The 141,192-nt window shown below is 50.9% G+C and overlaps 3 protein-coding genes and 1 long non-coding RNA gene across 7 annotated transcripts; 2 read left to right on the top strand and 2 right to left on the bottom strand.

The window, feature by feature from the left end:
• Positions 1-33,831: 33,831 nt before the first annotated feature.
• MEF2D (myocyte enhancer factor 2D) lies at positions 33,832-67,822 on the bottom strand. Of its 4 annotated transcripts, none has more exons than XM_060136150.1 (12): positions 67,496-67,822; positions 50,530-50,721; positions 49,713-49,916; positions 47,940-48,074; positions 46,872-47,082; positions 46,650-46,706; positions 44,816-45,006; positions 44,307-44,327; positions 42,955-43,084; positions 38,830-39,043; positions 38,054-38,360; positions 33,832-37,725 (listed from the first exon to the last, which is right to left on the bottom strand). In XM_060136150.1, the coding sequence occupies exons 2-12, from the start codon at positions 50,581-50,583 to the stop codon at positions 37,714-37,716; spliced, it is 1,536 nt and encodes a 511-aa protein (XP_059992133.1). In that variant the 5' UTR covers positions 50,584-50,721; positions 67,496-67,822; the 3' UTR covers positions 33,832-37,713. The 4 variants fall into 4 exon arrangements, with proteins under 4 accessions (XP_059992133.1, XP_059992125.1, XP_059992150.1 ...); XM_060136142.1 differs by lacking the exon at positions 47,940-48,074 and adding an exon at positions 48,131-48,268 and having other exon boundaries at positions 67,496-67,821; XM_060136167.1 differs by lacking the exon at positions 44,307-44,327.
• Positions 67,823-73,705: 5,883 nt separating this feature from the next.
• On the top strand, positions 73,706-78,171 carry LOC132512067 (uncharacterized). The gene is made up of 3 exons (XR_009537816.1): positions 73,706-74,107; positions 74,550-74,658; positions 78,132-78,171. It is a non-coding gene; the product is annotated as an uncharacterized LOC132512067 (long non-coding RNA).
• Positions 78,172-89,950: 11,779 nt separating this feature from the next.
• IQGAP3 (IQ motif containing GTPase activating protein 3) lies at positions 89,951-130,475 on the bottom strand. The gene is made up of 38 exons (XM_060136129.1): positions 130,436-130,475; positions 127,791-127,878; positions 122,882-123,038; positions 122,176-122,253; positions 120,797-120,873; positions 119,982-120,049; positions 119,779-119,892; positions 119,358-119,536; positions 118,835-118,922; positions 118,096-118,274; positions 117,485-117,572; positions 115,711-115,874; positions 113,811-113,968; positions 111,969-112,090; positions 111,703-111,866; positions 110,261-110,351; positions 109,205-109,372; positions 108,973-109,112; positions 108,698-108,868; positions 105,529-105,612; positions 105,301-105,372; positions 105,130-105,199; positions 102,202-102,410; positions 101,343-101,495; positions 100,884-101,047; positions 100,297-100,521; positions 99,317-99,457; positions 97,828-97,912; positions 97,171-97,403; positions 96,671-96,803; positions 96,473-96,575; positions 95,749-95,875; positions 94,589-94,676; positions 93,636-93,848; positions 92,714-92,880; positions 92,301-92,402; positions 91,752-91,860; positions 89,951-91,071 (listed from the first exon to the last, which is right to left on the bottom strand). The coding sequence occupies exons 1-38, from the start codon at positions 130,470-130,472 to the stop codon at positions 90,958-90,960; spliced, it is 4,923 nt and encodes a 1,640-aa protein (XP_059992112.1). The 5' UTR covers positions 130,473-130,475; the 3' UTR covers positions 89,951-90,957.
• Positions 130,476-133,905: 3,430 nt separating this feature from the next.
• TTC24 (tetratricopeptide repeat domain 24) lies at positions 133,906-139,863 on the top strand. The gene is made up of 10 exons (XM_060142303.1): positions 133,906-134,611; positions 134,802-135,005; positions 135,618-135,746; positions 135,899-136,011; positions 136,367-136,465; positions 137,509-137,606; positions 137,763-137,863; positions 138,524-138,620; positions 138,779-138,934; positions 139,036-139,863. Exons 1-10 carry the CDS (start codon positions 133,906-133,908, stop codon positions 139,115-139,117), a joined length of 1,785 nt encoding a protein of 594 aa, XP_059998286.1. The 3' UTR covers positions 139,118-139,863.
• Positions 139,864-141,192: the final 1,329 nt, after the last annotated feature.

Genomic DNA, 141,192 nt, shown 5'->3' with positions numbered 1-141,192 from the left:
TGGGGAAGCTGTGAAAAAAAAACATCTCTATATGGGCAGATAGTTTAAAGGGCGTGGAGACATAATCTGGAAGATTTCATCCCTGGGGACACCACCCTTCGCTCCCCACAAAGTGTTTTTCTCCCCTTGAGAGGCCGGCCTGAAAATTCCTCGGGTCTATCTAAGCACTGCCTCCCTGCCTGCTCCCAATTCTGTCCTTGAACTCACACACCGCTCACTTGCTTGAGAGCCCTGTGGAGTTGGAAAGGTGAGAACAAGGTGACAGAGGTGGTAGAGGGCTAGCCATCGGCAAATGGTCTCTTTGAGAGGCAAAAGCATGAGTGTGTAAGGGTGCTGTGTACGCACACATGCACGCGCACACACACAAACCTATCAACTAAGACAAATGCAATGACATATCTACAGATATTCCCAGCAGTGCCACCTCCCAATGCTTACACACCCTGGCACACACACCCACTCACAGCTGTTTAAGCTCTGCAGGTCCCCCTTCACCACAACCCACACTCCTTTCCTTTCTCACCTCTATCACCCATGTGCAGATATCTCTGCTCCTCTGCAACCCACCACCGCCCCCTGTGTCAACTGGCCTCCATCTCTGCCCTCAGCAGCCTATGAGAGAGGGGGAAAAGAGTCCCCCGGAATCCTCAGTGCCTCTCCTCTCCCTCACGGAACTGGGTGCAGGGTGGCCTTCATTCCTAAGTCTCCATGTTCCATTCCCATTATCAATGACTATACAAGTCTTACAACAATCAGAATAGACCGAAATCGGGGGCTGAAAGCTAGAAGAGACAGGGCATGGGGTAGAGAGGTGTAGGGAACAGGAGAAAACCCAGATGATTGCAGAGCCAGCTTCTTTCTCCATCCTCACCCCCAACACCACCATCAAAAACAAACAAATAAGAAAATAAATACCCCCAAAGCCAAAGGGGGACACCTACGATGACACCAGAAACAAAGGAGGCTGCTTCTTCTCGGATGCCCAGCTCCTGTCAAGGAGGAGAATACAAAGGTTAAAGTCTTTTGAGTGGCTCCGGTCTTCTCTCACCAACACCTCTGTCTCCCTGACACTCTCTCACCAACTCCTTTTCTCCTAGTCTTATGTTTTTAGGACCTAGACAGTCTAGGTTCCCCTCTTCCGCCAGAGCTCTGGGCTGCACAGGGAGATAGCTAAAAGAGAAAAGCCTAGACATGCAGGGAAGGCAGGGCCCCTGGCCTGAGCTTCTCCGGCTCCATCTTGCCTGGACGACTCTAACCCAGGCCCATCTTCACAACCTCCTTCCACCTCCCTCCAAAACCTTACCGGCCCAGGGGTTTGAACTGAGCCTGTGGAGATGTTGTGGCCCTTCTGACTTAAAACTAGAGGAGTAATTCCCTGTCCAATGGCTACCATCCCCTCACAGATTCCTGTTGCTCATGGTGTACGAGAAAGCATGCTCAAGATAGAATGAAGGATCTGGGGTCAGACATACATTTTTGTCTCTCTAGCTGTAACTGCATTGTAAACTGTAAAGTGCTACGCACTTGAGATACTGTCAATCATATTGTGTCTCTAGCTTTCTTCCCCCTTCTCATCATTACCTACCTACCTATCATCTACCCATGCATATCACTAAGGATCCATAAAGACATCTCCTGTAGATATCAATTTCTCCCTCTCTCCTTCTCCTTCTCTTTCTCACATACACAAAAGGTGTGAATACAAAGCAGTTTTTTAAAAAAATTTTAATGTTGGGTATGAAACCCAGTCTCAATATTTTATAGTCTTACTTTCCCAGTATTTGCTTCAGGCTAAATTATGATTTTGAGGAATGACATGTGTACCACAGGTAACCCAGCTCCTAAAATACTAAGAGAAGTGTATTTGTGTGTGTGTGTGTGTTGGGGTAATTTGGTGATTCCTTCTACATCAAACTCAATTCCACAACGAATTCTTCCTCTTCTCCTTTTTTTTTTTTTAAGTCAGGAAGATAACCTACCTAAATGCAGAGGAAATCAGAAAAAAAAGGAAGGCTGGGGAGCAGAGATAAGCCTTAAATCCAAGCCTGATTTCTAGGAGGGGTGTTTTGAATGCCCCCCTCCCCACTTCTAACACCCATGAATACCCACTTAACTCCCAGCCTCAGCTCTGCCAGCCCATCCATTTCATAAAGGGGTGTCTCAGTCTGGAATTATCTTCAGACCAAAGAGGGGGCCAACTCCAACCCCCAACTTGATAGAAAATAAGCACAGGGACAGTTGGGGAGCCTAAGGCTCCTTCTCCCACCCTAATCAAAAAGCGTCATGGGGTCCCTGGAGCAGCTGTACCTCTCTTTGCTGACCTCTGCCCTGCACCCCACCCTACACCCCCACCCCCACACACAATGTCCAGGGGGACGTGGTGACAAGGACCACACCCCAGGAGGCATGGAACAGGTGTGTGCTTGTTTGGTGGCGATAGCCTCAGCCTCTCCCACAAACCTGGCCCCTGGGGTACCAGAAATAGCCTGCCGGCCTCTAGCCTCTACTACCCCACAATGGTCCCAGCCTCTCTCCCAGAAAGCACCATGTGGGTGGGGACTGGGGATAAGAATAGTGTATTCTTTCTGTCTCCTCTGGCCCTTCTTAAAAAACAAGAAATTAAAAAAACCACCGTCAGATGGGTCGCATAAGGGCTGGAGCAGGGTTCTCTCCCCTTTTGAACCTAGGCATCTGCCCCCAATACCTCGCTTGCCTTTAAGCTTTCCCACCTCCCAGCTCATGAGAAAAGCAAAGAAAAAGGGGAATAAAATTAATCTAAATGCTATCGCTGTTTTTTCCTAATTCTGGTCTCCACCTTTTTGGAGATGTGGCTCCTTCCCCAACCCCCAATCACCCCAGTCCCTCAGACTTTGTCCGCCCCTAAAACCTGAAGTCTTTGGGGCAGAGGGGAATAAGAGTCAGAGCGAGGGAAGAAGGTCAGGAGTCCAAATACAGAACCATTTTTCCTCTTCCCTCCCATCTCCACTACAATCTGCCTTCCTGCCTCTCCTCTGGTGCAAGCATTAAGATGTTGGCCCTGTCTGGTGGAGAGAAGGGAGGGGCGGATTAATAGGATCAGTAGCACCGTGACCCTAAAGCCCCCCTGAATCCCATTGACAAACTTAGTAAGCTGTCTCCCGGTTGGCCTGGGCTGGGGGAAGGAGGGGGACCAAGAGGCGCTCTGGGATGGCTGGGCAGGGGCCTGCCTCAGCCCACCTCGCTAGATAGATGGGGGAAGCAAGAGGTGAAATCCCACTCTGCCAACTACTGCTCACACACACGCCTCACCCCTTTTGGTCACCCCTAAATCTTTTATCAGCCTTTCTTTTCTGTGATTATTGCACCCGCCTCCATTAGCCAGTGGGCAAAGTAGGAAGGTAGGGCGCCCCGACTGATTTGAGGGGATCCCTTCCCACCCCCAGCTCAGATGTCTGAGGCGCTAGGACCCTCCCGAAAGAATGGCCACTTACCCGGCTGCTGTGAGGAGGACATCCTGCTCGGGTGGCCCCTGCCGCTGGACTGCCTCTTTCTCCCGGCTCCTAGCCTCTTGTGGAGTGGAGGATGCAGCTCCGATGACGTAGCATCTGTCTATCCATTCAGGAATTTCGCTTGCCTCTCTCTTTCTTTCTCTTGCTGCGCTCCCTGGAAAGGCAGCAAAAAGGGGGTGCTGCCCCTGTCTGGAGACACCATCACCACCAGAATAACAACCCACTCTGATGAAGCCCCTCCTTCTCCCATCTAATGCCTGTCTGGGAAGGGGTCTTTGTCATCTTCACTCTTTCCCACCTCCTCCTACTGCCTTTTCTAACCTGAGGCAGGAAGAAGGGGCTAAGGAAAGCTATTGTTCCTCCAGGCCACCCTTATCCCCAAAGGAAGCAAGAGAAAGTGTGTGACAGAAATACCCTGTCCCCAGTCTCCTTCCCCTTCTAATTCACCTTCGAACTTGAGAGCGTGATTCAATGATGTGTGTCTAGGGTGGGGAGTGGAGTTGATACGGAGTGATAGAAAGAGGACACAGTTTGCCATTTGGAGGTTCAAAGTATTCCGGTCTCCCCTTCCCAAACCTCCCCCAGCTCTCTGTCCCTGTCAGCTCAACTAATCACAAATCCAGATCTTAGCTGTAAAAGAGAAAGTGACAGTCAGAAGATGAAGGCTGAGAGCTGGAGGGGTGACCAAGATGGGGGGGGCAGTGAAGGCCAGCACTTAGAAGCCTAGACAAGAGAAGAGGAGGGGTGCGACCACAGATCCAAAGTGGGAGATAAATTATCTTGTTCTTAGAGGAGGGAGAGTGAGTTGGGGGTTGGTTTCCAGGGCTGGGGTCCCGATATCTGGTGGAAGCTGGGGCCCAGAATGGTACAATGGTCGGGTCTCTTTTCTCTCCCTCACCCCCACCCTCAGCCCCTCCCTCTTCTCCCTCCCTCTCTTCCTGGCCTGCATGGGAACTCAGTCTGAGCTCGACGTGACAGACAGCAGGCCTGCATGCTAATGAAGTTTGTCTCAAGTTCATTGTCAAAGCCCCCCCTTCCCCAAGGCCCCCTCCCCTCTTCTCTCATACACAAATCTCCCTCCAACTTTTGTCCCACAGACCTGGAGGCCACTTGAGTCTCTGCTGGCTCCCCTCTCTCACCCTCCCCCACTGCTTTCAGTCTCCCCTCTCCTCACCACCTCCCTCAGCTGGGGCGGGGGGCTCTCTTCTCCCTGGTGCCTTCCCAGCCACCTTCTGGCCTGGCCATCCCTAAGCTCTGAAAGGGGGATTCTGAGGGCAAAGGTCAGAGTCTATAGACCTGGTCCTTCTTTGCCTACCCCAAAGTAGGCAGACTTTGGGGAGGTAGGAGAAGGTAACAGACTGCCCCCAATCAAGGCTACCTGCCCCCCAATTCTCAGCCCTGTTCTGGCCCAGTCCCCCCATTCCAGCCTCAGCTTCCCCCTCCCCTCATTCCTCCCATTATGATTATTTTGCTCTCCCCTTGATTACATCTGCTTCACTAGCTCAGAAATAAAGATCCTTTGAGACTAATTTTGCACCCCCCGCCCCCAGCTCCCCACCCCTTCCCTCCTCCTTCCCTCTGGACCAGGGCTCCCTTTAGCTCCTTTCTCACCGGCTGAAGACATTGAGTTCCTTGTCTAGGGAGCTGGGGGGTTGATGGGAGGGGGTGCCAGTGGAATGGAGGGGGGGTCTCTCCAACTCTGGGACGTGTCCAGCAATCCAAACCTGTCCTTCCTTTGTTCCTACAAATCTCTTCATACTGTCACCACCCTCTGGAGTCTGCCTTTCTCCCAGTAACCAAGGGATTGGGGAGGAAGGGGAGGAGGACCCTGAACTCACTCCACCCCTCAATTCCAGAGAAAGGAGGGAGGGGGAGAAAGGCAGAAAAAAATTTAATCCCCCCCTCATTAGCCAGAAAGGAAGCTAAAGGGGATAATTATAATTAAAAGCAGACAGCTGTGGATTGCGTCTTTTATGTTCCTCCAGGCTTCCTCCCCACTTCTGCCACTATCACCCAAAAATCTGCACAACTCCATGAGCATCTTCCCCTTGGTTTCCTGAGAGTGGGAGTGTGCTAAGAGAGTGAGGCATGGGGGCAGATTCGGGGAAGGGGACTGCACTTCCTCTCCCACAGACAGCACTTTCTTAAACATCTCAAAAGGCCTAGGACATGGAGATATCTCTTCCTATCCCCCAACCTGTACCCCAAAGCATGGGCCTGTAGGAGGGGGGCATTCAGGAGATTAATTCAATAATTTGGGGAAATCTTTGATTTTCCTAATAAAATAGTAATAACTTATTCATAATGATACTAATTCTAAGAATTTAAATATAACCTAGAATGTTTTCTCATTCAGGCTTCTCTTTCCTCCTCCCTTGGAGTGGCCTTAAAACATAGGAGGGGTAACTAAAAGCCGGAAGAGCTAGGATCTGTAAGGGAGTGTGTTATATCAAAGAAAGGCTCATAGATTTAGAGTACACAGAAATGCGCACAGATACATACGTATGCTCGATAATTTTCAGGGTGGTGTGGCTAGGCCTAGCTCTGCTATCCTATGTATTTATAGAACTTGATCATAGGCCAGAACAGCAGGGTAATTATAACAATATTAGCATATATGCAAATCAGGTAACCTATATACACTGAATGGAAGCAGATTATTATTTATTTCTCTCCCCCCCAACCCCCCCGCTCCTTCCCTGGTATCAGCTCTGGCTTCTCAGAGCTGCACACCAGCAATTATCTGACATTATAAGAGGGGGTTGTAGCCCTGGAGGAGGGGGCTGAGGGGAGTAGGACAAGAAAAAAAAAACCTACAGGCGGGTTTTATCTCATTTTACTCAATGTTATTCTGGGAAGCCTAGGGAGGGGCTCAGTGAGAACCCTTTGGATTAACAAAGGGAGGGGGTACAGAGAGACAGAGACCTGAGAACAGAGACAGATGAAGTCAGAAAAGCTGCGAAGCAGTGACAGAAATGGAGAGAGACAGATCCGCAGTTCAAGGGAGTAAAGAAGCCAGAAACAGAGTCGAGAGGCACGAAGAATCCAGATCTGGAGAGAAAACAAGGATCTGGAGGCGGGAGGGATGAGCTTCCCAGGTTCACTCAGGATGGGCTTGGGGCAGCCCGAGGACCGAGGCCTTCCCCAGTCCTCTGCTGGCTCCAGAGCCCAACCCACATTACCAAGTCCTTTGCCCTCTTTCCACCACCTAGTAAATGGCCAAGGGACCCCCGCCGAGGCTCTTGGCGCGTCATTTATTCTAACAACCACAGGATAAGCATAAATCGCAGGAAGCAAGTCCGACTCTCCAACTTCCTTTCTCCCACCAGGGCTGGGCCGGGAACCCCTCCTCTCCCCTCAGGGGCTGTCTCACTCTCTGGTTCCCCAGCTAGATCTCCACGGGGTGCATCGGTCTCTAAGGAGTCAGCCATACCACTCCCTCCCTTTTCCTGTTCTACCCTTCTTTTACTCAGACACTATTTGTACCAGATCCAAGATTGGGAAGTGGGACCTTGACAGTTTTCATTGCTTTTCCATCATCTTGTTCCCAGCGCTTGCCCTCATAAGTTGGGTACCTCTTCCTCTGCCTCGCGGGGTGGGATTCTGCTGGCCCATGGCAGCCATGGACCAGTGACTGGGATTTCAGAGCCTCGCCTATATCCTTCCCTCCACTCCACTCAGAAGAAGCCTCCAGCCCCCAGGTGAATTAAGGAAGTATCTCTGTTTGGCCCCAAAACCCTTTTTATGTCCCTAGATATTCTTGTATCTCCATCATGTTTCAAATGTCTTTCTCCAGGTACCACTTGCAATATGGCAATCTAACTGTCTGTTTCAAAAAAAAAAACCTTTGCCCACCTGAAGCAAACTTCGAAGAAGGCGATATAGGGAAGGGGGGATTACCAAAACTGTGGCAGGGTCCAAGGGCCAAAATGCCTGCTCTTAAGTGATATAATGAAGAAGAGGAAGGGTCCCTGAGAGAAACGAGACAGAGACAGACACCCAAAGAGAGCGCAGCCAAAAGACTGAAAGGAAACAAAATTTCAAGGCTCTACTTAGATTTTTACACAAAAATGAAAATGTGCTGTCACATAAATCTATATAGACCAGCAAGATGGACAGGCTTTATCACCAATGACCTCTGCATCTACGACATGAATTTGTTTTTGTATGTGCTCTTGGACCTGGCTGTGTTTCTCTGCGGCCATGTAATACAGAATAGTAAAAGAATTGAAGAGGCAGTGAGAGAAACACAGACAAACGGAGCAGAGAGAGAAACTGACAGAGGCAGAGACCGACCCAGAGACAGCGACCTGCAAGAGTGAAAGAAAAAGGTACTAAGAGGCACCAGAAAGCCAGTTAAGGATCAGGGCAGATCCAGAGACTGACAGCCAGCCAGCCCCAAGGGCCACGCTTTCCATTCTCTAACCCACGTTAGAGACATGGGACGTGGCCCTCAATTCTGCGTGTTTCTCCCCCAGGCTCAGCCCAGAAATTGGTGAGTAGATTTGCAGCTTCATCAGGCACATCCCTCTGCGTGCATCTGGAGTCGTTTGGACAATGGATCTAATCCCTCCCGGGGCTGCCCCTTAGACACCCATCTCCATGCAGCCTGGCATTCTACGATGGGGACTCACCTGCCTGTGTTTCTCTTTTGCGCTAGGCACTTTCCTGCTGCTGTGGCTCTCCTGTTACAATAACTGAGCTCCAAAACTATAGAGCTCCCTGTGTGCACCTAAATCTCTCTTATCTTCTCTCCTACAAAATTAATTTCTCTGGCAATCCAATTGGACATCTGTAACCGCACATTGCCTGGTGTGGTTCTCAGAGCTGTCCGTGTGTAGAGAGGGTTTGTGTATGGCATGAACAGGTTTATGTTTTTATCCAGCACAGTCTATGTGTACCGGCACCTACCTGCAGTCAGGCTCCACCATCGGCCAGGCATGTCTGGCCATCGCTGGTGCTGCTACAGCCCAGGGCACCTTTCAAACCCGGGACTTCTGGGGTGCAATTCGGACAGTTTTTTACCCCAAAGTTGCCCCCTAAAGCTGCCAAAATCTCCCCTTTTGCTGGGTTGATAATATGTCAGATACATCTGATTCTCCCACAAACCGGTCTTTCACCAAAGAGCTCCCATGGCACCAAATAATCACGGCCGCCCTGGAAAGGAGACAGACCTTGCCACAGAGGCTTGGTCTAGCATGCCAGCTTGATAATGATACCAGTGAGCTAGAGAGAGATTTTCTACTTGACATCTCCCTAGTTGTGTATTGGTACCTATATTTGTATACATATGTTACTTTTATTCTTGGAACCATATACATCTCTTCTGCTCGTTTTCACAAAAATAATGGTCTCCATGTGGGCACCTGGCCAAACACCGGCACTGTGTGGGGTACACGTGGCACGGAATACATACTGGCACACATATCGCATGCCTGCTTTATACGCTAACACACTGCCATTTTCTTGGTGCAGTGCCCGCTTCTGTCGGCTTCACAGAGGGTTCTTTAGGTCCGATGCTCATTTCTGGGGCTCAGGCTCTGGGGTCTGCGCTGGATTCCTCAGCTAAAAATGCAGCCAGTATTCCCCACCTTTGGAGCCCCTACAGCCTCAGTCCAAGCAGAGCTACTGAACTCTGGGTGGCTGTGTATATTGGCTACGGCTGTGCCTGCTGGTGAGACCAGGCAGGTTCCCTCCCCACTGCCGGGAGCTCTCCCCAGGGTCACCACTGTGATGGGTTGAGTAGTCAGCACTGAAAGCCCCCTGAGCAGCAGTGTGTGCGCAAGTAGGTTTGTGTGTCTCTGCCTCATGTCTATATGCAGTGCGCAGTCATGTGTGTGCTGGTTGGTGTATGTGTACTATGATCACATATATGTCCATATGACCATATGACACTCTGTGACTGGTGTGTGTGTGTGTAGTTTGGGGCTATATGTGTGACATTTGTTGATCTCGGTGTTTGTGTTTGTCGCCGTGCGCTGTGCTTGCGCAGCGCACGCCCTTCAGTTGGCTGTGAGCCTCGGTGTCTTTGTGGCTCGTGGACCATGGTCGGCGGGGCCCTGAATCCCAGTGTGTGTGGACCTGTGGCTTCTATGTGTGAACTGCGGGTGCCCGGGCGCGGCCAAAGCCAGGGAGGAGCACGCCCGTGCGGCCCCAGCCGGCGCCCCTGCCCCTTCTCCGCGCTTTCGCGGGCAGCAGCGGTTCCGGCTCCCGCTTGCGACAAAGTCCAAGCTCCGCAGCGGCACGGGGCTCGGACCCGCCGGGCGGCGCCGAGGGGGCTCCGGGTGCGAAGGGCGAGGCGTGGGGGACACTCGCTTCTTCCCCAGGGCGGGACGACCGCGGACGCCTCCGACGCGAGAGCCGCAGGGCTGCGGGCGCCCAGGAGAGGAAATGAAAGCACGAGAAGAGCCGAGGAGAGAAGTGAGCAGAAGAAAACAGAGAATCGGAAAGAGAGAAAAGGGAAAAACAAAATCTATTTGAAAAGAAATAACGCGTTAAAACAAACGAGATAAAATAACACTAAATGAAATGAAAAGGAAACATACCAAAGGCATTTAAAATGTTAAACTAAATCATAGAAACGGCAAAGGAACAAAATGGAGAAGAAACGACTCCCAGGCGCCCGAGGGGAAAGGGAGCCTAGACGGGGCGAGTCGGCGTTTGAGAGCTTCGGGGATCCGGGCGGCTGCGCTCGGCCCAAGCCAAGCCCCCGGGGCCTCCTCTGCTCGTCCGCCCGCTCCCCGGACCCGGGTCCGGCGAAAAGCTCCGCTGGAGGGTCTGTTAGTCCCGACTCGCCCCGCCAGCAGCGATGGCACAGAGGACCACCTCTGCCCCCCACCTCCGCTGCTGAACTCACCCCCGGGGAAAATAAAACCAAGAATGATCCTCCTATCCCCGCCCCCACATCCCCCGACTGTCAGGGTCAGTTCCCCCCAGGGTTCGTGTTCTTGGCCGCGAGGCCCTTGTAGGCGCTTCTCTCTGGGTTCGTGGCGCCAAGCGGAGCCACGGGAAAACCGGCCTGTGGACAGCGTGGGGTTTGGGGGACGCGGCGGCGCCCACTCCCTGCCGGCAGCTCAGGGCCCCAGCCCCAGCCAGGAAGTCCCGGACTGTGGTGCGGGGCCAGGGGGGTGAATAATTAACAGCCAGGAGCAGCTAGGGTGTCAGGGGAGCCTGGCAAGATGAGGAGAAGGAAGATGAGAGAGACAGAGGAGAAAAGACGGGGCCAAGAACGGGGCGGATAAGAGAGGAAGAAATGCTGGAGAAAAGGAAACATAGAGATAAAGGGGAAAAGGGAGACGGAGAAAGGTGGTGGAACGGCAGCCGAGACCCTCGAGGAGTTTGGCCGGAGGCGCTGATATCCTCTCTCCCTGAAGCACCGCTGGGGGCCCTTGACCTTATCTTCCAAAGCTGCTGAATTCTGCCCTGAGACCCTGGGCTTCCAGTAGCGGATGGGGAGACCATAACATGGTAGCCTGCAACAGGCTTCAGAGAATTAGGAACGTGCAGACTCCGCTGAACATGTCTGTGGCTCTCAGAAGCAGAGAAAGGTGATAGAGAGAGTGTGAGGTGATGGGGAAGCTGTAACATCTTAGGGCACAGAGAAGGTGCCTAAGAGATGCACCCAGCAAGCTGAAGTTCTCCAGATAAAGGTGCAGAGTCATTTCTGGAATCACAGCCACCAAGAGGCTTGGCTGAGTTCAGAGCTCACGCATAAGCTCCAGCTGACTCGGTGGCCATTTTCCTCTCAGAACACCTGAATAAATACCTACCCTAGTCTCTCTCCTGGCCCCCGTATCCGTGGACTGGTGGGGAACAGGCTGCTAGGATCAGCTATGTGGCCTTGGCCAAGTTATTCCTCCTTTATAAAAGGAGAGTCTGGGGCTAGGAGTCACCAGTCCTTCCAGTGGAAAGATGATCAGAGCCAGGAAGGAATGAGACCAACCCAGGTTTGGCGAGTCAGTCAGTCTCACCCCAGAACATTTTGGACTTCATCAGTAAACATACTGTGTATTAATATTCAGCAGGGTGCGGGCCAACCTGAGAGAAAGGCACCAGCTGTGGGGAGCAAGAGGACTTCCCAGGAGGGTGAATAACCAGGCAGGGTGCTCTGGGCAGAGGATGACATAAGGCCAGACAGCTTGATGGGAGAGCAAGGTGTTGGGACGAGCACAGTCTGCAATGGCAGCCCTGCCACTTAGCTGGCTGTGTGACTCTAAGCCAGTTACCTAAACTCTCTGAGCCTCTGTTCGGAACAGGTAAAATGCAGGAGAGGAAACATAGTTCCTTGGGTTGGGAACTCAGTGCGTTAACGCACCCAGTGTGTACCTGTTTGGCCCCTCATAGACACTCAAGAAATAGTAAGTTTCTTCCAGTCCAGGACTGTTATGTCAACTGTTTGATTTTCATATTTGCTGGGAGAAATTTTCATATTTGCCGGGGGGGAGTGGGGCTTGGGAGGTGAGGAATGGCTGTAACTTGCTGCCTTCTTGTTTTAACCAGTCTACACATCCTTGTGTCAGCCTCAAATTATCTCAACTAAACAAATACACACATAACAAAATGTCACCCTTTTAAAAAATGATACTAAAATAAAATAAAACATACCTCAGAACATTGAAATAGCCTGAAACAAAATGCTGTACAAGTGGAATTCCTCCTGGAACCCTCACCAGTCAACTGTTACATCTCTTAGAGTTTAATGTACTCAAAAGTGTTAGAATTTTTACTTGGAACTGAATAATTTGTGCTGCCTTTCTATCTGCCCCTCCCCACCACCAACTTTCCTTATTTACATACTTATTTTCAGAGAATTGTGGAGATTCTATGTATGGAAAAATGCATATTTGACTATTTGTGTTTTGGTTTTTAATCCCCCAAGTTAAATCTATAAATCTGATACAATTCCAAGCAGATGTCTGTTCAAGACTGATTGTAACAATAAAGTTTTGGAAATTACTTCAATACTGAAATAAATTAATAAAATGTTGTGCAGTAGTTAAAATAAAAATTTGGACCTCTATATCAACACGAGTAGATCTCACAATATAAGGAAAGCAAGTTTTAGTCCTAGTTCTGTCACTTACTGAAGTGGGTGACCTTAGGCTTTCCAGTGTTTCGATTTCAATTTTCCTCACTTAGTTGTGAGGAACTACAAATAACTTACACACTACACACTACAAATAACTTATATGACCCTACATACTGAACCACACCTCACACTGAATGCGTCTCCCATACGCCTCCAGCTCAGAGGCCCAGAGTCTCCAGATGGAGGGGATCCTAAGTCTGGAGGCACTTGGGCTCTGGGGGGATTGAGGTGAGTTAAAAGGATGAAGGGTTGGGCAGAGTGGCTCATTATCACCTTACCTTCCCTTTCACATTTCTCCCCCCTCCCCAATCCCTGCCCTTTCCCCCTGTCCTGGCTCTTTCTCTGCCTGGCTTTCAAGTCTGTGGAGAGTGGAGGGAGTCCCAGTGGAGGGAGTGGGAAATGGACTGAGATTCCACTGGGAGGGTTATCATTTGGATTCTAAGAAGAATTTTCTGAACTCCCAAGGCAGGAGACCCAATATCTTTCCCCAAAGAAGAGTTCCTGGGAATGGAAAGTGTTGGAGGCAGAGGACGTTAGTGAAGACACCCCAGCACACCCAGGAGAGGGAGGAGGGAAAGGAAGAAAAAGGAGGCTCTGAGAGGGCACTGGGAGAATTCTTATTTCTGTGCTCTCTCAAGTGGAGAGGGGCTTCCGTGGCCCAGCTAACGAACTTCTTCCCAAATTCTCTGTGCAAGATTCCGCTGCTCCCGGAGGGGGGTCCTTTCTAACAAGGTGCCCCCGGGCTCTGCCCCTCCCTCCCCAGGAGCTGAAGCCGCCAAAGGTTCCTGGAATATAATGGATCATTTTCCAATTTACCAGGGTCTTAGAGATTACGCCGCTAATCCCATCAAAGACCATCTGCTTACATTGTCCCTCCTGAGCCAAAATAAATAGATCCTTTACTCTCTCCACTTCAGCTCCTCTGGGGTATTGTAGCGGGAGAAAGTTCGACAAGGCCCATCCCATTTCCCCCTCCCTCCTGCTGCGGGCTGGACAGAAAAGGAGAAAACAAACTTAGCTTGTCTGAGGTGTGAAAGGTCACTTATGCTCCTGACCTGCATTCTTCTCGGGAGCCTGCGACGATGGGAATCGGGGAGAGGGGCGGGCCCGGGGCTCTGGGGGTCTCTGAGGATCAGCCCCCTGTGGAGGTGTGGGACAGCCTGTTCTGTGCCCCACTGGCCTGCTGTCTCAGCTCTGAGGCCACCTTGCCCCAGCCCACTTTTGGTCTCTCTTTCTCTCTAGTCTCTTCAAGTTTCTCCCACCTGTGACTGTTGGGAAATAATTATTGAAATCTAACTTTCATCCCTCCCTTGGCAGAACTGTGGGGAAGAGGACACGAAAATCCGCAGAAGCACTAATTTAATTCCATCTGAAAGTCATTTCTTCTATAGGCTTTTCACATTTATTCTCTTCTTTGTTATTACTCTGTTGTCAAAAGGGGCTTCATAAATGGTGGAGGGAGAGGCTTAGAGGAGACTCACGGGAAGTTTATTTATGGCTGAACCAGGAGGAATATGTATGTGCAAATCGGTTCCAGGATTTAGATCATGCAAGTTATTTATTAAAAGGTGATAAGTGCCATAGAAAACAAATGAAATATAAAACAGGGTAAGGGAGTGAGGGATGGGGCCTCACTGAGAAGGTGGCATTTGAACAAAGACTTGCAGAAGATGAGAGAATTATTCAAGAGGAAATCAGGAGAGAGTTCCACACACAATGAATAGCCAGTCTCTTCCCATCGTTTCCTGTGTCTTGGCCACTTCTAACCCATTCTGTCTCTCAGCCATTATTTTTAGCTGTTTTCTGACCTGCTCAGGAACCTAAAGGGGCTCCCAGCAGCCTGCTTTATCATCTCCAGGACAACCTGCAGAGGCAGGTCTCCCCAGCTCGGCCAACAACCAACTGCCTGTTTGGAGCGACTGCCCCAAACACACTTGGTCTCCAGAAGGGGCACATGTTTTATTTTAGAAAAGCAGCATAGTGACAGAAATAACACAGACATTGGAGTCAGGACGATCTCAGTTTGAATCATTCCAGCTCTGCTGCTTACTAGCTAGGTGATCTTGGGTCTGGATCCTCAACTCTCTGACTCTCCATTTTCCTCATTTGTAAAACAGAGATAATGCCAACCTCACAGGACTGCTGTGAAAAATCAATGAGGTAATACACAGTTCCTGGCGGGTGTTCTATACAAAACACTGTGCAAGACAGAGCAGGGACTGTGCCCCAACACCATAGAGAAGTTCGAAAGCCTTTGCTCAAGAAATTTAACAGCAGTGTGTAAAGCATTTGCACATTTAGGGACACAATGCTAATTTCCCAGTTATAAGATTTGTTCATTTGGCAAACGTGGCTGGATACTTCTATATACAAAGCACTAAGAGACACAAAAGGGAATGAGGCGTATGCCCTGGTTAAAGAGTGAAGACAAGGACACAGATTACTGATGTACATAGCAGGACATGATATGTGCTCAGAAAACGAGATAGAAATTCTAAGGGGAGAGCAAGAGGTCCTTTTTAAAAATTTATTTTATTTATTTATTTTTGGCTGTGTTGGGTCTACGTTGTTGCATGCGGGCTTTCTCTAGTTGCAGCGAGCGGGGGCTACTCTTCCTTGCAGTGCGCGCGGGCTTCCCATTGCAGTGGCTTCTCTTGTTGCGGAGCACGGGCTCTAGGCATGCGGGCTTCAGTAGTTGTGGTGCATGGGCTCAGTAGTTGTGGCTCGTGGGCTCTAGAGTGCAGGCTCAGTAGCTGTGGTGCATGGGCTTAGTTGCTCCGTGGCATGTGGGATCTTCCCAGACCAGGGCTCGAACCCGTGTCCCCTGCATTGGCAGGCGGATTCTTAACCACTGTGCCACAAGCGAAGCCCAAGAGATAATATTCAGTTGGCATAATGTGGAATCAGGAAGATTTCGTTAAGGGGGTGGCATGAGCTGGGTGGGCCTTGAAGGATGAATAGGACCTGAACATGCAGAATGTAGGGAAAGGAGAGCATGGGAGAGACCATGCTTCACGATAATGCCTATCAATAAGACTTGAACATTTAGGTAATCGTAAGCTCATTATGAACCGATACCATCATGTAGCTGGTAAAGGCTAACGTGGTCTTTGGCTTTATGAGGGGAAGAATCACATCCAGATCAAGAAAGATGAAGAATGTTACTGCTCTTTGAACTGGCTTCATCTGAAGTGAGATACTAACATATAAGATAGCACTGAGAAGAGGATTAGCTAAAAACAGGGGGCTCTGTGATATATAAAAGGTATGACCGTGGGCGGGTTACTTCACCTGTCTTGTCTTCAGTTTCCTTATTAGTAAGTAAGGTGAGAATGACATTGGCTGCACAGTAAGTGAGGATTAAATGAGATTATATGAAAACACCCACTAAAGTGATTGGCACATGGAAAACACAAGACATGATATCTGTTTTTAACTTTTAACTTTCAATGGGCCATCATGTAGAAGAGGGGCAGACTAGGGATTGACATATATACACTAATATGTATAACTAATAAGAACCCGCTGTATAGCACAGGCAACTCCACTTCGCTATACAGTAGAAACTAACAAAACATTGTAAAACAACTGTACCCCAATAAAAAAAAAGAAAAGAAAGAAAAGGGACAGACTAATAGTGCAGGAGAAAAACAAATACCACATGCTAACACACATATATGGAATCTAAAAAAATGGTACTGATGAACCTAGTGGCAGGGCAGGAATAAAGACGCAGACATGTGCAATGTACTTGAGGACACGATGTGTGTGTGGGGGAAGGGGAAGCTGGGGAGAAGTGAGAGAGTAGCGCTGACATATATACACTACCAAGTGTAAAATGGATGGCTAGTGGGAAGCTGCTGCATAGCACAGGAAGCAGCTGGGTGCTTTGTGACCACCTAGAGGGGTGGGATAGGGAGGGTGGGAGGGAGGCTCAAGAGGGAGGGGATATGGGGATATATGTATACGTATAGCTGATTCACTTTGTTGTACAGCAGAAACTAAACAACATTGTAAAGCAATTATACTCCAATAAAGATATTAAAAAAATAGTGTAGGAGAAGAATCGGTGAATGGGAATAAGGAAGCAGATTAGGGTTGGCATGAAGAAGGATGTATAAATGGCCAGAAAAGACCAAATATAGAGAATGTTTTGTTAATAATGGCCACCCATCAAAGACATAGAGGAAGGAATTTCTGATTTGGGTAAGGGATAGAACTAGCTGTTTCAAACATTCCTTCCAATGTCAAGATTCTGACACAAAGCAGTGGATGTGTCAGCTTAAATTGAAAACTATAAGCTTCCTTGAAAGTTCCATGAAGGCAGGAATCATGCCCGTTTGGTTCATTTCTCTATCAAGTGCCCAGAAGAGTATAACAGGCATTTGATAAATAATTTGTTGAATGAATGAATAACTGAGTGTTCTGTTTCAAGTGCTTTATACGCATTATTACAAAGACAGTAAATGTTACAGTTCAAAGGAAAAGCATGGGAAGAAGTGAGGTCTGGAAGAAACAGGGAGAATCAAGGAGTCATAGCCCAGAGACAGAGAAAACAGGATCAAATGGTGGTATTTGTTGTACTGTGCTAAAGGAAATTTGGGGTGTCACTGGGCTGCACATCCACGGATGGCTGCTAAGATAGGATGTTGGACAGAGCAACAGGAGAAATGGAAATCATATAGAAAGGGGAATTTTGTCTTAGAGTTACAAAACCAAGCAGAGTGAAACTAAGGAGAAGGCAACATATTTCCACTGCGGTGATGTTCACGACACAGAAGATTTGCGTTATGGTGGCAAAGCTGGCATGAGCAACTCCCTGCTTTGTACCACAGTAGCTTTTCAGGATTTCATGGCTGAGATGGGGGTTTACTCGATGGCCCCCAGCTTTGGGCAGAGCCTTCTTTCCTGTAGCAAAGAACCAATACTTGATGGGAGGATAAAATGAAGAGTCTCCGTTAACTACACTCCTGATCTCTGCTTTGCTTTTGCTTTGCTGAGAAATGCTATGGGCTTTCTATCTATGGAGAAATTGGAGGAGACATGTCCTTGGTGTCCTGAGGCAGGAATGGGTGAGGCACTCACTTCCTCAGAGTACCATTATTTGATTTTAAAAAAAGAAAAAAAAAAAGATTCCTGCCACAGTTCTTTTCCCAATCAGTCTAGATTGGGAGTCCTATCTGAATGCCTCCTTACCCTGATCCAGATTTCTCATGCAGTGTTCTGAATTTTCCTTTTTCTTTTTATGCCCTTTTGAAAGCTGGAACACTCTAACCCCAGGGGCTATTTGAAAACGACCCTAGGAAACATGCATTTGGTTCCCCTCAGATTTTCTCTTCCCTGTCTGCATCTTTACCATTAGAGAGTGTCATCCTTTGAAAGAATGTAGGTAGAGAAAGGGAAAAGGTGCTTAAAGTCAGAGGAATACAGATGAGGTGCTCCGTCTCATCTCTTGGTTTCTTGCCTTGTGCTGCCACCTAGTGTCCCAAAACCTTAAATACCTTACCGTAGGGAGGGACCACAGTTCATTCATTCGTGCAGATTCATTTATACATTCATTCTCTCTTTGTTTGTTTTCGGGTTTTTGTTGTTGTTGTTTGTTTTTGTTTTTGGCTGCACCGCGCATCTTGCGGGATCCTAATTCCCCAACCAGGGATAGAACCTGGGACCCCAGCAGCTGGAAGCACAGAGTCCTAACCTCTGGACCGCCAGGGAAGTCCCAATACATTCATTCTTTTTTTTTTTTAACTTTAAAATTTTATTTATTTATGTTTGGCTGCATTGGGTCTTCGTTGCTGCGTGCGGGCTTTCTCTAGTTGCGGAGATCTGGGGCTACTCTTTGTTGCGGTGCGCGGGCTTCTCATTGTGGTGGCTTCTCTTGTTGCGGAGCACGGGCTCTAGGCACGCGGGCTTCAGTAGTTGTGGCACGTGGGCTCAGTAGCTGTGGCTCGCGGGCTCTAGATCACAGGCTCAGTAGTTGTGCACGGGCTTAGTTGCTCCGCAGCACGTGGGATCTTCCCGGACCAGGGCTTGAACCCGTGTCCCCTGCATTGGCAGATGGATTCTTAACCACTGCGCCACCAGGGAAGTCCTACATTCATTCTTTTATTCACTGATGCCCTTAACCTTTTAGCAAAAATACACTAAGCCTTCCCTCTGGCCAATTATGGAGCAAGTCACCCCATCCCTCTGTTTGTTTCTAGGTATCCCTGCTTTCATGCTGCTCTAGACAGTTCCCTCTCTGCCCTTTTCTCCCTGTTAAAAAAAGAGGCTCCAGCCTTTCAACCTCTTGCTATGGTTGAAACTCATTCCTTTTTGTTAGCAGAGGTAGAGAAGCTGTGCTCTGTATTCCCTTCCTGACCATGAGTTTCCAACTTGAGGCACAGGGTTGATGGGAATGAAGAGCATAGACTGCAAAGACAGTGGAAGGGAGCAATGACACTGTATGAGATTAGACAAAGGTATAACCTTTGTGGCATGTTATAGTTAATAAATAGTGTCAACATATGTCAGGATATTTAAGATTTATAGCAACCTAGTGAGGCTCACAGGGCAGGTATTAGTATCATTATTTCACAGGTGAGGAAACGGATGCTAAAGAAAGTCAAGCAGTTAGCTAATCAGTGGCAAAGCTGGGTAAGTCACAGGTCTCCTGGCTCTCATCCAGGGTTCATTCCTTTAGAACAGGCTGTCTGAAAGAAGAGAATGGAAATGTAGAACTAGAGAGCCCCATGTATGCCTGGAGGAGGAGGGGACAGGGAGATGGAAGTGGTGGCATCGCAAAAAAGCACACTACCGAGCAACATGCCCTAGAGGGGAGCGTATGTGGCCAGGAGACTCAAGCTGACTTTTTCCTACGGGAGAGTTGGAACTCCTCCTTTGGCACAAATGCTCCTCCTGGTGGCCATGCAAGGCTATGGCAATATCCTCCTCCACACAGGAGGAGAGTGAGGAGAGAGGAAGGAGAGGGGCTGGAAGGGCTGACCTGGGAAGAGAAGCTGGGAAGTAGAGTCATTTAATCTACACTGATGTGGATTTCCAGAAAGGCAGGCACATTCATACTAAAGTATAAATAGATAAAACCCATTTTGGGGCTTCCCTGGTGGCGCAGTGGCTGAGAGTCTGCCTGCCGATGCAGGGGACACGGGTTCGTGCCCCGGTCCGGGAGGATCCCGCGTGCCGCGGAGCGGCTGGGCCCGTGAGCCATGGCCGCGGAGCCTGCGCGTCCGGAGCCTGTGCTCCGCAACGGGAGAGGCCACAACAGTGAGAGGCCCGCATACCAAAAAAAAAAACAACAAAAAAACCCCAACCCATTTTGAATATATTTTATAATTTCTACTGTTACTATAACATCTAAAATTTATTAAACACTTAATCTTTGCTAGGCACTATTCTAAGTGCTTTACTTGCATTATATTGACTCCTTACAACTCTACGAGGTAAGTACTCACAGACAGTCCAAGAGGTTAAGCAATATGTTTTGAGTCATACTAGTAAGTGGTGGGACCTGGGCTGACTCCAAAGCCTGGAACACTGCTTCCCTCTACCTAACACTTGGAATAGAACTGACTGTGTAAAATTTATTTATGTAGGAATCCAATGGGAGAAAATAATCTCTCTTCCTAGGGGTATCTCTGATCTATTCCAGTTTCCAGGAATGACTCCCTCCTACAAGGCCACTCAGTCTAGAAACACAGCACAACAGCTCACCTGACAGAGCCTGAAATGTGGAAGTTGAAGGATTAACAAGAATGGACCAAATGTTTATTTGATTGGTTCAAATCAGCCAAACTAAAATTTAACACACAGCACATGACTGCTTTGAACACTGCCTAGTGGGGGGAAGGGGGAGGGATGCGCGGGGGCGGGGTTAAGGTGAGAGGAGCAAAGATAGCTAAGAAACAGTCCATATCCTTTGAGAATATAAGAGACTAGTTGGGAAGACATACATTTACAAAAATCTGAGACAAGGAAAAATATGACAAAGAAAAGCAAAAAATACTAAGAGTGGGGGTTGGAAGAGGTAGAACTGAAATGTCCCTTAGAGGATTTGAAGGGGTTTTAGGTAGGAGGTGGCATCTGAATTGGGCTTTAAGTGTGGGTAGGATTTCAACAGACACATATTGGTGGGGGGGAGGGTTAGATAAGGAAGAAAAGGAATTAAAGAGGGAAGCAATAGCAAGAACAAACACTGGGTTAGGAGTGCGGGGCATGTTAAAGGCTCATGTTTTGGCTAGGTGGAATATAAGTCCACAAAGGGCACTTGCAGGATGAAAGGCTGGCATTAGAGGGTGGAGAGCCTTGGAGGCCAAGCTAAAGAGTTAGAACTTCATTCAGCACCAAGAGCAATTTCGGATTTTTAACCTACAAGGAGTGATATGTTTAAAACTATGCTTTAGAATGAAATCTGTCAGTGATCGTTGAAGAGGGTTTGCTAATTTCTAGGCAAAAAGAACAAAGGCTGACTGAAGGAGGTGGTGGGCAGATAAAGAAGGGGCAGATGTACAGTGAACATGCAGAGATTCAGGGGACCTGGAAACTGGCTGGATATGGTAGAGGAGCAGGAAGAAATTATGTGGTGAAATACCACACAGAGGCTTTACCACTAACTAGACTTGTGAATACCACCGCTTTCTAGTAGTTTCCTCATCTATAACAATGGGAATAGTAAATCAACTTTACACAATTATTGTAAGAGGATTGGATTTGACAGTGTATGGAAAGAACCTGGCATATAGCAGGTACTCAATACCTGGTAACTATTAGATTATGGTTGTTTTTTTTTTTTTTTTTTTTTTTTGCAGTAAGCGGGCCTCTCACTGTTGTGGCCTCTCCCATTGCGGAGCACAGGCTCCGGACGCGCAGGCTCAGCGGCCATGGCTCACGGGCTCAGCCGTTCCGCGGCATGTGGGATCTTCCCGGACCGGGGCACGAACCCGTGTCCCCTGCATCAGCAGGCGGACTCTCAACCACTGCACCACCAGGGAAGCCCTAGATTATGATTTTGAACGTGACCATTAAAAGTATGGTGACAGCATTAACTGAAATGGGAAACATGGTGGGAGAGCAGATTTTTCTGTGTGGGGAGGGGAAGGGGTTGTTGGCTCAGGAATTCAATACGGGACTTGTGGAATCTGAGGAGTTACATCCAGGTAGAGCTGTCTAACAGGTAACTATCTCATTTGGGTCTGGAATTCAAGAGAGAGGCTGTGAGTCATCAACGTAAAGAAGATCACTGAAGCCACAGAAGTAGGTGAGAAAACCCAAAGAGAGAGGGGGGAGAGAGAGAAGAGATGAGGGTGGAGGCACACAAACACTTATAGGGCATGAAGAATTACAGACGTTCTCTTGAGAGGAGAACCGGGAGAAGGCAGAGCCACACAGCCAGAAGAAGATGGCCTCAGGATGGAGGTCATGGTTCTGCATCACAAGCTACTAAGACGTGAAGGAGGACAACAGAGACCAAGATTTTCAGTATGGCTTTGAGACTGTTTGGGACCTTGAAGACTACAATTTCAGGAGAGAAAAGGGGCTGGAACACGTAATTCAAGGGGTGAGAGGTAAATGAGAGTCAATAGACACTTCTTGATCACTGTTTAGAAAAGTTTGATGATGAAAAATAGGAGAGTTTGAGAAGGTACAAGTTTGAGAAGGTAAAAAAGGTGATGGAACTCTTCTCTTGTATAGGAGAGATTTAACTATATTTGCTGGAAGAGGAAGGACATTAATACTCTATTAATGGAAGATACTGCTCAAATAAGGCAAAGGTTCTAGGGGAGGAGGGAAGGGCAGGAGTGCTTCGGAAGGGTCAACCTTCAAGGAGGGAGAAGAAACGACTTTTCAGAGACAGGAATTTAGGAAAAGAGGGAGATAAGAGAAAATACTAAAGAGTCACCAAAAACATATTTTGGAAGCTCATATAGAATAGTCTAGAAACCACTGCACAGGAAAGCAGCAAAAATCGGGCCAGAGGCTTAAAGAAAGGGCAGGAGATTGAGAATTATCTCTATGGGAAATTTGGTGTAACTTTCCCCTCGGCCTTTCAAGTGAGTTGTGTATCCCGGGGGAGTTGTGAGAAACAAAGGATAAAGGATTTTGGGGAAAGGCAGGGGCTGAGAGTTGGAGGGCCAAATATAATCTATCATATCAGCAAAAATTAAAGGTGTTAACAACCAATGTTGGCAGAAGTACAGGCAAATGAATGCTACCCATATACTTCTAGTACAATTTTTCTGGAAGGCCAACTTGGCAATATGTGTTAAAAGCTTTTCAAATGTGCATACTCTTTGGCCTTCCACTTTCAGTTCTAAGTATTCAGTCTAAGGAAATAAAATACGTACATGTATGTTCAGTGCTATTTATAATAGAAAAAAAGGAAACAAACAGAATTTTCATCAGGGCAGTAGAATATAGTACATGTGTAGGAGATAATACTATGCAGACACTAAAAATATAGACAATCATTTACTGACATGATAAAATGATTATGACATTAGTAAGTGAAAAAGAAAACATAATACACAAAATATGTGTGTTCCCAGTCTTTTAAATGCCTATCTACCTACGCACACATTTGGAGAAAGAGAGAGAAGGAGAGGGAGAGAGAAAAAGAGAGAGCGAGATGAAGACATGTATCTGGCTTGGGCAACAGAGAAAGTATTGTGACCATTAGCTGTTATAAACAATTTAGGAGAAATTAACAGTTTCAGTCCTGGAGATACTGAGTTTTTGTTCAGTTTTAATCCGTAAAATACCCTGGGGATATGTTATATAGGTAGCTGGATACATAGATCTGAAGCTCAAGAGAGAGATTTAAGCTACTGACATAGATTGGGAGTCATCCGCATTTACGTGCTTGCTTAAACCTCAGGACTAGATGACACTTCCCTGAAAAGGAGTAAAGAAGAAAGGGCAGCAAATACAGAACCCCCCGGGAAACAATACACAGTAAGCAAAAGGAGTATAGCCAGTAAAGAATAATGTCTCTTAGATCACCAGCAATCTATAGTTCTTGTACACCACCCCATTACTGGAGACATGTAACCTTGCTTCCATCTGACTGAAAAAATCCACAGGAGCTCTCCTACACCACCTTTCCTACCTCAAGGGTCTGTATATAATTATGACTTGTGCCTTTAACCCTGCTGCCTACTTCAGAGGAGGAGACTTCTCACTTCCTTGCAAAAGCCAACCAGTCTCTTCAACTGGCTGATTTCTCAACTCCCTCCCATCCCCTCTGATGATGCATGTTCCCTTTCTTGAGCATTTTCAGTATCTCCTATGCTGCTGGTTTTGTCCCCTTTACCTACAAACATGCCATGATTTTCTCAATCTTAGGAACTCCAACTGGCATTATTTCTCCAGTATTTCCTGCTTTTCTTCCCTGTAGTGCCAAACTTCTCTGCATGATTTATATCCTCTGTCATGACTTCACAACTGCTTTCTTTATAAACCACAGCAATATGTTTACCAACTCCCTCTGTTGAAACTACCCTCTCAAAAGTTACCAACAATCTCCTTATCTTAAAATCTAATGGGTTTTATTTGGCCAACACAGTCTTTGATCTTTTCGCAAGTTTGATGATGCTGACCATCCTTCTTTCTTGAAAATATTTTCCAGTTTGGTTTAATAAACTTTGATGGAACACCTCTTACTTAGGTGCAAAGGATAATACTTGATCTCTGAGGAGTTTATCCCAGTTGGAGCAGTTCAGTGAATTTAGCAACAGAGACCTTTGTCCCGGTCAGAAAGGCTTCAGTGGAATGGTGAAGGCTGACCTTAGACTACAGTGAGTTGAAGAGTAAAGCCAACTTATAATGGGAAAAGATAGAGTAGAAATAGCAAATGCAATTAATTCTGTTATGAAATTTGTTGGAGAAGGGAAAAAGAGATAAAACTTTCTAGAAAGTACCTAGAAGGGATTATAGGACAGTGGAGCAGTGGAGAGACTTAAACATGTTCTTACACTGAAGGAAAGATGCAAGTAGAAAGGGAAAAGTTGAAAACAGAGGAGGGGGACTTCCCCGGTGGCACAGTGGTTAAGAATCCGCCTGCCAATGCAGGGGACACAGGTTCGATCCCTGGTCCGGGAAGATCCCACATGCTGCAGAGCAACTAAGCTTGTGTGCCACAACTGCGCTCGAGAGCCCGCGAGCCACAACTACTGAAGCCCGTGTGACTAGAGCGCATGCTCTGTAACAAGAGAAGCCACCGCAATGAGAAGCCCACGCATGGCAAGGAAGAGTAGCCCCTGCTCACCACAACTAGAAAAAGCCCGTGCGCAGCATAAATAAGAAAAGAAAAAGAGGAAGAGAAGGGTATAACTGATGGGGCAAAGCCCTGGAAGTACCAAGAGGGTTGGGATTGATATTATAGAACTGCTATGAACAGAAACAGGAAACTCTTCCACTAAAATTATACTTAAGCACGTATGATTTGAGGGTGGGAAAAGAGTTCCTCTTTGCTACTATACTAGAGACGCTAAAGACTGTGGCCCAACAAATCTGGCCTATAGATTGTGTGTGTGTGTGTGTGTGTGTGTGTGTGTGTGTGTTTACCTGCATAGAGCATCAAAAGAATCTTAATTGGTTGCCCACATTTAAAAATCATGAGATTTCAAACAAAAATCTGGATTTCCAGCTTCATCTTAAAAACTAGAAGATGTGGCAACACAAGCTTTGGTAATCAGAGACTGCTGACTTCTTCGGATGGGCTGTGGCCTCTCCAGTCTCCACTGCTCCCTCATACTTACCACATGACCACTTCATTTATTTATGTTATCTGCCTGACTCCTCTAGGCATCTGAATTTGTCACCCCTCCTATTATTATCTTTCCTACTTTTTTTTTTTTTTTGGCCATGCTGTGCAGCATGCTGGGATCTTAGTTCCCCAACCAGGGATTGAACCCATGCCCCCTGCATTGGGAATGCAGAGTCTTAACCACTGGACCGACAGGGAAGTCTCTCTTACTTCTGAGACTGATTTTTATGTCACTTTCAATGGCTTCTCTTTCTTGTATCGGATAACTGGATGTTGCTTCTGTTCTCAATCTTCTTCTTCTACACGTTTTCCCTTCAAGAACTTGTTCAAGTTCAATCTATCACTTCTGTGCAGATTACTTGTAACTCAATATTATAAAATCTTTGAATATTGGAGTTGGAAAAGGAATTTAGAGATTGGATAGTTCAATCTTCCCAATCCATAGAACATAGTTGGATAACAGACTTCTATAATTCAAAAGAACTTTAAAGATGAACTAGCTTAATCTACAAATAAGGACATTTAGGTCTCACAGAGATTAAACATTGCTCTCTACTTAACCACACAATTCTGCGCGATTCAAGACACATCTACTACTTTGTGCAAGACACCTTGGGGGAATATAAACTTGAATTAGATAGGGTTCCTTCTCTCAAGGAACTCACTTCTAGCACAAGCACACGAAATAAAATGTGGTTAAGCCCTATAATGGAGAAAGAACATGACATTAATGGACAACCAAGGACAGCAAAGTTCCAATGATGGATATCTGCACATGTAACTATATGAGTAGATTTAACTAGATCTTGAGAAGGGGGTAGGGCACATTCTTCTTTTTATAGTTCTTGTGGTGTGTGTATGTTCCTTAATATCTGAGAATATAAACTCAGATGGATTAAGTAACTTGTCCAAGGCGACTCTGTCAATTACAGGCAAGGCCAGGTCTAGAAATCAGGTCTCCTAAGTCAAACTCCAGTGTTCTTTCTCTTACATCTCAGTGTGTCTTCAGCCCTTATTTCTCCTGAGCACTATCCCGTATTATCAACTGTCTGCTAGGCATTTCTAAAAGAAGGCCTACTTCCTTGTTTTACTTGGTAGCACAACCACTCATCCAGTTGGGATGTGTCAACATCCTGTAGCTACCTGCAACAATACACATAACAACAACTACAACACACCTCACACTTATTCTGGCAAAAGGTCCTATTAATTTGTCCTTCAAAATGTCTCCTTTGTCCAGGCATTTCTTTGGTGACCACTTCCACTTCCCCAGTGGAAAGCCTTATTATCTTCATATGGTTTTGCCTTCAGCCCCTGATAAACTCATAGAGCCTTAGAGTTGAGAAGACTCTTAGAGGTTATCTACATCCAACCTTTACCCAGAGAGAGAATCACTTCTGTAGTACTCCTGATCCTGACAATGGTCAGCCAGCTGTTGTGCAGGGTATTCAACTGCTTCTAGGGCAGCTCATTTCACCACTAGACACCCAAGTAATTAGAAAATTCAGCCACTCGCTCACTCAACAGATGTTTACTGATCACGTTCTCTGTTCAGGCGTCGTGCTTGGCGCACTGGAGGTTTAGCTGTACAGGGCTCCCCACAGGCCTTCTGCATTTCCGCCTTTCCTGTCTTTGTTCACTGGCCTCAAGTAACTTTCAGTTGAGTTTCTTCTTCTCTAACGTGGAGATAATAAAACCTACCTCGAAGGGTTTTTGTGAGGATCAACTGATATAACATGTGTAGAGATGCTCTGGAAACCAAGTGTAATATAGCTAAGGCTTTCCCCTCATCTCTCCAACTGTGTATTATATTTGGGGGTGGTGGTGGTGGAGATGATTCCACTATCATCTCTTAGATATTTTATACATACAAAAGAATAGTTGTTATATGTGTGTTATAAGATATAATGGATACCCACAAATCTACCATTTAACCCAATAACTAGAACATTACCAAGAGCATCCACTTTTCTTCCCCATCCCATCCCCAAACTCTCTCCAAAGTAACTACTAATAAATTTTGTGTTTATCATTCCTCTGCTTTTCAAAACATTTTATCATATATACCCAAACAATATATTGTTTAATTTTGCTTGTTTCTGAGATTTATGAAAATGGTCTCAAATACTTGCAGTGTTCTGGGATTTCTTTTATCATTCAATAGTATGTTCCTAAGATTTAGTCAATCCAATTATACATACTTTGAAGCTTCATCTCCTTGACGTAGCCTCTTCAGATCACAAGAGCACAAAGCGATCCTTCCCACTATGAACGCCTCTAGCAGTCACTGTCTATTTTTAAAATGAGCTGAAATTGTAGCTTCACTTTTCCTGTATCTTAAGTGGCATCACCCTAACTAGACGTAAACTCCTTGGAAGGCAGGGAGGTGGCTTATCGTGGTAGGAGAGCACTGAATGCGTGGCCTGGGTTCCAATTCCGGTGTCACCCTCACAGGCAGTGTCCTCGGCCTGGCTCCTTCCCCTTTCTGAGCCTCCCACTTCTTTCTTTACTTTAACAGGAGGGTTTTTGCGAGGAACTCCTGAAACAGCGGATACAACGCGCTTCGTAAACTGCGAATTAATTTTCACGTCACCGTTGGGCCCACAGTTTCCAGAGGGGCCTCTGCAAACAGGGCCAGGCCAGTGGCGCTCTGGCTGTGTTTGGGGACGGCCGTGTCACCCGCGAGGGCAGGGACCTGGATTCTTCCTTTCTTCGGGATACTGCAGGCAGCTCCATGGCGGGCCATACTCTTAACGGAGGCTAAACTTCTGTGAAAACTGCCAGCAGGCGGGAGGGCGTTCCCTCCCCCTAGAATTGGGCAGGGCGCGAGGCAGTTGTATTCACGCATGCGCATCTCCTCCTCGAGGCCCTGGTGAGACCCAGCCAAAATTGGTTCGCTCCGCTCGTGTTTTTTCCATACAGGGGCTAAAATCTTTTCTGTACGCACGCGTCTTGTGTAGGCTGCGGTTGGCTGATGGTCCCATCCGTCATCGGATGAGCCAATGAAGTGAGCCTCAAGATCCACTTCCCGCCCTTCGGTGGGGAGCCCTAGGAGTGGATTTGGGTCTTTGTCCGCACTCATGCCCGTGCGGACCAAGCGGTTGGGAAGTTAGCCCGGGAGCGTGCAGGAGGCTTGGCTCACCCGCTGGCGACCGACTGCCTTATTTGCTGTCATAGCGGGGAGGGTGAATGAGAGAGTGAAGGGGTCGGTGTAAAGGGTGACGGGGTCCCCAGGGGTCGTTGCTAGTCAATCATTTGTTGAGCACCCACTGTATGCCAGACGCTGCCCTAGGCAGGCGCTTTGGAACGGTGATGTCTGCTTCCATGGGGGCTTACAGCCTAGTGGGACAGGTTAAACAAGTGCTTTTATTGCCTTACACCTCCCTTCTTCCCCTTCGCCTTAGATGGAGATTCTCTTCGCGAATACTAAACCAAGGTCCCCACCCGGCACTGGGTGGCAGCGCTGGGATTGGACACCAAGGCGCCGAGACCAGCCTCCGCTCCCAGCCGAGGGCGGTGTCTGGGGGTGAGGACTGGCGCTGCGGTCACGTAAGGGCGGGGTTTGGCGGGCGCGTGACCTCCGTGTAGACGGGGCCCTTCCCCTTCCTCTTCCCTTTCCCCTTCCCTCTTGGGCCCTAGGCGTCGTCGCCAGCTTTTATTGGACACAGGGCGGCTGATGCGCAGTAAATGGGAGTGACTCTGGGCGGCCACACTGCGAAGGCGGGGATCTCAAGCCAAACGAAGTGCCCAAATGAGGCCTAAGAGCTGTAAACAGGTGGAAACGGGGGCAAAGCAAAGGGGGGTGGGGTGGGTAAATGCAAGTCAATCCAACTGGAAGCAATAAAGCCTAGGCTCAAATGAACTATACCTATTTGGGAACTGCGCTGTGGAAAGAACCTGAGAGCCACCTTTTCTTTTTGGGCCTAGGGTTTACCAACTGAAATAGAGCAGGGCACTGGACGTGCCCCTTAGCCGGGCAATGACACTGAATGATTTAAGTTTGCAACCAGAAACAAGCAGTCTGTACTGGCTCAGTAGGAGCCACTTTGGAGCCTGGGGTGGGGTCGCCTTATGTCCCTTTCACATCCGCTTGCTGTTCCTGAAACAAGTTTCCACAATCACAAGGCTGGAAAAGTTAGCCCATGGGACTGAGGGGTGAGTCACAAGAACATGAGCTACAGGGAACTGCTTGGCCTCCTTGGCTGGAACAATCAGATACCACCCTTTGTTTCCCACCTCCCAAGAGTCACCTCTTTGGGGATAGGCGCCCACTGGGTGCTAATTCTTCAGTGGAGGGATAACTAGAAGAAACTGGAATCCACGCTTCTCAGCCCCATTGGATCTGGTGCTGGAAAGTAGAGAAGCTGCAGAAAGTTACCACGCCCATGAGGGGAAAAAAAACCCTTTGTAGATTGTAGCGCTCAGTTTATGAACTGCACTTTGACATGCATTATCTCATTTTAGTCTGACTGAACACGTACTGTGTGCCAGGCACTGAGCCAGACACAAAAATGGGTGAGGCAGTGAATTTTTAAGAAGAGCTTTCAGTCCAGTTGTACAGAATAAATAGAAACTAGTACCTACAGTTTCAGGTAGAATGAGGTAGGAGCTATAAAAAGGGCAGATTCCTAAGACACTTCATAAGAGAAGAATATCATATCCAGCTGGGTAGGATGGGGGAAATCAGGAAAAGTTTAATGGAGGTAAAGTTGTAGGAGTAAAAGCTTGAATGATAGGAAAGTTTTCAAAGAAACAGGCATGTAGAGCCCTATTTTTTGCCCATAGAACCTCTTCTTACCCACGTAAGTTAATCTATTTTCATGTCTTTGACAAGTAGCAGTAATAAAAATAATAACACTGATTGAGCACTTATGGATCAGGAATGGTTTCAAGTGATTAATATGTAACGTTTATTTAAATCTCACAGCAACCCATTTTACACATGAAGTGACTGAGTCATGAAGAAGTTAAGGTTCTCTCTAGGCTGATGTCTCACAAGCCTTCTCTTGCCTCTGGCCTACGCATTGTCCTGAGCCCCAGCTTCATTCATCCAGCTGCCTACCAGGTAGTTCCTCCGGAATATCCTCCAGGTATCTAGTAAAGAAGTGTTCTCTCTCCTTATCGAAAGAAAACCAGTGACCTCTAGTGTTGCACCAGGTCCACCACACCTGACCCTGCAGTTACCCCTGGGGAGCAAAACACTCCTCCCTACCTTCGATGCCCCAAAGAATGCATCAGTGAATTTTCCCTTTTTCAAGGTTAGCACAAGCGTAATGAGTCAAGGGACTTCCCTGGTGGTCCAGTGATTAAGACTCCGCACTTGCACTGCAGGGGGCATGAGTTCGATCCCTAGTCGTGGAACTAAGATCCCGGATGCGGTGCGGCCAAAAAAAAGACTAATGAGTCAAGCAGGCCTTTAGTGAAGTTAGGAGATCACAGATAAGAAATACACTTCTGGTTCTTCTGATCTCTACAACTCAAACTCATGCAGCTTGGGGCCCTCCATGAGTCTCTCCTTGCCCCGCCCTCCAGCCTTTTTCCTTGGTCCTTGGAGTTCCCATGTCCCAAGGACGATGACTTCACAGGTGACCAACACTATGAATGGCTTCCCTCTTCATAAAAACCTCTCTACCCATGGGGTGACCTCACCCTGCTGGCCTTCCACGTACACCTCCAACTCAGTTCATCTGAAACGAAACTCGTCTCCTTCGGACGTACCTGGTGGCCTTGTCTGGCGCCACAGCACCACCATCCAGTCAGTAGTCCAAGCACGAGTTTGAGAGTCGTTGACTCGCCTCCCTTTCCTTCGTCCTCTACCCTCACCAGGCAGTTTCCGAGTCCTGTTAATTCTACCTCTTAAGTATTTACTAAATTCATCCTCTCACTTGCAAAGGACCCTGACTGGACCTCAATTCTGCCTGCCTTCCAACTGGTTCTCAGCATTACTGTCTGAGGGAGCTTATACTGGCAGGAAGCTTTCTGAAGTGCAAATCTGATCAAGTCCCTCCTCTATTTAAAATCCTTTGATGACCAAATATCTCCTGCAGAATAAAATCCAAATTACGGCAATCAAGGCCCTTCACAGTGAGGTTTCCGCCTGCCTCTTCAGCTTTCTCTGCTATACCTTTGACCCATACCACAGTATTAGATTTCCTGAATGCACCATTTTCTCTCCATACTTTACACGCTATTCCGGCTACCAGGAATGACTTCCCTGCCCTCATTTGTACATGTCTTCCAAATCCAGCTCAAATACCTCCCCTAAGTAGCCTCCCCTGATCCGTACTGGCTCGGATTTCGGTGTGCCTCCTCCTCTGATCCCACAGCCCACTTACAGCCTTCCTACCTGTCATTTAATGCAGCCTGCTGACTCAAGTGTTAACTGTTGGTTCACCTGTCTTTTGTCCCCGCTTAACTGTGAGGTGAGAGGCAGGAGCTGTCTTGTTCCTCTCTGTATCTCCAATGCCTAACAAAGGGTTTCACACACAGCAGGTGCTTAATAAATGTTTGTTGCATTTAAGACAGGAGGATGGCATGACTGAAGACTCAAAGGGTCTGTCAAGGAATGGACTGTACTGCCTGGTTGCCCTAGTGGCCAAGGGATGTGCAGTGGAGTTGCATGGACTACGCCTGGAAAAGAGGTTGTGTCAGTTCTTTGAAGGCCCTGGGAACCCTGCCCAGGAGTTTGGGCTTATTTGGTGGGCAGTAGAGAACGATGAGATGCTGGATGATCAGTGCTGTGCCAAAGATGGGAGGATGGATTAGAGAAGGCGAAGGCTTGGGTTAGAGAAAACGGGTAGCTATTAGTTCTGTCTTCCAGTTGATGAAACAGTGGCTTGGGCAAATGGTGACTACTTGAGGCCACACAGCTGGTAAGCAACAGAACTAGGAGTTGAACAAGTTCTGGACTATGCCAAGTCCAGAGATCTTTGTACCACACCACAGCGGGTATGCAGTAGATGGGGCTTCAAGGTTGTCCCAGTGTGAATGGATACTCCATTAATCAGGCTAGGATAGGTTATGTTGCAGACACAATTCTGAAATCTCCGTGGCCTAACATAACACACTTATTTTCCATTCACACAAAGTCCACTGTGGCGCTGGACATCACCTTAAGGCAGCTTAGCCATCCAGGCTGCTTTGACATGCTTCCACAGTTGCCACGATAGGGAAAGAGCACTTGGAGAATCACATACCAGCTTGATTTTGGAAGTGACACACATTACTTCCAGTACGGTCCACTGGCCAGAACTAGTCTGATGACCTCACTTGACTACACAGGGACTGGGAAATACAGTCTTCTATGTGTCCAGGAAGCAGAAGAGGGCAGGAAATATTTGTGGGCAATAGTAATGCCTACCCAGGACATCAGGGGCCGATGTCTATAGAGAAGGAGGGGTGAGGCCAAACAGTCTGAGTGTATGAGATGTGCAAAGGAGAGAGGTTTTGCTCGGGATTTGTGTTAGGTCAAGGCTGTTCTAGTCACAGGCAGCCAGCAGGGGAACCTCATCCGGGCGAGAGTACCTTCTTAACCCTTTCCTGCTCAGCATCTTTCACCTCTGCTCCAGCTAAGGGAGAAGTGAAGCAAAATCTGTAATGACCCTGAGAGGGAGGCAGGACTGGTACAGACGACCGCAGTTTTCAGATGAGGAATCCAAGGAATGAAGACATTCTGTGATGTGCCTGCATATGCAGCAACCAAAGCATTAAAACCACGGTTTGTGGATTTGAGGCATTTGCAGGCCTGTCGCCATCGTATGTGGCCCCTTCATACTCCATCTTTGCCTCTGCAGCACCTAGCATGGGCCTAGTACAGAAGAGTGGCCAAACCCTGTTAGTAGTGAGCCAGGCCCTCCCTGTGCACTCCCCTCCAGAGCCCCTGCATCTGCCCTACAGCACAAGGGCACAGGGCTTCGGGCGCAAGAGCCACCAGCCCCTGCCAGCCTCTGCAGAAAGGCACCAGGTGGGGAAGCCCTTTGGGGTATGTGAGGAGGGCAGGGAGAGGCTCCTGGCACTGTTAAAGGGCGCTTCAAAAGGGAGGGGTAGGGCAGCTGCCCCTTCGGGAGGGAACTCTGTGGGGGCCGTGAAGGTGGAATCCATCTGTGCCTAACAGAGTGCCTGGGCAACTTTCTGCCGTGGAAGAGTTTTCCGTAGCTGAAGGTCCTCTATCACACTCCTCCTCCACGCACATTCCATCTGTTCCTGACCTGGCCTTGAGTGGTATTTGTTTTTCTTGTGTCCCAGGATCCCTCCTCTGGCTTCTAACCAGACAACCCTCCTGAGTCCTGGGGCTGCTTCTGCTTCTGACCAGAGCACCTGGAAGAAATTCTCACCTGAAAACCCCACCTCAGACGTCGTGAGTGTCCGCCCGGCAGGCTAACCGCCCTTCTTTCCTGCTGAGGTGGAGCTCTGGACTCCCACCCTGGCAGGGCCACACGATCCTTCCTTCCCCTACACAGCCGACCGCACCAAAGAAACCAGAACCCAGGCCGAAGTATCAGAAACGTGTATTCTTTTTCTTTTAATAGTAAACCTCTTTACAACAAATATAGTGAAAGAGTTTTCAAACAAAACTCATAAGAATCTCGAGGACTTTGTCTTTTCTTATTGTGTAGAATACTAAGAAAGCATCACCATACAGCACAAAAAGAAATATTGAAAACAAATCAACAGTCACACACTTGGACTCGCCCTCCCCAGGACCCGGGATGAGCCCTAGGAGTGTGGGTGATTGTCGGGTTTGAGGGTGGGGCACCTCGGGGCCTGTCTCCCCTCCCTCTCCCTCCCCCCCTTCCCTCTGGGACTTGAATGGGGAAGACAGAGAATCCAGATTCTCCGTATGACACTCCAGCCCCCCTCCCCCGCTACAAATCCCATTCCTTCTACCAACTGCTTAGGGGATGGAGAGGTGGCAAGAGGGGAGATGAAGCGTTCCCAGGCTCCATGTCTCCTCCCCTCCGTGAAAGCCTAATTTCACCCCCCCATCCCACCCCAGGGGATTCCAAAGAGTCAGTTAAAAATATATAGATATAGATATTTCTAGATACACTTTTACATCATTTGTCTCTCCAAACAAATAATCAGCAAGAGAAGGTGCATTACTTCCTTCCTGTCCAAGGTGGGAAGGGCTGGATAAGGGTCAGGGGTCAGTCTCGCTGCATTGAGTGCACTGCTGGGGGGAGGGGAAATGGTGTGTTCCACTGGGGGAGGGGTGTATGTGTGGGAGGTCCTCTTGCCCACTATCCCTGAAAGCTGTGGGAAACCTGGGGAGGGGAGGGGCATTGGATGACTCCAGTGATTACTTTGGCAAATGCCCAGTTCTTCGGAGGAAGGAGTGGGTGGAGGCAAATTTGGCTTGTGAGAGGAAGAAGAAATGAAGTCCCCACTTGAGGTCTGGGTTCCCAGAGACCCATTCATCAGGCCGGCCAGGGGCCCCTAACCCCAAGAGAAACCTCGGGATACTGAATTGCAGAAATGTCACATATTCATTCACAGATCACCCCCTGCCCCCAGGGATAGAGAGAAAAGGACACGCACACATCCACACATGGTAATCAAAAGCCAGGTTTGCCATTACAAGGCAGAGGGCAAAACTGGTGAATATTGCACCGTGAACTGCAGGGGCCCTCACCCCGACCCCATGTTTAATGGTGGCCAAGCCCAGCCTAGAAAGGTGGGCAGACTGATGGCGGGAATAGCCTGAGAAGGGAAGGCCAGTCATTCAACGTTTATTGAGCACCTATCATTCACCTTTCACCCAAACAGCATTTGTTGAGCGCTGGCTATGTGCCAGGCACTGGGCAAGGCTCTGGGAATGCATGCACGCATGCACAAGATTACACCCTGGCTTCTTTCAAGGTCCTGATCAAGTCTCATCTACTGACACTCCCTCTAGGAACATGCAGGAAGACTGGGCATGCTGTGTGCCCAATCAGCAGTTGGGGGGGTAAGCTGTAAGGAAGGACCACAGCCCAGGTGAGCAAAAAGCTGCAGAGAGGAAGAGGAACTTGAGTATCATCCTGAAAGCAGGAGGGGGTGTGGGGGGAAGAGGGTACTCCAAGAAAGGGAGCTGGGTATAAAGGCCTGGGGACTGGGTGAACAATTGTGCGTGGAGCTGCGGGAGAGGTAGGGCTACAGGGAGAAGCAAAGAGGGCCAAGTGCCAGATCCCCAAGTGAAGTATGAACATATCAGAGCTGAGGGTGAGAACAGGGGCTGCAGCAGGGAAGAGAGTGGGGCTCAGGAAGGAGGGTCACAGAGCTGGAAGCCAGGGCTGTGTGGCTGCAAGAAGAGCCATCTGTCCCTCTGTAAACACACACTCAGGCACGCACACACACACACACACACACGCACACACCCTCAGAGCTCAGTTCACACAGATTCACACACACATGCCCAGACGGGCTCAGAGCCACATAAAGGTACACCCATGCAACCACACACACACACACACACATAAATACAAAGGTACACTCAGACACATAAATACCAGATGCCCTCATCAACACACTCGGGTACCTGTGCGGTCACACGCACCCCTCAGCTCTGGGTTCCTTCCCTGCATCAAGTATCGGAATACTGCAAGCGGCTGGATCGTAGAGGCAGGCAGTGTCGCCTACCACAAAACCGGGCCTTGTCTAACTCTACTTTCCCACCAGGATGAAACCCCAAGGGAGCACTGCACCCCTTGGGCAGAGGGGCTGGGCTTCTTATGTGAAGGAGTGGGGCAGGCCCCAGTCTGCCTGCCCACGTCACCCCAGGACAGGCCCCTTAGGGCAGGGAGTAGTGGTGGACTGCGGGCCGGGGGCCTGCCCCCTCCAGTTTGATCTGTGATCCAGCCTGGGGTCTCAGGACCCCACGCTTTGGCTGCCCCCATTGGGGAGGCAGTAGAGAGGGCGGACTTGGGGGGGGAGGGGAGGGGAGCAAGAACAACAGCAGAAGAATCTCGTCTGTACAGTACGGGCCGTTTGAGTCATTATTATTACAATATACTTTGACAAAAATAGAATCTCATTTCATATCAATACAACAACAACAAAAAAAAAAACAGTTTCCTGGACTGTTACACTGCTAACGTTTTCCAAAGGTTGCTATTTACAATTACAGTAGCCAAGACAGAAGGTGGGATGCGGCCTGGGGGTGGTGGGACAGGAGGTAGCGAGACAATGAGGGCGCCAAGAGCAGGGAGGTGGGGTCAGGAGCGGAAGGAGCTGGGAGGAGGGCTGGGGAGAGGGGCCGAGGAGGAAAGAAGGGAGGCAGGCCTTTTGCGGACCTCCTCCATCCCCTCTCCCACCCTCACACACCACCCCAATGTCCACTCCTCTGGGGATGTGTACGTGCAAGGAAGAGCAAGTCCCCTCACTCACGCTAGTCCCTGGATGCAAGGGTTTCCAGTCCTCAGGCACCCCGGGGTGCCTGAGGCCACCTCCTGCTGAGCCACTTCACTCTCCCCAGTTCTCCCTGCGCTTCGTGGCCGGCTTTACAGGGCTGGTGTCAACTGAGGGACGGGGAGCTATTGCACTGTGTATCTTAGAGAAAGTGCTGGGGAAGGGAGGGGGCCCCCAATTCACCCCCTGCCCCAGCCCTTCTGCCCCTCCTCAGCCCTCTCCTCATGGCTCTGTCTTTCTCTCCAACTGTGCTTCATAGGGGCCCCACCTCAAGCCCCTTCCCTCCAGCCTCGATTCCCAGGCAGCCTTCCCAGCCCCAAACCTCGGCCAGCACCCGCACACCTTGGAGGTGCAGATCACATGATAATCAGTTGAGAGTGTGTGGTGTGTGTGCAGGGGCCTCTGGGGCCCAGGCTTGGGTATTCTGCCCCATGTGCCTGTGGCCATAGGAACAGCCGAGAAGCAGAGACCTTCTTCAGAACCTCTGCCTCACTTTCCCCCTGAAACACAAAACCACCCATGAGGCCGACTTTGGGGTTTCAGTCTATTGTAAGGGGTTTTTGTTGTTTGGTAGTTTTTGGTTATTTCCCTCTGTCTGGGGGATGGGGTGGGAGGGCCCCGCATGCAGGGCTCGGCACCTGTCCTTTCCCAAGGCCTATCGGGCCCCCCACCCCCTCCTGCAGCATATGTGTACAACGTGCAAAGTGTCCCCCCCTTCCCGCAAAAAAGAGCCCCCCAGCCAGTGAAACTGGTGGGGGGTGCAGAAAGAGGGGATGGGAGCATCCCCCTCTCCAAAGCGAGAATCCAAATTAAAAAAAATATAATAATAATAATAATAATATAATAATTATACACAAATGTAACCGTCAACAGGACACGGAGCACAAGAAAGGAAGTGGGGGTCGAGCGGGAGGAGCCCAGGACAGGGAGGGGTGGGCGGTGAGATTGTCAACTCTTCATCAGGGAGGCTGAGAGGAAGGGAGTGGGAACCGTCACTTTAATGTCTGTGAAAAGAGGAGATGGAGAAGGGGGTGTGAGGGCGTGGCCCAGGCTACGGGGTATGTGCCCCCCACGTCCCTCTCCCAGTAGGGCCAGGATTCTAGTGGCAGGGCCAGCTCTGAGGGGAGGAAGTCATCGAGCAGAAGGACTGATACTGGAGGGAGGGGAGATGGGCCTTTGGCGGGGTGAAAGGGTGTCCGTGCTGCCCCATAAGGGCTGATGGAAGGGCTAGCTGGCCACCTCTTAGGTGGGAGATGAGACAGGCTGGGGGCATATGGGCCAGTCCCTGGGTGCAGCAGACAATGGCAGACCGGAGGGGCGATGCTACAGTACCCAAGTATCGAGCCGCATCCTCTTCACAGCTGAGCCCTCAGCCTCAGGCTCTGGGGCTGGGCGCAGCAGGCCCAGTGTGGGCCCGAAGTCTCCCCGTCCATCATCCCGGTCCCCCGTCTCATAGGAGGCCCCAGCCGGGCTGCTGAGACTGTCGCCAGGCTCAGGGCGGGTAGCCGGAAACACAGCTGGAGGGGGAGGCGCAGGGCTGCGCTCACGGCTTGGGGACACTGGTTCCGACTTGATGCTGATGTGGGGGTGGGTGGTGACCGTGAGGGCAGCACCCACGTGGGGCAAGGGGCTGCCGGGGCTGGAGACAGGCAGTGGGCATGGAGTACAGGGGACAGAAATAGAGGAGGTGAGGGACAGAAAAAGTGGTGGGAGGTCACACGACGGAGTGAGAGAGGAGAGAAAGTGAGAGGATGGGGGTTGGGGGTGGGGTGAGGCAAGTGGATGGAGACAGAGGCAGCAGGAGAGAGGGCCAAGTGAAGGGAAAAGAAGGAAAAGAAGTCACGTGAGTTGTCTTTCCACCCCATGTCATCTTCTGCAGAGCCAGGAGGGCCCCGCACCCCACCCCAAGCCCGGGCTGACTGGGGGAAAGGCTCAGGATGGCTCTCCCAGGCCTTGGCAGGGGACTCCAGGGCTGCCACTTAGTGGCTTACGTGCTGTCCACTGATGACAGACAACCTCAAAGGGATCTCAGCTCTCATGAGGCCCCTCCTCTTCCCACCCCTCAGCTCCCCCTTCCCCAACACTGGTGGGCATCCCCTGGGACTCACATTAGGTTGCTGAGGGACACGGGGACCAGGTGGGGCTGCTGCTGAGGTGGCGGCTGGGGCTGCTGGGGAGGCTGGGGCTGCGGCTGCGGCTGGGGCTGCGGCGGCTGCTGCGGCTGCGGCGGCTGCTGCCAGGCGGTGACACTGCCTAGCGACAGCCCCCCAGGCGAACTGAAGGCCGGTAAGGAGGAGAGCTCTGCACTGGTCAACTGGTAATCTGCATGGGGTGGGGAAGAAAGTGCGGGTGAGCTTCTTGCAGTGGGAGAGAGGACCGAGGCTCCCGTGGGGGAGCCGCCTCCAGGACTATCAGGGTGGGGGGAGTTGTTAACGACAGATGTGAATAATCAACTAAGCCCGTACAAATTCAGTGAAGATGGCACTCAAAGAAACGCAAATCTTGATAACCACGAGGTGCTGTTTTTTAACAGGATGCAAAGAGAGGTGGTTTTTTAAAATAGTGTTTAACTTTTTTTTTTTTTAACCGTGTGTAGGTATCACTTTTAGAATGTCAATTTTAAAAAAGAAGGCGAGGGACTTCCCTGGTGGCGCAGTGGTTAAGAATCCGCCTGCCAAGGCAGGGGACACAGGTTCCAGCCCTGGTCCGGGAAGATCCCACATGCCGCGGAGCAGCTAAGCCCGTGCGCCACAACTACTGAGCCCACGCGCCACAACTACTGAAGCCCGCGCGCCTAGAGCCCGTGCTCCACAACAAGAGAAGCCACCGCAATGAGAAGCCCGTGCACCGCAACGAAGAGTAGCCCCTGCTCACCACAACTAGAGAAAGCCCGCTCGCGGCAGCGAAGACCCAAAGCAGGCAAAATTAAAAATATAAATAAATAAATTTTAAAAAAATAAAAAAGAAGGGGAAAAAAGGTAGGTAAGAAAGGTCTAATATATGTCTAATTGTCATCTCTTCAAATGCCAAGTCTTCAAGAGCCTTTCTGAGATTAGAGGGGAATGGTGGGAAATGCTAGGTGAATGGCGCATCTGAAGCAAATGACTGTAACTACCATTCCACCTTCCTCAAAGTCCCTTAGTCTCCTGAAGACTGTCAACACATAAAACAGGTAGGAATAGGTAGCAGCAAGCGTTCGGGCTGCTGTGCCCACAAACACAGAGGACGCACATCTGCCGCCCAGAAGGGCCTACAAGAGCAGAGGGGCTGTGAGCGAAACAGGCCTGCGGTGCAACTGGCCAAGGTTCTGGCGGATTTCCCCATGAGGTGGCACTCGTTGTTTTCAAAATTTCTGTCTTAATGAAGAAACTGTGATGTTTGCACTGAACAAACAGAACCATGAAATGTTTCACAATTTACACAGCTCTGTTATGTTTCATGCCGCAGCCTGTTTGGGACACTTTAGAAAATGCCTTCCCTGAGGAACACAGGCTGACTGCACCGTAGCGTGATGAGGAGGGCACACCCGCCAGTCCTCCCAATGCTACACCACGTGCTCCTACTTGAGGGGCCATCTGCTCCAGCCCTCTGTCTTTACGCAGGGAAGACAGGATTATCTGTGCAGCAGAACGGTAAGGTGAAGGGCATGAGCGATGAGGTCAAACTTCCTAGCCACCTCCACTTACAGTCCATGCGACCTTCGGCGAGTTACTTAGTCTGTCCATAAACTGGAGGCAATAATCCTGCCTGCATCACTCAGCTGCTATGAGGACTGAGCGCATTAATACACACGAAGTATGTAGAACAGTGTCTGGCACATGATAAATAATCAAAAGATTTACCTGCTGTTATTATTAATTTACAAAGGAGGTGACTGCAGCCTCAAGTTTGAGGAACTCTCCCCAGGTCACAGAGAAAGCCAATGGCAGAGCTAAGACACGACCCCAGGCTTCTTTTATTACCTTTAAATCTCACTCTACAGATGGTCCATGCTTGCCTCTGGTCTCATAACAATGTTAATTAGCCAGGAGTTTTGAGATGCTTACATTTAAAAAGCAGACCAAGGGCAGACAGGGGCCCCTAGGACCAACTATTTACAACATTCATTTTACAAACAAGGAAACCAACCCTGAACAGTGCAGTGTTGCCCAATGTCCCCCAGCCAGTGAATGGTAGGGACTCAAACCCCAGTCTTGCACTTTCCCACCACACTCCAGCCCTGTCTACCTGGAGATCTGGCTCCCCAGCAGGCCTCTTGGTCTCCTCCTAGAGCGACCAAGCCAGACCTCTGCAGCCAGTGTCAACAAGGGGCCAGGTGCGTCCCTTATCCATGATATTACCACAGGCAGATCACCCCCAGCCGGAACTTGGACTGGGGCCAGGCACTGTAAATAGTGAACAACTAAACAGCAATGTGTTCATTGGGGATTTGTTTATATACGTAGGGTCACCTGAAAACACCTGCTGTTTAAACCGAGGTCTGCTTAACTACTCCTGCAGCAAGAGGAACTGGAGCCCTTGGTTTCTGAGAGGATGTGAGAAAGCCCAAACACTTCCCAGCAGGGCTCCAACGGCAGGCCCAGGGTCAGAATCTGCTTTCACACCAGACTGACAAATAGAGTCTAAAGTCTGGCCTTGCTGAGCGCCTGTCGCAGGTTCACTGACACCCACTAACCTGCCTCCTGCTTCACAGAGACTGGTGGAGGACCTGAGAAGATGGCAGGAAACCACCACCATGGGATGCCCAAATAAACAGCAGCTCCTGAAAAGTGGCCTGTACTGCCCTCTACCAACCGCCCCCGCTGGTAGGGCTAGAAGGGCCTCAGAGACCTCCTGTCCACCCACAACTCACAGATGAGAACTCCTACTGGCCCCCGAAGGTGCGGCCATCTGAAGCAGTCCTCTCTGAAGCTGCCCAAGGACATGATAACTTGGGAGTGGGTACACACATGGGAGCACACACAAGGGACGAGGGACTTCACAAGACACCCAGGTGATAAAATCTGGACACAGACCCACATGCCAGGGTCTGGCCTCTCAACACGAGGCAGTCCCTCCAGCTCTCTTACCTGCCCCGAAGGGCTTTCCCACACACAGGGTTGGGTTCTGGATTTTTACACACAGGGAAGAGGTGGGATTTTGTGGGTATTTGTACTGGTGTCTGGGACCCTACCTAGCATGGTTCAACTCTGGAATGTAGGCTTGGGGAGTGGCTAGAAGTTTAGGGGTCTTTTGGTCTAGTCTGATCTCACCACAGAACAGCCCTGATGCAAGCCATTCACAGGTGAGAAAAGCTGGGGAACATCAGAAGCCTCTTCAGTGGGAGAAACAGACCAGGTTCCCAGCCACACTGATACTTTGAAACAAGGTGACAAGGCATTTCCGCACTGGGAAGTCCTTCCTGACACAGCAGCTTGGAATGCAGGCAAGGATGGCTGAAAATGTCACAGACTGTTCCTGGGAGGGTGTGAGTGGGTGACAGAGGCCAGGACAGCCCTGGGGACCCAGGACGGCCCAAGCACTGGGTGTCCTTTCTGAATTTTTCTACCCAGAGGTCTCTCCCATGTCTCCAAGTGACTCTTCAACCTTCAGATCCCCTCCCCCACTTTCATCAGACCTCCTCCTCCCTTTCCCCCTCATCATTCCACCAAGCCGACATCAGGGTGAGAGACCCCCTTCTTCCTCCTCCGCCCCGCCCTGGAGTCCCTACTTGGCTTTCCCAGGAAGCTGGATAAATCTTCCTGACCATGCTTCCTCTCGGGTCTCCTCAGCCTCCCTGTCTCTCTCATTCCTTCATTCTTCTCCTCCAGGAAGCCTTGCTGAACTCGGCATGCTCCCCTCCCCACTCCCCGACCCTGGTCAGCCCGAGTCACCCAGCTGCTCAACCCACCTCAGATGAGAGCTCCCCAAGGACAGGGCTTTCCCTCTCCATTAGGTCCTATTTAAAAATAAGGGATACTCATACCCACTTAAATTTGATTTGCAGACAAAACAATGAATAATTTTTGCACAAGTATGTCTTTGAGACAGTTCCAATAACACCATCACCATGTGAATGGCATCCGATGTTACTATTTGCTAAATCTGGCAACCTTAATTAGGTAGGGGCTACCCCAAATCAATGGCCCTCCTCAGATGGGGGCATCCCCCAGAGAATACCTCGTGTTCCTTCTCTGGTCCCTCCTGTGCCCCAAGGACAAGTGCATACAGCTACATGTCACATGAACACTCACCTGTGTTGTAGGCGGTGGGCATGGAAGAGAAGGGGAGGCCCTGGCTGAGTAAACTCGGTGTTGCCACGGAAACCACTGGGGTGGTGAGCGAGTGGGTAGACTGGGAGACCCCAAGGCGCTGGGCATTGTTCTGCAAGAGAAAAGAGTCTGTCAAGAGGTGGCAAATGGGAGGGCTGCTTTATCCAGGCCCCCCATTCCAAGGACAAGCTGGGGTCCCTGAATCTCAAGGCCCAGGAGGAATGCCTCAGCATGAAGACACCGCAGACACACAAACACTGGTGCATTCACAGAGACACTGAGATCCATGGAGAGAGACATGCACACACAGATTCACTGACGCCTACACACATGCGAAAAGGAAAGTACATATGCTGGCCCTGGGGCCCCAACACCAGCCATGGGCCCTGTCTCCATTCTTCTCCTGGTTAGTCCCCCTAGAGTCTACCCTTCATCTGTCACACTGCAGCACACGCCCTGCTAGAAGTGTGCTGGCATCTGTGAGAGGAATGCAGGGCCTGGCGTGGCGTGTGCCTGCGTGTACGCACACACGTGTGTGGGGCTGTCAGCTCCATCTGCCGCTGAGTCACTTGTTTATTCCAACTCCACGCTGGGGCCGTAACTGCCGCCGTGTTGGCCGCCAAAGCCTGCCTGCCTTTTCCAGCCTCTCTGGCCTCCCGTCAGGGAGTTCGGGAGGGAGGAGCCCCCGCCCCACTCCTGGCTGAGGGTGAGGATGTAAGCGTGTATATGTGTGACAGAGGAAGAGTGCTGCGTATGCCTCTGAGTGTCTGTAAGACAGGCTGCGTGCAGGAGGGAGCACCAGGAGAGAGGGAAGCAGGGAAGCCCCTGACCAAGGACAACTCTGGCCTTGCCTTGGGCCTCAGCTTTCCCTAGAAAACCGATTTTCCTGTCCAGCTGGCATCCCTCCTAAGGAGGTCCCTGTCCTGGGTGGGCATGAATAGAGTCAGAGGGCAAGCGCAAGGGCCTAATCCAGGCACCCAGGGATACACTGAGATGGGACCTCTGAGGCCTGAGGCAGGCCCACTCCACTGGTGCACGTGCATGCGTGCACACACACACAGGTGTGTCTGCATGAATGCAACATCCCATGAAAACATCCACGGACACTCAGGTACACACACATGCATTGAACTCCTCGCCCCCACCCCGTTCATCTCTGCATCCCACTTGGCACTAAGCATAGCTCTTGGCAAATAACCAGATAAACAAACACCACACACTACACACACAGGCGAAAGGACAAAGGCACACACATACTCCATGCTGGGGGACCGCAGAGCAATGGGCTAACCCAGAATTTAAAGCCACAGCAAACATCTCATAGCCTCACTTACCAGATCTAAATGGTCCTCAGTCTGGGAGCAGAAATAAAACCAAGGGGATGGTTCAGTCTCTGGCCCCTGCCCCCCCCTCACGCCCCTGCCCCCACAGCCATGCCGTCTACCTCTTTGCATCGGAGCAGGATGGCTCTCCAGCCTAGGAGGGCAGAGCTCTTCACTGTCCTGATTTCCAGAAGATGCTATATCCCAATGCCCACCAGTTAGGAACCCTCACAGCCTAATCCTCATCCCTCTGATCACCCCCCTATTACCATCAGGGAACCTTCTCTCCCACCTCCTGTCCCTTTTTACTGCCCTTGAGACTGGTACTTCTGTGCTCCAACCTCTTGGAAGGCCCTTCGGGAAGGAAGAGCTCATAAAAAGCCACGATTCCACGATCTCTCTAGGGAAGTCCTAACTGCTGGTTCTCTCTCCTGCTAGAGGTCGGCTCTGTCCTCCCACCCTACTGCTCCCCACTCTCCCACTCCCCAGCCCCTGGCCCTCGGTCCAGACACCCCACTCACCAAATGATGCATTAACCCCTTTCCTCCCTGGGAAGTGATGACCCTCAGGTCAGGCTTGCGGCTGGGGGCTCCAAGCTGGGCGCTGTGGGTGGGTGGGGGCGGAGACTTGGCAGGGATGACCTTGTTTAGGCTGTTGCCATTGGCCATGGGGAGGAGGCCAGGGGAAGCCCGGGCACTGACGTAGCCATTCCCTGGAAAGGTGAAGAGATGAGGGTAAAAGGAAAAATGTGGACCCACCACTTAGCCCTGTTAACTGCTCCCAAACCAATACTCCTGTCACCCAGAACTTCTCAAAGCCATGTTCAAACTTTGAGTGGCTACTAAGTTCTCTCATTTTCCCCTAAAACCACCCTGGTCTTGGGAGTAAGGGGAGAACACTCCTTACTCCTCAATCATCGGGTTCATCCCCCTGCCTCTAAGCTACATGTGATGGGACTGGGTAGTAGGAGCTGGTCTCCAACGACAGGACGTCCAGTACCTGCCCCCAACTGGGCCCATAATGATGCAGGTTGGAGAAGGGGGGCAGCCTGGAAGTTGAGACTCAGTGTGGATCCCGGTCACAAGGGCAAGTCAACCACTCAGACTGCTCCCCTTGCCTTGAGCTCGGGATGCTGTGATGTGGATAAGCACGTGACAAAATGACTGTAGCTCTGGGAAAAAGACGAGCCATTCACTTGCAGTGCTGGTGTTACTGGAACTGGGGGACTGATGACATAGCTGCCACCAAAATTAGACTGGTAATAACAAGCAGAATAACCATCTTTTACATTTGTTCCACACTCCATAACCAACACAGGGCCTTCACACACGTATCAGCGTATTTAATCCTCACACTAACCCTGCCAGATGGACAGGACATGTATCGTTAGCCCTATTTACAGACGAGGAAACACCTGCCAACCGCTGGTTGGGAGAGGTGCGATGACTTCTTCAGGGCCACACAACCACTTTGTACATGTTGCGCTCGAGGGCCTAGAAGTATCACCGTTCCCTTAAGGTCTGCAGGCACCTCACGGGACATTTCCTTGGAGAGGGAGGGGTATTCAGCCATTCCCCCCATTTCCTGCCCCCGTACACAACTGCTGCTAAGGAGGTAGTACGTGGTTCCTGGGGCCAAGCTGGGGAACTCTAAAACCCAGAGATGTGGGGGTGACCAACGCCAGAAGTATCACCTTGCCCTCTGCTCTGAGAGCACACTGCTTCCCTGGAAGTGTGTGGCTGCCTCCATCCCAATTCCCGGATCACTCCGGGAATGGCAGGAATGTTGGGGTGACGTCAATGGTGACATTCGAAGTCACAGTCACCAGCCGGACAACGGCACAGGGCAGGAGGGGCTGTCAGCTGCTGGGGGGGCGGGGTGGCATGGGGCGAGCAGCCTTTCTTCTGTGGTTCATAGACGTGTGCTTACAAGTGCACATCTAATGTCTGGATATTTCCATAAGGGTGAGAAAGTGTCCGTACGTGTGTAAGTGCGTGTGAGTCTGTGCCTCTTTATCTGTTGCCAATGTCAGATATTCGTATCTTCCAGATCCCAACCAGACGCACCCCCCTACTGAACTGGAAAAATCTGGAATCTCTCTTCCAACTAGAAATGTTGGTCAGTTCTCAGAGTTTTCCCAGAATTCCGAGCCTACATCTCTGCCAATCATCCACACCAATCACTGCTACAGACAAAAAAATCCAGGGGCTTAGAAATCCTCAGATACTACAACCAGCTCAGGCCCTGGGATCTTCCTCTCCCCTAATCTAGGCCATTCTCGGTCCCTGGAACACCTGAGGCCACCGAGCAGGCAGACCCTGGCCCTCCCCCAGGCAGAAGGGCAGCTTTACTCACCGACAGGGCTGGGGCAGGCTCCGTTAGCACTGTTGAGGTCTCCCCCCAGCATGGCCCCTGGAGGAAAAAGAGAACCATAAGCCGACAGGACAGCCTCTTCCATAGTGAGTCCTGGGAGAGTGCTGTGGTGGGTGAAGGGAAATAGTCACCGTGGAAAATGGAATCCCGAAGTCTCACCACACCTCACTGCCACGTCACCTACCCACCTGTCAGATCACTTACCTGCGCTGGCTGGCCGCTGGGGCAGGCCGGGAGACACACTGTTCCTTTGTAGTGCTGGCTGCTGGGGGGACAGGAGCCGTGGGTCCGTGAGGGACGACGTCACCAGGGAAGGGGTGACCAGGGAGCCGCTGGGATTGCTGAACTGCAGTGAGCTCTGATTGGACACGGGCACCGTGACGGGCATGGCAAAGTTGGGGGCCGGGACAGCTGACTAGACAGAAGATGGAGAGGCAGGGTCAGGCCGGGGTGATCCCTTACCCTGGATTCCCTTTGCCTGGGAGGGCAGGCCAGGGTTCCTCTAGCCTCTGGGCTGTGGGTCCTTGGGCCAGTAGCTCCAGCTCTCTGCTCTGGAACCCCCTGGAGTCATGCCTGCCACTCCCACCAAGGAAGTATGCTGGTTGGAGTGCTTTGGGATCCAGCTCTGGCCCAGAGGATGAGAAGAAGGCTCTGCGCACTGCAGAGAGACCCGGGGACACCTGGAACCCCCCTAGCGGAGGTGGGTTAGTCCTCAGCCAGGCAGGACACACAGAGAGCAGGTTAGAGGCCCTGAGTACAGACCCAAACTCACACACACAGCTGTTAAGGATGAGCGCGTGGGTCGGGGCGTCACCTCACTTTGTCGCCTCTCATCCGTCTGCCTGCTGCAGAGGGCGTTCACCCACCTCACTGCCTTCCCCTTCAGCAGGAGTCTCTGCCTCCCCTTGACAGTGCTATTGAGTATCTTGGGCTGGGGGTGTCAGAGCAGGCCCAAAGGGGCCTCTCCCCAGAACAAATCTGGGCAAAGAGCACATTCTCTACTTTCCTGTCATCTAAGGATCTCAGGTCATCTACACACTTCTTGCTGGTGAGGGGGACACTCCAGGCCTCTCCCGGCTTATGCTCCATCCAAGATGAGTCTCAGCAAGGGTCACGGGTTTATCACGACCAACGTCAGAGGTTCCTCAGTGGTCACCAATAGCCCCAGCATGGCTCAGAGCAGAACATCCATCAGAGGCAGCCGAGGGCCGGGGCGGGGCGCGAAGCCACACCATGCACCACAGGGAGGCTCTCCTCCATGCGACTACTCACGGCCAGTCTATAACTCTGCATCATTTTATCAAACTCCTCGTCTATCTTTTTATATTTCTCCTCCGTCTGGGGGGTCAGGGCAAACACCTCGTCCACCTCAGGGCTCTCACATTCCCTGTGCTTCTTGTGCAGCGCCTGGGGGGGAAGGGGCCGGAAGGGGGGCCAACAGAGAGAGAGTGAGTGGGGCTCACCCCATAGCGCCGGAAGAGCCCGTCGAGCTCCTCGCTGGCGCGCCGGTACTTGTCCTCCAGCAGGGGGCTCTGTTCCAGCGAGTCCTCCCCGTCGGGCTCCGGGCTGTCGCAGCCGTTGAAGCCCTTCTTCCTCAGGGTCTGTAACCGCACCACTACCGTCAGCAGGGGTGAGGGTCCTCCCAGCTCCGACCACCCCCTGCCTCCCTGGCGTTCCTTCCAGCCCTTCCCTAAGACTCTCCTACTAGGGCACTGTGTGACTGTGTGGTTGGTGGGGGAGGCGTCAGAATACAGGGTCACGTGAAAGGTGGGCCTAACCCAGGGACTGCAGCCGGCACAGGGACATGTGCTTCCAAGGTGACAGGTGGGGTGGGGGGTTTCTGGGGGATGAGCTGAGGGGCTGGTACCCTGTCTACCCTTAGGTGAGCCCCAGCCAGAAGGCACAGAGCGCTCTCCAGCGCAAGGCAGTCAGGGCTGTCTTTGCCCGGCTCAATTCCTGGGCTCTGCTTAAAAGAAGAAGGGGAAAGAGAAATCGAAATGGAGACAGAGAGGTAGAAGAATAAGAGAGAGAAAGACAAAACATTTCTTTGCATTTACTGAGTTCCTACCATGTACCACCTTGTACGCTGTCCTCGAGTAAAGGCCACAGCTTCTCCCATGCACCCACACAAAGTAGGGGATGCACACCTGGTGGTGTGGAGGAGACCCCAAAGCTGACCTCTCCATGCTCAAAACATCTTCACAGATGCTTGTTTTGTCTTGAAAATGAATGTGAATTTCACATTCTAGTCTAGAGTAAATCTGTTTTCTCTAATATAAAAATAAAAGAATTTCTTCCACATCTGTGGAGTGGAAGTCTCGCTCCAGGAAGGCAGGCCTGTGGCTTCCCAGGCACCCTTCTTCATCGGCACAGGTCCCGTACCCCCAGTGTGAGAAGCAGGAACTGGGCTGTCTCATTCAATTCACACAACACCCTTCAAAGCAGGCACTGGCCCCATTTCGTGGAGGTGGGCACCAAGGCTCTGGGAAGCGAAACCACCTGCCCAAGGCCACACAGCCAGTAAAGGCCAGAGCTGGATTCAAAAGCCCACGTCCTTTAATGGTTTACAATGTCAGCTCTCTTTGAAACAGAAAATAGAGCCACAGGGACCCACAAAGGGACAGAGACAGAGCATCAGAGATGGAAACAAAGAGGGAGACAGAGAAAGGAAGAGTCAGATGCAGGAGCATATCAAAAGATGGAGAAGGAAGGAAAGAGAGAGAGAGAGAGAGAGAATTTGAGAGCAGACAGAGCAGAGATGTCATGTTGTGCCTGACAGACATGAAGAAAGCAGCTCAGAGAGGGCTGGGGTGGGACCGGGCTGGGTGGGCAGCCCCATCTGACATCTACCTCACTGCCCTCCCTCCTTCTCGGGCCCGGGGTTTGTAGAAGAGGATGTGGGTTTGTATGTGTGTGCGCACAGGTGAGGGGGCTTCAAGGGGCAGGTGTGCATGTGTGCGTGCACGGGGAGGTCCAAGTGTGCATGCTGCATGGCACGTGGCGTGCAGTTGCAGGCGGGGGTGGGGTCCGCGTGCGTGGGCCTACCTCGATGATGTCGGCGTTGGTGCGGCTCTCGTGCGGCTCGTTGTACTCCGTGTACTTGAGCAGCACCTTGTCCATGTCCGTGCTGGCGTACTGGAACAGCTTGTTGGAGTGGTTGAAGATGATGAGTGCGATCTCGCAGTCACAGAGCACGCTCAGCTCGTACGCCTTCTTCATCAGCCCGAACTTCCTCTTGGTGAATGTCACCTGTAGGTGGGCGTGTGGGCGGCCAGGCCTGGCTCAGTCAAGGTCTGCCCAGGAGTCCCACCTACAGGAAGCTGGACATAGCCAGCCCCTGCCTCAGGGTAACCCTGTTCTCAGGAGCCCCTGGTCTGGGCAAGGAACAGGCCAGCACCCCTCTGCCAACACATGGCCAAGGCACAGCCCAGGGCCAATTCACTGAAGGCAGACATTCAGATGGACAGAACTCCACACCTCTGTGCTGGGGGCTATAAAGAGGTTAGGGAGGGAGAACAGAAGAGCTTCCAGGCTCTTCCCTTGGGGTAGGAGGAGGGGAAGGATTCATCCTGGGAAAGGGGAAGTGCCTGGGTGCGGCCTGAGGTTTGCATATTGCATATTGTAGGGGCTCAGGTCTGCCTGGTTGCAGCAGCAGATAAGTCTTGGGGTTCTAGGACACAGGGTCCTAAGAGCTGCAGGGAGGTGGGGATTCCTCTTCTCCCAACTCAGCCCTTGCCCTTCCATAACAGACTCCAGAGCCCCCTTCTTCCAGGAAGCCTTCTTGGAGTGGCTGGAAGTGGAGTGGAGGCAGAGGCCAGCTCCCTGCCCTCATCCACTCCGTGAAGCTCCCGGATCCCCTCACCTGTCGGTTCCGCTCATCGGTGATTCGCTGGATCTGAATCTTTTTCCTCCCCATCTTTTCCGGGGATCTTCACTGCCGGGGAGGGGAGGGGATAGCTGGGTGGCGGGTCTCGGCACACCTTACACTGTGCTCATGAACAGTCTCGGACCAGCACTCAGTTCATGGTCTGCGGGACACCTTCTGCACAGCCTCCTGGGTGGGGAGGGTCACAAGAGGACTGTCAGCCCTGGCAACCCTCAGGCCTGCTCCTTTGGCACACGGGCCAGCCTCACAGCACCCCTGTGAGAGGCTGGCAGCATCTGAGCCCCATCCACAAACTAAGGAAATGTTGGTGACCTGAGGTGATGGCATGCCACAGCCAGGCACAAGCCGGAATTCACTCAGGGCCCAGGACTCTGCTCCAGGCTCCTTCCACACCATCACTGCTGCCCTCAGGTTCTAGGTCAGAGAGCACACAATCAGGGAGCTCCCTGGCTCCTAAGGGTCTGAGTCTTAGAGAATGTCCGACCCCCTCACTTCTCCCCAGAGCCCACCAGGAGCAGAGACACCTGGGCTTGCCAGCTGCCCCACAGGCCTAGGATGGTGGTTCCCATACGGAGCCCGGTGCAGAGAACGTGCCGAGTGAACACCCGCCGAGGCTGTGAACAGCTAGCCCGGTGTACCTGCTGCCAGAATGGGAGTGTGTCTGCACCCCTGGCTCAAGAATATACCAGAGCAGGTCTAGAGCAGTGGTCCTCATACCAGACTCATGGAACCCTGGAGCCTGGAGTCCCAAAGTAGGGCTTGGGCTGCAGAACCCCTATCTCCCTTTAACCAGGGCTCCTCTACACCAATCTGTTTTACTCAGTGGGCCTTGGCCTAAATTTCTGCTTTGAAGAATGGATTCTGCTGCTTTAAATAAACAAACAAACCAACCAACCACCCCTCTACACCAGAGATCAGTAAATTTTTTCTTTAAAAAGCCAAATAGGGGGCTTCCCTGGTGGCGCAGTGGTTGGGAGTCCGCCTGCCGATGCAGGGGACGCGGGTTCGTGCCCCGGTCCGGGAAGATCCCACATGCCACGGAGCGGCTGGGCCCCATGAGCCATGGCCACTGGGCCTGCATGTCCGGAGCCTGTGCTCCGCAACGGGAGAGGCCACAACAGTGAGAGAACCGTGTACCACAAAAAAAAAAAAGAAAAAGAAAAGCCAAATAGGGACCTCCCTGGCGGTCCAGTGGTAAAGAATCTGCCTTCCAATTCAGGGGACGTGGGTTTGATCCCTGGTTGGGGAACTAAGATCCCACATGCCGCAGGGCAACTAAGCCCTCGCGCCACAACTACTGAGCTCGCGCACCTCAACTAGAGAGCCCGTGTGCCGCAACGAAGAGCCCACGTGCTCTGGAGCCCACGCGCCACAACGAAAGATCCCACGTGCCGCAACTAAGACCCATTGCAGCAAAAAAAAAAAAAAAAAAATAGGTAAATAAATATTTTTAAAAAAAGAAGCCAAATAGTAAGTAGTTCAGGTTTTGCAGGCCATACCGTCTCTGTTGTAACTACTCAACTCTGCCATTGCAGCATGAAAGCAGCTGTAGACAACACATTTAAAAGAACGAGTGTGGCTGTGCCCCCAATAACACTAGATTTATAAGGACAGGCATGGCCAGATTTGGCCCATGGGTCACAGTTTGCCAACTCCTGCTCTAGAGGAGTGGGGCATGCCTAGAACCCAAGCTCAGTCTAAGAGCACTGCCTCCCAACCTTGCTCAACTCAAAGCATGTAGAGAAAATATAGAACCAGTGCCAGACAGGAAAGAGGCTGCTGGCAGCCAGGGGGACACAGGCACCAGGTGGAAGGATCCTTGTTTCAGTACACCTATAAACCCATCATGGCCCACTGGTCGAAGAGCTCCAATTAAAGGGCCAGGAGGGAAAACGGAGGCCCTGCACTGTACAGCGTGAGGTACCACAGGATGGAAGGGGGCACAGGGATGGCAGCCCAGCCTGAGCCAGACAAGGTGCATGCTCTCAGGTGTGGGTAGCACCTAAACAGGCTGGGTGAGCCCCCGGGGACTGGAAGGGCCCAGGATGGAGGCACAAGATGACCCCAGGGCCCTTCTGGCTCTGTGATTCCAGAGATGGAATAGTGGGAGATGGTGGAAAGGGGCAGTAGGCATGGGACCCATGCTTTCTAAAGCCACTCTGATAGGGTCCTGGAAGGAGCCCAGACCACAGAAGCCCAGTCCTCCTTTCCAGAGTTCCCCTTCCACAGAGTCCCTGCCAGAGGGCCCACTACAGAGTCCAGGAAGGTGGGCTCTCACCTCCCCACAACCAACCTGGGCAGAGGGTGGGTGTTTGACAACAGAGACACCTGTAATTAGGAACCCTCTCCCCAGCCCCCATTTCCAGTGGCTGCTGAGGTCCTCTAGCCTTTACGTATCCACTCAACCGTGGGTCCCAAGGTTCCACAGTAGATGCCAAAGTTCAGCCTTGGCATCTTGGCCACAGAGGGAAGGAGAGAGGGAAGGCAGGGAATCTATGGCCTTGGGAGGAGCCAGGAATATCCCTCCCCACCCTTTCCCATGACCAGGACTTTCCCTCAGGCGTTCCCTAGCCCAGCTGGAAAGAGAGCTTCTGCTCTGTCCAGGTAGCTTCAGAAAACAATGCAGCCCCCTCCCCACTCCTAGAAGGCCCCTCCACACCTCCCTCTCTCTCCCCAGGGAGAAATCTTCAAACCCTCTTCCCTTTTTCCTTATCCTCAAGGTGCCCCATGGGCCTTGGGCCTCCTACTGTCCACCCTCACACATGCCCTAGGACATCACCATCACCAGCCCAGCCAACCCTGAGTCGGCTGAACAGATATCTGGACCCAGAACTAGCTCCAGCCACCCCATCCCTCGCCTGTGACCCCGATCTCTGCCAAACACGCCACTGCAAAGGCTCCAGCCCGAGGAGTTCGGCTGCCCCGCCTCCCAGTGCAATCCAAAGGCTGTATTTTCCAGAGTTGCAATGGTACGGGTTTGGCAGAGAACGGGGCGGGGAGGGCACACTGAGGGCAAGGGAGGGCTAAGAAGAGGGCTTTTTAAAATTTTTCAAGAAGGCGGCTTTTTAAAGGGGATTCTCTGGCCTGGCCTTGAAAACCCCAATCTAGACTGGTAAATACAGTCACTATCACCCTCCTCTGGCTCACAGTATCCACCTTTCATCCCTCTCCCATTTTACTATCTCCTTCTCGCCACCTTTTGCTCATCAGCAAATTTTTGCTGAGAGGTAACCTCTACCAGTTTCTGGCCAATGCTGTCTCTTCCCTGAAGTTGGGAGAGATCCCTCTCTTTGCTCTCACGATCCCCAGAAAAGTCATTCCTACAATCTAACTTCATTCCTTTGGTTCTCCCCAAGATTATTGACTCTCAGGGTATTTTGTTCTTTTCTTTCTAGCACTTATCATGATTGTAAATAATTACAATTCTGTGCTTCTATTTAATGCCTGGCTCCCCTATGAGACTGAAGCTTCATGAGGGCAGGAACCACATCTGTATCCTTCACCACTCTATCCCGTGTAAGGAGGAGTTTGGGAAATGTCTGTTGAAAGGAAGAAAGGATTGTTTCATCGCTGTGACCCTGTGAGAAGTCCTTCTTCTGGTCTAACTTCTGTTGCAGGACCAGCTCCTCCCACTCTATCCTCTGAGGAGACAGAACTCTTCCTCTCCCAGCTGCGCCGGCAGCTTGTCTGTTTGGACGCCCCCTACCCTCCAACTACCCCTGCTACTCCAGTCCTCAACCCTCCCTACCCTCAGGTTGGTTGGTACAGAGGGTGAGACTCTAAAGTCTTCTAAGGAGCAGCCCTGAGTACATGGAGATGGAGAGGACTGGGTTGCTTAGGCAACTGTCACCTGGCAACCAGCTCCCTGGCTGATCTCCTACACCACCACCCCCACCCCCGCCTCATGCTGGGGGAGCTGGGATGCTAGAGGGATCAGGGCTGAGAAGACAGGGAAGCCACAGAGACCCACTGAGCATCCTCTGATAGAGCAAAGTCAGGGTTAAAAAGACCAGGCCTCATCTATACCCAGTAGCCCAAAGCACTTTTTATGATTCCATGTTCCCATGGCGCCCTCCCCATTGCCACTCCTACCTCTGTGCCAACACTGCCAGAGGAGGAGATGCCCCTACCTTGGGCAGTCCTTCCTCCTATCTAACCAGGAACCTTCCTACAAAGCAGGGTCAGTCTGTACTCATCTCTTTCCCCTTCTGCTATCCATTCTACACTGTTGCAGTCTTGGAAAGCTTGGGGGCAAGAACAGTAAGGGCAAGAACTCAGCCCTTACTTTGGAAAAAGGGGTGGCTGGGGCCTGGGTGGGCACAATGAACCCTAAACTGACCCTATCCAAGGTATGGAGGCCTATCTTGACCAAGCTTCCCTCCTATCCAATTAGGGAGATTTTAATGAACACCTGGACCTCCTTAATTAGCTCTCTTCCTAATTACCTAACCAACTGCCAGGAGCCAGAGGCCTGGGCATGTTATCCAGATGTGAGCCTTTTCTTCTTCGCCTGGGCCGGCCCCATTCCTCTTCCCCTTTCCAGCCCGCTCCTCCTCTAGGAGGCCCTCCCAGATGACCTGGCTTTTGGCTGCTTCTCCTGGAGGCCAAAGGCTTGGGAGGGCTTAGGGCTGCCACAGAGACGGGGTTATCCAGGATGGCCTTCCCGCTCTGATGGCCCCAGGGCCCACCCAATCCTGACCTCAGGCCACAGCTGTGACTCCTTGGGCTGGCAGCATCTCTGTCACCAAAGTACCCCCTCGAAGACTCCAGCTGCTTCTGATTCTGATTCACCTACTCGGAGTAGTGCTGGCAGGACAGGATTGGGCAGGGTGGACCTCCTGGGGAGTAAGTGGGAGCAGACAGAGATAGGGCCTCCCCCAACAGAGACAGAAGGAGCAAAGAGGGAGGAGGATGGCATTTGGGCTGAGTCCCAGGGAGGCAGGCGCAGACCCACCGTCTGTGGAGAAGGGTGGCTGCAGAGAAGCCTTTGCAAATGAGACAGGACACAGGGCAGGAGGCTCATCTGACAACACGCTTGACAAGGAGTAGAGGCTGAGCGAGGGGACCAGAAACGGTGGGGGTCCCAGAAGGACCCCATGGACAAACGGTTTCCTCAGCTGGGCTACAGACCCAATAGGAACATGTGGGTTGTACTGACATGCAAATAAGATGCAAATAACATATAAAATGTACCCTAAAGGGGATCTTGGTTTGGAGGGGGCATGGGAGAAGTAACAGGCTCCTGCCTCCCCCAATGTAACACCACTTGGTACCTGAGCAATATTCAAACCATTCTCGGGTTTCAGAATGATGCTATCTCAGTTCCTGTGTGAGGGTGGCCTGGGGCCAGCGGGAGGAGTTGGGGCAAGCGGTCAGGGCAGCCTCCTGAAGCTGCAGTTGCAGCAGGGCTGCCCTTCCTGGGGGAGCTGCAGAAGTGCCTTCCAGGGGATAGCCTCCACCTCCCCTCTCCTGCTGTCGTCAGGGGACTACCTAGCTCCCCTTCTCCCCTGCACCCTTCCACCCATATCCACCCTCTGTCCCAGCGGCCCAGAGGTTCAGAGGAACTGCAGAGCATCTGCTTTCAGCGCTGCCATACCAGCGCAAGTCAAAATGGAGCAGCTGCCCAGAGAGGCTGAGTGAGCAGCCCCCCGTCACAGAGCATCGGGCTTCAAACCCTGCTCTTCCACATAGTGAGAAACTCTCATTAAGCAGGCCCTTCATCCCTTCCTCCCAGGCTGCTCAGGGCTGTGGACTGGAGGGGAAGGCAGGAGGTGCTGGAGACAGCTGTCATCCCTCCTCCCGCCCCTTCCCTGTAGCTGGGCTGCAGGGCATGAAATAAGCAGCAGGCGCTGGGGGAGGGGGTGACAATCCAATCCACCTGTCACCCCCACAGTCAGGCGGCCTCAAACAGCCTGCTCACTAACGAGGGAGGAGACGTGGGTGAGGCAGACACAGAGGGGGGTGGCAGAGGGGGACAGACACACAGACAGGAAAAGAGACAGAGAAAAAGTGGCAGAGAGTCCAAGAGGAAGGCAGAGTGAGGGGCAGAGGCAGACAAGGAGAGGGCCAGAGGACAGAGGGAGAGGCAGGAGACTAGACAGAGACAGAGGTTGAGAGAGAAGCAGGTAGAGAACAAGAAACTGCTTGCACGACGCTGATGCTAGGCCGAGCACGTGGGCGAAACTCGACAGGACTCCAACCCTGTCCTCTGAAATCCTGCAGTCCTGCCAAGAGACAGACAAGGGAAGGGCAGGGCCCACCTAGGGCAGGGCAGGGAGAGGCAAGGAGGCCCTCAGGGGCCAGGACTGAGCCCAGACCTGGCCGGGGATGGAGCATCTTGGCTCTTGAGGCTCTGGCTAGGTCCAGGCTCCAGGGCAAGCAGGCCCTGAGAGTGGGCAGAGGTGGGCACAAGGCCCAGCGGCCCTCTAAACGCCCGGGGTACTGCCTCCATTCCTGCCTCACCCCAGGGCTCACAAACCTTCCAAGCCACTCTCTCTGAACCGCAGCCCTCTACGCAGAGACACATGCTGAGGAGCTCTGGAAGATGGGTGGGAAGGTAAACTCAGTGACCACCAAGAGATGGGGCCCAGGCAAGAGAGCCTCTGGAATCTACACAGACAGCCCTTCCTTCACAAACACTGTACTAGCCCCGAAGTGGGGGGCATCACCCTCCCCTCGAAGTCTGGGCAAAGGCAGTGCTGGGGTCTCACGCTGCCCCTCTCCCCCACCGCGCACAGTCCAATTCTCGCACCCCCCCGCCTGCTCCCCACCCACTGCTCCCTGGCTCCTCCCTGTTCTCCAATCTCTCTGCCCCCTCTCTGCTCCCCCTCCCACAAGGCAGCCTCCTTTCATTCGCCCCGAAGTTCTTCTAGGGTCTGCTCTCAAAGGCACAGGCAGGTACCCATCCCCATCCTCCTCCTCCCTTCAAAGTTCTGTTTGGCAGGCTCACTCCCCAAACCCCTGGTTCCCACCATCCTCCCCTCCCTCGGGGACTCCCCTCCCCCAGCCCAACAGCCTCAGGGTTGGGCAGGGGCTATTTTTAGTCTGGGCACTGAGCTAATTTTAACTCACCGACAAGGGACCTGGGGGCGGACTGTTGGGCTGTGGGGAGGGAGAGAGGGCCAGTCCAAGAAAGCCGGACCTGGGGCGGGGGTGGTCTCAGGTCCCAGGCACCCTAAGAACACAAGCGGAGGTTGGCACTGAAGCCTTCGCTTAAGGGGCTTAAGGGACAGGAATCGACTTGCCAAGAGGAGCACCCAGTGTGGGCAGCAGGGCTAGGAGCCCTCCCTCCAGTTTCCGCTGGACAACTCTCCCGCGCCCCACCCTAGGCTTTCCGCCCTCTTCTCCTTGGCAAATCTCCTGGGATGGGGCCAGCCTGTTCTCTGCCCAGGAGATGGCTCTCCAGTGAGGGGCTGTCTCCCGAGCCGCCTCCACTGCTTCCCCACCCCAGCTTGTCCTTCCTGTAGTCTAGCTCTCATCCTTCCTGTAGCATCACTGAGGCTGTATGGCCCCCTACAGAGGCAGCAGCCACCGCCCCCCCCCCCCCCGACCTCCAGCACTTCCCACCCCAGCTCTGGCCTTGCCCTGGTGGCCTCTAGGCTGGCTCCTAGGAACCACCCTGCGCCCACAAGTTCCCAGAGCCACCCCTCTGACCTCAGGAAGAATCTGGGGGCAACAGGAGACTGAGTCCTAGTAGAAAAGGGGTAGGTGAGGTAGGGTAATGAACAGCCCAGGGAAATACGGGGACTATGGGTAGGGATTCTGGATGCCTGGGTTCTAGTCCCTGCCCTGGCCCTAACTCACTGTGTGAACTTGAATATGGCACTGCCCCTGCCAGAGTTCACCCCACTGGCCAGTATAATGGGTAGGTGGAGTGGACTAGGTACCCAAGTGCCCTCCAGCCTAGACATTCTGTTCCTATGCTCTTTATAGCGGCTCAAAAGGAAGGGAGGTCAGGACTGTGTGATTCCATGGAGAGATAACAGAAGAGTTGGTCCAGTTAGGTCCCCTGTCCTCCAGCTTAGGAGGGGAGGGCAATGTGGAGGCCAGAAGAGTGGAGGAACAGGCCTGATGAAGACGGAGGTGCTTTCGGAACGATAACCTCCACAACAGATGGCCAAGGGTTGGCAGAGGCTCATGGTTAGCCAGGGCAGGTGCCAGGCAGGGTGCACAGGCCCTGGCAGCAGAGGTTCTGCCAAGCCAATCCCCTCACACACCTGGAGTGCCTATCAGACCCAGGGCTTGGGATCCTGCTTCTGGTTAGAGTAGTGACTGGCCCAAGGTCACTGTCATGGTCATTAGTGGGGCCAGCTCTGGAACCTGAGCCTGAGCCTTGCCTCATGCTCCACCCAGCAGGCCAATCAGTAATGACTCACTACTGCTCATTTGCATGGGGATTTGCATAGTGTCTCTGACCTTATTCCATCAAGTTCTACTTCCCATTCTAGGACCTGGGACACCCCCACCCAGCATCCCTAGGCAGTTAGGGACCCCACATGGAGTTCTTGGCACCTCAGGTCTCCAGTCTCATCCTTCTTCTGCAAAAACATTTCTGAATTGATCTAGTGGTACTGTCTAGAGCTCTCAATCCAACTGGGTCCTCCACTCTTGTCCAGGTCCCCTGTCCAGGAAGGGATCTGAGGGGAGGAGGTGTAATTATGAGGAACAAGTAAGCACTGCAGCTAGAGGAATTGGATAAGGTTCATGGGGTAAAGTGTGATGGCTCCAAAACTGCCTGGGGGTTCCTCAGGAGAAAAACCCTATTCCCCTCTTTAGTGCCAAGGCTGGGGCAGCAGTAGGACATGAGCGGACTGTCCTTACTTCCACCTCTATCCCCACTTCTAAATTCCATTCCCCAAAGTGCAAAACGAGAGGAAATAGCCTAGTACAGCAGGCGACATAGATGTAAGACTACAGAGAGGACTTCCCAGGCTGAGTCTTTGAACTCAAAGTAGTCTCTGGGGCTAAAATTTGCTTTGTTAGAAGTTACCTGACTAAGCATGGGCAGCTGGTAACACTTGGGAGGGCACTGCAGCCCCAGCATTGTAGTCCAACTAATGGGAGCTAGAAGACAGCCAATCCCCTGCCTACCTTGAAGAGGTCAAATGACCTGTTTGTCCAGTTATAATACCTATGCTTCTAGCTGTACCCTCTGAAACAATGAAGCCAAGCAGGCAGTGGTCTCCTATCCCAGGAAGTCCTTCCTGCTATCTAACCACCATTCCTCCCACTGCAGCCAACCCTTCCCCTGCAACCTAAGCCCATTCCACTCATCTAGCTGAGAGTGGCGGACAGGGGCCCCTGGCCATCTGAAGCCTCAGCTGAGGAGAGGTGGGGCGGTTGGGACGGTTAGTGGGTCACCTTCCACCTCCCCACCCAACTTCCCTCTGGGGTCTCAGGAGACAGAAGTGAAAGTGGCAGCTGGGGCCTTGGGGGCGGGTCAGCTTGAGAGCCGTTGGGGTGAGCATAATGCCACCAGTGCTGGGTCTGGGCTGCCTGCCACTGCAGCAGGAGGGCTGATGGTTAGATCAGGAGAGGGACTGCCCATGGAAATGAGGGCTTGGGAAAACTATGGAGCATGGGCCCCTGGCCTAAGGAAGAACAAGCTGAAGAGGAAAAAGTGGAGAAAAACAGGCAGTAGACAGTCTCAGAAGGGCACTGTATTCCAGGGCAGTGGTCTGTCCTCTTGTTTAAAGCAGCAAGATCCTTCTTTCCCATCCAGAGAACAGGGGCAAGGCTGCTTTAGCTGAAGTAGATGAAGGGGGTCCAGGTCCTGATTGCTGGAACGTGAGAGCAAGGAGAGAAGGGAGGAGGCCTGAGGCCTGGGCCCTCAGACTGGACAGCACCAATTCCGATGGAAGGGAAGGTGGAGGATGAGAATGTGAAGTGTTCACCTACAATTGCAGACAGCACTGCCCCCCACAAAGAGGCCAATCCAATCACGGAAAGCAAATCCTCCTAGAGACATCGTGACCTCGGGAAGCCACCGGGGATTTAAAGGGCCGCTCAGGGTGGCAGCTGGATCTCCTTCTGACTGGAAGGACAGTCCTCTAAGCCCCTGGCAAGGGAGGGCCGGCAGTGCGGCTCCGTGGGCCTGCTGAGGCGGCCAGCCAGGCAGCTCTTATAGGATTAGCTTGCTGCTTTCAGGAAAGGTGCCAGGTGAGGCTAAGATGCCCAGCCAGATGGAGCTGCCCCGACCCCGCCACACTAGCAGGCAGCACGGGGGGGGGGGGGGGGGGGAAGTACCTACATACACCTAGTCAAATACTTGCCCCCAGACTTGATCCATGCCCCTCACCAATATCCAGTCTCTCACCCTTTCAAGAAGATATTGTGCAAAGACCCCTCTGATTTCTGACAGCTAGGATCCCTATGTACTCAGCATTCTCTGCCATTCCTATGGTCAGGATTTATCCTTCCTCTGAGTGGGAAGTCCTGCCTATTGTCTACTCTCAATCCCTCTGCTACATTTTATAACCAGGGCCCCACCCCAGGGAGCAGGTGAGGAGGCCAAGGGGTTCCTCATCTCTGCTCCCTGTCAGCTCTCCACCCTCTGGGCTGACAGGTGGGGGAGACAAGAGGGAACAGCTGGGCCAGGACACCTGTCCCCACCCAGTCAGCCTGGGCCCCACAGGCCTGCCATGGGGTATGCATAGGGGAGTCAGCAGAGAGGCAGGCAGCTGTGGGGGATGGAGAAAAGGGGCTCAGAGGTCAAAGAGAGATGTGCCTGGGGAGGCCTGAGGCAACCCTTTCAAGATCAGCCCTTCCTCCTGGTCTACCCCCAACCATTAACACACGCATGCTTTAAAGGTTTGAGGTCACCTGCTCCATCCCCTTGCCTCGGTGTTACTCGATCCAACTGGAGTGGGAAGACTCCACAAAGAGACCAACCCTCCTCTCCCCATCCACACCCACTCCCGCCCGTTTGTCTTCCCTTGAGATTTGAGGATGAGCTCTCTCTTATTCCTTATTCTCCCAACCCTCAATCCCAAGTATTTGCTGGCAGGGGTGGGGGCAGGGAGATCATGAGAGATAAGTAAGCACTCAGCCAGAGGGATCTGGTAAGACTCTGGGGTGAAATGTGGAGTGGGCAGGTTCTGAGACAAGGAGGCAGCTGGTTGGGGAGGGCAGAGCTGGGCTCAGCTTCCCAAGCCCGTCCCAGGGTCCCCTCAGGGCCTCCTAAGTCCCCCTCACATCCAGTCCCTACCCAGGACACTGCGTGCCTCCACCCCACCTTCTGGACCGCTGCCTTAGCAGGCAAGTCCAGGGCCAGGTTGGAGCTGATGTCTGGAAGAAAGGATGCAGCCACTTTCCAAGCACCCACTCTGCTGAGTACCACACGTTTTCCCATGGAACCTCCTTCCTCTTCCAGGGGAGGCATCTCTGTTTCACAGAAATGGAAACCAACTCAGAATGTGCAGGGACATGCCCAAGGTCACCAGGAATTAGTGGCAGAGGAGGGCTGACTGCTGAGCACAGCGCTTCCCCGCACAACTTGGACAGAGAGCAGGCAGGTTCTCCCTCCCAGGAGTAACAGCACATTCCTTCCAGGGCAGATTCCCTAATATCTGGGCCTGGGAGGCTCAAGTCAGCCATCCTCTTGCCTTTGCACAAGCCCAGGACTCTTGTGGCTCAAGTCTTTCCTGATCTAGTCTCTCTCCTCATCCATCTCATATGGCAGCTTTAGGGGGTACTCACTGGTACCCAGGAAGGGTCTCTGAGTGTCACTTGTTCCTGCCTACATACCCCTGCTTTGGCTTCCTCCCATGGCACTCAATCAGAAGACAATACCTTCTCAGGGAACCAAAGCATGTCCCCCTGCCCCCCCATCTTGCCACCAGACCCTAATCCTCTGCACTCCTGCCAGGGAATCCTACTGGGTTCGTTCTTCCCTTCAATGTATCCTCCTCCTCTTCCCAGGTCTCCCTGGGCCTCCTTTTCCACTGCCCCTCCTGCAGGGCAGGATCCTTCCCTTAACCTTAGACAAAAGCCCTGAACACCTCCTAACTGGGAAAGCTTGAGCAAGTCACTTAAATCTCTGACTCAGTCTCCTCAATTACAAAAAACAATGTGGAGAAAAATAAATGAGTCTTCCTATGTTTCCAGCACAGAGCTTGGCACACAGGGACACAACAAATGGAAGTTTCCTTTCTCCAATCCCCAGGGATCTCAAAAGTTTTAGTTTTTGGTCTCCAAAGTATATTGGAAAATAGGGTGAGTGGGGTACTGCCCTTGGGTAAAAGTGCTCATGACCAGGGGGCAAAAAATGTTCCTTCTCTATATGCTTCCCTGGTCTCTCCAACTCCTAGGGGAGTGGCCAGAGCACCCAGCCAGAGGCACCAAGCCAAGGTCAGTGAGCAGGCCTAGAGCCTGAAGCCTCCTGGGAGGGTGAGTTTAAATGAGTAAATATGGTCCCACCTGGCTGAGGCCAGCAACAGGCCAGAGCTCCATACAAGTCCTTCCCTTCCCAGCCTACAACAGAGGGGAGAGAGACCAGACAATAGGCACAGCTGCCACCCCTCAACCCCAGGCTATCAGGGTCCTGTGCAGAGTCAGTGAATGCATCCCCCTGTCTCCACACCAGGCAGGACCAGCCAGAGAAGCATGGCTAGGCTCCCAGGAAGGAGAGGTTGCGGCTACAGCCTCAAGAAAAGGAAAAATCAGATGCAAAGGGTCTTGGGGGTCACCCAGGCCAGGAGTTGGCCCCCAAATGCTTGAGGGCTCAGATGTAACCTTGATACCTCAGAATGGCCTTGCTTATCTGGATGAGTGGGGAGGGCAAAAGAGACCAGTGACAAACCACCAAAACACCCAGGTGCTCTGCTCACCACAAGGCTAAGTGAAACTCCTGTACATCTGGAAAGCAGACTTACCCAAGGACATACAGTTCGAGTGAGGGGCTGAGGCAGGCTGAGCCAGGGGCACAGAGAGGGAAAAATGGTGGCGGGGGTGGAGTGCTGCAAGGGGCAGTGAGGGAAGTCAGCCAGGGCTCCCCAACTCACACGCTATGCTCTAGGTCTAAACTCAATCCCTCTTGCTCGAGTCAACACTCCTCTCTTCAGAGTTGTGCATGCCTCTGCCTTCTTGCCTCCAGTCCCCTCACCCTGTCCCCAGTCTCCAATCTTTCAATTATCTTTGCCTTTCGCTACCCCCACCCGCTACAGGGAGCAGCTGCTTCATGGGTGTCTACACGCTTGTGTGTGTGTGCTGCACACCTCCATGCATGTGTGCCACTAAACGCTGTGGACCTGCCAGGTGCATCTGGGCATGCCAGTCTGCACAAGACCCCCACCCCGCCCCCTTCAGGGGAAAGGAGCCCAAAGGCCAGCCATCCCACAGCTCTCAGGACAAACTCTCCTCAGGATACTTTCAGTCCCAGGCATGGGGGAAGAAGAGAAAATAAATATTACAGGAGCCAAACAGCACCATCCCCACTAGGCCAAAGTTCAAGGCCTTTCAGCAGAGCCACCAAGAGCCACTGGCGAAGAAAGTATTTTGAGATCCCATCCTTCCCAAGCCAAGTTAGAGCTCTCTCTCTCTCTCCCATCTATCTCCACTGATAAGTTCTTCCTGAAGTCTAAGCTCCATTCTGCCTGCTGCAGTTGTGGACAGACAGGGGAACATCAACCACAGAAAGGTTTTCAGCTCCCAGAACAGAACTACTAGCACCTAACACCTCCCCCTCACCCCATGAGTAAGTCACCAAACTGGGACAGAAGGACAGACGGTTGGCCGGACTCCGGCCCCATGACTGGCTCATAAAAGTCACCAGAGATTACAGTGATGCTGAGGCTATGCTGGCCCTGCCACCATCTCCTCCTTCCCTCTAAAAGGGAGATAATTGCCTCAAACCAGTTGGCCTCAGAGAGCCTGGAGAGTCCCAGCTATGATCGCAAGGGGTGGGGAGAACCCACCACCACAGTGCCACAAGACCCATAGGCTGACCCTTGAGGATGGATTCTAGGCCCATGTCTGATCCTCTTACCCACTTCCAGGACCCAGCCGAACACCAACTATGACTTGTTCCCAAGAGGTCGAGGCCTCTATTACACATCCCCCACTGACTCCCCTTCTCCAGTAAGGCCACCACCCTCTGGACTAGAGGGGCAGAGAAGCAGGGATCCTGGCTTTAAATACAACTAGGGAAATGCTGGATCCACCCATTTGTTCCATTTGACTCCTCTTGCCCCCACAGAGGTACAGAAGTGGGTGGCAAAGTGTCCAACACAGGGCCCTCCCATACCAGGCCAGGGTAAGCATTGAGATTCTGGACCAAAGCCAACTGGGGAGGGCAAGGGGCCCAGCTGGCCAGAAGAAGAAGGTTGACAGAATGAGCAGAGGGGCAGGCTTCTCTGGGGGCACAAGGCCCAGGGATACCCACAGCAGGGAGACCTTCCCAGGGCAGGGTCGGGGAGGAGGGTGGGAGAGGCTAGGTCACAATCAATGAGGGCCTAAACCCAAGGTGTCCTCTTTCCTGTCCCCCTCAGAGGCCAGGAGGCCTCTCCCAGCTTCCTTGCTACTGGTCCTCCAGCCCCAACCTGGGGAGTCTACCCTCTGCCTTCTCCCCTCATCACACCTCCCAGGAAAGACCCAGGAAAGATTAAAAAAAAAAAAAAAAATCTTCTGGCGAGATTATGTAACAGCAGCCAGAAAGACTATCATATCTCCGAGCCTATGAGAAGAACCAGGAGCCAAGAGGGGCAGAGCTGGGAAGCCCAGGCTCCTCCAGTCCAGGGACAGCAGGTACAGAGTGGTGTAGACAACGGGCAGTCCCCGCCACCCTCTCATGTCCTCCACTACTCTATTCCAGGCACTGGGCACAGCAGACAGAATCCAGCCCAACCTCTCATGCCCATCCCCCAACACAAGGGTCCTGCTTCTCCACTTGGACCAGGGCCTCCAAGGGGAAGGACTGTGTCTTCTTTCCTATGGTCTCTCCCTGCTATGAAGCCATGCCTGAAAGAGTGGTGGTTGGACTAAAGCTCTGACACAGATTTGCTGTGTGACCTCAGATTAAAAAAAACAACCTCTCTGGCCTCTAAAGGTATGTAAGTGAAAGCTCCCCCTTCTCCCAGAGAAACCAGAGACCCTGCCCTTTACAAATGCACACGCATATACATACATATACACACAAATACACTAACACACACAGGCTGTGTTGGGGGAGGGGTGGCAGGGAAGTTACAACAAAGAGAATATGACCACTGAGACCCAAGGGTCCAAATGTCTGCTGGGGAAAGTGGAGAAAGAGCTACACATAAGCTCTTGTGAACCCCCAATCACTCCATATAAACGGGTCTTCAGCCATCCTCACACTGATCCCACCCCACCCCCATCTCCTGCCCAACACACTGGGAAACCACAGGAAGGAAATTCATTCCCAGGCAGGCCGTGGGAGCTGGGACAGCCAGGCTAAGTCCTGGGGCGGGTGTGACCCGGCGGCCACAGGCGGGTGGACATCTGTGAACACTGACATGTGCCTTTTTCAATGCTCTCCTTGACTACTAAGACTTCTCTGTTGGGGGTTTGGAGGGGAGCGGGAGGTGGACAGCTCCCTAACTTCAAAATACCCAATGTTCTGTTGGCCAGGGCTCCCCTGCTATCTCGAGGCCAGAGCAGCCCAAGGTCACCGCCCCAGACGGTAAACTTCCCATAGTCCAGGCTGGCCCCTGAATTGCCTAGGACACCCACTGAGGGGATGGGGGAAGGGGCAGCAGAGGGCCACTCCCCCAAACCAAAGAAACCAGGCCTACAAGGAAATCTCAAAAGGGGGCTGAGCACTGAGAAGGGGGACACAGGATCCACCCACTGTACCCTCCCCCAACCCATCAACAATGGGCTGCTTAAGCGAAGGCAGAGAGAGTCCCCCACTCAAAGGACAAACCTGGGATAACCGAGTCAGTGGTTTCAAAGGTGCCCACACTCAGGAGCCCTCCTTTCATTGGGGAGAGACCTCAGGAGGCCACTGAGAGATGAGCTTCAATCACTAGGGGAAGGGAGGCCCTGTAAGACCAAAACTGATAGGAAAGGGGCTAGCACTGGGGTGAGAGACTAGATGCATCTTAGCCTCTTTGGCCCTCCCTCCCCAAAAGCCCCCCAACACTCACTAGACCCCCACTCCCAGCCCAGTTCAGCCAGCCATAGGTGGAGAGAGGAACTGGAGAACTCTTGCCCAGATGCTGAACAGCTGCAAACTTCTGGCCGGGGGTTCTCCGGCTGGGGCTGCTGACAAACCAGATCAGGGGTCTCGGGAGCGGGCTAGGAGGTCCCAAGGAAGGGTCCTGCGTGCCCACCTCCGTGGTGACTCCGCGTCCCAGCTCCACAGGCGCCGGGCAAACCCGGGCCCCGGACACACACACACTCACACACCTCAACCCACCACCCTGGTGTCATCTGAACAACATCCCCCCTCCCTCCCCCGCTTCCCAAACAGCTGCGGCTCCCCCCGCCCCCACCCTCCCGCCGCCCTCCCAGGCCCCCTTCTGCACCATTTCGGGCCAAGGAGGAGGGAACAGGCGGCGCGAGGAGGGAGAGGGAGGGAGGGCCGGCTGTTAAAATGTCAGTCGCTCCCGGCTGTCACCAGAGACCCCCTCTGAGGATGGCGCCCCTTCCCAGACCACTCGGGGATCGCCCTAAACCCCCGGACACCAACAGACCGGCGCGCCCCCAAGCCCCCGGTCCCCACCCCGACCCCAACACCCAAGGGAATTACAGCCCACTCCACTTGTCCCCACAGCCGACTCCCTCACCCAAACAGTCCCCCATATAATCTCCCACCAACGCCACAAGAAAACAGCCCGCCTCGCGAGTTCCTCCCAGTCCAGAAGGCCACCCCATTCCACCCCTCAGGGGGACGGTCTAGACCACCCTCCACCCCAACCCCAGGACGGGGTGGGGGAGGGGGCCTCTTAAAGCGGCAGGCTCATTATTTTTCTATACTCACCGGCCCCACTGGGGGAAGGGGGGTGTCACGGCTGGGAGGGGGTAGCCCTCGCCCCTAGTCCGGGGGATCTTCAGCACCTGGAAGCCGCAGCTCCGGGCGGGGGGAATAATAAATGAGGCCGGCGTCCGCGCGGGCCCTGGGCGGCGCCGGGGGGCCTAGGCCCCCGTCCTGGGCGCGGGGGCGGGCAGGCAGGCGGGGGACCCGGGCCGAGCGTCCGAGTCGCCTCGGCTGTTGTTGATATTTTCCTTCCTTCCTCCTTTCGGGCTCCAAAGGTAACTCCTCCAGCCCCCAAGAGTCAAGGCCGACGTAGGCACAGCTCAGCCTAGCTTGAGGGGTGGGGGGAACAGGGGTGATGGACAGGCGGGGAGCCAATGGGAGGAACCCGTGGGGGCGTGGGGGCGGGGCCGGAGTAAAGGCGGTCCCAGGGACGCGGCCCCGCCCCTCGCTTTCCTCGGGCCGGCCGAGCCGGGCCGGGTCGGCCCCCACCCCACCGCCCTTCCAAGCTAGGCTGCGGCGCCGGGAGCGGCAGATCCCTCCGCCAGCCGGGAGGGAGGGAGACAGCGACGGACCGAGGCAAAGTAGGCACGCGAGACCCAGAGGCCCCTAAAGGGATCGGCCCGCGGCCGTGGTGCCCCCGCTTCGAGCTGGCCGGACGGCCGCCTAGCACTGCTGCCACCGTGCGCTCGAGGAGGTCCTTTCCCGGGAGCTTCCTCGGACTGCGTGCACACTCTCTCATACACACACACACACTCTACCTCGACAGCTCCCCCCATCCCCCAAGCCCCAGGAGATTTGGGAGGTGGGAGTCTAAGTAGATAAATTAAGGGTAGACGCTAAGTGTTGAAAAGATTCCATCTTCCTCACTTAGGGTGTGCCGAAGCTCCACTTAAAGGGACACGTTCATTTCTGGGGGGTTACCTGGAGAGCTCGCTTGCTCCCTCTACCTGAGACAGGCCCCCTCCCCTCCCGGAGCCCGGCTCGGCAGACGCCCATCAATTTAAAGCGACAGCTCATAGTTCGTGGGTGACCTAATCCCCAGTGCCTGCGGCCCCAGAACACTTACAGCCGAGGGGGGCAATTTAAAGGGGTGTGACCCTAATTTCCCCCAGCACAGGAAACGCCCCAAAGCATCTTATTAAAGAAGCAGTAGTAGCTGTTTTAAAAAGTTTTTAATTCCTGTTTGCTCCAGGGTGTGGTGAATCTTCTCGTGCCCTGCAACAGGAGTGTGGGTGCCATGCCTACTGGACAACTGACCCATCAGACTTCCTCTCCCAGCATCCCTGTTACTCCAACGTCTGCTTCCTACCTTGAGCTTGAGGAAATGATGGAATCTGGCTTAGATCTCAAAGAACCTTGGAGAACAGAAGGGCACTCAGTTCTTCACACACCCTGATTTCTATCTGGCTGGGTCTGATTTACTGGACAAAGACTCAATTCTAGGTTAAGGGCTGAAGAGACGAATATATCCCGAAAGAGGCAGCATGTTATGGTGATAAGAGGCATCAACTTTGGAGTAGTCAAGCTACCTTGGTTCAAATCCTTATTCCACCATTTATTTATTTATTTTTTTTTTTAATTTTTTTTTTTTGCGGTACGCGAGCCTCTCACTGCTGTGGCCTCTCCCGTTGTGGAGCACGGGCTCCCGACGCGCAGGCTCAGCGGCCATGGCTCACGGACCCAGCCGCTCCGCGGCATGTGGGATCTTCCCGGACCGGGGCACGAACCCGTGTCCCCTGCATCGGCAGGCGGACTCTCAACCACTGCGCCACCAGGGAAGCCCCCACCATTTATTAACTGGGAACAGAGGCACGTTACTTAACTTACCTGTACCTCATGATCCTCATGGGTAAAATAGAGATTTTGATAATAGTACCTAACTCATAAATTGGTGTGAAGATTAAATTAGTTCATACAAGTAGATTGCTTTGAACAGTACCTCATGCTGCATTATAATAATTCAAGGGCTGGACTGTCAAGACCCCCTTTAGGCCCATTATCTCATACAAGCATTAGCGGAGGCAAGTTCAGTGGAATTGCTTTGCAAATAGGTTGGAGGCTTATCTTGTATGCTTTAAGACAGGAAGCCAGCAAGCTCCTATTTCCTTGGCCTCAGTTTCCAACTCTTCCACTTGGCCCCTCCTTCAGGAAACCTGATTTAGAGTGTTCCACTTTGTCCCCAAACATAGCTTCTTAGTTCCCCATTAGATTTGAGAGATGGGGCCCCAGCACCAGAAGATGTCAGTCTTCCCTACCAGGCAGGGCTAGCTTGCCTGAAGGACCTCAGTGTAGGCAGGGGGAGCCCATCTGCCCTGTCCCCAAGGACTCTGAGAGGAACAGAGTCTTGTGCCAGGCCTGGGGCTGTGGCAATAGCAGGATGGGAAAGTGCCCCCCCCTCCCTCAAGTGGGGAACCTCCCCTCACTTGTGGCCTCTATTTTTAGTGCTTCCCCAGGCTCTAGCTGGAGAAACCGTTTAGTCATCAGGGTGTTTATTTTCCGGCTGTTTCCGACGTCGGGAAAGCAGAATGTTGAGACTGGAGAGATCCAGGGCTGCTGGAAAAGACTTCTTAGGAACAGGCCTGGGAACTCAGCCTTCAGACCACTGGGTCCCAGATCACAGGAAAAAAAAGTGGGCAGGGGGGCAGCCAAGCCCCCAGGACGCTGAGAAAGCTGGGTTCTCAGCCTGCCTCCAGTTTTGAGGCTCTCAAGCTAGAGACCCTCTGGCCCCAGCTCTATTGGAAGGATTCTCTTCAAAACCATTAGCAGCCCCAGAACAAATTATTTCCCAGGGCTGATTCCCAGAAACCCGCTCCCCAACATCCTACAGATCTGAGTGGTGAGCCTCCCGCCAGCCACAGCTCCAGCCAATCTCAAGCCCGAGGTAGGTTTGCCAGGGCTGTGATTGGCCACCTGGTCCTCCCTGCCTTGGAATGTTGGGTCCTAAATAAAGGAATGAGGAAGGAAGGTAGGTGAGTCACCTAGGAGGGTGTTAAAGGGCCAGGAAGAGCAGGGGGGAGAAAGGAGGGCAGGGAAAAGCTCAGTGGGGGAGATGGAGTGTCCTGGACCCTGAGATGCTGAAATGATAATCCACTAGAAAACAGAGTAGGAAAGAGCAGGAGAGGCTGACATTACAAGTAGAATAGAATTTACATATACATGTATTTATAGAGAGAACTTCATAGGAAAGGAAAAGTAACAAACATGAGGTCTTGATTTCCATGGAGAACTAAGAAAGGATCTAGGGAGTGTTGCTGGAAGTTAGATTATAATAAAGACTTCCTGAAAATGACTCACTACATCTTTTTCTTCTAGCCCCTGGACTACCCATCCCAGGATGTGCTAGGTGGAAAATGCCTAGGCAGGCTCAGATGGCTGGGTCTCATTTTTCCTTCTCTCCCTCTGACTACCAACTCAATCTTTCTTAGAGAAAAGTCAACTAACGTTGCTATAAAATCCCCTGTGAGTCGGACAGATGCCCACCAAAGTCCTAAAAAGTGTGTGTAAACTCCTCAGTACAGTATCATCTTCATCAATTTATATGGCAAAGGGACATCAATAGCTTCCTTTAGTCACACCTCCCCAAGCATCCCTATCCAACTTAATTTGGAAAGGTCTTCCTCATCCACAAGGGCTGCTTCTCTCCTGACTGTTGTTTCATAACTATGGGAAGCCATTACCGCTGTTTCAGCCTCTAACTGGCTGCTTGGTTAACGCTCTTGCCTTCTCCACAGTCATTTGGACAATCTCCATCCTCACCTCCATCCATGTCATACTTTCCATTGGGCTGATCATTCTTCCTCCCAGTTTTCCAGTAATCCCAGCAAAGGCTCCCAATCTTTCCCATCTTCCACCTCACTTGTGAGGGGAAGGGCCATCAGCATGGGTAATATACTGGTGATCCTTCGACTTGTGTGTCTTCCTGTACCTCTGATTCTGTATAGTGTTCTCCACTCTGTGTATCTACCTCATCAGTACACACTGCATTGTACTGACATTTTTGGTTTCTAATTTACTCTCCTTCACTAGATTTTGAACTCCTTGAGGGCAGCAGTTTAACTCAACTTTGAGTCTTCAGGGCTTTTCAGGGCCTGGCATGGAATGTGCTCAGCAAAAGTCTGTTTCATGAATCTGTATATGTGTTTGTAGCTGTGTATCTGAGTTAAGACTATAAAAACGTTATTGAACACTTCTAATTGTCTATTGATAACTGTGCTAGTCCAGGGATGGGGCTCTGATCTGGGACCGAACAAGTCCCGCTTTGGGCGGGGGCAGGGTGCGGGGCGGAGTTGGGCAGAGAGATGTCCAAGACTGTGTTGGCAGAACTGTGCCCCAAGCTCAGTGCCAGGGTGCCTGGGGCCAGGCCCAGGGCAAAGGGCAGACGCCCCACCCTGGAACTGAAGGAGGTAGGGAAGGGGTGCCTAACCTGGGTCCTGGGTGAGTGCCCCCCCCCACGAGTTCCCTGCCCCCGGCTGGGCAGGATGTGGTGGCAGCTGCAGGAGGGTGGGCAGGATGTGGGGGTGGGGGCAGCTGAAACGAAGCCTGACAGTCGTCTCCCCAGCTCCTCCCTTCTTCCCTCTCCCCACCCCCCACCGCCCCCTCCATGTCACGTGGTTCCAGCCCGGGCACCGACGGACTATTTCCCCCTTCCCGCGGAAGGACATAATTGACATTGCAAACTTGAGTCACCACCGACTTTAGCTATACCACGCCTTTTTCTTGCCCCATAGTGCAAGACGGAAAGTTTTCCAAATACACATTTCTTTAAAGCCTTGATCGCTAACCCTGGAGTGGACCCTTTAAATGCAAATGAACCGCCCTCTCGCTTTTGCCCCCCCCACCCCCACCCCATCTTCGCTCCTCGTGCCCAGACTCCGCCAGCTGCCATTGACGTCACACGTGCGTCAGCGTCGCCAGCCCAACCAGACGGCACGTGGGGGGAAGAAGGTGGCCTTAAAGGGCCAGACGCTCTCGGACTGCCGGGTTAGTGCTGTGAGATTTGGCCTTGAAAAAGAGGAATGAAATGGGAGGTGGGGAACTCTGTTGGAACAGAAAGAAATGCAGGATAGACGTTAGGAAGGACTTCCCAGAGTAGGACGGACAGGCCTTTCCTCTAGATTCCCCAGAAGTTTGGGTATTTGCTTCTGGGAGAGAAACCCAGGAGGAGCAGAACAACTCTGAGGGTAAAGGAAACTTGGCATTTACGACTCGCGCAATTATAATTTCGGCCTTTCCTCTATCCCTGCCCAGCATGTCCACAGCGCAAGGACTTCGGTCACTTCGGGATCCTCAGCACCAACAACAAGGGCGTAGTAGATACTCAATTTAAGTATTTGTAGAATGAATTGAGTACGATGCAAAGCCACTTCTTTTAGGAGGCTTTCCCTGATTGCCCCACCCAGCTACGCGTAGCACATACCCGAAGCTAAAGGCAATCTCACTCTCTTTTGAACACCCACGGCGTTTAATGAATTTACATCTTCCTTCCAGGCATTAGCGACCACAAGGGCAGTGGTTAAGAGCCCGAACTTGGAATCACATAAACGTAGGTTCCAGTTCCATTTATATAGTTTACAAGCTGAGTGACTTTGGACAAATCTCTTCATCTTGGTTCTAATAACTGTCAAATGGGGCTAATGCTACTTAGACCACAGATTTGTTATGAGGATTAAATGGGACAATTTTTGTGAAGTTCCTATATGGTATCTAATGCATAGTAAGCACTCAGTAATGGTGGAGAGCAGGTTTTAAGATGGCCATCTCCCCCACTAAACTTCAAGCCTCTTGAGAGCAAGGAGCTTGCCATACTAATTTATTCCCAGCACCAACACAATGCAAGGCTTACAGTTTGTGCTTTTAAAATGTTTGTTGAATGAATAAACATGAATGAATGAGTATTTCAGTATTTCCTGAAATCTGACCTCCAAACCCACCCCTGAAGTTGTTACCAAAGAGAGAAAACATTACAAGTGCCCCCTCTGGCCCCAGGTTTTAAGCTCTGTGGTAGAGCCTCAAGGTAGAGTTGGGGTGAGGCCCTAATCTCTGTGGTTGAACCAAAAGTATTATGCAAACAAGCCTCAAATGATTGGTCTGCAATGGAGACCTGAAGGGGCCCTCCCCACCTCTCCCCATCCCCAGCTGCTAGAACCCTGTCCCAGCAAACCCAGGCTGGGCATCTGCCAGGAACACAGGACACTAGGGAGCTAGAAGAGAGCTTCTTGCCCCTTCAGAGTTTCTCAGCCCCAACACTAATCCATCTTTGGCCTTTTCTTCCCTGGAGCCTAGTCTGTCCCCCCATCAATTCGTCTCCCCAGCTCTGCCTCCCATCCCCCATTCCAACCCTCATTCCCTCCACAGCTTTCTAACAGTTATAGTGGAGGGCGAGGGGGACACAAGACCTCCTATCACCTGATTCCAGCTCCTTGGCCAGAGGAGCAGTAGCCACCTTGTCCTGGTTCAGCCTGTCTTGAAGCTGCTTATCGATCTGATTTTCGATATCTGTCACCATCTCTGAAGTAGAAGGGCTGACAGACAACAGAAGGGACTTCCTGCCAGGGGAGGAGCTATGAGCAGAAGGCAGTGAGAGCCCTCTCCTTCCTTGAAGACCAGGAAGATGTGGTGAGACCCTCCTCTGGCTGAGAGCAAACCTGTCAACCCAAGGAACCCTGGGGGGTGCGGGTGGGTTTCCCCCACAGGAATCTCCCATCGGCCTTCATGCTGGCTCCACCCCCTGCGGGGGTAGGGTGCCGCCCAGGAGCACTTTGTGTTCCAGAAAACCCCAAAATAACCTGCCTTAGCTGTCCGGCTACTATTTCTGTCCATCTTGTTTAATTATTCAAACCCAAGTTGGGGAGTGAACTATAAAAAGCTCTCCTACTTGGGGACCCAGGAGAGCTGGGAGACTCGCCAGGTTGCAAAAGCAGCAGACCACAGGGTTTGGGTGAGGTCACTCAGTCCAGCCTCCTGCCTGAAAGTTCCATCTGCTGTTTGCTGGCTTCCTCTGCTAGAAGAGGAGAATCCAGGTCTCCCTCCCTAAATCTCCCTCATGCTCTCATTTCAGCATCCCTCCAACCCTGCTGTGCCTGGGCTCCACCCGGTCTCCCTTTACTCAATTTTCTCTCAGCCATCTCTTTGCTGACTGCTCCCTAGTCCTGGTTCTTAACCCACAGGTAATATTGTCAAACCCAAGCCTAAGGGATTGAGGGAGGTGGGGTGGCAGGGAGTGTAGGTAAAGAGGTCAGGTCAGGTGGAAACAGACAGGGGGGTGGACACCATGCCCTGGGAGGGCACTCTATCAGCTGGGGGCCGGGCAGCACTGTTCTGGGTGGGGCAGGTTCCTGACCACTGCAGGCGCTGAGTCTCTTCAGGAGCTTCTCTTGGGGACTCTGACATTGTAGCTGATCGGATGGAGGGAAGGCAGGAGGGAGGACTTTCTTTCTTTTCTGGACCCGGTCTTCTTCTAGTTGGCCAGAAGTCCAGTGTCAGTTTCCATTGAAACTGAAGCCCAGAGCAGGCTGAGTGCAGAAAGCAGGATTCCCCTGGGGGCCATTTCGGTGAAGCCCCTCCCGCCACAGACCTTTCCTGGAAAGGTGGTAACAAGGGATGTGGTCATGGTTGCTGGGGCAACATGGGGTCATCCCAGTGACCAGTCTTTGGAGGTGGGGAGTGAGGGGATTGGTGTTAGTGAAGGGGAGACAGGCAGTTACTCAGTCTGAGCAGGAGGGGCTGAAAGAGAGCCTAAGACAGCCACTGAGACCCCAGAGACAAACACATGTGGATGTGGAGTTATAGGATGACAAAGGACAAGGGGCCTTGCGCCTCAAGAGGGGAACAGACCACATGGGGAAGATCCAGAGACCCAGGGCAGAGAAAGCACAGCAGCGGGGTGAGATGTCCAGCGTGGGAGGGGGAACCAGCAGCCTGGCAGAAGCTAGGGACAGGGGAGGGTGGCAGGACTTTCCGAGAGTCAGTGTGGGACCTGTGTGTTAAAAAAGAACCTTGGGTTTCACACCTGGGCCTATTTGGGGGCTTGTTCCCACACATTCCCTTTCAGCAGCAGCAGCAACTCCTGGCAGGTCCAGCCTGGCTCTCCCTGCTGTGGCTGCTACTAGAGCTACAAGGGGAGGTTGCTGAGGTAGGGGGAAGAGGCACGCCGTTGCTAAGCAACCAGAGGCTGTACCTGTGTGGCGGCATAGGAGGGGGCCCTGGCACCGTTTGTAGGGGGCAGGGGAGGCAAGGAGGCAGTAAAGGAACAGAGTGGACAAAGCTCAAGGCTCCCTCTCGCATCCTCCTCATGATGGTTACAGAGGAGAGATGTACTTGTCACTCCACGTGTTAATGAGTGTGTGTATGGTCCTTCTCCAGGATGCTATGATTGTTTGTGTGGGCTTGCCTGTGAGGTACTCATCAGACTATCTCTTTTTAAAAATTAAGTAATTAATTAATTTATTTTTGGCTGTGTTGGGTCTTCATTGCTGCGCACGGGCTTAGTTGCTGCGCACGAGCGGAAGCTACTCTTCGTTGCGTTGCGCGGGCTTCTCATTACAGTGGCTTCTCCTGTTGCAGAGCACAGGCTCTAGGTGCGCGGGCTTCAGTAGTTGTGGCTCCCAGGCTCTAGAGCGCAGGCTCAGTAGTTGTGGCGCGCGGGCTTAGTTGCTCCACGGCATGTAGGATCTTCCCGGACCAGGGCTCGAACCCGTGTCCCCTGCATTGGTAGGTGGATTGCGCCACCAGGGAAGCTCCAGACTATCTGTTGAGGGCTGTTGGGAGTGGGGAACGGGAGGTAGGGGACAAAAGACCAGGTCAAGCATTTTTTCATCGGGTGATAGAAGGGGTCAAGGATTTGCCCCATCCACTAAAAGGTAGGAGCTTCTGCAGAACTGCAAAGGCCGGAGGGTAGAAGCTTGGCAGGAGCTGGAATGGGAGGAGAGGCTGGCTGGAACCTGCACTGGCCTCCCAGTCAGACAGAGGCTCTGCAGAGGAGAGGCAGCCTGGCAGCAGGATCCCTCTCTCATCCTGGAAGTCTCAGTGTTCTCAAAGCTGAAGTTCCCCACAGTATTTCACTATTTTTATTCTATTACTTTAAATTTATTTTCAAGTTGGCTGGAGTTTGACAGTGGTAACCATCAAAAGGAATGACTCTATTGTTTCTCCTTTGAGCCCTGTCACCCACCCAACCAAACCTCTAACAGGTCTATCAGGAAGCAGCTCAGGCCTTCATGCAGTGTCGACACAGGGCCATCACCATTCTTCTATTGCTTCCCCCATTGGCTGAGCCCCTATCCCCAAAGAGCATCTTCGTTCAACAAGTTTTACTGAGCACCTGTGATAGGGAGCTGGGGAAGTGACGAGGGGTGGGCACCGTGATGGTCCATACCCAGCTCCCCGTGTGGAGTGCCAGCCTGCCAGCTGGTGTCTCGCCAAATTCTGGTTCTCCCATTGCTCTCCACTCACACATGTTGCACATACTGGTTAATAACTGCTTGCGGTCTGTCCTGGCATGGTCCCCAAATTCCACAGGGAACGGGGTGTGCTTCAGCCCCCTCCTGCTCTCAGTAAGAGCTAGGAAATTGCTCCATCTCACACACTCCTGACTTGCCCCTGGAGGGCTGTGTTGCTGCGAAGACGCAGGGGCCAATGAGAGGCCACCTTAGTCCTGATCCATGAGAAAGTTTAAAAATTGAGGATAAAAAAGGTACAAGCTTGTTTTGTTTTCGTTCCTGCTGGATGCCAAGCACTCTGAAAGGCATTAGAGGCACTATTCTCATCCTCCGATAGCCCATCTGACATAGAGTTATCATCCTCATGTTACACATGATGAAACTGAAGCTCAGAGAGGTTAAGGAACGTGTTTGTATTCACACAACAGGTGGCTGTGGGATTCCAACCCAGGCCTGTGTGTGCCCAGTCAGGTCAGGGACAAAATGGTTTCACTGTTGCCAAATAAGAGAACCCTGACTACGTGGTTACAGGAACGCTGGAGGGGCCCAGGACTCCACACGGAGGGGAGACCCCAGGGCGTAGTTGGGACTGTATCCTCATGAATTCAGGACTGAAAGTGCCAATGAGGGAGAAAAGGGCACTCAGAGACCCAGCATGGTCACACAGGGACCTCAGAATTGCTCAGGTTTAGAGAAAGCCTGGGCAAAATGCTGAGTCAGGCAGGTCTGAAATCCAATCCCAGCTCAGTCATTTCTAGCGGTGTGACCTTAGGTGAGTCACTGACCCTTTCTGAGCCTCAATTTCCTCAGTGATAACGTGAGGGTGATACTCATAAAGTACTGCAGAGATTACAGTAGTTAATGTAAATAACGTATGTATGGTGCCTTGCTACAAAGGCCTTCTCCTTCCATCCCCTACAGAAGGAGAGGGTCACATGTAGCCAAGGCCAGATTCCAGAGTGGTGCAAATCTGTTGGTATAGTACCAGGATGCTCAAAGCCCGGTGGAGGTTTGTGGACCATCTTAGAGGTTTCTCTCTTTCTCTCATGGCAGGGGGTGGGGGAAGGTCATGTCTGGAGCAAAAGTGTTGAGAAAGGGCCAAAAAAGGGTCCTCTGCTGGAGCAGGCTGAGTAATGGTGACAGATGACAGAGGGAACACAATTCCCAACTCCAGTTTTCTACCCGTTTCTCTCCTAAAACAGATATTTAAAGTGGAAATGAGAGAACTGAAGTTCTGGAAAGGTGAGAATCAAGTCTACAGCCCATTCGTTCAGCAACTTCCTGTTTCCACCCCGTGAAGTTCAGCAGCGCAGCAGCGCAGAGGGAATTTGCACAGATGGTTGTGGTGGCATGGCCCCCGATCTGTGAGGAATTCTGGAGTTCTGGAGAATAGAAGGGGAGCCAAAGACTGGAGGTGAAAATAGGAGCTTCCAATCTTTAGGGAAGGACTTCCTTGGTGGTCCAGTGGTTAAGACTCCGCGCTCCCCCTGCAGGGGGCGCAGGTTCGATCCCTGGTTGGGGAACTAAGACCCCACATGCCTCACAGCCAAAATAAATAAATAATAATAATAAGGAGGGAAAGAGAACCCCCACCACCATTTTGGTAGGTGAGAGAGGAAAGCAGGGGTCATCAGGAGCTAGCTGGGGTTTGCTAATCCCTGACCACTCAAGTGGGCACAGGCATCACCTGGGAGACGGTAAGAACTGCTGAGAATCTCGACCCACTCCAGACCTACTCATCACAACTTGCATTTTTTTTTAACCTTTTTTTTTTTGGCCCCGCTGTGCGGCATGCGGGGTCTTAGTTCTCCAACCAAGGATCGAACCCATGCCCCCTCCATTGGGAGCATGGGGTCTTAACCACCGGACCACCAGGGAAGTCCCACAACTTGCATTTAACAAGATTCAGAGGTGATTCGAATGTACATTCAAGACTGAGACGCGCTTATCACAAGAAAAAAAAATTGGAACTATGTGTGGTGATGGATTGTGCTGGCCATTTCACAATATATACAAATATAGAATCATCATTATGTTGTAAACTGAACCTAATATAATGTTATATGCCAATTATACCTTAAAAAAAGAGAAAGAATAAAAAACAGACAAGAAGCACTGCTGTGACCTACTGTTGGACCCTCTATGAGGTGAGTGAATTTTTTTTTTTTTTTGGCCATGCAAGGGCAGCTTGTGGGATCTTAATTCCCCCACCAGGGATCGAACCAGTGCCCTCTGCAGTGGAAGGGTGGAGTCTTAACCCCTGGACTGCCAGGGAAGTCCCAAGGTGAGTGATTTTTAAATGTGTCATCAAAAGCTAGGAGTTCTTTCAAGGACGGGTCCCTCCCTCCATGGAGTGTAGTGAGGAGAGGCTCTGTCTGGGCCCCAGCGGCTTGTTTCACTTGTTTTAAACAGTGGGCTTCCAAGAATACTTTTCCTTTGAAGAGGCAGGCCCCAGCTAAAAGATGTTTGAAAATCTTCTATGCCCTGTTATGGAATATCTATGCTATGGAATGCTGCACAGCCTTACAAAACATGGAGTGGATCTGAGCCCACTGACACACATCAGTCTCAGAAATTGCTCAGTGAAAAAAGCAAGTCTCAGAGCAATCTATATAATAGTAGGTCATTTATGCAAGTAAGCATAATATACATAGGTATATGTATATTAATCAATTAGCCAACGGTTAGTGGCTTTTTCATTCAGGGTCTCACACTGTCACACTCTGATAGGGGTTAAGGTGAAAGCTTCCTCACATGTCTAGCACATGGGGTGGGAACACTCAAGCAGGGGTCCAGAAAAGCTATGATCTATTCCCTCTGTAGTCTATCTTTGTGGTCTCTCCAGCGTGGGGGCTTCAGGGTAGCCAGACTTCTTACAATGTGGCTTACGGCTCTAGAAGTATGTGTCCTAACACAGACAGCCAAGGGGAATCAATATTGTTTCTTATGACAAGACTTGGGTGTCACCTAGCACCACTTTTGTCACACCTTAGTGAGACAGGCCCAGAGGCCTGCCCAGGCTGTGGGGTAGAGGACAGAGCCCCCACCTGAGGGAGTGTGGTAACGTTTTGGAAGAGCATGTGGGATGGGAAATGGTGTCATGGCCATTTTTGGAAAACACATTCTGCCACAAAAAGTTCATATACATAAATGCAAATAATATATATAAAGAAGGGCTGGAGGGATCCATACCAAACTATCAATAAACCTTTCCTCTGGGGAAAATAGGTAGCAGATGTTTTAGCTTACCTTCATATCTATTCCTTGAGTCTTTTACATTGAGATACAATATACATTATTTTATTTGTTTAATGAAAAGGAAACTGAAGAGAAGGAAAAAGTAAAACTTTGCTGTAAGCCTTTTATAATAAAATTATTTAATGGATTGGTATTTCTGGGGAATGTTGTATAATGCATCTGAATTTCATGAAAGCATTTAATTAGGTTGATTATAATATATTTAAACAAGATGCAGAAATGTGGACAGCATTAATATTTTATTTTATTTATTTATTTTTATTGGGGTATAGTTTTACAATGTGTTAGTTTGGACAGCATTATTATTATTTTTCTGTCTTTATTAAGATATAATTGACATATAACATTGTATAAATTTAAGGTGTACAATGTGATGATTTGATACATGTATGTATTGCAAAATGATTACCACAACAGCGTTAGTTAACACCTCCATAAACCTCACATAATTATCGTGTGTGTGTGTGTGTGTGTGTGTGTGTGTGTGTGTGTGTGTGTGGTGAGAACATTTAAGATCTACTCTCCTAGCAACTTTCAGGTATAGAATACAGTATTGTTAACTGTAGTCACCATGCTGTACATTAGATCCCAGAATTTATTCCTCTTATAACTAGAGGTCTGTACCCTTTGACCAACATCTCCCATCTCCCCACCCACCATGGATAGGATCATTCATTCATTTAACAACTATTTATTGAATACCTACGTGTGTTAACTGAACAGCTATTCCCAGAACATTTTTGTTCTGAGTCCATTTTGAGGGACATCTCTGGTAGTTCCATCCATTGTCTCACCCTTTTTCACATATTTATCTGGAAAGAGAAAAGCCAGGCTTGGTAAGGAGTGGCATGTTGGTGTAAAAAGACTTCAATATATTAGGTAAGAATAGTGAAAATATTCAGCCTCACTCTTCCAGTTATCTATTGCTATGTAACAAACCACCCTACAACTTAGTGGCTTAGGGGACTTCCTGATGGCGCAGTGGTTAAGAATCCGCCTGCCAATGCAGGGGACATGGGTTCGTGCCCTGGTCCGGGAAGATCCCACATGCCACAGAGCAGCTAAGCCCGTGCGCCACAACTACTGAGCCTGTGCTCTAGAGCCCATGAGCCACAACTAGTGAGCCTGCATGCCACAACTGCTGAAGCCCATGTGCCTAGAGCCCGTGCTCCGCAACAAGAGAAGCCACTGCAATGAGAAGCCAGCGCACCGCAACGAAGAGTAGCCCCCGCTCGCTGCAACTAGAGAAAGCCCAGACAAAAAAGACCCAACGCAGCCAAAAATAAATAAAATAAATAAATTTATAAAAAAACAACAAAAAACGTAGTGGCTTAAAACATCATCATCATCACCATCATCATCATCATCACAATCATCACCTTCATCACCATCATCGTTATCATTATGGTTCTGGGCTTGCCTGAGCTCAGCCAAGCAGTTCTGTCTTAGGGTCACTCATGGAGTTGCAGACAGACAATGGCTGGAGTCTTCCCAAAGGCTTCCTCACACGTTTAGTTGTCAGCTAGGACCTCAGCTGGGAACGTCAACTGGAACCTACACTTGACTCCTCTGTGTCACCTTAGCTTCCTCACAGCATGGCAGTAGGCTACCAAGAACAAATGTTCCAGCAGGACTGGGCAGAAGCCACATCATTTGTGACTACCTTTAGAGGTCCCAGAGCCTCACTTTCAGGGTAGTTCTAGGCCTGCCCAGATTCAAGGGAAGGGAACATAGATGCCAACTCTCAATGGGAGGAGGGCCGATGCCATGATAAGGAGAGCATGGGGGCTGGGAGAGTTTGTTATGGCCATCTTAGAAAATATAATCTGCTATTTCAGTAATTATCAAAAAATGAAAACTAAACAATGACGCTTGTAGTTTTCAAACGAACAATGGATTCGGTTAACAGAGAGTCAAAGCCAAGTCCTTCCGTGTCAGGCCAGATGGGCTAAGTTGTGCTGCGGTGATGACCACCCCCCAAATCTCAGTAGCTGAAGATAGTAAGTCTCAGTGCCAGACAGTGCCTGGCTGTCTTTCCAGGGTGCCACCCACTGGTGACTCAGCTCATGACACTTGTCACACATAGGATAGTAGGGGGAAGTTCTGCTCCACGTAGCCACTCAGCAGTGACCCAGGCTGACGGAGGCTCTACCATCTTGTAGCTGCACTCTCTGGACCACAGATACCGATGAGGGAAAGAAAGACCAGAAAATCACATGTGGGATTTTTGTCGCCTGTGAGCCTGGAAGTGACACACTACACCTCCTCTCACATTTCATTGGTCCAAACTGTTCATATAGACCTGTCTAGCTGCAAGGGGCTGGGGAATGTAGCAGAGTAATTGGGGTTTGGGGTAAGCATTTAGTGGTCTCTGCCACATCTCGTGTGACCCCAACAAGGCCATACACGATCTGTCCTTCCACCTTATCTCTCAAACCTTTTCTCCAGATATCCACGTGGCTTACCTCTTCACCTCCTTCAAGTCATTGCCGAGATGCCTCCTCCTCAGTGAAGCCTCCTGATCACCCTACTGAAAATCGTAACCCACCTTTATTCCTCCCCTTCACCCGTGCTGTCCCTTATTCTGATTTTTCCAAAGTACTTATTACTTCTTTTTTTTTTTCTTTAAATTTCTTTATTTTTGGCTGCGTTGGGTCTTCCTTGCTGCGCACAGGCTTTCTCTAGTTATGGCGAGCAGGGGCTACTTTTAGTTGCAGTGTGTGGGCTTCTCATTGCGGTGGCTTCTCTTGTTGCAGAGCACGGGCTCTAGTGTGCAGGGTTCAGCAGTTGTGGCACACGGGCTCAGTATTTGTGGTGCACAGGCTTAGTTGCTCTGTGACATGTGAGATCTTCCCAGACCAGGGCTCGAACCTGTGTCCCCTGCATTGGCAGGCGGATTCTTAACCACTGCACCACCACGGAAGTTCCTACTTCTTTTCTTTTCAATTGAAGTATAGTTGATTTACAATATTGTGTTAGTTTCAGGTGTACAGCAAAGTGACTCGGTTATATATGTATAGATCTATATCCTTTTTTCAATTCTTTTCCATTATAGTTTATTAAAAGCTATTGAATATAGTTCCTTGTGCTATACAGTAAATCCTTGCTGTTCAAAGCGCTTGTTACTTCTAACATACTAAAGTATCTGTCTTTCTTTACAATGTCAACACCATGAGGGCATCAATCTATGTCTGCTTTGTTTAACGACGGATCCCAAGTACCTAGGATAGTGCCTGGCACAGAGACGGCACTTAATAAATATTTGCTGAAGGACTGAATTTTTAAAAATACTTGCTGTCGGCAAGGTCGTGGTAAGACTAACACTTCTATGCCCTCTTAGTGGGACTATAAATTGGTGTAATAGAGTTTTAAATAAACTTTTAATTTTGGAATAGTTTTCAATTTACAGAAAAGTTGCAAAAACAGTACAGAGAGTTCCTGTATATCCCTAAGGTTAACATCTTACATTGTTGTGGTACATTTGTCAAAACTAAGAAACCAATATTAGCATATTATTATTAACTAAACTCTAGACTTTATTCATTTTCACCAGTTTTCCCATTGGTGTCCTTTTTTCTGTCCCAAGATTCAGTCCAGGGTACCACATAGCATTTGGCAATCTGTATTTTTAAAATGTGTGCTCCTTGCCGAGGAAGGGGCCTTCTTATGCTACACTGGGAGTGGTAGGAAGGCAACTGAGAGGTTTCGCAAGCCCCACGAGGGCAGATTTGTGTTGATTTGCAAGAGTCAGGCTGGGCTTCATTCTGGATCAAGGAGTACTGGCCCCATAGGGTGTACCGGTTTTCTCTCACCTTCTGTGCCCTCTTTCTTTGTTAATTGATACAGATTTGCTGGAGGACATTAGGTCACATGCATAAAGTGCCTTTAAAAGGTGCCTACCCTTTGACACAGCAACTTCCCTTCTAGGAGCATAATCCAAGGAAATAAACCCAGGCACAAAGATTTAGGTAGAAAGATGAATCAGGAAGGAATCTTTGTAAATAATAAAACATGGCGCTGAGGAATTTCAGCAAGCAGGGATCTGTCAGGAGACGCTGATAGCACTCAGGGTTGTAAGGAATGAGATGACTTGACCTGGGAAAGATGACACGCTGACCCCTCTAGGGATCTCAGTGTCAGAAACTGCTGGCTGTCTCTCCAGGGTGCTGCCAGCTGGTGACTCAGCTTCAACTGGCTTTCCTTCCTGGGTGCCACCCTCAGAATTCAAATTCTGATTGCAGAAGGGAAGGGAGTCTGTGTCTATTCTATAGCCTTGAGCCCAGTGTCCTGGTCAGGGGGAGGCAGATTCTGCTAACCATTAATCCCACCAGTCATTTGGAGGAAGAGAGAATCAGTACCCTAAAGGAAAAGACTCAGGACTTCCCTGGCAGTCCAGTGGTTAAGACTCTGGCTTCCCCTGCAGGGGGCACAGGTTCGCTCCCTGGTCAGGGAACTAAGATCCCGTGTGCCGCATGGCATGGCCAAAAAAAAAAAAAAAAAAAAAAAAGACCCAGAGAGAACAATGCCAACAGAGCCCCCTACAAGGGATTTGCAACATAACATTCTTCTATATATCAAAACTTAACCCTCTAGACGGTTATTTTATAGTGGATGGATTAAGTATATATGGTTATTTTATAGTGGATGGATTAAGTAAATTATGGTATATCCCATTTAATATGGTGAATTTTTTACAGTGTTAAATGGAAAAAGCAGGTTACAAAATAAGAGGCATAGTGTGATTCTAATTACAAATATGATTAGAAGAAAATACATCAAAATATTACAAGTAGCTATCATTTGGTGATGGCATCATGAATTATTTTAACCTTTTTTTGCTTTTTAAATATTTTCTAAATTTTCTACAATGAATATGTGTTATAATCTGGAAAAACCTAATTTTTTAAAATTTCATGCTCTTTGATCTAGTAATTTCTGTCCTAGCATTCTAAGGAGATAATTAGAAATGTAAATAAAGATCTTATACCCAAGGATATCCATTGCAGAATTATATAAATTAATGAAAATGGAAAACTGTCCAATATTATGGGAATGTTAAATATATGAACTATATGGGTTATGTTATAGACATTAATAACATTTTTGAAGAATTTTTTTTTGTTTTTAATTAATTAATTTTATTTTTGGCTGTGTTGGGTCTTCGTTGCTGTGCGTGGGCTTTCTCTAGTTGCAGTGAGCGGGGGCTACTCTTCGTTGCGGTGTGTGGGCCTCTCATTGCGGTGGCCTCTCCTGTTGCAGAGCACGGGCTCTAGGCGCACGGGCTTCAGTAGTTGTGGTACGCAGGCTCAGTAGTTGTGGCTCGTGGGCTCTAGAGCACAGGCTCAGTAGTTGTGGCGCACGGGCTTAGTTGCTCCGCGGCATGTGGGATCTTCCCGGCCCAGGGCTCGAACCTGTGTCCCCTGCTTTGGCAGGCGGATTCTTAACCACTGCACCACCAGGAAAGCCCTGAAGAAATTTTTAAGACATAGAGAATGTTTTTCACAGCTAAATGAATAAAGCAGACTCTAAAATTGCATATATAGTGTGATCTCAGCTACTCCATTCAGTCCCTCTGGTTTAATTCAACAGTACCAATGTGGGACTTCCCTGGTGACTCAGTGGTTAAGACTCTGGGCTCCCAATACAGGGGGACTGGGTTTGATCCCTGCTCAGGGTATTAGATCCCACATGCATGCTGCAACTAAGAGTTCACATGCCACAACTAAGGAGCCCACAAGCTGCAACTGAGGAGCCTGACTGCCAAAGCTAAGACCTGGAGCAACCAAATAAATAAATAAATAAATATTAAAAAAAAACCCCAGAAACCCCAGTGCTAATGCACTTTTTTTTAAAAAATAAATTTATTTATTTATTTTTGGCTGCGTTGGGTCTCCCTTACTGTGTGCGGGCTTTCTGTAGTTGCGGCAAGCGAGAGCTACTCTGTTGCGGTGTGTGGTCTTCTCATTGTGGTGGCTTCTCTTGTTGTGGAGCACAGGCTCTAGGCGTGCGGGCTTCAGTAGTTGTGGTGCGTGGGCTCAGTAGTTGTGGCTCATGGACTCTAGAGCGCAGGCTCAGTAGTTATGGCGCACAGGCTTAGTTGCTCCACAGCATGTTGGCTCTTCCCGGACCAGGGCTCGAACCCGTGTCCCCTGCATTGGCAGGCAGATTCTTAACCACTGTGCCACCAGGGAAGTCCCTGCTGATGCTTTCTTATGTCACATGACTAAAAATATTCCCTGTAGAACAGTTCTTCTCAAGCTGTCTGTAATGAAGGGTGACATCTTAAAATTTCCCATCTGTTATGGACTGATATTTTCGTGAAATACAATAAAAACTAGTTATTAGAAAAATGAAATGAAAAGACTTATAAACTCAATCTTTTATTAGATTCAGGGGTAAAACTGCTGGCTGTGAGTTTCTAAATGCTTGTTCTCAATTTCGGCATGTGTCCCAGTAGCGGACCAGGAACAGCTTGTGGTGCCTAATCCCAGCAGCACTGCTGTAGAACAAGGGACACGCCACTCCTCCGTGATGTTCACACCTCAGTTCTAGAGCCATAGCGTGTGTTGGCTTTCCTTTTCATAAGACTAGTATAAGCTCACTGTAAGAACAGCATAGAAAGATACTTCCTCCTCCCCAAAGGTGACCACTGCCACGTTTCTTGTGTATCTTTCCAAACAACATGTACCATTGACAGCTTTTCACATCATTGCACTCAGATCTAGCTCATCATTTCTATTGGCTGCATAATGTAGCATTGTGTGGCTGCCTTTCTAAGATCATCACCATTACAAATAATACTGCAACAAACGCTCGGGAGCTCTTTGCTCCCTTATCCAGGTGTCTCCACAGGAAAAATTCCTTACTGGGTATGTATGCTTACATTAAAAAAAATAAATATAATTCACATACCATAAAATTCACCCTTTTAAGGTGTACAATCAGGTGGTTTTTTACTATATTCACAGAGCTGTGCAGCCATCCCCACTATTTAATTAATATTTTCAACATCCCCCAAAGAAACCCCATATCCATGAGCAGCCACTTTCCGTTCTCCCCTTTCCCCAGGCCCTGGCAACCACTAATCTACTTTCTGTTCCGGACATTTCATATAAATGAAATCATACAATATATGACCTTTTGTGTTTGGCTTTCACTTAGCATAATGTTTTCAAGGTTCTTCCATGTCGTAGCATATATCAGTACTTCCTTTTGATGGCTGAATAATATTCCATTGTATGGATATATCACCTTTTGTTTATCTATTCATCAGTTGATGAACATTTGGATTATTTCCACTTTTTGGCTACTATGAATCATGATGCTATGAACATTTATGTACAGATTTTTGTGTGGACGTATGCTTTCCATTTTCTTGGGTATATACCTAGGAGTGAAATTGCTGGCTCATATGGTAACTCTATGTTTAAAATGCTGAGGAACTGCCAAATTGTTTTCCAAAGTGGCTCCACTATTGTACAAGCTCCCTCGCAATATATGACTTGTAATTTCTCCACATCCTCACCACTTGTTATTACCTACTTTACTTTAGCCATCCTAGTGGGGGTGAAGTGGTATCTCATGATTTTGACTTGCATTTTGTTAATGACTAATGATGTTGAGCATCATTTCATGTGCTTATTAGCCATCTGTATATCTTCTTTGGAGAAATGGCTTTTCGAATTCTTTGCGCATTTAGTTGGGCTTTTTATTTTTGAGTTGTAAGAGTTTCTTTTTTTTTTTTTTAATTTCTTCCTCCCTCCCTCTCTCCCTCCCTTTCTGTGTTGGGTTTTTGTTGCCGTGCATGGGCTTTCTCTAGTTGCAGCGAGCAGCGGTACTCTTTGTGGCGGTGCGCGGGCTTCTCATTGTGGTGGCTTCTCTCATTGCGGAACATGGGCTCTAGGCGTGCGGGCTTCAGTAGTTGTGGCTCGCGGGCTTAGTTGCTCCGCGACATGCGGGATCTTCCCGGACCAGGGCTCGAACCCGCGTCCCCTGCACTGGCAGGAGGATTCTTAACCACTGTGCCACCAGGGAAGACCCATAAGAATTCTTTATACATTGTAGATATAAATCCCTTGTCAGATATATAGTTTGAAAATATCTTCTCGCATTTTGTGGGTTGTCTTTTTATTTTCTTGCAAGTGTCCTTTGAAGCACAAGTTTTGAATTTTGATGAAGTTCAATTTATCTATCAATACTTTTTCTTTTGTGGCTTGTGCTTTCAGTGTCTAAAGAAACCATTGCTTAATCCAAAGTCATGAAAATTTATGTGTTTCTTCTAAGAGTTTTATAGTTTTAGCTCTTATGTCTAGGTTTATGATGTTTTAATTTTTGTTTATGGTGTGAGGTAGGGGTCCAACTTCATTCTTTTGTATGTGGATATCCAGTTGTCCCAGCACCATTTGTTGAAAAGACTACTCTTCCCCCCATTGCATTGTCCTGGCACCCTGCACTTATATTTCTGATGTTGCCAAATTGTCCTCCGAGGAGGTTGCACTGGTGTATAGCCCCAACCATTGGAGCTAAGTGTCTGTATCTCAGATTGGGCATCAACAGTTAGGAGAAGACTTGATGAACTGAAGCTCATCAGAGACCATCACTAGGGTCGAGTCAGGTGAGCCTGGAAGAAGAGAGTGGCATGAGAGTGTGGGGTGAAGGAAGTGGAAATGCTTCAGAGAAGAGAATCATGCAAGGGAATATAATCTGAGCAGATGGGCCCGAGTTTAAAGACTTTTTGCCCCTTACCAGCTGTGTAGCGTTGGGTAGTTATCTAATCCTCTGAATCACAGTTTCATCATCTGTTAAACAAAAATGGTGACTGCTTACCTTTGTAGAGTTTTTGTGAGGAACAAGTGTTTGTAAATATCCCAGCAATAACGGTAGCTGTTGTGACTTTTCTACATGTGGTGCCTGCAGCTGAGATCATGTGATTGTGGGGGGGCATCACAGTGGGATAGTGTTGGAGCCATTTGGTGAGTGTGAGACTTTTAATGATGACTGATCCTGTACAGAAACTTGGATCCACTGGTACGTGTCACTGTCACCCAGAGCGAGGCGGTACTTGAAGTTTTTGCTGTGACATGTTAAGGGGGGGGAGAGGATGTGACTGAGATTGAATGTGACAGCAAGACAGATCCTGAGTGACAGAATGGAACGGAGTGCAGGGAGATGGGCTGCACTGGGCAAACTTGTGTGCACCCGCCCAGTAGGAGCTGCTTGGGAGTTCTGATGTCAGGACGGGTGTCTGTATAGACTGTCCCCTCCTCCAGACTCCCCTCCGTGCTTCCTGAAACCTGGGAGGAAAGGAGGGCGGCTTTCCTCATGGACATGGGATTTTGATCATAGTGTAGAACCCACGATACTAAGAAGCTGTGGCTCAAGCACCTTTAGTGTCATCACCCAAGGCTCAGGAAAAGAATTTGCAGCAAATGTGTGCAAAACGGATGAAGTAGAAGCTGGACTGGTTTCTCCTCCTCTTGGCTTTAGTCTTCAGAGTGGCTGATAAAAGCAGAATCAAAACCTAAGCATTTCTTCCTACTCTCTGTCCCCTGGGGGAGGGAAGAGAGGAATAAACGCCACATCTCATTAAGCATTGATGAGCTCAGGCAGGCAGAGTGGGCCCACAGCCGAGGCAGGCAGGAGGCTGGGGGAGGCTGCAGGAAGGACTTCCCCGCCCACCAGGGAACATCTGTCCCAGAACTTGGAGGCCTGCGCAGGAAGTGAAATAAGGGGTTAACAACAGATGTGGGGGTAACAACTGCTTTTATTAAAATGAAATCAGAAGGGCCACAGGGACAGGAAGCTGGGTAGATGTGGGGACAAGAGAGAGACAGTGGCTGAGACAAGACGGCAGATCTATGGAAACTGCCTGGAAGAGTCAGATCTAAGGTGCAAGAATCCTGAGGGTGAGAGAGAAAAGGGGAAGACTGCTTTTTGTACCGTATGAAGCTGAAGTAATGAGATCTTAAACACGAGTGATCCAAGGTGACTTTATATACAACGTATAAAAGATTGGCATGAATATTAGTTTGAACAGGGAAATGGGAACTCTTTCTCTGAGCTCAAAAAGAAAGAAAGCCATGATTAAGGCTGCACAGAGTACAGGGGTAGGAGAGAATAAATACCCTAGTGACCCGCATGTAAAACAGACTGTAAACAAGGGAATGCGATTTGAGGTTAACAGAGGGTCATCTTGCCTAGGCCGCCTTGGATGGCAACCGTGTCACAATGCCACATGGGCATTCACGGGCGCTGTCCACCCGGTGTGAGGGTGACGGGCTGGAGGGTGTGAGGCGTCACAGAGTGGCCTGGGCTTCAGCAGGGCAGGAACACACATAGCTGATGAAGTGGGAGTGGGGACAGGGACCCTCTGACTTTGGGGTCTGCGAAGGGAAGGGAGGCAGCAGGAAATCAGGCCGCTGGGGCAGTGCTCACGGTATTGGGAGGGGAGCAGCAGACGCAAGAGCAATAGCTTTCTCAGGTCAAAGGGCAGGCCCTAGGTTCATTCCCTACCATCTGGCTGGAAAACCGTGGGGTTCTGGGACTTCAAAGCCACACAGCCAGACTCAGAGACAGGGTTCGCTTGAGCCAATTAGAGTCCCTGCCTGTGGCCAGGTAGACAAACTCCTCCCAGCTGGGGAAAGGGTGAGACTCCTCGAGCCCTGCCCAGTCCTGAGCTCTGGGGGTCTGCAGGGAAGTGGAATAGTGCATTAGTGTTAAGAAAAGCATCCAGCGAGGTAAGAAAGGCTTGGGTAGCACCCACTGCCTCTGTCACTTCCGCAAGAATTTCTTGTTGAGGAGGAAGATGAGAAGGTTGACGTTGACCTTGGCCTTGTTGAAGAGTTTCATGACAGCCACACCCTCGTATTGGAGCTGCAGGAGGTCCTAGGAGGGAGGGAAGGGGCAGGGAAGCAAGTTTGAGGGTTTCTCACGGTGGCCCATACAGCTAGTCTATAAAACACTAACATCTTGGAGACTTACACAGTCATCCAGTGGCACTGGCCACTGAAGTGGGCATTGAAACCCCCTGCACAGATGAGGAAACCGAGGCCAAGAGACAAGTACAGTGACTTGACCAAATGTCAATTCAAGCAGAGCCAGGGCTTGAAATCATTTAAAAGACAAAACAGCAGAGCAAAAAGATTTGGATTTAAAATCACTGCTTCCCTGAACACTGGCTTATGACTTAGGCCGGCTTCTTAACCTTTTAGTCTCAGAGCCTATAAAATAGGGATAATGCTTGAGAGTTTCGGAGAGGATTAAATGAGGTAATGTGTAAAGTCCCTGACATGTGATAGGGCTTCAAATGTTAATCCTGCTCTGACATCACCAGCCCACTCCACTCTCCTGATGCTTGGCAGTGGGGTCTGTGTCAGGGCACGGGGACAGAGAGGCCTGGGCTACACAGACCATCACCCTTCTCTTCAGGAATAGACGATACGGATTGGGTGGGGAACAGAGCTGATGTCATCCGCGGCCCAGAGAAGCCAGGCGAGGCTGCCATCTCTAGGCTAGCACCGAAAGCCCATCGGGTGTCTTGAGGGCTCATGGGAGTGTCCCCTCACCTGATAGTGAAGCTGAAATCGCTCCATGTCCACACCCAGGAACTTGGCATTTACTTCGAACTTTCCTGCCTCATCTCCAGGGGTGATGTCAAAGATCACATTTCTGAAGCTATCAAGAACAGGATTCAAAACAGGGACCCACTGCGTCTTTCCAGGGCCACAGCCGCACTCTTCCACCCACTGCTGCTCATCCCAGGCAGTGCTGTGAGTCACCCAGAGCCAGGCTTCCCCTCTATCACTCTCTTTCTCCTCCCACTTTTACCTCTGCTTACACCTCAGCTCTTCTCTCTGCCCAGCCCTAATCAACTGTCCTCTCCTCCAGGACACCTTCCCAGCATCTTCTGCCTTGGGGTGTCTAGAACTGTGCCAGACCACACCCACTGCCCTTAACTCTGTCTGGAAATGTCGTGTCTTCCCCATTGTTCTAGCAGCTCCTTCAAGGCAGGGACCATGCATCTCCTTCCCTCCCACCTGGTGCCCAGCCCAGAGCCCCACCCCCAGGTTAGGACATGGGAGAGGTCTGACATTCTGCCCTCCAAAGACACATACTGAGAGGTGGGAAGATCTTCAATTTCCACCAAGACACCCTTCTCCAGGAGCTGGGCAGCAGTGTAATGGAGAGACGGCTGCTTCTTCCCTTTCCCAGAACTCCTGAGGAAGAAAAGGCCCCAGAGAATTCATCTAACAAATCCTTCAACACCAAAGACACTAGTGCTCTCTGTGGCTGGTAGGAAGGAAATTAGACCCCGAGGAAGACTTCTCACTGGTGGAAGACAAGAGGAGGGGGCTGCACTTGAACCCAAGACTTTGCGAGTGAAACTCAAAGACCAGAGTCAGGAAGGGACCATGCTGTTCTGGGGTGAGATGTCCCTATCAAAGCTGGGAAAGAGTGGGGCAAAGGTCGACATGGGCAGGAGGAGAGGTCACAGGTAAGCTTCAAAGTGTAGGAAGGGAGCACCTACTTGGAGCTGGGGGCCAGGTGGTCCAGGCAGGCCCGGATGTACTGGCTGTAGTAGTCGCCCTGCTCCTCATAAAAGGTGGCCTTACTGCTCAGGGCCTGGAACGTGGCCTGGAGCTTCACCAGCTCTGCCTTCCGCCGCTGCCGGTGCCTGCGCTGGTTGCGGATGTCCTGGGGTTGGGGGCACCAGGGGAGGGGTGAGTTGACCCTTCCTGGCAGGAGAATCTCAGGGTCTGATTCAGGCCCGAGAACAACTCACTGTAAGGATCTTTAGGAAGAGCAGGAAGAGGAAGATTTCAAGGTTGTTTTCCCTAGGACGAGGGCAATCTCAAGGACCCTATCCCAAACCCTTGAAGGACGTTTCCAGGGCCTCTCCCCCATTGAGGAGTAACTGTTCCACGGCTCCTTGTTTTTTAGTGAAAGAGTTTCAAGAATACTCCCTTCCCTGACGAATTTTGAGACCTTTCCTTCAAAAAGGACCCTTGGAGATCGCTTGGGCTTCCCCTGGCTGGTGACAATTTTGGGTAGGCACTCACCAGGGAGAGGCCTGCCCTTGAGGTGCCAGCACCATGGACATGCGTGCGCGCACACACACGCGCACACACACGCACACGCGCACACGCACACACACACGCGCGCACACGCACGCACGCACACGCACACGCACACGCGCGCGCACACACGCACACACGCACACGCACGCACACACACGCGCGCACACGCACGCACACACACACGCACACGCGCACACGCACACACACACGCACGCACGTGCACACACGCGCACACACGCACGCACACACACGCACGCACACACGCACACGCACGCACACACACACACACACGCACACACATACACGCACACTCACTCCCTCTCTCTCTCTCTCTTTCTCGCCCTTCCGCTCCCTCCAGGCCCAGGCCGTTACCTTGGCCAGTTCGTCTACCAGCCCCTGGTAGCCGTCGCTGGCGCTGACCAAAGCCAGGCCCTCCAGTCGGCGCAGGTTCCGCAGGACACGCTGTTGCTTCTCTGCCAGCGGCAGGAGGGAGTGAGCTGTCAGCGAGCGGTGTCGTCGCAGCGACACTGGGGTCTGGGCTTCACAGGCCTGGCGTCGGCACATCAGCCGCTTGTGGGCTGCTTCCTGGGGGGCAGAGATGCGGAGGGGTCTAGCAGGCCCTACCATTCTGCCCCCAGGCCATGGTCCGGGGGGAGGGGCGGGGTGAGGTGGCTTGTGAACATCAAAGTGTACAGCCTCGCAGATGCTGAAGGGCCTCGCGGGTCACCTGAGAGGAAGAGCGGCCAAGGGGGCCCCGCTAGGAGTACAGCATAAAGGATTCCGGTAGACACTGGCTGCGACTCCCAACGACGGAGCTTTGTGATGGCTCCAGGGTATCTGGGCTTCTCTCCCTCCTTCTGTCCTGCGTTGTGGGACAGGCCTCTACTGGTTGTCCCCACCTGTTCTCTGGGAAGCCCCTGGCTGAGTCTGTACTCCAGCTGGCCCAGCTTGCCCCTGGCCACCCACCACTCAGCACCTTCTCCTGCCTCCAGGCCCTCAAGCAGCCCACTCCCTGCGCTGAGCACCGGCCCTTCGGTGCTCTCCAAGGGAGCCTGCCCAGACTGCCTCTCTGCACCCCCAGCAACTCCTAGCACTGACAGCAGGGGCTGGGGTCCCTGCAGGCTCACTCTTATTTCAATGGGGAGTAGGGAGGGAGGTGGAGTCTTGGCACTCTGCAGCCTGAGGGCCTCTGGGGGTCAAGGGCAGAGGCCTCGGTCCCCCAGAGCTCACATCACTGGTGAGCACAGCTGTCTTCCCGGGAAAGGCATCAGCCATGCTGGTGGGGGGCGAAAGAGACAGTACCTGTGGGCCAGCCTGCCGCTCACCTGCTCTCTGGAGGCCGAGAGGGACAGGATCTCCTTGAGGGAATCCCCAGAGTGGAACTGCATGATTTCAGCCAGCATCTGCTTGGTGCTGCAGGAGGGGAGCGAGGGGGGAGAGGTGAGGGACAGGGGGAGGGTCTGGACATGGGGCTGGCTAGGGAGCTGAGAGTAAGTGGACCTTGCCCCGCATCACGGCTACCAGGGACGCTTGGGTGGTAAGGAGAGAGGGTGCGATGGGGGTAGGTGTTGTGAGAACATAACCAGGAGGAAGACCCAGGAGGTGGGGTGATGGGTCTGTGATACAGAACTACCATGGTTCCGAACACACTGTGCTCTCTTACACCTCTGTGTCCTCTGCCTACAATGCCTCCCACAAATGGTCTTCCTTTGAGTCCTTTGGCTGAAGGACACACTTCCTCCTCTGTGAGACCTTTTCTACCTAGGTGTCCCTCTGAGCTCTCACGCACCTGACACCCACCTCCCTCTTGGCGGCTCTCTGATGTGTACTCACCCCTAGCCTCGCCCCACTGTAAGGGCTTTGATGGCAGGACAGAGCTGAACACCCTGCTCACTGGTTTACCAGGTGAATGGGTGAGCAGAGGGACTGCCTTGCTGGCAGGGGGATCAAAGTGGCAACCTGGCTCCTCTTCTGCCTGGATGACCAGCCCAGCCCTGCTGGGGGTCCTCCCTCACTTTTGCAGAACTGGGGTTGAAAAGCTCCATGCCCATCTCCTGACCATCACTCGTAAGGACAGGGAATTAGAACACGAGTTCCCCCACCGACCGGCTATGGGACTTTAGGCAAGTCACTTAACCCAAGTTTCTTTCTTCCACTGGAAGGCAGGGAAACCATCATCTACCTCACCATTTGTCCCTTAGGTTAAATGATGTGTAAGAAAGCATTTGGTAAACAGCACAACAATATGCAAACAACCGTGTTGCCAATGTCCTAACTATTCCTTTGCCTTCAGCCACAAGACAGCGCAAAAAGCTGAGGCCACCAGAAGGGAAACAGCTGAGACTGCAGCAAGGGGAAGGCCAATTCGGCTTCAGGGAGAACTTTGTGAAGGATAAGAGAGCCCAGGAGGAAGGTGGGATGGCCACTCCACAGTAGCCATCTTACTGGCCTGGGGAGGCTCAGGGGGCCGAGGCTGCTCTCCCACCTCAGAAGCAGGCTCCGGGCATTGGTGTCGTCAGCATCTGTCTCTAGCCCTTCAAACTTGTTGGTCAGTGTCAGGGACACTTCTAGCTTGCTCAGATCCACGTTCCCATCCGCAGCTACGTTCTCCCCTGAGGCAGGTGAGGAAGGAGAGAGACTAGCACACTTACGCACAGATGGGGCCATGGTAAATAAATACATTGCTCCATGAGCCCCCCTTCCAGGAAGCTTTCCCACACTGCTCTGCGGCACCACCCTGTACCCTCAGCCCTGAGCACCAGCGGAAGGGCTGTTACCCACAGAGCTCACCCTTGCATTACTGGGGCTGTGCCTCCCCAAGCCTGGAGCTCCTGGCTGTCTCCCATCTGTCACCACCTCCACCCTGCCCTTCCACGCCTGTAAGCCAGCATCCTTTCATTCCACAGCTCCTGAAATCCCCCCTCATCAGAGACACGTTTTAAGACCCAAGACAGGCCCTATGCCTCCACGGCTCTCTCGCATGATTGAACTGGCCATTTACATGACGGTACGGGGTCCCCTACTGTCTGTCCACCTTCTCCATATCAGTCTGTCCATCCCAGGACCAGAGGGAGAGAGGGAGAGCGTGTAACCAGCTTCCTGGCACACGTCCCCGACTGAACAAAAACTCGAGGGGGCACGTTCCCACGCCCTGCTCACCTGACTGCCCGCCCCCGCCGCCCACCCCAGCTGTCAAGGATGGCACGTACCGATGAGGTCAGAGACGGTGGGCAGCTCCCCAAGGTCCTCCAGGAGCTCGTGCAGGGGGTCGCGGTGATCAGGGGCGATCCAGTCCTGGTGTTCTAGCAACAGCTATAGGATGGAGGGAGAAAAAGAGATGCAGAGTTTGAACCAGGCCTTCCAGGGCCAGCCCACCTACCCAGCGCCCCCAGGTTGCCGCCTCTCACCCTGTGCGTGTTGACCAGCTCCCCCACGGTGATGTACACCACAGGTTTGGCCACAGCCACCATGTCTGAGTACTCATCCATCGCAAAGCGCTCTTCTGGCTCTGGCACGTGGCAGGCTCGGCAGATGAACCTCCTACCTCCAGAGGAAGATCATGTGAGAGGGTGGGGCGGGCCGGCACCCGCCACATTTCTGTTCCCATCAGCCTTCCGCCGGCCCTCTCCAGTGACCGCTCAAGCCAACTGTGACTCTCCAGTCTCGACTCCGGCCCTTCTGTGCTGCTCTACCTTCTCTCCCGGTGGTCCCCTCAAGCCAACTTCCTCCAACAGTCCTCTTTTCTCTCCACTGGGGAGTCCTTCCAACAATCTATCCTCCAACCCACTAACTATACTCTTCACCTCTATGCCTCTCCTCCTCATGGAGTTGAGAGGGGAAGTGGTACGTGAAAGAAGATGGGAAAAGGAGGAGGGGACAGGAGGAACAGGATGCCAGGACCCAAGACCTGAACTTGAGGTGTGTCTCCTCCAGATAGTCGTTCAAGACCCGCAGGTGCTGGTTCTCCCTGGAGAAGGCCTTGCCAGCGGCAGCATGCTGCAGGAGTTGAGCCACAGCCCCCAGGGCGTGGCGCTGGGGGGTGGCCAGGGCGCCGCCTGCTGCCATGGCCACAATGTCGAAGGCGTCGGGGGCCACTACAGCCGGGTTCAGGAAGCGGTAGTACAGGAGGTTCCCTACGACCTGTGGGCACAGGATCGTAGAAGCACCTGGGGTCCGCCTCCACAGCCCCAGCCCCGCTCTCCCAGCTCACCTGGCTGGAAGGACCACCTGCGTCAACCCCGTTATGGTACAGAAGAGTAAACAGACCCAGAGCAGGCCGGGAACTTGCTCAAGGTCACGCAGCAAACTTGAGCAATAGCTGGGACCGGAACCCAGATCTGACAAGTCCAGGGTTGGCCACTGTTAACTCATGTCCTGGGTGTCTTTCCTTCTGCTACCTGAGCACTGCTGGTGAGCCAGGCTCGACTGACAGGGTGGAGAATATTTTCCTTCTTGGATTTTTACAGCATAGGGTTTTCTGTCCTTTTGCGTCAGTCTGGGGGTTCACAGGCACCATCGGGGCAAAGGAGAGCGCAAGAGGTGGGGGATGGGAGACAACACTTGCCTTATAGACCTCATTCTCTGTGGCGTCGGGGAACTTCTCTGCCAGAGTTGTCTTCAGGACCTTGGCCACATATCGCATCCCATACCTGGGGGCAAAGCAATAGGTGCGCTATGGTCCTACCCACCCACCCCAGGCCTGAGTGCCTGCTTCTCCTTCCCTGGGCTCAGCCACCCGAGAGCTGAGCTCAAGCACTGGCCCTCCCCTATCCACAGCCAGCTCCCTGCTGCCTTCCTCCAAACATCTCTGGGCCTTGTCCCTCCCTCCTGCCCTTATGTCAGCACCAAGGACCAGGGCCCAGTCAGCCACTAAGCTCTCACGCAGCCTCCAACCTGGCCTGAGAGCCTCTTCTTTGGTCCCCCTTAGTCTCCCCTGGGAAACACCCCAGATCCCAATATTCATCCCGCACTCCCCACAGAGGCACCTTTAGCCTGTACCTCAGGTGTCTGACACCCACAGCCAGAATCCCATCCCAGGACAGCCTGGGAGGCTCTGAGGCTGTTATCACAGAGCATCTGTGAAGGGCCTGGTCAGGGCTAGAGGCAGGGGCCGAGGAGCACAATGAACTGGAGTAGAAGCATCCAGTCCTGATTCTACCACTAACCAGAGATGTCAGCTTAGGCTGTTGTGCTCCACTTATAAGTTTGTTCCCTCATCTGGAAAATGGGAATGTTCATTCTTGCCCTCTGTATCTCATAGTGTTTTTATGAGGATCAAGTGAAACTACATCTGTGAAAGTAACGGTAGTGCTATTTGAACATGCTAGACTTAATTATTATTCCTACTATGGGTGTGCCACCTACAAATTTAATTAAATACCTTTAAAAGCGATTTCCACCTCCTAGGGTGTCAGGGACAGAAGTTTACAGCTCACTGTGTACTTTCCTTTATTAGTCCTAGGACAACCTTTTCTGAATCCTAATTTTAAATCCTTAATCCAGTCCTCCAGGTTTGGAAAGCAGGGTACTGAACTCTGTGGGCTCCCCTCTGCAGCATCCCCACCTTGCCCCGTGCACTACTGAGCACCAGAAAGGCAGGTTGGCTGAGTGATGATCTAGATGAGGCCCACCTTCTCACCGTTTTCAATCATCTGTTTTCCAAAAAATAATTATTGACTAAATTTTAAGAAAGGAAAGGACCTTTATCAAGTGTTCACTGGTTTGAAGTTTTCTTATTTTTGACTTTGTGGACTGAAGAGTTTTATATTGTCCACCACTTACACTCAGACAATAATATGTCCCCATAATCACTTGAGGTTCCCTTCTCTGGTCCAGTGATGTCCTGACTGCCCACACAGACCTGCATGCTGTATTCCAGCGCAAGTCTCTAGCCAGGGCTTTGGGCATTCTCCACCCATCTCCTGAAGCCCTTGAGCACCTCGAGACCAGTTTCCCTTCCTGCTTCCATCCTTCAGTATTGCTCTGCTCTCCCCATCACGGCCTGGCCCTCTTGAGATCCTGTGCCTAGGCTGGTGTGCGGCTGTTGCACATACGGAATTTGGTCCGCAGATGAGATGATGGCTGCAAGGAACTTATCGGTCATGGCAAGGAGGTTGCGGAGGGAGATGTCCAGTCGTCTCTGGACCTCGGGGTGGCTCAAGGCCTGCTCTGGGGTGATGTCATAGGGGAGGTGGCTATGGGCAGAGAGAGACAAGTTATCAGCCAGAAGCCCCTCCCATGGCCTCCCCTCCCTAAGGCTCTACCCCCTAAATTCATCTAACAACAAGATCTCATACATACACGCTGAGGGCAGCCCAGCATATGCTTAAGGGGATTAGGCCAGAATAAGAGAAAGGACTCGGAGAGGACTAGACTGATGTGGGTGGAAGAAGAAAGAGATGGAGCACCCAGGGGGAGGTGGAAGAGTGTAGGAGGAAATGGAGGACCTGGAGTCTGTGGAAAGATCCTAAGGGGAACCAGAGGGCCACCCTGCATATCTTTGGTAGTTGTGGTGGTGGGAAAGGCTGGGCCACCCCCAAACTATACGCCCGCGTGCCACCCAGAGAAGCCACCAGCACTGCCTACTCTCCTTAGCGGCTCCATTTCCCTAGTACCTATGCACCTGAGTTAATGCCTCCAATCTATAAGGCCAACTTATTTCTCCCCCTATCTCATTTGCCTATTCATCTATAAATTTGAATATTCAACTATACCCCTATCAATAAGGAGTCCATATCCCAACTCCCAGTAAATCTGACCTATCATTTGCAAGCACTGACAATTAAACACATTTGCACATTCATCTGTGCTCATTCTATGTTAAGCACACCAGGTCTGGTGTCATTTACAGCAGTTCCATGTTAATTACCAGAGGGGGTCTAAAGGCTACCACATTTCGTCCTATAGGGCTGGTGTCATATTTGCATAAATCAGCATGCTCATTTATATGCCACCTTCAAAGCACGCTCAAGCTTCCCCAGTGAGGCCCAAGACTGAGCTGATCAGAGAGCTCTCCTTCTGCCCGTCGGCTCACCTGCGCTGCCCTGTCTGGGCCTCGGTCTGGTTGATCCAGCTCTTGTAGAGGTGGACAGGGTCTGTGTGGATGCTGAGCGTCTTGTCCTCCAGCACATCCTGGATCACCTTTCCCAGGATCTCCCGCAGGGCACTTTGCCCCCGCCCGTTACGATAGAATCTCACCACCAGCCTCACCACCGTTGGGTTGCCTGTCACCATGTCCTGGGGCTGCTCCACCTTCGACCTATGGGTCAAGAGGCAATTGAAGCTGGTCTCCTGCCTCTGTGTAAAATAGCTGCTTTTCCTTTTGAGATTTTTGGCTCTTTAAAGCCTGCTCTGTTATCCCTCCTGTTAAGGAATGTCTTGTTATCTCTGTCTCGGCCTTTGTGCTAACATTCTGTCTCGGCCTTTGTGCTAACATGTCAGCGCATGTCCTCCCTGCATGCTGTCCCAGGAGATGGCTTGTCTCCATAGGAGACAGAGAAAAGAGGTCTTCTGATTCCATTTCTACCTTCAAACCTCAATAAATTGTCACCTTGTGAAGGAGCTAATAGTGGCATCTCTTCACCCATTCTCTTCCCATTCCTTTGCATCTGGAAAACCTACTTGATTTCCTCCTGGAGTGCTGTCTTGAACAGCTGGAGCAGGAGATAGGCCTCTCGGCGGTTGGAGGCATAGTTGTATAGACTGAAAATCACTGATTCCATGAACTTGGTGGTTTTGTTCTGCGGCATCTGAAAGATCAGCTTGGCCAGGTAGATGGGTTGAGTCTGTACGCAATGGGGGAGATAAGAATAGCTGATAACGCACCTTGAGGACTAGTGATCAGATAAAGAAAGGTTTTGCTGATTGGAACTTGGAATAGAGAACACTGTCACACTTTCTGGGGGGTACTGGGAACATTCCAGACAAATGAACAGAGGTAGTTTCCTTCCCTGGGTACAAGGCATTAGGACTGTGGGAAAGAACACCTTACTTGCAGGTAAAGGCACAGACATGAAGGCCTCAAGGTCCCAGACCCTCAGGAGATAGTGGAGATATCTCCTTCCAAAGTCCTCTGCTCACCTGGAGCAGGTAGAAGAGGTGTTGGTAAGCTTCTAGTTTCTGCCGTTTCTCTTTGCTCAGCGACTTTAATCCCTTCTGCTTGTCCAGAACCATCATATCTGACAGCTGTTCCTTATTCTTCTTGGTCAGCTTCTTGCAGTGGGAGACCACTTCCTGCAGGGACGGGGGAGCGGGTGATACCACCGACCCAGGCCAGCACAGAGCACAGAACATATGGTCTAGAATCAGTGCCTCGAAGAGCCAGGGCTTTCTGCTGTTCAAGGTATTCAAGGAATGAGCCAAGGGAGATAAACAGTTCTAGGGTGAGAAAGGGCCTCCTACTGCCCCGAGACTCCATCTGGCACCTCTGCTGTCACAGGGTGAGTCCCCAGAGAGAAGTGGGTTACCAGACTGAGGCACCATGTCTATTCGTTTCTGCTATTATTTCTTATTAGACTGTTGTACAGATTTGAGGTGGAGATATCACTATATCACTTCCACCCCGTCACTGCATATTTGTATGGTAATTTACAGTTTAAGGAGCTTTCACATCTATTTTTACATTTGGCCTGGTGAGGTAGGCACTCTCATTATTCCCACTTTACTTTAATGAGGAAACAGACCTAGAGGTTAAAAGACCAGCCCACAGTCCCATCGCTAGGAATCAGCAGAGCCAGCCATTCCAATTTTATGTCCGGTGTTCTTCCTGCTATATCATGTGCCCCAACAAATTACTAGAAGGGCAGAGGACCACTGCACTGAGCCACGTGATAAAATCCAGACATTTAAAAAATATTTGATTAGCAACCAGAGAATGGCCAGCATCACCTCTCCAGAGGCAGCTAGATTTGGGAGAAGGGTGGGCCAGTGGGCCCCTCACCTGCAGGGTGATCCGATTCTTCACCAGCAGGCCAATCTTGATGTCCATGAGATTGAGGTCCTGCTCCAGCTGCTGATTGGACCGGATCTTCCTGACCACCTCTTCCTGGAGCTTCAGCAGCTCTGCCTCAGCCAAGAAGTCCTGGTGGCTTTGATTCAAGAGGTGGGCGAATCTGCATACCACGCTGAGAGGGGGATGGGGCACGTGGACTGGCAGGAGGGACAGAGGCGCCAGGATTAGACATGCCTTCACTAGAGGCTTCCTCTCCAGCCCCCTTCCCCAGTAACCCCTCCCTCAGCGTCCATTCTGCTTGAGGCTAGCAGGTCCCCAACCCCAGCCCTCTTCTAATTAGTTCTGCCTGCAGTTGGAGGGCAGTGGGCAGCCTCCCAGCCAGTCCTGTCCCCGAGCTCCTTATCTTATAACTAGGGATGACACAAGAGCTGTCCTTCCCCTGCCTGGATTCACCCCCAACCTGGGCCTATCTCGGTGACCTCCCACACCAAAGTCAGAGCCCTAGCATCCTCTGATGATCCGTTTAGGCTCCCCTATTCTGATTCACTCCCCACTCCTGCTGGGCCAACTTACTCATCCTTCATTCCAAGTTCACTTCCACCTATCAGCCTCCACTCAGCCCTGCCTGACCCTCACACGACCCTCCTCTGTCAGGAGTGTCTGCGTCAGGGGAGCACAGATAGAAGGAATGTTCAATGGGTTTTATAATATAGGGAGGTCAGAGTTAGATGGATTCTCCTTGAATCTCTTTTGGAATGATATTTGAGCAAAGAGAAGCCTGTGAGCTAAGCTACAGGGAATAACAACAAAATATCAACTAAGACATATAATGTTCACTATGGAACAGAAACTGTTCTAAGTGCTTTAACATACTTAAAACAACCCTGTGAGGTCAGCACACTGTAACTTACTGAGGAAATCACTCCGGCACAGAAAGGGTAAGTAACTTGCCCTAGGTTACACAGCTAGTAAGAAATGAAGGAGTCAGATTTGGAGGATAAACAAAACCAGGCCTGGTCCTTAAAGGCAGTCCAGTAAGGGAAGCAGACAAATAAACCACAATTCTCTACAGTGCGGTTAGTGCTCTGAGAGGGGCAAGCATGGGGACCTTTGGGAAAGTGAAAGCGGGCCACCAAAGGCTACCTGCGGAGTGAAGAAAGGCTTCCGGGAGGAGGTGAGACCCAACCTGATGTCTGTGAAAAGGAGGTGAGAGGGAGTGCACTTCGCTGTTTTAGGAAGTGCTAGAAGTCCATAATGCCTGTAACACAGTGTGGAGGGTGCAGGTGCTGAGGGACAGGGCTGGAGGGCAGTGAGGTCAGAGGTGCAGGGAGAGGTTGGATCAGAGAGTTTTGGAAGCTGTGTTTAGGAGACTGGACTTTATCCCCAGGGCAATGGGGTGTCCCTGACAGGTTTCAAGAAGGAGAGTGACAAGATCACGAGGTTTAATGGGATCACGCTGGCTACTGTGTGGAAGACAGATCTTTGAGGAGTGAAGAATGGATAAACCAATGGAAGACAGCTGATGGCATCTTGGATTCAACGAGATATAGCACCTTAACTCACTTAATCCTCACAACAACCATACCTGATCATTATCTCCATTTTACAAAGGAGAAAATGGAGGCAATAAAGAAGTTTAGTAACTTGCCTAGGGCCACACAGCTAGTAAGTGGCAGTGCCCTGAGTGGAGCTGGGGCTAATGAAATTGGGAGACAGACCTGGGAAAAACAAGTTCTTCCAGAAAAACTATAAACTAAAGAGAAGAAAAAGAGATCAAGGATGGTCAGGGTAGTGGTATTAATGCAACAGCAAGAGAAAAAACAGAAAGGGCCAGGCTGGGGAGAGGTAAGGAGGGAAAAGCAGCTAGCTGCCCGGAAGCAGATGGACCGAGTGTCTGTGGCTAGATAGGGGCAGATGGTACCCCTGCCGGCAGGACAGGGTGGGAAGATGGACTAAGGAGGTAAGGGAGATGATTCCTGAACAGTGTACTCAACCTTGAAGCCCACAGGTGTGGCCTCAGGCCCAGGAAGAAAAGGGGCCTACCTCTTCGGAAACCCACGGGCTGGAGGCAAACCTGGAGATAGACCACTAGTCCACTTCACCGAAAGGAGGGGGACCTCCAAGGCTGGGTTTCTGGGCTTTAAGAACAGGAGCCAAGAGCAGCCTAGAAGGACCTCTTTAAGGCTTTAGATGTATGCCCAACTACTGGGAACCATGGGGCACGAAGATGGAGCTCCCTCAAGAGCTCCTCCTCAAGTTTCCTAGCACTGCAGAGAGGACCCCAGGTACCTTGCCTGGCTTCCTGTGTGTTGGGCCACAGAGGGCGGGAAGTGGAGGAATCATGGGTCAGGGAAGAGGGCAAAGTTGGGGAAGGCTGGAACTCTAGGGAGAGGAGAAAGGTCCTTTTCTTTCTTTCTTTTTTTTTTTTTTTTTGCTTGTGTGATAGCAACAGGAAGATAATCTAAGACTGGTACAGAGGTACAGACAGAACCTTGTTAGAGGGGCTTTTCCTGTGATGAGGCTATCTCTTACTGGGGTGGGGCAGGGGGCGTTTGTTACCACCTCTGTTCCACATTCCTGCACAGACAACTTGTACCTTCCCCTTACCCGCTATGTGGCCCCAGGAGGGATATCTGGACCTCCCTTTCTATCCCTCCCATCAAACCGGGGTATCTGCAAAGGCAGGAGCACATCTCCTCATTCCTCCACCCACCCTGGGTCCTGAGGCATGCTCAAGGTTGGGAACATCAGCTGTTAGTGAGAGAAAAAGGCTTAAGAAGGCCAGACAACTTTTCTAAGGTCCCAGTTTGTGAGCTGTGGGGTCGTGTGACTTTCTACCTTGCTAACTGCTGAAAGCCAGGAAACTCGCGAAGACAGACACTTGCACAGACAGAGGAGGGAACCCAGGCAGTTTACCTAACATCCTGTAGTCATCCCGGGCTTTCCTGGCTCGGAAAAATGCCTGGATCTTCACGATGGAGTTAACCTGCCAGGAACACAGATGGGAAAAGGGTTGCCGGCTGCCTGTGCTCTGGTCTCATGGATAAAGGTTGGATATGGGGACAGGGGGAGTGGGATGACACTCACATTCTTCTGGAAGTAGCCCAGACGCCTCCGGTATCGCCTCCGAGCTGCCCACATCCGGGCCCAAGCCTGGATCTGGGGGCAGAGACACACTGCCTCAGAGCTCCAGGGTCAGGGCCCACTCTCCAGGCCAATCCAGCCATCTCTAGAGGTCATAGGTGAGGGGACTAAAAACTGTTCTCAGAGAGTCCTTCAAGAAGGACAGGAACCCACCCAAATCATGATAGCTACCTTGATTATAGCATTCGTGTTTGCTTTTAAATACTGCAACCGTTCCAGGTAAATCTTCCGCTGTCTGTAACCCCGCCAATGAGCCTGAGATCAGAAGGGAAAAAGCGGTAACCACAGTTGGTCCCTGTTGGCCTGAGAAGCCTGTGGGAAAAGCCTCGTCCTGGGATCTCCAGGGAAGGGGCAGGGGGTGGGGGGAGGCAGGAAAGTAGAGGGGGAAGGAAGGGGAGACTGGCCCTGCTCTCAAAGCACTTCCAACTTCATGGGGAAGATCAAATGTCTGCATGTAGCCAATCATACCCTCTGCCACACTCCCTGGTCCCCCCCACCCCACACTCACGCTTGCACCATGCAATCAAACATACACACTCATGCTAAGCAACACCTCCTCATAGAAACAACTGTTAAGATACAAGCGTAAAAGATATTAATAAAGCATACATCTACTCACCAGCTTCACCACAGCATGTACCATAACCCCCCCAACATACTCATCCACCCACATAAAGACTACCCACACTCTGTCACACACTCCATGGTCTGCAGAGGCACATGGTGGCACAGGTGGAAAGTGTATGCAGGCACAGAGCTGTGTGCCCACCATCTCTGCCAATGGCCATCTGGGCAGCAGGTCATTCATGCTCTCATAACTCACCCTTCTCCTTACAACTCTACCATTCAGCTCTGAATTCCAGCTCTCAGCAAATCTTCCCTCTAAGGCCCCCAGTAATTCAGCTGTCAGGCTGATGCCCCTCCCCACTGCTAGTCTGCTGCAAAGGGTCTATATGACCATCTCCTCCATAAATCACATCCCCTTTGGTCCCTAAGACACAAATCTCATGGCTCCCTTCTGTTTTGGTCTCCTTCCTAGGAGCCTCTTCCCTTTCACCCCCAAGCTTGTGTGAGATTAATTTTCCTAAAGTACCACTTAGACCATGTTTCTTCCAGCCCCCAAATTTCCAGAAGTTCTCAACCATCTGACCCCACACTCCTATCTGTCTACTGATCCCTACTTCCTTAAGGATTTTAACCACCTCAGACATTTCACTTTCTTCTAAACATGCCTTATGATCTTCTGCCCCTGAACCTCTGTCTGTGCCCACCCTCACCCCAGCCCTGTCTCTACCCACTGAAATCCTGTCTTTTAGGGAACGCATTAAGCATCTCCTGAGAGCTCAGGCCCTGGAGAACTCTCTGCCGCTGACACTGCCATGGCTTGGTGCGTTAAGAGCATCCCCTTGCAGACAACTGGCCCTCCCAGCCCCTTCTAAAGCCAGCTCTCTTGGCCAGGCTTTCCCCTAAGACTTACACCGTCCTTCTGTTGGGAAAGGATATAAAAGAGACAGCTTGGCCCCATGATACCAGCTGTCCATCTTGGAGCCGAGAGGCCAGGAAGCCCCAAGTCTGTGCGTTTCCTCAGCACTCTTTCCCCTCCTACTCCAGGTACTGCCTGACATATTGTCAGTTGCTGTGGGGAAAGGCAGAGGGGTCTCCTCTCTGCTCTTACCACCTACCCACCCCCACCTGGCTGCTCCTTAAAGAGAAGGCCTCCAAACCTGGATTGGTCAGAATTCAGGACCCTGACTGGGGTCCTGGCCAGGGTCAGACCTCTCAGGAGAGATGAAAGCCTCAGCACACCCAAGCTGCTTCGTTTCTGAGTCTCACACCTGCTAGCTGGAGAGCAGGTAGCCTGGGGCTCTGGGCCCCCTCTCCCTTTCTCTGTCTCCCAGGACCCAGGCCAGAGCTGGCACACATCCAGGCTCAGTAGCAAACTCGCCTTCGGACGTTGTGCCCTCTCCCACTGCTGGTGTGGCTCTTCTGCTCCTTAGAGCTGCTGTGAGATGCCAGGCTGTGCTCAGGAGGGCGGAATTCCTATGATTTAGACCACTAAATGCTGATTATTAAGGTTCTGTTTTGAATTCTGGGACCAATGCCCCGAAATGTACATCTCGTAATGGCTCCCACCAATAGAGGACGTACTGCACTAAGTGCTACATGTAATTTTCCTACTTTACCCTCACAATCAACATGAGGCGAGTACCACCGTTATGCATGAGGAAACTGAGTGCTGGAGAGGCTTAAGTAAGGTGCCCAGAAGTAGTAGGACCAAGAGGCAAACTGTAGCCTCTGACTCCAAAGCCTGAGTTCTCAATGACCACCACATGTCCCAGATCATAATCAAGGGCCATTGGCCAGTCTCAGTCTGTGCTTCTGTCTCCCTTGGGGTTCTCTGGTATTATCTCTGCATCCCTACTATCACAATATCTCACATCCACTGTATTCCAGTTCCTGCGATGGGAGAGATGTGATCACTCACCTGTGTCTCTCACACCCATCTCTCACCCTTGCCCAGTGCCAAGTGGCATCCTTCGCAGATACTGGGCATTTAGAGGTGTTCATTAAATAAAGTCTCTTTTACACTGCCAACATTGCCACGAGGCCCTCCAGGTCACATCTGCCTGAGGAGGTCTCTGTTTGCTCAGCTCCCACTGTTCCTGGCTTGTAATGTGCCTGGGCCCGAGGCCTATCTTCCCAGTTGGCCTCATGCCCCAGTTACTTGGGGGTTGGTCTCAGAGGCCACACTGGACCATCCACAGGTTGGGAGAATAAAAATGGAAAGGCTGGCTGGAGAGAAAAGGTAGAGTTCTTTCCATAAGGGATTCCACTCCTTTTCTGTTTGACCACCACCACCTCTTCACTACTCCTTTTCTAGGCAGGAAGTCCTCCTGGTGTCTAAACCCTGATGTCTCACTAGATCTTCTACTCTCCCCCTGCAGAAGCTCAAAAGCAGCTCTCATACCCTCTGGAGGGTGATGATGATGACAGTAACTAGCATTTATACCATGCTCTTGCCTATCTGCCAGGTACTGTTTAGATGTACTTTAGATATTACCTCAGAACGACCCTATAAGGTGGGTGATACAATTTCCAGATTCCTCGTTTTCAGATGAGGAAACTGGGAGAGAGTAAATAACTTGTTGAGGCCATGCAGCTAACCTGGTGGAACAGGGATTCAAACCCAAGTAGTCTGGGCTCCAGAATCCACGCTCTTAATCACTACTGTTCAGAGGCCAAAAGATCGTCCCAACTCCACTCAGCAAGAAGTAGGGAGAAAACCCTGAAGCTCAGGTATGTCCAGGCCCTGAAGCCTCAGATGGCCAGAGCCTGCTACCTGGATTTTGATGATTGCTGGGAGCCAGCTCCTCAGAAAGTGGGAACGCTCAGCAAACTTCTGCCGAACCAGGAAGCCGCGGAGGCGGGCCTGGAGCCGGATAATGAAGCCCACATTGGCCTTCCAGAGCTGTTGGCGGTCGTGGGCAGCGGTGATCTTGGTGACGGCCAACTGCGGAAGTAGGAGAGAGAGCCTTTGGTGTCCTGGTGGTTGGGAGCCCCTCCCGCAGGAAACTTCCCATCCATGAGCCCCCTCCTTTGCAGGGGCCCGCCAACCTGGATCTCCTCCCGAGTCAGGTGGGAGGTGTTGAGGCGGCAGCCGGGGGGTCGCTCCCAGGTCCCCTGGAAGGTCTGCAGATGGAAGTAGTAGGCGGTACCATCCTTCATGTCATGTTGAACCCAGAGCGCTGTATCCCCTAAGCAGAAACCAAGTAAGCAGAGAAGGCTCAGAGGAGGCTAGAGGTGGCTGAGGCATGCAGAGAACAGAGGGACATGGTAAGGCCACTACCTGGGCGCCGCTTCTTTGCCATGGCATCTTCCAGGACTTGCTGGTAGCCGTCAGCACAGTCAGGAACCACCCCTCGGAGGCCCACGGAGGGGTTCCTTAACACCCGTTCTGTCTGGGCTGCCTTGCCCTCCTTGATGGCCTGATTGATGGCGGCCACACCAAGAGCCACTAATAGGGGCATTGGGAGGAAGTGGTCAATCTTTCTGAGCCCCTCCCAGACGCCCTGTCCTGTCTGTTGGGAAGGGATCCAGAGAAGAAGGACACAAAACCACTCTGCCTGATGGAAGGGACAAGGACATCCCAGGATGGACACAGATGAAAAGAAGCAGCATGCAGCTGTGCTTGGAGGAAAAGCTAGCAATCAAGGAAGGCTTCCTGGAGGAAGGCTGTGTAGGGCTGGGCTGGGGCTTGGTAAAAGGAAAGTCAGCTTGTACAGAAGCTCCAGGGCAGGATATGGTCAGAAAGCCTCAAGACAGTCTTTTAGGAGGAGAATAAAGTCCAAGAAGTGGGGGGAGTTGATGCAGCCCCTGCCTTCCAGTCACTCACAGACAGACAGATGGACAGATGGACTCCAGACACTGAAAACTAACACCATCAGCACCCCACACCAGAAATAACACCAGTGTCTATTTGTACTGACCTTGCCTAGTTTTCCTCAAAGCCAACCCCTCTTCGCCAACTTCAAGACTGAACATTCTCTAACCAGAGATGATTGTTGGAACCCAGACTCAAGCTACCAGTAGAAAACGGGATGGGTTTTTGACCCCCATGTGGTTTCACATGCTCACATTGTAGGAGGAAAGTGTACACAGGAAGGCACAGAAGGAGGCAGTGGGTGGACTATGGGCTCTCGACTCCTGAGGATTTCCTGCCCAGCTGACTGCTAGGAAATCCATCCTACGGTCGAAACAGCAGCCCTGTTCTCATTCTGGCCTGCCTCCCCAAAGAGGTTGAAATGGAGAAGGAGGTGACTGGGGAGGCTCCCGCTGAGCCCACGTCTCCTTGCCTCCCCCAACCCCTCTCCCCCCACTCCTGCCCCCACTGCCGCCCATTTACTCCTCTGAGCTGTGTTTGTGTCCTGGTTGGCTCTAACCACTTCCTGGCGGATCTCTTCCAGCCATAGCGCAGCTCCAGGATCCCCTGTCACCTGGTAAATTGAGAGAGATGGGACAAGATGAGAGCCCAGGCTGGTCTCCCCAAGCCCAGCTGCCCAGGGGAGCCAAACTGCAGGCCCACTTTGGGAGCCACAGGGTAGCAGTCTCCACTCCCCTCTGCCTACCCTGCGTGGGCATGGCCTTATGTCTCCCTTGGACTGCTGCCAGGTTCACAAGGTTCTTTCCTACCCTGCTTTCAGGCCAAGCATCAGCTCAGATTGGCCACAGCACCCCCAGAACCCTCTTAAACCCTCAGCATCCGCCATCCTCTCAACAGCTCACCTCCCTGCCCTTGTGCCTGAGCCATGTCCAGGGAGAGCCCATGCCGGAGGCCACACTTACCTGCCCCTCCTCCCCATTCCCCTACGCCTCAACTCACAGCTTCTTGGGCCCATCTGACCCTGACCTTCACCCTCTCCTTCCCATTCCTCTCCATGGTCCTCTGCCGCACAAGGCAGTGGGAAGATTGCATGTGACCACGGGTCAAGTGAGCCTGTGCTTGCCACGCTGTAAGGCTTGTTCCCTCCCTTGCTTTAGCCAACCCCAACCTCAGACTCTACTCCCTCCCAGCTCTCCTCATTAATAGAGTGAACGTTCTAAACTAACATTTTATCGAGCACTGTGTTCCAGGCAGTGTTCTAAAGCACTTTCTTATGAACTGAAACTTGCAAAGCACATAAGACAATGCTCGGGAACAGAGTTAGAACTCCATCAACCTTAACTAGTACTGTTGTCATATTACCTCACTTAAACCCTATAACTCTGAGACAAGTTCACTATTATCACAAGCTTGTAGGTGAGGGAACTGAGGCCCAGAGAGGGTAAGTAACACGTGCAGGGTCAGGTGCCAGGATGCAACCTGGAGTTGGATGCAACCCGGACAAGGATGCAGGAGTCCTTGTCCTCAGCCACTCTCTACGCTGCCGCCTGCTCTGGATGTTACAGGTTTTAAACCCTGCCACATTCTTCAACTCACTTGGTTTTTACCCTCATTCCAGTAGGTAGGTAGGACCAGGGCATGTGGTATTTTACTGGTGTATAAGGAGAGCTCAGGGATGTTAGGGAATTGCTATAAGTCACATGGTCACTGAGTGTCAGAGCAGGGAATCCAGTCTGGGTTTTCTGGCTCCCAGACCTGTGCTCTTCCCACGCACAAGGCCCCCACCTTTCGCTCTGTGCTGGCGACCAGAACTCTGCCCTTCTTCCCCATGGCCAGATCAGAACCCCCGATGCCTCGCATCCCCAGAAGGGACAGTGTCCATCAGACTGGCTTTCCCAGGGTGCATAACCCATAGGGGATATTCTTCCTGCTCTGGTGACCAACCCAGCCAGCCCAAGCCTCACCTGGGCCTTCTGCTTTTTGGCCGCCACGAGGAGGAGATGGTACCGCGGGGCGACAGGAAGGCTGACATCGTCCAGGCCAGCCGCAGGAAGCAGAAGGGAGGAGAGGGTCTTTTCAGGGTTGTTCTGTTCCAGAGCCTCATTGATGAGGCTGACTGCAAGGACCTCTGGGAAAGAGAGATATAGGTGGGCAGAGGGCCCAGACGTATGGCTAAGGGATGGGGCTGTCCGCATTGGGCCATCTTCCCCCAGTCCTGGACTCCACTCACGATTGGTCTCTTCCTGGACCTGGGCGTTGACCTGACTCACAGTGGCCTGAAGATCATTCCAGCTCAGGAAGGTCCCATCCATTCCATGCACCTGTTGCAGCTTCACCAGAGTATCAAAGTACCTGGTAGCCAGGTGAGTGAGAATGAGGGGGGTAGTATGTGCACCATGAGCCAGAGGTCAGGGGAAACTTCTGGACTACTTTCCTCACTTGACCTCCAGGACGTCACATTCTCCTGGTTCTCGTCTCGCCTTACAGCTTGTCCTTCTAAGTCTCCTCTGCTGGTTCCTCCCTCACTTCTAAATGTTGGAGCATCCCAAGACTCAGTCTTCAGGCCTCTCCTCTCTCCGTGCTCACACCCTAAGTGATCTCACCTAATCTCATGGCTCGAAACACCATATTCTAATGACTCCAAAAAGTACACCAATAGCCCATTCATAAATGCCAGCTGCCTGCTCGGCATCTCCACGTGAACGCCAAAATTCACCGCAAGCCCAGCAGCAAACATCTGAACTCCCGATCCCCCCCATTCAACCTGCGTTTCCCACAGTCTTTCCCATCTTGGTAATTGTTTACTCCAACTTCTCAGGCCAAAAATCTTGGGAGTCATACTCGTCTCCAGTCTCTCTCACACCCCATATCCACCACATAACCAAATCCTGTCAGTTCAGCTATCAGAATATACCCCAAATCTGGCTCCTTTTCACCACCTCCACTGCTACCACACTAGGCCAAGCCTCCATCAACTCTCGCCCAGGTTACTCCAACAGACATTTAACAGGTTTCCCTGCTTCTTCCCTTCTAAACCGGTAGTCGATTCCCGGCACAGCAGCCAAAGCGATCCTGTTAAAAGTAGGTCAGATAATCTCCCTCCTCGCTTAAACCCCCCCACCGTGGCTTCCTTCCTCACTCAGAGTAAAAGCCAGAGGCCTACATGGTTCAGCCTCTGCAACTTCTTCTCCCATTATTTTCCCTCCCTCCCTCCACTCTGCCTCGTGGCTTCCTGGTGTTCTTTGAACACATCAAAGACACTTCTTTTTCAGGGTCTGTGCCCCAGATAGCTCATGGCCATCACTTATGCCTTTTAGGTCTCACTCCAAATGACCCCCCTACCAAAGAAGGCTTCCATAACCGTACCATGTAGCAGAGACAAACTGCCCTTACCATGTCCCCACCCTTTATCTGCTTTGCCCTGTATTTTTAATCACCATAGCTCTTCTAATCATTTGACATGTTTGTTTTTTGTCTGTCTCCCTCTACTAGCACATAAGTTAGAGAGCAGGGAACTGTGTTTTGTTCACTGTTGTTTCCCAGCACCTAGAATAGTACCTGGCAGGACTTACCTGGTGGAGCAGTGGTTAAGACTCCGAGCTCCCAATGCAGGGGGACTGGGTTCAATCCCTGGTCAGGGAACTAGATCCCACATGCATGCTGCAACTAAGAGTTGGCATGCCACAACTAAGGAGCCTGCTGGCCGCAACTAAGGAGCATATGTGCCACAACTAAGGAGCCTGCGAGCCACAACTAAGACCCGGTGCAACTAAATAAATAAATAAATAATTGAAAAATAAAAAGTATCTGGCACATGAGTGGGTACTCAAACCTTTGTGATAAAAGATTAAATAAATGGAGGAAAGGGGAATGACTGTGAACCCACCAACTCCCAGGAGAAACACAGGCCAGGGAACTGCAAATAGACCCAGAGGGTTGGCCTGTGCCGGAGAACAGGGCATCATGCAGAAGGCTAGTCTCCGAGCACAAGATCTTGGACTCTTGACTACATTCCCTCCATCACCCACCCATCCCCTCTCTCAACATGCAGCTAAACCTTAACCTTTCTCACCGTTGAGCATTCTCTCCTTCCACCTCGGCCAGCCCTGTGGCGGGGTTCACCAGACTGCTCCAGAAGCTGCTGGCATCCCTGGCCTCCAGAGCTCGGTTGATCAGGACCACGGCTGAGAGCATCTCCACGGCCACGAAGAGCTCCTCCTGGCCAAGCTCCTACAACAGAGGGAGGGCTGATTCCCTAGTGGGCTGGTGAAGGGCCTCGGGGGTCTGCCTGCCATCCTGCCCCCAAGACTCTCCCACATCCCAGAGTCTCTGTCTCAAAACACCTATGGCCTAATCCATTCACTAATAATTAATCATACTTAATACTTGAGAGTGCTTACTATGTGCTCAATGTATAAGTACTCTGTGCACATTATCAGTTAATTTTCATAACAAGCCAAAGAGGTAATAGGTAAGTATCCCTATTTCACAGATGAACCCATAGTCAAGTAATATAAGTTAAAGCTAACTGCCGGATACCAGAGCCCACATTCAACCAGTGAGCTCTACCTGCTCCTTTCTGGTCCCTACCACACACCAAGAACTGCACTAGGCCCTGGGCACACTGAGAACAAGATAAAGTGGGCTCCTCAGTGCTGTGCTACACACCCAAGGGCCCCTTCCCTGCCCAGTCTTCTCATCCTTCTCAAATATCTGCTTGTGCTGTTCCCTGTCTGGAGCACCCTTCCTGTCCTCTACAGATAGAATGCTGCAAATAATAATAATAATAATAATAATGATGATGATGATGGCGGCTAAAAATTTCACGCCAGGCTCACTTCTAAGCACATATGTTAACTCATTTAATCCTTACAACAATCCTATGAAATAAATATATTATTGTTCCCATTTTATGTATGAATTGAGGGGCAGAGGAGGTAAATAGTTTGCCCAAGGTCACATAGCTAGGAAGCAGTAGAGCTGAAATTTAACTCAAGGATTCTGGCTCTAAAGTCCACATTAGTCGCTATGCTTTACTTCTTAGGACTTATTTTATGCTTCCTTGTACTATAGTCTCATACATTGAGACCATGAGCTTCCTGAGTGTCGTGCCTGGAGTCGATGGTCTACAGATGCCTGCTATGGTTAGGATTCTTTTTTTTTTTTTTTTTTTTTTTTTTGCGGTACGCGGGCCTCTCACTGCTGTGGCCTCTCCTGTTGCGGAGCACAGGCTCCGGACGCGCAGGCCCAGCGGCCACGGCTCACGGGCCCAGCCGCTCCGCGGCATGTGGGATCCTCCCGGACCAGGGCACGAACACATGTCCCCTGCATCGGCAGGCAGACTCCCAACCACTGCGCCACCAGGGAAGCCCAGGATTCTTTATTGAGTCTCCTCTCTTCCAAGAAGGCTTCCCAGACTTAGCCTGAGTTCTGCCCCTTCCATTTCCCTAGTATGAAGTCATCTCCCATTTACATCATCTACTCCTCCCTGTGTCTCTGCCTGGGCCCTCGGGTGTGTTCTAACTCCTCCAACAGGCTGGGAAGTCCCTACAGGAGGGCCCTATCACCTCACCATCAGAGAAGCTGTATGGACAGGGGGAGGTGGGACAGCAGAGTGGTTAAAAACATAGGCTTCAAGTATATTCAGCTTTGCATGCACTCCCAGCACTGCCAGCCACAGCTGTTTGGGGCAAGTTACTTAACTTCTGTATCTGTTTCCTCATCTCTAAAATGGAAATAATAATACTTATCTCATAGGGTTCTTTTAGGATTAAATGAGTGTTTAAAGCAGTGTTTTCTCAAAGGTATTTGCTAGTATAATACACTCAGGATGGCAAGGATGGTAGCCCACCTCCCACCCCTAATCTCTTGCCAGAATCTATGGGTGCCCTCATGGGTGCTCTGGACTGACTGCTCTGATTCCTCCAGCTCCTTGGGAACCCAAGAGCTGGATCCTCATTTCTAGGGCTTACCCCCTGCTGCTGCCGCTGGAGCACTGCCAGCTCCTGCTGGTACACAGCTGATGCAAAGGGGTACACTGGAGGCAGCTGGGCTTCTGGGCACATCAGCTCCTTCACGGTGTCAGCTGCCACTCCCCTCCGGATGGCTTTGTTGATCCTCTGCACAGCCTGGAGCACTGCAGGGGAGGAGGGAGAGGCTGTACAGGCTGGGCATCCAGTGCCATTTCCACTCTCCTGGCTAACTAGGTTCTGCTGGCGATCTCTGAGGGGAAATGGCTTTGAACCTCTGCTAGGTTCAAAATGCGTTTCTAAATATTCAGGAGGGAAAGGGGTTGGGTCGCTTTAAGAAGAGGCTCCGGAAGAAGCAATTTGTCAGGCCTAGAAGTTGAGTAGCTCAGCAGGTGGCTGTCATAGCAGAGGTGAATTCCTAGGGTGGTGAGCGTAAGATTGACAGGAGGCTATGTAGCACAACTAAGATGAAGTTAGTCAAGGGGCTCCAGGGACCAAATCTTGATGACAGCGCAGAAGAATAGGGAACTAGCTCCAAGGTGGAGCCATTTGGGCTGCAAAGGGCGAGAGTAAGCTAAAAAGGGGCCCTGGTGTATCTATGTAGTTTTAGTTTTCAAATGCTGGGGCTTATAAAATGCCAAGCAGATATGGGCATTGACATCAAGGAGCACAAAATCCACTGGGGAAAAATAAGGATACAAAATTACCTACATTGCATTGCTGCCACCGCTATGTGAGAGGTACTTCCCCTCCCTGCAAATCCACTGGCAGCGTGGGGGAGGAGGGATTCTAGGGGGAGAGAGTAGGAAGATTTCACAGAGGAGGAGGCATTTGAGGCAGCTCTGCAGGATATTTTCATCTGCTTTCCACTGGTGAAAACGTGGGAGAACTGTAATCCAGAGGACCAGAGGCCTGGCAGTGGGCAAAGCTGTGGGCAGTCAAGGAAGAACAGGTCATCTGACTCAACTGGGCTGGTGGGATGTGAAGAGAAGGGTTGGGGGAGACATTTGGAAGGTCTCACCTACCATGCTGAGGAGATGGGACTAAAGTCTAGGAGAAATATGGAAGAAGCCACGACGGTCTGAAGATGTTCAACAAAGAAGCTAAGATCAGATCTGTGCTTGAGCGATTATTCAGGCAACAGCAAGGAACTGAGCGATAAGCAGGCAGTTAGCCAGGAGCGGCCTGGGGGCTCCATGAGGTAGCCACAGAGAGCCCTGCCAGACAAAGGTGAAGGGTGACTGAGCAAGTCCAGTCGGAGGCAAGCATTCGTGCCAGGTGTGGTTGTCCACAGGCTGCTGCATGGCGCCTCGGCACTCTATGTCTCTTCACGCCTGCTATCCCGATTGAGCCCCTTGGAGGGAGACAATCGCTAACCCACATTCTTTTAATAAAGAATTATATTTGTATATCATGTTTTTAAGGGAAACTGAGCTGGATCATGAGTTTCTCTCTCATCTGGGCCATCACTATATTTCAGAAGCCAAAGGAACTCAACCAAGTTGAAACGGTCAAAATACAGGGGAGGTGCCTAGAAGGAAACTGCCTGTCCTAGAAGTCCAGCCTGGTGCAGTACTGACTGTTATTATCTCCAGGGCCTTGATGAACTTACCTGTAGCATCCCCCCAGGCGGCCAGGAATAGGGCACACTAGGTGGGGAGCTGGAAAATCGGGCAGCCGTCTACCTTGCTCTACACAGAAGCTGGCAAAGGAGTTACATGCTCTCCCAAGAGCCAGTGATACACCCAGACCAGGTCTCAGTCTGGAGATGACTTACTGGCTTGTTCCTGATCACCCTTTATGTTGGCTGCAGCCACACCAGCTTGGACCTCCTCCTTTTCCAGAAGCTCCACCAGGCCCAGCTCCTGGAAGAGGGAAGAGATGCAGTAGAAGAGAGTCCTCCTGGGACCATGAACATATTTCAGGAGCTGCCAGCATGAGCCCCAGGTCCACCCAGTCACCCACCCTCAACCCCACCTCTCCCCTTTAGGCAGACTAGCCTGGCCCACCCATCCCTCAGAACTCATCTCTAACCTCTGGCTCTTTCTTACCCAGCAAGCATCTGAAATAACAACACAGGCAACACAAATATAGTGTCAGGGAGAAAGTCAACAGCATTGAAAATAAGATTGCTAACTTGAGGCCTCAATTCAGCAATGGGGGAGCATATCACTGCCTACTGGACTGCCCCTGGGTCCCCCCCCCCGGTCAGTATGAGAGATTCTCAGAAGGCAGAAGCTGATCAGCATGGGCCCTTAGGCTTTGGGGTAATTTAACCATTTAAACATATAGTCAGTACTTACTGAATACAAAGAATTGACAGTGGTGAGGCCCTCCCCCATCCTATAGTCAGATAGAGGAGGTAGCAAGTCATAGACAGAGCCTGACCTGTGCTTTCTGCTCTCTGTCTGAGCTCAGCTGTTCCAGGTACCAGTCTGCAAAGTCTCTCCTCACTCCTTGCAGGGCCAGGACAGGGTCTTGAAGGGCCTCAAGCAAGGCCTCAGGGCTCTGTCTTTCCAGGGCATCATCAACAACTTCTAGAGCCCCATGGACTGCAAAGACCAAGACTCCATAATGGATAGTGTGAGAAAGCCCACCCTTAATATCCCCAGTTCAGCCCTCTTCCTGCCTGCCCAGGGTTACCCTCACCCCTGCCCCCTGGGCTCCTAGGGCCCAGCCCAAATTCTTCAGCTTGATCTTCACAGCCTTCCCATCTCACTACCCCATACCCTGAGGATATCCTGACCTAAAAAGGTAGAGGCATGCTCCATCCTGGGCTTTCAAGCAGCCTCTCCTGCCCTGATCTCCTACCCCCAACCATTCTCCAAACTCTCTTCTTGAAGGACCCCAGACCAACTGCCCCTGGGACCAAGAGCTGAAAAGCCTGCCCCTTTCCCTCTGTCCACTCTATGGATGTCCATTCAAACAGAAGCCCCCTTGACAGCAACCACTTCTCCAGACGTTAACAGACATAAAACAGAGCACACACAGCCTTGACTTTGAACTTCCCTTGAAATAAGTGTTGGCCCAAGTGAGGTCATGGGTCTTCTGGCCTGAGAGAAGCCAACCCCATAACTCCCTAGGCGGGGGCTTACCCTTCAAACCCCTCCTGGTCTTTCTCTCTTACCATTGACATGGTTGATGTTGCCCTGGATTTCAGCCTGAGTTAAGTAGCAGTCATAGATGTCCTGGCTTTCTCCATCATTCTGCAAAAACTACATTGAGAGGGGAACCTGGGAAAACCAATTCAATCTTTCTTACCCCTCCCTCCCTGTCTATAACTATTTCTTCTTCCGGGGGTCTTCCAAAGGCCAAAGGTCAGTCTGGTTGGAAGGAATCTGGGGAAATCGTGGGATCTAACCCCCTGGCACTGACACAGTTAAGTTGAACTACCCTTTGGAATCTCCAGTCTAATCTCATCCAGTTCTACATTCCAGTCTCTCAGCCCTGCCCAAGAACATTTTCCCCTATCTTCTCTTTTGAATTCCCATTATTCTCCTGAGTTCCTCTCCTGTTTCTCAAAAATAACTGACAAGTTAGTTTCTCTAGGCAACTTTGGATTCCGGAGACAGGACAAATAGGAGTCCTGGTTTCACTCGAGATTTTCCAGGCCACCCAGCTTTCGGCCCCTGCCATCCAAGGCTCCTTACGCGGTTCCTGGCATTGGCAGTCTTCTCCATCTTGGCCTGGGCCAGCAGCTCCTGGTAGATGGCTGCCAGAGGCTCTCGAAGATTCCCCAGCAGAGCACTGGGATTCTGCAAGGCAGCCAGGGTGTCCTTGACCACTCCTCGCTCCACTGCCTCATTGATGGCAAGAACAGCTGCATGGACTAGGAGGGGACATGAAGACAAGGTCAGGATGCCAGAGCAAACCCCAGTCCAGCTACAGCGTAACCAGCTGCAGACCCCACTCTGATGTCATCCCCTTTTTCCATCCACAGGGGCCAGGCAAGCCAGGTAGGCTGTTGGCCCTGCCTATGATGAGAAGTATCCAGGATTTATGCAGGGGCTATAAGGTTCAGAGTCCTCCCATACTCACTGAGCTACCCCAGCAGGGGAGCCTGGTCTCTACCTGCAGCCTCATCCACCGAGAGCTCATTGGCCAGGATGCCCCCGATCTTGCTGAAGGCAGGCAGCTGGAGGCCATATTTAGCTAGTTCAGAGGCCATGTTGCTGAGTTCCTCAGCTGCAATGATAGCACAGATGCCCTTCATCAGGCCCAGAACCCCCAAGACCTGCCCAGACTGTGGTGGCTGGGGAAGGAGCCGGGCTTACCTGTGAATTTCACTTTCCCATATAGATCATGTATCTGAGGGGCCAATCCCAGCCGGAAGAGGAAGAGACTAGGAAACAATGGAAGGCATTGGGGTCTATTCATTTGCACATGCTGACTATAATAGGTTTGCAGGAGATACTATAGGGACTTGGAGATGAAGACCATACAGCACCTGCCCGCAAGTCATCCCCCATTCACAGGGAGAGATGTTATTGTAAGTCAGCACAAGGCAATGCCATAGCAGAAAAATAAGATGCTGTAGGAGCTCTGGGGGGACTGCGAAGGCTTCACAGGGAAGGACACATTTCAGTGGCAGGTCACTGGATGGAGATGGAGGATGGAAAGGGCATAGCAAGCAGAGACCCACTAAGCTAAGGCACAGAGTCCTCAAAGGATGTGGGAAATGAAGTCAGGAAGAGATGACATGATGGACATAGGAACTGGTCAATTACTTTCTATGCTTTAGCCAACTGGTTGCTGATGGCTGGCTGCAAGTAGGACTAAATAGCCTTCTCCATTCACGCTGACGGCATGTGACACTCCAGATGCATCCTAATCTGACTTCCTTGCACCCCGGTCACAAGCTGAACACTCTTCCCTGCCTGCTCTTTCCCTTCATCCACACAGATCACACATAAATGTGCCCTCCAGCATGCACATAAGTCTAAACAAAACTATGTAGATCAAAAATGTCCCTCTGAGAAGTGTTCCCTGTGGTCTATCTTCCATCCTCCCTGCTGCAATGTTTGTTGCTGTTGACTGTTGGTTGCATCCACCTAGAGGAACTTGGATGACAAAAGTCTCGGTCTCTCACCTGAGTGCATGGATGCAGTAGACCACCCGGGGCATATTCTTCTTGTCATAAATGTCCGTGGTCTCTGGCAAGAAGGTCTAGAGGGGAAACCAGCCAATTACTGCCATTGAAGACTTTGAAGCAGCACCAGATATGGAGAGAGGGGCTGAGGAATGGGTTTCTTCTCTGACCTGGGGCTTCTGGGTCAATCTCCCCACTCCTTACAGTCAGCACTGCATCCACACACTCAGTGTAAAAGAAAGGTCTTGGGGACACATGCTAAGCCAAGACCCAGCCACGGACACACAGCCCCAGATTAACCAAACGCCAGACAAGGCTATCAAGGCTACAGGACGCAGGCCACATGCCCCAGGAGAAACAGGCCCCCTTTTCATCCTACAGACACAGCCAGCCTGTGCCCCTCACCTTGGACTCTTGCCAGAAAGGTGGCATGCTGGGAGCTGGCCATGACTCCACAAGGGGCCTAATGAAACACACACTGCCAAGGACTGCAAAGGGTCAGGGCATGCCACCCCTGTCTTCAAGCCAAAGGTCTCTGATCAGTGGGGGCCCCTCTAAGAACTGAGTAACCCCAGGCATGATTTCTCATGCCACCTGGCGACTGTAATGAGGTTTAACCTCAATACCTCTTGGTTACCTTAGATACATAAGAAAAGACCAAATCTAGAGACTTAAAAGTGTTCTAGCCTCACTGAGAACACATGGCCTCTATTGATCTGCCTCTCACCAAAGCATCTGTCTTAACTGTTATTTCCTTGTCTTATAATTGCCTTCTACAGTGAAGAAAAACACTACAGAATCTTATGTCTTAATTTGTATAGTTCTTTATAATTCACAAAAGGAATTCACACAGATCATGTGATCTTCCTGACAACCTTATAAGGAAGACAGGGGAGGGATTACTATCCCCACTTTACAGATGAGAAACGAACTGAGAGTCAAAGAGTGAGAGGACATGCAGCATGTGTCCAGTTGGGGTCCTGGCCTAGGCTTCCAAGTCTACCGCCTTGGGATGTGGTGTGTCCTTGCTTCACACTACGCAATTCTGGTGGAAAGATGGCTGGCCAACATGAGGCCCACCTCCTGCGTTATATAGGGGCCTCACTGACTAATGGGAACAATGGCAACAATGCATCCTGGGCCAGGTTGCCTTCACTTCCCTTCACTTCCCTTACCCACAAGGAAGTGAAGACAGAGACCAAGTAACATGGTTCAAAGACATACAGCCTCAGGGAACTTAAACTCTTAGATTATGTTCATTTAGAAGACACATGGAGATGAGCACTAAAGAGTGCCAGGGAGATAAAGCATGTGTGTGGTGGAGGTGCGAGTACTGGTGAAGAGCAAAGATGAACCCCAATCCTGAGACCCAATGTTACCGAAGGCAGACCGATGTGGGCTACTGCAGACAGCCAAAAGTTGATGTTGTCTGTGTGACGGAAATGCAAGCCAGTTGCCTAAAAGGGAAGGAAAGAGAAGAGAATCTATTTCCACAGTTCTCAGGGTTCCCTCTGGGTAGAGCCCAGACCACAGCTTGAAGATCAAGGGGTGGGGGCAGAGGACCCTGTGCTATGGATTCCCCATCCCCCCAGGACAGAGACACAAAAACAGAGAGAAACCACCAGGGATGGATGACCCAGTGGGTCATTTGGGAAGGATGGCACAGGGATGGGATTAGCAAGCTAGTAAGGCTTCCTGGAAAAGGGGAGTCCGGAGCTGGGATGGGAAGGAGAGGCGGGTTGGGTTGACTAGAGCAGCATGTCCTGGAAGTAACTTAAGGTGGCAAAGCTCACAAGCCTCTGAGTGTAGACTGTGGGTAGAAAAGTCTGCTTGGAAGTTCTCATATCAGAGGCATCTCGAAGCCCACCTAGCAAATGCCCCTTGCTGCTAAGCATAGTACACACCGCCTAGCTGCAAGACACCAATTGAAACCCGTTGTTCCAGTGCAATGATTACTAGCACCCATTTTATCCTCAATAGTACCCAGGTTTGGACAATAAATTATATGGTCACCCTACTCTCACAACTTTGAGAACAGATAGTTTGAGAGGAAGAAGGTAGAAAGTAGAGACCTCTGCTCCCCACCTGGTACCGTAGCTGCTCCACGTCATAGATCTTCTTCAAGGGAACCACAGAGGGTGCAAAACAGTGGCCCAGCTTGGCCAGCAGCACTCCGTTCCGGAGGCTCTCCTCCAGCTCCACCGGGGAAGGAAGCTCCTCCTTCAGGCAGGCCTCCATCCAGCTGAGAGCACGAGAGAAGCTTCTCACCCCCTCTGGCAAGCCACAGCACTTCATTCCAACCACAAGACCTTCCCTCCCTCCCTCTCTCCCCCTAGGCAGCCTCTCACTCTCTCCTGCCTCCTGTTCCTGCCCTACTCCCAACTCCCCTCTCTGCCCATTGCCTGGCTGTTCCCACCTTCTCCCAAGCTGCCGCAAACACCTGGATTGGCCTATCCTCAGCCCCCACCCACCCTATACATCTTCCCTGACAGATACTGAAGCTGCCCATCTTCAGTGAGCCTTAAACAGGCTCTTACCTGTTACATGATATAACCTCTCACTCAGTCTGGTTATGCATTTGACTGTTGAACCAAATTGTACCTGCTCACTTCTCTTATTCTGCAAGTTCTGAGAACCCAGGTATACAAAAGTCATGTCTACACAGCACATAACCCAGCTTTGATGATGACGAGGGGAGTAGGGAAGCCCCAGGGTTGAAGCGAGGGGAGCAGCACAAAGGGACAGAAAGGTCACAGCCCTTCGAATCAGAAGACCTGCTTTCCATGCCATCTCCCTCACTTCACCTCTCTGGGCCTCAGCTGTATAATCTGCAAAATGAAGATACCACCTGTACCTCCTGCTTCAGTGGGCAGCTGCCAGGATTAAATGATGTAATGAATGTGAAAACACTTTGAATATAAATGTAAAGTATTATTATGGCTGATGATTGTATGAGGGAGAGAATAAGGGCTTCTCCGCATATTGGGGCCTATAGGAAAGATCTGTTTTCAAAGAGAGAGCTAGTCACACCTCCCTTCATGCCTTCCCTGACAGAAACACCCTGGTTTTCTATCTACCCCATCCTACCTACTTTCTTTGGAGAACATTAAAAATATGCTATTGATTAAAAGGAAAGAATTAAGCATTTATCCTGTCTTTAGAGCCAACATCCATTCACAGGAAATATGGGGTACAGAAGAACACGTTGAGGGACACAGGAAGCGAATAGACAAAGCCAGAATGTAGGATGTTCTACAGGACAAATGACCCGGTTTCTTCAACAAGTCAATGACATAAAGAACTGTTTATGTCAGTTCCAGATGAAAGAAGACTTAGTAGTACATAACAACCAAATGTAAAATGTGAACTCTTTCAGATCCTTAGCTGAATAAGCCAACTGTAAAAATAGATGATTTTTTTCAGACAATCAGGAAAATTTGAAGATGGCCTGGGTGTTGATCCAAGGATTAATGGATAACTTAGGTGGGTATTATAATGGTATTGTGGTTATGTAACCAAGTGTCCATATATAGAGATATGTATTAAAGTATGTAAGGGGATAAAAGGACGTGATGTTGTCTTTGTTCACAGATGGCATGACTGTCTTTGTAGAAAATCTGAAAGCATGATACCAGAAAACTTGTGGCGTTAATAAGTGATTATAGCAAGGTTGCAAAAGACAAGGTTAATATATAAAAGTCAATTGTGGGACTTCCCTGGTGGTGCAGTGGTTAAGACTCTGTGCTCCCAATGCAGGGGGCCTGGGTTTGATCCCTGGTCAGGGAACTAGATCCCACATGCATGCCACAACTAAGGAGCCCGCGAGCCACAACTACGAAGCCCGCCAGCCACAATTAAGGAGCCCGCCAGCCACGACTAAGGAGCACATGTGCTACAACTAAGAAGCCGGCAAGCTGCAGCTAGGAAGCCTGCAAGCTGCAACTAAGGAGCCCACCTGCCGCAACTAAGACCTGGTGCCACCAAATAAATAAATTAAATAAATATAAAAATAATAAAATAAAATATTATAAAGCAGAAACTAACACACCATTGTAAAGCAATTATACTCTAATAAAGATGTTTAATAAATAAATAAACAAATAAAATAAAAGTCAACTGCTTTCCAATTCATCAGCAACAAACAAGTGGAATTTGAATTAAACACAATACCATTTACATTAGCACTCCCCAAAATGAAATACTTAGGTATAAATCTAACAAAATATGTACAAGATCTACATGAGGAAAGCTACAAAACTCTGATGAATGAAATCAAAGAACTAAATAAATGGAGAGATAGTCCATACTCATGGATAGGAAGACTCAATATTGTCAAAATGTTAGTTCTTCCCAACCTGAGCTATAGATTCAATGCAGTCCTAATCAAAACCCCAGCAAGTTCTTTTGTGGATCTCCACACACTGATTCTAAAGATTACATGGGGGCTTCCCTGGTGGCGCAGTGGTTGGGAATCCGCCTGCCAATGCAGAAGACACAGGTTCGGGCCCTGGTCTGGGAGGATCCCACATGCCGCGGAGCAGCTAGGCCTGTGCACCACAGCTGCTGAGCCTGCGCTCTGGAGTCCGCGATCCACAACTACTGAAGACCTCGCACCTGGAGCCCGTGCTCTGCAACGGGGGAGGCCACCGCAATGAGAAGCCCGCGCACCACGGTGAAGAGTGGCTCCCGCTCGCGGCAACTAGAGAGAGCCTGCGCAGAGCAATGAAAACCCAACTCAGCCAAAAATAAATTTTAAAAAATAATAATAATAAATAAAAATAAAGTTTACATGGAGGCACACCCAGCTAACTCAGTCGGTGGAGCATGAGACTCTTAAAATTTACATGGAGAGACAAAATACCCAGAATAGCCAACATGATACTGAAGGAGAAGAGCAAAGCTGGTACACTAACACTACCTGACTTAGCCACAGTAATCAAGACAGTGTGGTACTGGTGAAAGAATAGGCAAATAGATCAGTGGAACAGAACAGAGACCCATATAAATATAGTCAATTGATCTTTGACAAAGGAGCAAAGGCAGTACAATGGAGCAAAGATAGTCTCCTCAGCAAATGGTGCTGGAATAACTAGACATCGACATGCAAAAAATGAACCTAGACCTAGACCTTACACCCTTCATAAAAATCAACTCAAAATGGAGCATCAACTTCCAAGTAAAACGCAAAACTGTAAAACTCCTAGAGGGCAATGGGGAAACCTAGATGACCTTGGGTATGGCAATGACTTTTTAGATACAACACCAAAGGCACAATCCTTGAAAGAAATAATTAATAAGCTAGATTTCACTAAAATTAAAACTTCTGCTCTACAAAAGGCAATGTCAAGGAAATAATAAGACAAGCCACAGACTGGGCGAAAATATCTGCAAAAGAAAATATTTGCAAAATACACATCTGAGGGAATTCCCTGACGGTCCAGTGGTTAGGACTCGGCACTTTCACTGCCAGGGACCAGGTTCAATCCCTGGTCAGAGAACTAAGATCCCGCAAGCCACATGGCATGGCCAAAAATAAATAAATAAAATAAAATAATTATTTAAAAAAAGACACATCTGGGCTTCCCTGGTGGCGCAGTGGTAGAGAGTCCGCCTGCCGACGCAGGGGACACAGGTTCGTGCCCTGGTCTGGGAAGATCCCACATGCCGCGGAGCGGCTGGGCCCGCGAGCCATGGCCACTGAGCCTGCGCGTCTGGAAGACACATCTGATAAAAGATTGTTACCCAAGATATCCAAAGAACTCTTAAAACTCAACAGTAAGAAAACAAACAGTCTGATTAAAAAATGGGACAAAGACCTTAACAGACACTTCACCAAAGAAAGATATACAAAGAAGATATACAGATGGCAAATAAGCATCTGAAAAGATGCTTCACATCATATGTCATCAGGGAAATGTGAATTAAAACAGTGGTGAGATACCAATATACACCTATTAGAATTGTCAAAATCTGGAACACCGATAACACCAAATGCTGCTGAGGATGTGGAGCAGCAGGAATTCTCATTCGTTGCTGGTGGGAATACAAAATTGTACAGCCACTTTGGAAAGCCGTTTGGTGGTTTCTTACAAAACTAAACATACTCTTACCATATGATCCAGCAGTTGTGCTCTTTGGTATTTAGCCAAAGGAGTAGAAAACTTACATCTACATAAAAACCTGCACAAGGATGTTTATAGCAGCTCTATTCATAACTGCCCAAACTTGGAAGCAACCAAGATGATCCTCAATAGGTGAATGGATTAATAAACTGTGGTACATCTAGACAATGGAATATTATTCAGCACTAGTAAAAAATGAGCTAGGAAGCAATGAAAAGACATGGAGAAAATTTAAATGCATATTACTAAGTAAAAGAAGCCCATCTGAAAAGCCTACATATTATATTATTCCAGGTGTGTGAAATTCTGGAAAAGGCAAAACTATGGAGACAGTAAAAAGATGAGTGGTTGCCAGGAGTTGGGGGTGGGGGTGGGGGTGTGGCAGAGGGAATGAATAAATGAAACAGAGACTTTTTAGGGTAGTGAAACTACTCTATGATACTATAATGATGGATGGCTATGTCATTATACATTCGTCCAAACTCATAGACTACAGTCTACAACATGAAGAGTGAACTCTAAGGCAAACTATGGATTTTGGAGGATTATGTGTCCAAGTAGGTTCACCAATTGTAACAAACATATCACTCTTGTGGGGGCTGTTGATAATGGGGGAGGCTATATATGTTTGTGGGGAGGAAGCATGTGGAAAATCCCTGTATCTTTCTCTTAATTTTGCTGCGAACCTAAAACTGCTCTAAAAAATAGTCTGAAAAAAAAATAGTCTGAAAGAAAGAAAAAAAAAGATGCTATTTCAACTTTCCCTTTCCCATAGAATGGACTCTTGTCTTTTTGTATTTGCTTTGGGGGCAGGTGCCTGGGGTGGGCAGGGTGGGAAAGGGAGACCAGAAAGAGGCGGTTGCTCTGCTCACCGCTTGGCTTCCTCCAGCCGGCACAGGTACTCATAGGCGACGTTCTGCCGCCTCTGCTCATCCATTTCCTCAGCTGTGAGGCGTTCATCTGAGGAACCAAGGAGGGGAGCATTAGACAGAGGGCTGTAGCAAGCTTCTTCTTAACAGACTTTCTAAGGCAACTCTGCTCGGAAACCGGAGGCATCTCCCACATGTCTGTCCCCCTAGTCCCAGGACACTGGCTCCAATCTTCTCTCCCATCCAGTAAAGCTTTCCTAGTCAGCACCCTGTTAAAGGGAGGCCTCCCCACCCTTTAAGAGGGGATCCTTCCTGTATTGGAGGCATTTCTTCCCTTTCCCCTCTAGCCATCTTCCTGACCTCCCCCTTCCAAAACCTACTTCACTGCGCTTCCCTCAGTACCTACTAGTAGGAATGTCCAGATCCCTCCTTGGCTGGGAACTTAGCTCCTCATTTTATCCCTAATTAGATTCTGAGTTCTCCAAGAACTGTACTTGTGTCATCCTCCTCAGGTACTCTCCCAGAGGTTAGGTTAACAGGACTAACTAGAACTCATCATTCAGCAGCCATTCATTCATTCAATACCTCTTATATGTCAGGCACTGGACTAGTGGACCCCTACTCTCAAGAAGTACAAAGATTATTATTAGAAGAGAAAAACATGTAAGTAAAAAACTTCAACCTGATGTGAGAAGTGCGATCATAGCTCATGAATAGTCTATGGACGTAGACATAGAGAACGGACATGTGGACACAGGGCGGGAAGGGGAAGGTGGGACAAACTGGGAGAGTACGATGGACATATATACACTACCATGTGTAAAATAGATAGCTAGTGGGGACAAGGTATAAAGCACAGGAAGCTCAGCTCGGTGCTCTGTGATGACCTAGATGGGTGGGATGTCGGGGGCGGGGGGAGGTCCAAGAGGGAGGGGATATAGGTATACATATAGCTGATTCATTTCATCGTACAGCAGAAACTAACACAACATTGTAAAGCAATTATACTCCAAAAAATAAATAAAAATAGGCTATGGAAGCAGCAGAGGAAGTAAAGGATTCTACCTGTGAGTAGAATCTTAAAGAATGAACAGGCAGAAAGGGAGAAAAGGCAGTTCAACAGAGGGAACCACGTGAAAAAAAGCCACTCACTTGGGTTTAAGTGGAAGGACAGAATTTTAAAAGATCACAAAGGTGTATTTACTCTCCCTTTTGGTATAGGTCACCTGAGGAGTAAAATAGTCTCCAAGCTAAATAAAATGCAGACAATCTCTGACTCCCAAACTCAAGAACAGGAAATCCCTGAAATGAGACAGCATTCATATTCTGTCTTAGCCACAGCCTCCTTTTATCCTTTTCCCCCCTCTTCTCCCCTATCTCTCTAGTCTCCTTAGGGAAGACAATACAAAAGCCAACAAAATGAGAGAAAGCTACACACATACACCAAGAAAATAAAGTCAGAGAGCTTGAAAACAGAGACAGAGCTTAGCAAATGTCTTTGACTCAGCACTTAATGTTGTTCCAACTCTTTCTCTCTTTTCATTATGTTGCATATCCTGCAGTATGATTGGGGCAGGGGCAGGGCTTCTTTGAATTGTTGGTTAAGCAAGTTAAAACACACACACAAACACACACACACACCCCTCCATGTCCAAATTGGAAAGCACTGGCCAATCGCAGGAAATCCATCAGTTCTTCTGAGGGGGGTGTACAAGAAACAAGTTTTGGTTGCTAAGCATGGAAAATAAACCAGTAAGTGAGTGACATCACTTCAGAGTTATGAATTGAGGACTGTGAGAGATGGGCGGGACTTTGTACATACACACAGAGTCTTAAAAAAAAAAAATCAGTTTTCCTGTCCTTTTCAGATCTGGAACTAGCTTTCCTTCAACAGATAGGTGGACGTGGACTTCGCTTTTTGAATCCTAATGGAGAGCAAGAAAAGGAGTAGATTTTGCTTTTCTTTCAGAAGGTCAGATGGAAACCTTTCCGCGGTCCCATTTTTCGGACCCCAGTCTCTCTTTCTAAAGCAGTGTTTTTGAAAGTGTGGTACTTGGACTACCCGCATCACAATTATGTGGGGTGACGGAAGAAGCACAGCGGTGCTTGTTATAAATGCAGATTATGGGCCCAAGTCGAGACCTATAGTTGCTAAAGCTCTGGGGTAGGATTCAGGAATCTGCATTTTAAATTAGCTCCCCGGGTAATTCCGACACCGTAAAGTTTGAGAGGCATTGTCTCAAAGAAGCATCAAAAAGTCAAGGAAGCCCCCGCAGGCCTTTTTAGGCTTCCCGTCCCCCGGTAGCGCTTAGCAAGTATGGTAGCCAAGAGTAACTGCCGAATTTTTAAGTGGCCATCCAGACCACCTACATTCTCCCAGCCCAGGAGCCCCAGAATTTGGGAATAAGTGAGAAAACTCTTTGTAAGCTTTGAAGCGCGACACAGAAGTCGGAGCGTTTCGCAGCTCACAGGTTTACTCCCGCCCGCAGGAGTCCGGACTGAATGCTCCCTCCCCACTGAGCACAGTTCGGCCGCCCCTTGCTTGGTTGGCCCTGCGCCCAACCCCAGCCCCAACCTCTCCCAGGACCGCCGAGTCCCCGACCAGTGGCATCACTGCCGGACCCTTCTCGGCCCCTTCTGGCACTCACAGGTCGCCCGGGACGGGCCCGTTCCTCTCCCCTCCATGTTTCTCCTTCTTCCAGGTTTGAATCTCCCGCCGCCCGGCCACCGCCCCTCATCGTAGCCACAGGCAGACAGGACACGTCCTGTCTGTGCCGCAGGGGCCTCTGGGATTTGTAGTTCCAGGCTTGGGAGGTGCGCCGCCAGATGGGACGAAGGGTACTGTCCAAGACGGGGAGGGGCGCTCCCGGAGGGGAGCTCCCGTTCCTGTGGTATTTTGGGTCGCTGTTTCTCCAGGGCTCCTTCGCTGTTAAACCGTCTTATTTGAAGTAGTCCCTGCGCCTACCCCTGCCTCTATCATTTTCCCCTGGTATTCCCATTAACCCCCCACACACACTCTTCCTATAGTGTTCTTTGGTCCCTTTAACTTGAGGGCCTACTATATATATATATATATATATATATATATATATATATATATATATGGGAATATTAGCCATAAAAAGGAATAAAATATTGCCATTTGTAGCAATGTGGATGGACCTAGAGAATATTATGCTTAGTGAAACCAGACAGAGAAAGGCAAATACTATATGGTATCATTTATACGTGGAATCTAAAAAATAATACAACTGAATATATATACAAAACAGAAACAGACTCACAGACATAGAAAACAAACTTGTGGTTACCAAAGGGGAGAGGGAGGCAGAGAGGGACAAATTAGGGGTATGAGATGAACAAACTACATAAAATAGAGAAGCAATGAGGATTTACTGTATAGTGCAGGGAATTATACCCAATATCTTGTAATAACCTGTAATAGGATATAATCTGCAAAAGCACTGCATCACTATGCTGTACACCTGAAACTAACACAATATTGTAAATCAACGATACTCAATTAAAAAAAAATTCAAAGGACTGGATGAAGTTTTTGAGGAAGAGCTTGTAAAATAAGAAATGAGCAAAGGGCAGAGTGTTGGGGAACACTAGCATTTAAGAGGTGGACAGAGGGCAAGCAAAGGAGATGGAGAAGGAGTTGTCAGCACAGGAGAAGGACAGCCAGGACACAGTGGGTCGTGGAACCAAGTGAGGAGAGAGTTGCAAGGATATATCAGATACAGCAGGGAATCAAACAAGAAAAATGATTCAGAAATGATCACTAGATCATTGAGAGGTCATTGGAACCTTGGTGAGAACGGTTTCAGTCCCTGCTCCCTCCCCAAATCCTCCTCTCCCCTTAAGAGAGGCTACTCAGTGAACAACAGACTGAGCTGCATATTTGGCTCTGGCTATGCTGTGGTAACATCCTGAAGGCCCAGCCCATGGGCAGAAGCTGCAGGCTGCTAGGAGAGCCGGCCTCGGGCATGGGCACCATCTGTGGCACACAGCACCAGGCCTGCACGCAGCAGGCACTCAGCAGAGGCTGCCTGGCAAATGCAGGTGAGCCCAAGTGCTTCCTTATAATTTTGTTTCTGGCCATGGCCTCTACTTAAAAGAGGCCTTTCTCCCAGATAAATGAGGACATTTGCTTTCTGATGCAGGCCACCCTTGGTGAGTTAGGGCAGTAGGTGCCTGTTGTCCTGGGGCCTGCTGTCCTCTCATTAAGCAGAACCTGGAGGTTGCAGACCAGTGGAGCTGGAAAAAGGAGTTCCGGGGGCAGAGAGGCTCTTCTGATCTCCAGACCCTTCCTGACCATCAACCTTTCACCCTGTTTCCAAATGTGAAACTACCACACAGAAGCACAGTGTATAAGAGTGCGTGTGTGTTCGTGTGTGTATGTGTGAAAGGGTTCACTTCTGGGACAACCCAAGCCTCATTAAAGCTCGCAATTACGGTTAGTGGAAGGGACCTTAGGCTAATTAGCCCAGAATCAGAAAACCTGGGCTCTAATCCTAGCTACATGAGTGCTCTGTGACCTCAGGCAAGTTACATCTGCTCTTCTGAGGTCCCTTCCTCTGTGAAATGAGGGAATGGGATAGACGATCTTTGAAGCTGTGACTAGTAACAAGCCCTTGATGCTTTGATTCTTGCCTGAAGTGAAGGATTGATGCGTGTGTCTGCAAGGGTGGGGAGAGGTGGGGCAGGAAGGGCAATGGAATTCAGGTATCTGTGCCCAAGCACCAGCAGGGTTCAGCACTAAGATAGGGCATTTGAGCTGTCAATCAAAGAATTCCCTAGGAGTGGAGGGCGGTACCTGGTTGTCTAGGAACCCCAGGGGCTCTGAGCTAAGAGATAAGGGAGGTAACCCTAGCCTGAGGGACCATTCCAGAAAGCCAGCTACAGAGGAGATCGAGGGAGGTAAGGCGTTTTGTGTCTGGGGCCCCAAGACCTTGTGGGGGCAGCCGGGAATGCCTCAGGAATGCGGGTCTCAAAGAGACAGGATTCCTGGCTGTTCTTAGGGGGAGTTTCTTTGAAAAGAATATGTATCACCTCTGCCTGTTTCTCCTAAAGAAAAAAAAAGGGGAGAAGAAGAAGCAAATGGGAGGGGCTGAGAGCTCAGCTACTGGATCTTTTCCACTCCTTTTCCTGTCTCTTGGGAGGAGAGTTCATGAAAAGGCTTTGCCTTTTTGGGGGAGAGATACTAATGGGAAACACATGCTGATGAGAGAAATGTATTTGGGTTTAAGAGTGCCCTGGAGACCAAAGCAGGATGTTGGGGGACTGAAACTAGTAAGCAGACAGAAAGCCAAGGAGGTAGGGGAGAAAGAGGTTCCCCTCGAGATAGGGAGTAAGCAGTAAATGGAGAGACAGTAGCCCTGCCCCTGGACGTTGGCTCCTTGCCAATTCCATGGCCTATGCACCTTTGTGCCACCAGTGCCTTGTGTGGCTCCCTCCCGGCACACAGCAGGAGCTCACTGTTTGGTGAGCTGACTTGAACTATACCTTGAGATTAGACAGCAGGAGAACCTAGATATGAGTGGGTGTCTTTGGAGGCACAGGGTGAAGGAGATGGTGGAGAAGAGGCCCTGTGTGTGCTCTGTTCGTTCATCCATTCATTTATTCATTCAATAAACCTTTTTTATTGTGGTAAAATCTATATATATAATAATAATCTAATGATCTATAAAACTTTTTCATCTCATTCAATAAGCATATATTGAGAATCTATGTGCCAGACGCTTCAAGTTGCTCCAAATCTAGTAGGGGAGATAGACGAGAAAGTCAATAACCCTAAACCCAGTGTGATAAATGCCGTAAAGGACATAAGGTACTATGGGGGTACAGAAGAGGGACCCAGTTGGTTGAGGGGAGGGGCTTTCTGAAGGAAGCTTGAAGTGAGTCTTGGAGGACGAAAAACTAGTCTGGACATTAGAGTGAGAGTTAATATGGTGTTCAACGGGTTAGATGAAGCAAAGTGAGATGTCAGAGAGAAATCCCTGACACCCTGAGGGTCACACCAGGGCAGAGGTAGAGCTGAATTGCCTAGAGGGATAGTGCTTTGGAGGAAGCCAAGGATGACATACTGACCCCTCTGCTCCCTATCGTCAGCACTATGTCTTCCCTCAACACTGAGGATACCCTGCAAGAGCCCTCGCCCTCGCCTTCAAGCTCCAAGAAGAAAAAGAAGAAAAGAAAGTGGCCACGGCAAGAGGCCAGAATCCAAGCCCTCACCAGGGCTGGCCACAGGGCCCTATTGGCTGGTCAGAATCATAAGGCCTTGACCAGCTTCCAGAGGGCCTTCCTCCTGGCTTCCAAGTCACCACAAACCAGGGACACCCCTGTTCTCCGGGCCTGTGCCTTCAACCTGGGGGCTGCCTACGTGGAGACTGGGGACCCAGCCAGAGGGCTTGAGCTGCTCCTACGAGCTCAACCTCAAGAGACAGCCCAGGGCGGGTGTCATGGCGACCAGTGTTTCAACGTGGCTTTGGCTTACCACGCCCTGGGCGACCTGCCTCAGGCTTTGGCCTGGTATCACAAGGCCCTGGGCCACTACCAGCCACTAGGTGACCAGGGGCAAGCCCAGGCAAAAATGGGAGCCTGCTACCAGGCTCTGGGACAGCCTGAGCTAGCAGCCCACTGCCTGCAGGAAGCGAGCCGGGCCTACGCCCAAGCAGGGCAACCCAGGGCTGCAGCCCTGACACTGGGGGCTGCAGCGGGCTGTATGCTGAAGAGCGGGCAGCATGGGGTGGGTGATGTGCTGCAGGTGCTGGAGGAGAGCCGGAGGCTTGCTGAGAGGAGCACTGAGCGAGGACTGCTGGGTGAGGCCTTTGGGCAGAGAAGGTGTGGGATCTGGGGAGATTAAGACTTGGTGATACTCGGAGAAGTGGGGTGGAAGCAGAGGCAATTCTGAGGACTGGGGGAACCCTGGGAGAGTGGGGCAGAGGCTGCAGCAGTACAGCTTCAGCTGCATCTGACCTGGCTACCACTGACCTTGGCCATGCCCTCTAGGGCAACTCTATAACGACCTAGGCGTGGGCTATTCCCAGCTCCAGCTGTTCCCGCTAGCAGCAGAGGCCTTCCAGCAAGCCCTGCCCCTGTGCCGGGGGCCAGGAGAGGAGGCCACGGTGCTAAGAAACCTTGGGATGGCCCACAATGCCCTCGGCAACTATCAGGAAGCCCGGGAGTTTCACCAGAAGGCTGCCGACACACACGGTGGGTACCAGGGGCTGGGGAATGGGATTGGGGCCAAGGGACTAAGAAGGGGTTCCAGCTGGGGCCCGGAGGCTGAAGAGTAGATGGACGTTTAGAACTAATTATGGGACTGGGAAGTCCAGAACAGGGGAGTGAGGGTGTGCAGGGGGTGCAGGAGATGGGATAGCCAGACAGGACAGAGGGTCATGGGCCCAGAGGCTGAGGCCTGGGGTTGGGAAGGCAGCAATGGGCAGAGGCAAGAGCCCTGGCTGGTAGAGGAGGCCTGAAGTGGAGCCAGTGCTTGCTCTAAATGATTGTGTGACGTTTAGCAAGTCATTTTTGCTTTCTGAGCTTCAGGTTCTACGTGTATAAAAATGGAGCTTTTAATACGTGCCTTGCCTGACGCCCTGGATTTATACGTGGCTCAAACTAGCATGGGGGAGGCATTCAGGCCAAAGCTCAGGACTGAGGAGAGGCTGGGTTTCAAGCGTTCAGGCCTCTGTGGTGCATCTGGAGGTGTGCCAGGGTTGAGCACAAGGACTCCTGGCAACCCTCCCTTTGTCTTTGGGGGTAGGGTCCTGATGCCCCAGCAGCCAAAGTCCTCTCTTAATATGGGGCGGGCTCTATCACCAGGCTCTGTGGGGCAGCGGTGGGAGCAGGGCCGGAGCTTTGGAAGCCTGGCATTTGCACTGAGCCAGCTGGGAGACCACAAGGCTGCCAGAGACAACTATCTACATGCTCTGCAGGCTGCCCGGGACACTGGTGAGGGTGAGGGGGTTTGCAGGTGGCTTGGGGTGGGACAAAGGCTGAGAATCCTTGGGGCTGGTGGGGAGGCAGATAGGGGGACTGGGGGTGGGGATTACCTCTGGAGGTGTAGGGAGCTGTGGGAGGACCTCTCAGGCTGTCTTCCCCAGGGGACGTGAAGGGGCAATGGCAGGCCTGTGAGGGTCTGGGGGCTGCTGCAGCCAGACTGGGGCAGCATGACCAGGCTTTGAAGTACTATAAGGAAGCGCTGGCCCGGTGTCAGGTGAGACCCTCCATCCCAGAATCTAACTCTTCCCCAATATCCCTCCAGCTGCTCTCCTGCTATCCTTTCTCTGGCTGATATTCCTGCCTTCTCCCCACCATTCATTCACTCGTCCAACGTATATTGAGCACATTGTGTGCTAGGTCCTGGGACACTCTTGAGAGGAAGAGTCCATCTCTGTCCACAATTCTGGGCAGGCGGTGGCAGGACCCTGGCAAAGGCATGGGGATGGGCTAGAAAAGAGGGGAGACAAAGTCCCCTTCCCTCCCCCTTTCCTGTTTCTTTCTTCCCCGATCCCCAGAGGACCACAAAGCCCAGGCTTCCTCCATTACTCCATTATCCACTCTCTCCCCAGAAGGAGCCAGATTCTGTGCGAGAGCGGCTGGTGGCCAAGCTGACAGACGCCATAAGGACCCACTTGGCCCGGGGTGGGCTGCTCCCAACCCACACCCTGGTGAGATGACACCTGAGACAAGGAGCGGGGGGTGGGGAGAGGTTACCCAGAGAAAGGGGTGGTGGTGAGCAGAGCTGATGTCCTCAGGGCTGCTGCTGCACTTGACTGCTCATCTGTGTTCATCGGCCCTGGGGCCTGCATATGGGACATATATCACTTTCCAGAGGCCACCTGGGGATGGGGAGGTGGGCGGGGGATTGTGGCACGTCTCCAACACTAGGGCTGTGCCAGGGCCTTGGCTGAGTGGTAACTAGCTCAGTGGGTGAAAGCCAAGGTGTGCCTTCAAAGATACTGAGCAAAAAATCTGTGAGCAGGTGGAAAGGTTTGTCCTTGGCTGCAGTTCCCCAAAGGGCCACAGGATGGCAGTAGTGCTCCAAGGACGTTCCTCTCTCCCCTCCCTCCTTCGCTGGGGGGCATTTCTCTGTGGGTCTCTAGCCGTGCCCCTCCTTCTCTGACCCCTCCTCCCCCTCTCGCTACCTCCCAGCCTCTCTCAACAGGTCAGCGTCTCTCCAGCTGCCTCCTCCCTCACACTCTGAGATTTCTCAGGCAACCTCCTACGCCAGGAATTGAAATTATACTTTACTATTTGTTATATTTATTTACTAGGTTTTATGTTCTGTCTTATTTGAAAGACTAGGACACCATATTTATAATTTGCAAGTAAAATTAAATTAGCCTGGTATAAGCAGAGGACTGGATTGGGGGGTCAGAAGACCTGGGTTCCATCTGAAGTTGGCCACCGACTTTGTGTGACTTTGTCCCGGAGGCCCCAGGCAGGATGAGGTGGTCATTAAGCTCTGGCCAGTTCTGACAGTCCATCAGCCCGAGTTCTAACTTGAGAGTTACTAGCAGGGACCTTAACACAACAAAGGGCCTTGCCCTGTAATTTCATCCTCAGACACAAGGCACAGCCCAGCTGTCTCTAGCACTTCTCTGTCCCTCTGGGACCATTGTGTGTGGAGAGAACTTACATGCACACCACAACCACTGCTGGGGTGGCCATTTTTCTCAAACTGATTCCCTTTACTCCCCTTCATTCCCAGACTTCAGCTCCAGGGGGGCCCCAGGCTCCAGGTGGGGCCTGCCCCGTGGTGGGGACCCCAGCCAGGGTGGGAAAAGGCACAGCAGGAGTGCGGCACAGGTGAGTGAGTAGGGCAGGCAGGAACAGAGCTTCAGGTGCGGGTATGGCCTCTGGAGGGTGTTGGGAGGTGTCATAGCCTGGCAGTGGCTGGTGGGATCTGGGGAGGGGGGGATCTGGCCGGAGTTCCACTCTGCCCCCTGTTCCCTGCCCCTACAGATCTTCCGATAGGTGGGAAGATGAGTTAGAGGAGGGCCACGAGGGGAAAGAGGAAGAGTCGGCGAATGTTCTCACGACGGCTTGGACACCAAGACTGGAGCGTGAGTCTAAGTAGGCTGTTTCCAGCTGTGCATCGCCTTCCCCCAAATGGGAGACTCTCATTTCCTTTATCCCCACGCCCCACTCTGTCACTTCCCTGCCTCAGGTCTGATACTGAGGCCGCACCCCACACACATTATATTCCCGAACCCAGGACCAGCCCTCCCACTTTCTGCTTGTCTCTCAAGGCCCTGGCCCATTTCCCCTAAACCCTTTCCTGAATCGCCTCTTCCTCCCTGCTTCCGAGGCTTTCCTAACATCTAGAACTTTGTATCTTGGGGCACCAAGGCTTTCACACCTACTACATGCCAGGCACTGGATGCTTTTCTTACCTTAGCTTATTGTTTACTAGTCTCTTCCCCCAAAGGCTTGGCACTCTGAGGACAGAGTTCCTTGCTACTTGGTGACTTGAATTCACTGATGTCTTCTTTTCAGTGTGTTTTCTTCCAGGCATCAGTGACACTGGTGAATCATCCCCAACTTTAGTGGGCCCAGGTTTGCCAAGCACCTGCCCTGTACAGGTGTCTCCTCTGTGTACAGTGACCAATACATCCCCTGATACCCACCCTCCTTGTTCTTCTCCCAAAGATGTCTCGTTCCCACCATGATGGTTCTTGGTGCAGAGAGGCCTGTGATGAATGTGTTTGGTCCTCTCCATTCAGGTCCAAGACCCAGGGCCAATCTCTCATTTGGAGGCCAAGGCCCCCTCAGAATGGAGAATCCTGGCCTTCTGGTCACCAACGGCCCCCACAGCAAGAGGTGGGTCCCCGCGGGAAGGGAAGAGGCCTGGAGAATGGATAAAAGAAGTAGGAGAGGGTGTGGCTTTGGATGACTTTAATGGAACATGAAGTTGGGGGAAGACGTGGTCTGGTGCTTAGGGATATGGTGCTTTGAGCCTCTTTGTCTTTGCCCTTTAGCAATCGGAACAACCCTCACCCGGCTCTGGAGGCCCAGGGTGTCCCCTGCCTCCTGCACAGCCTGAGTGCAGCCCTCAGCGAAAGGGAGAGTCCTGCTGAACTGGGGGACAGGCGGCTTAAGCCTACTCCCTCCTGCCCTGGAGCCTGCGAGCAGAGGTAAGGGTCAGAGAGGGTAACAGAAACGGGAGCCAGGGCAAGCTGCCTTCTGTTTGCTCCCTAGTCACTCCCATTGGCAAGCCCCTCTCTGCCTCCTTCAGGTCATCCAAACAGCCCAGGGAACCCCCCAGCAGGAACCCTCAGAGGAGATCCACTGAGTCTGGCTTCTGCATGATCATGTGACCCTCCCCTGCTGGCCACAGCATGGCCCCTGCAGTACCTCCTCAACGTACACACTTCAGGGGCTTCTGGGGCTGAGCCCCTTCCCAGTCATTCCCAGTGAGCACTGCATGGACACAGAATACAATGTCAGAAAGTGGGATCCGGAGTAGGCTGGACAAAGGCTTTGCAGTCTCAGCACTGAGGAGGTCTGTGTGCTCCTCGTTGGGATTTTTGGACTCAATAAGCAAAAGAAAAATGGAAAACGGATGGTGAATTTCCCCCCTTTCCTTCTGGATTCAAACCTCACAACTGCTAAGGCCCCTGCCAGTTCTTAAAACCATGACATCTTGGTTAAGAGGCTTTGGAGTCACTGACTCCATTTCCTCACATGAGAAATGGCGATCTAATGCTACAGAAGATACGCCTTAACCAACCAATGGATGCATTCCTCTTCCTCCAGGAAACATAGCAGATCCTGGATACAGGCCCCTCAGGCCTGTAGCAAAACTGCTGCCAGCAGCTGCAACAACAGTATTATGTAACACTGATCACTTAGCACATGCCACACACTGTTCCAAGTGCTTCACAAGTGTCTTCTCCTTTAATCCTCACAGCAGATGAATCCCCTTTCACAGATGAGGAAAACAAGGCACAAAAGTTAACTGGTTTGCCACCCAGGTCACACAACTAGTAAGTGAAGCTGCGATTCAAACCTAGGCAGTGAGAAGCTTCTAGAATGCTGTGCAGTCAGTTCTACTCCCCCAGTTAAGCCATTGCTTACCGAGTTGGTTGTGTTTGATACCAAATGTGTTTATTCCAGTTGTGTTATTGTAATATGTAATTTAATTAAATTGATAAACTAAGAGTGTGAAAACAAGCAGTTTCTATGAAAACTAAATTGAATCCTTAGAAGACGTGATTCAGGTGACTCACCTTAAAAACTGCTGTTGAATTAGATGTAAGCAGAGAGACTATTACAAATTGGGGGAAAATCATAAAAATCTAGATGAATTTTGCACTCAGTTTGCTTCAAATATACAATAAATTTTTTTCCACCTTAAGGACACAGACTGCAAATTGCAGGTGATATGTAAGTGGTGAAGTTTATGAGATAAAGAAGATGGAGAACTACAATCTTTGGCCCTATCCTCAGAGACAAGACCCTGGTCACACTTTGACAGATGGCAAATGAATGGTTATTTTTGGCCATGCCATGCGGCTTGTGGGATCTTATTTCCCCCACCAGGGATTGAACCCTGGCCCTCGGCAGAAAAAGCGTGGAGTCCTAACCACTGGACCACTGGTGAATTCCCTGTATTTTTTGTTTTAAGTTGAAATAAGATCATCTACTCCCAGTCATGTCAGATAAGAGCATGTACTGTACTGTGAATTACTTCACAATGAAATTTTGAGGATGCATTAACATATTTGTAGAGGACCTACTATGTTCCAGGCACAGAACTAGGTACAGGGGACACAGCTGTTAATCTTCCTTATCTAAATGGAGCTTATTATCTTGTCAGGCATTCAAGATGTCTTGACTGGGATGCAGATTCACTGACTGTAACAAAAACCAATATAACATTGCCTTTAAATAGAGAAGAATGGATTTCGAGGGACAAGTAGCAGCATCTGTCACACGAGAGTATTGCTACTGGGTCAGGCCAACCCAATATCAACCATCATTGGTTCTACCATTTCATAGCTATATTATCTTAGGCAAATTACTTGACTTCTCTCTGCTACTCAATTTCTCATCTCTAACATGAGGATAAAAATACATCATAGGATGGACAGGATTAAATTAGATAATATATGTAAGGCATCTGGAACTCAGTAGGTGCTCAATCCACATGCCCTTCTTGAACTGGTTTTGAAGGCATTTCCCAAAGAAAACTCCAGAATCTGAAAGGCAGCAAGGTGGACTAGGGCACTTGGGCACTGCCTTCCTGAGGATAGCCCTCATTTGGCTGTTTCATAAATTGTGAGTGTGTGTGTGTCATAATTTTATAGTTACGTCTCATCAGAATGAAGTCAGCAATTGACAACCCTTTAGTTACATAGTTCTGCATTTGGAGAGGCATTTCAGCATAGAA

This window comes from Lagenorhynchus albirostris, chromosome 2 (assembly GCF_949774975.1).
Source record: "Lagenorhynchus albirostris chromosome 2, mLagAlb1.1, whole genome shotgun sequence".
In the NCBI taxonomy this organism is placed as follows: Eukaryota; Metazoa; Chordata; class Mammalia; order Artiodactyla; family Delphinidae; genus Lagenorhynchus; species Lagenorhynchus albirostris.
Note: the sequence above shows the minus strand (reverse complement) of the source record. Positions and strands in the feature narration are given on the sequence as shown.

Excerpts from the sequence above, each read along its gene's own strand:
- TTC24 (XM_060142303.1), top strand. The coding sequence starts at position 133,906 with ATGTCTTCCCTCAACACTGAGGATACCCTGCAAGAGCCCTCGCCCTCG. Across the intron at positions 135,006-135,617 it reads GAAGGCTGCCGACACACACG|GCTCTGTGGGGCAGCGGTGG; the intron begins GTGGGTACCAGG and ends CTCTATCACCAG. Across the intron at positions 136,012-136,366 it reads AAGCGCTGGCCCGGTGTCAG|AAGGAGCCAGATTCTGTGCG; the intron begins GTGAGACCCTCC and ends CTCTCTCCCCAG.
- MEF2D (XM_060136142.1), bottom strand. The coding sequence starts at position 50,583 with ATGGGGAGGAAAAAGATTCAGATCCAGCGAATCACCGATGAGCGGAAC. Across the intron at positions 45,007-46,649 it reads AGCCTGCCCCAGCCCTGTCG|GGAATGGCTACGTCAGTGCC; the intron begins GTGAGTAAAGCT and ends TCACCTTTCCAG. Across the intron at positions 38,361-38,829 it reads GTGTCCCTCAGCAACCTAAT|CCCCGGCAGCCCCTTGCCCC; the intron begins GTGAGTCCCAGG and ends GCCTGTCTCCAG.
- IQGAP3 (XM_060136129.1), bottom strand. The coding sequence starts at position 130,472 with ATGGAGGGGAGAGGAACGGGCCCGTCCCGGGCGACCT. Across the intron at positions 123,039-127,790 it reads CGGCTGGAGGAAGCCAAGCG|CTGGATGGAGGCCTGCCTGA; the intron begins GTGAGCAGAGCA and ends TCGTGCTCTCAG. Across the intron at positions 119,537-119,778 it reads CTCGGTGGATGAGGCTGCAG|TCCATGCAGCTGTTCTTGCC; the intron begins GTAGAGACCAGG and ends GTCCCCTCCTAG.